We start from the raw sequence: 119,311 nt of genomic DNA, 5'->3' as shown, positions 1-119,311 counted from the left end.
CTCCGGCCAATTACCACACCCACAGAATGCCTGGGCACTGGCACCTGAAGGCGGGCAGGACAAAGGAGGATCAGCTGGGCTTTGTCACTGTCTGCAGTCCCCCTGCTGCCCGCAAGCCAGCCACCACCCCTGCCGCTCCATCCACCCAAGAGGCCCGGACTCACATCGATGCCCCCACCGATCCGGGACCCATACTCGTTCCGGTCCCCGAAGCCGCCCTGGTCACGCTCCCGCAGGATGTCCATCACCATCTCGCAGGCTTGCTGCGAACATACAAAGTGTGGTGCTCGCACGAACACTGCTATCCCGCTGCATGCCCCAGGGTCACAGGCCAGAGCTAAGGGCCAATGCAAGGCTGCCTGGATCTTTACCCACTGCCCTAAGAGGCGGGCATGGTGAGCACCCCAGCTTTCTGGACTGAGGCCAGTGGAAGCCACCTGCTCATGCACAGACGGCTGGGAGGGAGCTCAACAGAGAATGAGTCCAGGGCTGACTTCAGAGCCAGTGCTCTAGAAAATCTATCCACTTGCATCCAAATCTCCAGCCTATCCACTGCCCTCTCTCTGCTCCCCAGAACCACCCCCTCGGCCCTGGGGCGCCCACCTGCACTTTGTAAGGGTCTCCGATGATCCGCAGTGGTTTGTCCACATTTGTGTTCTGGGAGCCATCCTGGATTAAAATCATCTTCACTCCAGCCCGTTCCTGTATAACCAAGGTGACGTCAGTGCTGAGCACTCCAAGGACTTCCTGGGTCGTGGGGGGGGGGGGGGGGGGCGCGGGGGCGGGGCGGGGCGGGGCAGAGAGGGGGTCATGCCTGGTCCAAAAGGACGAAGGGCTCTGGCTCGGTGGGGTGGGCTGCGGGGGGAGCTAGTGGCATGCACAGGCACAGCTGCGGGAAGGAGGCTGTCCTGGGACGGGATGGGAGGAGCCTTCACCCTCACCTGCAGCTGCTTGATGGTCTCCCCGCCTTTGCCAATGACCAGGCCGGCCTTGCCCGCGGGGATCATGATTTCCTGCACTGTGCCGTTCTGGCCCCCATTGGCATTGTCATGGAACTGGCCTGGGGGCCCCCCACGGCCCCGGGAGACAATGTCGTCCAGCATCATCTTCGCTTTCCTGGAAAGTGAAAGAACAGGTGCTCTCTCAATGCTTGCCTGAAGCCTCAGCCCCGGTCCCAGAAAAGGGGGTTCCAACCCACAGGCCTGACAGAGGGCCCATCCCCAGGGCTGGGGCTATTCTGGGCCAGGTTCCCCAGATCTCAGGAGACTATGTTAAGCAGCCCCCCAGAGCAGGCAGGGCATGAGGAACATGGTGTGGGAGTCACCCTCAACTTCACAGGTGGGCTTTGCCCACCCACTCTGTCATGATGACAGGCCCAGCCAGAGACTTACTGTACAGACTCCGGGGCTCCTGTCAAAGACACACTGCGTTCAGGTAGGCCACCGCTGTCTGGAGAGGAGAGGAGAGGAGAGGAGAGAGGGTCAGTGCTTTCTTGAGTCAATGCCTTGGGCAGACAACCAGGAGGACCTTCCATGGAGATGAGACTTCCAGGAATAATCGACAACTACTTCTGCCACTGTACGGCACCCTGACAAATCAATTTACCTCCCCAAACACTTGGGAGGGTGCTCTATGCATGGCCAAGATCAAGAAACTTTAAGCCCAGCAGAGGAGGCAAAACTTTTAGTGAAAAGATAATATGGAAGGACAAGCAGATTCCAGAAGGTCCCAAACTGGGCCCCTTCCATCACCATCCATGTGAGCACCTTCCAGTCAATGAACTACATGTCAGGCAGGGAGAGCACTCAGAAACCCCTGCAAATCAGGTACCTGCCAAGGCGCAGGCAGGACTGGATTTAAACCAGGCCTGACCTCAAGGCTGTCCTTCCTAAGGAGCGCCCCTGCCTCACACTTTCCCACAGGTGTTGGAGCTCAGGTGGCAACACAGTCAGAGCGGAAATCTGGGGTGTGGCTCCCTGTACTGGATTCTAGCCCTCCCCGCTCATGGAAAGCAGAGGGAGACAAGAGTTGCAGCTACACCTTGAGGCGCTGTGCTGAGGCGGCACACAGCATGCTCAGTAACACCAGCCCACTTCACTTCCGTCCCATCGCGGCTGTCGGGGGATCATGAGAGAAAGCGCCAAGAGCCCCAGCACAGTCACTCATCCTCATCTAGCTCTAGCGCCCCTACCTGGAGAGATTTGGACTTTGCAGCCTGAGTCCTGCTGGATTTTGTTAATCTGTTCACCTCCTCTGCCGATGACTGGGTGGAGAAAAAGAAGAGCAGAGATGGACGGGGGGAGGCTGGCGCTGAGAGCCCCCCTGCCCAAAGGATGGATGAGAGAGTAAACACAAAACAGCTCCTTCAAAATAAAAGAAAAAAATAACAAAAACGAAAAACAAACAAAAATCACACAACACAACAGGGTCCTTCAGTGCTCCTGTGGCCTCTTATGCTTCTGCACAGCCCCTTCTGGTGCCCCTCACCAGATCTCTGAGCTGGGTTGGGGGGTTGTCCAGGGAATCACTCCCCATTCCACTCATCCTTTCCTGCACCTGCCCCAGAGCCTGGGCCTGGGTCAGAGGGGTAGGGGGAGGAGGCATCAGTAGAAAAAAAAATACCAACAGACTCATCTTTGGGATTTCCAACCACAAAAGAAACTACATGCAAATATCTATCTCCACTGTAAGTAATGAGAGAAAAAAAAATAACTGGCTCCTTCAGACCACAGGTCTCAGGGTTGGCAGGTGCTCTCCTGAGAGACTGCCCTGCGGGGGGGACACAGGGCAGGGGTTAATGGGCACCCACTGGGTCACAGTGGCCCACACTCACTTAGTCCCACCATGCCGTCTGGGACCCGGTACTCTTCTGTCATTGAAGTCCTACAAAGAGAAACAATGAGAGTCAGCCTCAAGTCAGGAAGCAGCAGAGGGGATGGAAGAGCCAGAAGGCCTCCTGGAAAAAAGACCCTCAAAACCAGAAGTCCTGCTTCTTGCGACATGGGGACCAAGCCCCCACAGGCCTAAGCAGACTCTGACTAGAGCATGGGGACTCCCTCACACCACAGCAGACCACCCAACCTCTGGGGGCCTCCGTTTCCCACTCTGGGCCACAAGAGGCTTAGCCTGGGGTGGCGTGACCCCCTGGACCAGTGCTGCCCACCAACTCAGGGCAAGAGAACCTGGGACGCTTTCACAGCAATCTGACAGCGTCATCCAATACCTATAGATTCTAACTTAAAAAACCGGTTTTGTATAATTTTCATTTCATTCTTCTAGTGAGTTGTTTTTACTGCATTTCACAAAATTTTAGCCAATAGAAAAAAAAAAAAAAGAACATGGTCCTTCAGACAGAATGCTCTAGGCTAAAAAGGTAGGAAAGGAACACACCCCCACCCCAGCTCTCAGGGAAGAAGAATCCGCAGAAGCAGGTGAGAGGTCAAGGCCAGTCCCTAGTCTTTTCCAGGAGAAAGGACGGCAGGGCTTCGGAGTATCCCCATCCAACAAAGGAAGCAAAGGGGTGCAGAGAACCCCCTTCCCTATTACAGCTAACAGCCACAGCCCTATGCTCCTTATGGCCCCACAGACAGCGAGTAGGAAGGACAAACGAAGCTCCTTCTGCCTTTCAGTCTTCTCCTTGGTTGACCAGAAAGTAAGACAAAGCCCTGTACAACCCAGCACCCAGACAGAGCCCTCCCTCCAGTCAGCAAGAAAGGCCAGAGACAAGGAGGAAACGACTTGCTCTCCAAACCACCACTTACCTGGGGGGAGGATGAATGGGTCCGAGTTGAGAACTCATGGCTGCAAAGAGAAAACCCAAAGGACAAATTGGCCCGGCTCCTCTCTGGGACCCCAAACACCATGTGCTGGGCACTCCTGCCATGCAAGGGACCACAAGCTACATCCCAATGCCTCTGAGCCTCCCTGAGCGAGCGCAACGGAGCCACCTCACAACAGCCATGCTTGGAGGTGGCTGCCTCACAATCCAGGCTCTGGGGTCTCATGGGCCCTGGAGGGGCACCAAGAGCCTCCATAAAGGAGAGGTGCTGTCTGCTCAATACTTCCAGCTCCCCTCTGGAGAGTACTTTCTGCTAAAACCTCTTAAGATCCTGAAGCGGCCTCTGCCGGTGTCACCAAGTGGACTTACAGTCTCCCTGGGAAGCCAGCTTCTTGCTCTCTGGTTGGTCTGTGAAAAGAAAGAGGATGTCAGATGCAGTGCCCACCCACCCACAGCTGCCTCAAATCTGATGCTGGTGCCACATGTCCTAGCAAACAAGCCTCCTGCCCCCCATCCTCAACATCAAACACAAGACAGGAGAATAAGAGACCTACTCTCACCACCAGCACTCAGGGATAAAGAGCCCTTTATAACAGGGGGAAAATGATGGTGACCCCAGTCCTTCCAGCTTACGCCCAAATCTGCCTTGGGGAAGTCAGGCTGATCAGTGAGTTGATAGTTTAGGCTGCATGCCTCCGGGTCAGCCACAACGCACTGACATGGGACCTTAGGGGAACCCTAGCTTAGCAGAAGAGGAGGAACAATCTTGAAAACTTACGCCCTGGACCTGGTCACAATCAATCTGCCCTCCTCTCAGCCACCTGATATCTCAGGACGGCAGCCCGGACAAAAAGAATGAACAAAGCTGGGATTGCTGAGGTTTTAAAACACCAAATGGCAGCGGGCTCCCCCCACTTTGAAACACATTCCAACAAAGGCACTTCACTCTCTGCCCCCAGCCCTTCCAGCAAGGCAGGTAGTTACCTCCATCTTCTAACTGCCTCTTTTGGCCCCCAAAACCAAAATCAGGAGTGCTGTTATTCACTGTGGTAGCTGCGTCGCCTCCAATCTTGGCTGCGATCTAGAAGTGAAGTTGTGAGCAGAGAAGAATTACACTCAAAGCCAGCCTCCATAGTGCTCAGGTCAACCTTTCACCTCTTTGGTTCATGAATACCCAACAGGTCTTGCTGTCTGGCCTGGGAGTGGCATTCCCTGGATTTAGGGACGAGCCTGTTGGTTAAGGCTTCCCTGATGGCTCAGCTGGTAAAGAATCTGCCTGCAATGTGGGAGACCTGGGTTCGATCCCAGGGTTGGGAAGATCCCCTGGGGAAGGGAACGGCTACCCACTCCAGTATTCTGGCCTGGAGAATTCCATGGACTGTATAGTCCATGGGGTCGCAAAGAGTCAGACACGATTGGGCGACTTTCACTGTTGGTTAAGACATTTCTAGGAGTTTCCACCCAAGGCTTCAGAGTTCCAGTTATTCAGGAATTTCAAAGAAGCTCCCTTTCTCTATCAAATTTGTGCCTAAACTGTTCATGGCCAGAGGGTAACCCACACTGACTTGTTCTAGGGATGAAAGGAGCAAAAGTTCAGGTGCCCTCCACCAGGGAGAGCCTCTAGACACTTCCTTGCCCAAGCACCTGGGCCTCTGGGATGCTCAAGAGCACACCCTCAAAATCTTTCCATTTGTTGAACAAATCTTAGGGAAGTTTGCTTCAAGGCATCTGAAACCCTCATCTAGACCAAAACTAAACGCTCTTTTCGGAACACGTGTTACATTTTGGACACACAAACAACGCTGAATAAACCCCAACCCAATAAATTTAAAACCAGAGTATGGTGGTAGGATTACTACAAGTTTTCCAAAGAGACACAAACCACGAGCTGAGGATCTATATTTTAACCTCTCTAAAACTTCAACCAAAAACTTGGAGCCTAAACTCTTGGGATGCCCATATGGGGTCTTATCCCAATCAAACACAGAGCACCACCTCCCCTTGTTTTAGCTGCTTCTCAATTAAGCCAGGGAGGGTGGGGGAGTGAGGGGTCAATCATATCAACTGCACCTAAGAACTCTATCGCATGCCTAGGGTGAAAGCCACAGACCACACTGGGAGGGGAACAGGGCGTTCCCCTAATGGGACCTCCTTGTGGTGGAGGCTTTGGGGGCAATTCTAACTGAGAAAGCGCTCAATGGCCTGAGCCAGGTCAGTTTCCTTTTGAAAGGGCGGCAAAGTCCTCTCTTTCTATGGACCTCTTCCCCTCAGGCCGTGGGGCAGCCGGGGAGGTCACACATCAGCACGTGAAACTCCCCTGTAGTCATCACGCCCTAGAACACAGCGGTGGGACCCTTCCCTTCTTTCCCCAGAAGAGAAATAGGGTGCTTGCAAGTGACCTGAAGCATCAGAAAGAGTCAGTCCCTAGGCCTACCCTCCCAATTTCAACGAAACGCTTAGCCACTGCCTGGCAGCCACAGGGTCCCCTCTTTTACTTTCCAGGTTCAAGAGGAAGGACTTTTCTAACCCCCTGAAGTCCCTCCTTCCTGGGGACCAGGAAGAAAAGGGACCAAGTTGGGAGCAAAGAGAGCTCTTTGCCCTGATGGGGAGGTGGGAGCACAGAAAGACCTTCCCGGGAAGGCGGAACCCCTGCTTCTAGGAGTAGAGAGTGTCCTAAAGGGTGGGAACCCCAAAGTGAGTCCCCGCGCTGCAGGGGACCCTGCACACTCTGGTGCCGCTTTTGGGTGACCCTTCCCAGACGACCCTTCCCCCCTGTAGGGGGTCACCCCCAGGGGGAGTGCCCCACACCAGGCTTCTGGGGACGCCCCGGCCCCCGCCTACCGCCCCACGTGACCCCGTGGCGGCCCCGGCCCCCCCCTTGCGACCCCGCGCGCGCGCACGTGACCCCGCCCCCTCCCCCGCCCGCCCGCGCGCCCCTCGGGCCCGCGGCCTCCTCACCTGGCGGGCCCGCTGCACGGCGTCTGCGAAGGCGTCCTTGCGGATTCCCGGGCCGCCCCCGCCGGGTGGCTGCGAGGGGCCACCGGCCGACCCTCCGCCCGGGCCGCCGCCGCCGGGGCCGCCGCCGCCCCGGTCCCCCGCGCCCGGCGGGCCCGGTGGCGGGCCTCCCCCGGCGCCCCCGGCTCCTCCGGACCCCCCGCCCCCGCCGGCGGGTGGCGGCGGGCCGGGCGGGGGTCCTCCCGTGCTGTAGTCCGACATGGCGCGGCGGGGCCGGGCCTGACGCGGAGGCTGAAGCTGAGGAGGAGGCGGCGGCAGCGGCGGCTCAACGCGGGAACAAGGCCTCGCTCCACACGGCCGCGGAGCACTCTGGGAAGCCAGCGGCTGGGAAGACGATGCGGGGGGGGGGGGGGGGTTGGGGGGCGGAGAGGGACGCCCCTCCGGCTTGACGGACGGCGCCGCCGGGCCAGTGGGAGGTGGTCGCCCTTCCCGGGACACCAATCACAGGCTCTGGAGGCGAGCGGCCAATCGGAGTGCCGCGAGAGGCAGTGGGCGGGAGGTACCGCGAGATCGACAGCTCTGGGAGGCAATGGGCTGCGGGCTGACGGCTTTGGGCGGGCAAACTGAGGCGACCGACAGAGGCCGAAGGCCCAATGAAGCGGGAGTTCCAGAATCGCGGGGCGGCTTCTGAACCGGATTGACGGCTCCTAAGAGTCAAGCGGACAGGAAGGAGGAGTCTGGCGAAAGACTTCTTTGAACGGGCTGGGTGGGCGTCCAGTGAGATTGTCGTGTAGGCAAGCCAATGGGTACACACGGAAGGCGGTCTTTACAGAGATTGGCAATTAATTTAAGCCAATCTCTGGCGAGGTCGGTGTGATGCGCTTGCGTTTGGACTGAGTTACTTTAGCGTTAACCAGAATCCTTTTCTAGTCCCGTCGTCTAAGCCAATGGCTGAGTGGCGGGGGCGGGTGTAAGGTGACTGACCTCACCCTAGGCAAATGACAATGAAGGAAATGGAGGTGCCCCGTTTTGGTGGGAGCTAGAGGAAGCGCCGCTGCATTGGGGCGGAGCCAGCCACCAGATGCCGGGAGGGGATTAGCCGGAACCGGATTGAATGGCAGCCGACGTGGGCATTGGCCACCGGCTGCAGGAATTCAGGCCTGACGTCTGGGTTAGAGTCCCCGGAGGCCGGCCGGGTAAGCCAGGCACGTGGCCTGCTTGAGGCCTTGGAGACGGGTGCTTCCGGGGGTGGGGTGGCCCCAAAGCAAGAGGAAACTCAGGGATCCTCTCATACCCTCTCCTCTTTCCATCCAGGGATCTAGGGTCTTTACTTCTCTTCCAGAACGCATGGAACCGGCTCTCCTACCAACTCAAGGGTCTAGATTTCCTCCCAGGACCGAGGACTCTTAATTCGACACCCTACATCAGCTTCACATAAGGTCCTTTGATCCGAGCTCCAATCGCTTCTCGGCCTTTTGGCTAAGATCAAGTGAATCCGAGCTCCAAGCTCTTATCTAGGCCCTCAGTTTATTTTCTGGACCCAGGCAACTTACAGGCTTCCAATTCCCGTTCAAGACTAAGAGGCCCAAGCTACTCCCGCCCCCCCCCCCCCCCCCCCCCCGCCTCCCACAGGACCCAGGTATCCAGATGCCCAGCTGCCCTCCTGAACCCAGATATTTCAGACACGGCCAGCAGAAGCCATCTGTTTATTCCTCATTGTTTCCACATTCACCCTTTTGCCATGGAATCAGGACAAGTCGCAGCAAGCCAAACTGGAGTCCAGACTAGTCCCAGGCTGCACCCAGGAGAGGAGGCACCAGGAATTTTCTGACCCAGGCAACCAGCCTGCTTCTCCTGACAAATCTGCCCTCGGTCCCGAGCCTGGAAGGCCCTTTGGGGCCAGGGGACACTGGATCTTCCCCTCCATTTCTGCCCAGGGTATGTCGCCTAGTTCACTGCTTATACTCCCAGGGTCTTCTTCATGGCTTCATACACCACGTAGCTGATGCCGCCTGCAGGCAACACCTTCAGTAATGTGGGGGTCATGCCTCGGTATAGCCCTGGCCAGCCCTGCTGGGCCAGGATCCTCCGGAAGACTCCACACATGGTGGGGTTCGAACCCTCCACAGTGTCTGTGGGGACAGAGGCAAGCTCAGGGCCTGGGCCAGAGATGACTTGGCATCAAGGGGTGGGGAGTGGGGAGCTGGAATGTTGGGAGGTAGGGACTGAAGCCCAGAGGACTGAAGGAGCAGAGGGTCTAGGGTGTTAGCGGAAAAGAAGCTTGGAAGCCTTTCAGAGGAAATTGGTCAGTTTACAGAGAGTGAGGAATTTTCAGGATTTGTTTTAGGAAACATCTTAGAAAACATTGCAACTTCAATATTCATTGGAAGGACTGATGCTAAACTGAAGCTCCAGTACTTTGACCAACTTATTGGAAAAGACCTTGATGCTGGGAAAGATTGAGGGCAGGAGGAGAAGGAGGCAACAGAGGCTGAGATGGTTGGATTGGCATCACCGACTCAATAGACATGAGTTTGAGCAAACTCCAGGAGATGGTGAAGGACAGGGAAGCCTGGCAGGCTGCAGTCAATGGGGTCACAAAGAGTCAGACACAACTGAGCTGACTCAGCGACTGAACAGCAACAAAGATCTGTTAGAGCTTTGCAGTGTGCTAAGGGGTAGTTTGGGGACATTTTCAAGATCAAGGTGGTAAGCTAAGAACCTGTTTGGGTATTTGAGGATTTGTTTAGGAGTTTGAGAGCCCATTTGTGGGATACTGGGGGAGGTGGTTATGAGTTTGGGAATGTCTATGTCAGTTTTCGAAAATTTAGGAACCATTTGCCTTTTGGAGCCAGATGAGGCCTGAGTCTGATTTGGACAAGTTGGGGGGTCATTTGGGGACTATATGTCTTGAGGTCAGTATGGGGGCCTGAGTCACATTCAAGGAGGTTTGTGGGAGTCCTTTGGGAGCTGGGTGTTCATTTTAGTGATATGTAGGGTTACTTGAAGGGACTGGGATCAGGTTTGGTGGTGAGTGTAAGTTTGGGTGGGTTCAGGGGTTAGCAAAGATGGCCAGGATCAGATATGGAGAGTCTGGGAGTCAGTTTGTGTGTGTGTTGGAGGGGTGATGAGAAAGTTCAGAGAGCAGAGGCAAGGGGTGGTGGTACGCAAGGTTGCCGAAAGGGCCAGGCTGACCTTGGGCTTGCATCCTGGTGCGCACCAAAGTCAGCGGGTAACTGGCCATCTGTCCACAGGTGGTGGACAGTGTCACAGACGATAGACTGACCAGGCCACTAGGGTCCTTCATGTCCTTGCCTGACTTCAGCCAAAGACACTTGAGCATCTAGGAGAGAAGAAGGCCAGGAGGAAGCTCTCCATGGGCCTGGATTCACACCGCCCCTGCCACCCCCTCTGAGGGACCCACACCTCATAGACGGCCAGGTCGGTGCAGGCATACGGGATGATGCCGAGCATGTTGGGGAGGTACCCGCGGTAAAGGGCGCGGGTGCCCTCCTGCTCCAGGATCTGCCTGGCACAGTCCAGCAGCCCCTTGTACTGGCCAGTCCGGCGCAGGGTCAGCCGCGTCTTCAGCACCTGGGGAGGATGAAGAGTAAGGCGGCTTATTTGAGCCTCAATGACCCCCCAGCACAGGAGGCAACTGCTCAAGAATGCACACAGCTGGGTTTCAAACCCAGCTGCCTCGGCCCGTAAGTGCTCTCAAAGGGTGAGGGAGGGATTTCGTCGGCAGTTCAGTGGTTAAGACTCCATGCTTCCACTGCAGGGGGCACAGGTTTGATTCCTGGTTGGGGAACTTAAGGGGGCTTCCCAGGTGGCGCTAGTGGTAAAGAACCCGGCTGCCAACACAGGAGACATAAGAGATGCAGGTTCAATCCCTGGGTCAGGAAGATCCCCTGGAGAAGGAAATGGCAACGTGCTTCAGTATTCTTGCCTGGAGAATCCCATGGACAGAGGAGCCTGGTGGACTACAATCCATGGGGTCGCATAGAGTCGGACACAACTGAAGAGACTTAACATGCACTCATGGGGAACTAAGATCCTGTGTGATATGAGATACAGCCAAGAAAATTAATAAAACTAAAAAAAAAAAAAAAAGATGAGAGAAGTGATGTGAGCTGAGTGGGGCCTGCAGCGGCCCTAACCCAGCCAAACTTCCTCTACTTGGACCCCAGGTAGGCAGATCTGCCAGTTTTCCCAAAGAAGCCAGAAACTGGAGTTTTTATGAAATGCCCCAACATCAAAATGTTGGCAACTCAACAGTTGTGGAAAAGACAGCACACCGTTTGTGGTAGGCAAAATAAGGTGGTCCCCATGGTTCCGGTCCCCCTTATACACATGCTTTGTTTAATGGCCTCCCTTTGCCCTTGAAAATGGTCTACACCTGTGAGCGTGATGGACTGTAACTCTCTTGGATCAGGGTACACAAAGCACAAAGGCAGAGGGATTTTGCAGATATAATAAAGCCCCTAACCAGTTAACTTTATTTTTTAGATGTTTTTTAATTGGCATATAATTGCTTTACAATGTTGCCTTAGTTCCTGCTGGACAGTGAAGTGAATCAGCTTTACATGTACATATATTCCCTCCCTCTTGGATCTCCCTCCCACCTGCCCCCATCCCACCCATCTCCATCACAGAGGTGAGCTTCCTGTGTCACCAGTTGACTTAAGTTAATCAAGAGAAATCATCCTGGGTGGGCCTGACTCAATCAGGTGAGCCCTTTAAAAGAGTCAGAAGAAGAGATTGAAGGTTCAGAAACAGTTTTGGATTGGCGTTTTATATCTTGGCCATGCTTCTCGGCTCACAGGATGTTAGTTCCCCAACCAGAGACTGAACTTAGGCCCGTGGCAGTGAAAGAAGTGTGGAATCCTAACCGTTAGACTGTCAGGCAGCTCCCTAGGGTTGGTCTCAAACAAACTGTTATGGAGAGGACCACAGGGCAGGGAACAGTGGGTAGCCTCTGGGAGTTGAGGACTGTCAGTCCTACAACCATAAGAAACAATCCTGGTAATAACCAGGGAGCTTGGCAGAGGACGCCCGAGCCTCAGATGGGTTCATTGGTAGCCCAACTGTCTGACACCTTGATTTCCGCCTGATCAAACCCTGAACTGAGGACCCGACTAGCCAGTGCCCAGACATGACCCACGGAAACAATGAGATAATAAATCTGTATCATTTTAAAAGCTCTTGAGTGTGGTAATTTGTTATGTAAAAATCAAAATAAAAACACAGATGCAAACTATTATATATAGAATGGTAAAGAAGGTTCTACTGTATAGCACAGGGAACTTTATTCCATATCCTTTAATTAACCCTAATGGAAAAGATATATTTTTTTCTTTAATGTATTTATTAAAAATTGCATACATGTGACTGAATCACCTTGCCATGCAGGAGAAATTAACACAACATTGTAAATCAACTAATTTTCAAAAACAAAAACACGAAGAAACTCAACCAGACAAGGGCAAGAATTATGTGAAGAAAGCTTTAAAAGACTGTTTAGGGAACAAAAGAGACTTGACCAAATGGATGTATTCTTGGATATGTAGACCCAATATTGTATAGAAAGTGAAAATGAAAATTTTCGTTGCTCAGTCATGTCTGACTCTGCAGCCCCATGGACTGTAGTCTGTCAGGCCCCTCTTCCATGAAATTCTCCAGGCAAGAATACTGGTGTGGGTTGCCATTCCTTCCTCCAGGGGATCTTCCCAACCCAGGGATCAAACTTGGATCTCCTGCATTGCAGGCAGGAGCCACTGTCTGAGCCACCAGATGGCAATAATCTCTAAACTCACTTGAGTTTAGAGTAAATGAGTAAAAAACAAATACCAATGTGTGATTTTGTTTTCTGAACAAGGCAGATTACTTCTAATGTTTTAAAAGGAAAAATATCAATGGAGAATAGCCTGGAAAACCAATAAGAGAAGGGATAGAGAAAAATAAGACATAATATCAAGCCTCAAAAATGAAAGACTGGGCTGGGACTTCCCTGGGTGTCCAATGGTTAAGACCCTAATCCAATGTAGGGGGCGAGCATTCAATACCTTGTTGAACATATGCCACAGGGTGCTGCCAAAAGAAAAAAAGGGGGCAAAACCATATAGACAGTAACATGATCAGTGGTTGTTAGGGACTGGAGGAAGGAGGGAGAGGTGAATAAGTGCAGTACAATGACTTTTTAGGGCAGTGGAATTTTTCTGCATGATGCTATTATGGTGGCTACGTGTCATTCGTTTGCCAAAACCCATAGCAAGTCACAACACCAAGGGTGAACCCTGATGTCAACCATTGGCTTTAGTTAATAATAATGTATCAATATTAGCTCATCAATTGTAACCAATGTACCACCCAAATTCAAGTTGTTATTGATAGCGGAAACTTCGTATGTAAGCCAAGATATATATGGGAATGCTCTTGTCTTTTTTACCTAATTTTCCTGTAAACCTAAAACTGTGCTACAAAATAAAGCCTACTCATTAAAAAAAAGTTAGAAGATTATTTAAAATTAAAAAAAAAAAATTAGAAGTGCATGAAGAGAACCCGAGTGTCAAGAAAAGAAACAGTGAAAGTGTTAGTCACTCAGTCATGTCCAACTCTGCAACCCCATGGGCTGTAGCCCACCAGGCTTCTCTGTCCATGGGGATTCTCCAGGTAAGAATACTGGAGTGGGTTGCTATTCCCTTCTCCAGGGGATCTTCGCGACCCAGGGATTGAACCCAAGAAGAAAAAGTTCAGAAATAAACCCAGGGACTTCCCTGGTGGTCCAGTGGTCTGGCTTCTACTGCAGGGGGCACAGGTTCCATCTCTGGTGGGGGAACTAAAGATCCCATGTGTCAGGTGATATGGCAACAAAACAGAACAAACGAACCCCACCAAAACAAATATACCAAGGTATACAGGAATTTGGGGCTTCCCCAGTGGCTCAGCAGCAAAGAATCCACCTGCACTGCAGGATCTGCAGGTTCAATCCCTGGGTCGAGAAGATTCCTTGGAGGGGGACTTACCCCCGCCAAGTATTCCTGCCTGGAGAATTCCCACGGACAGAGGAGCCTGGCAGGCTACAGTCCTTGGGGTTGCAAGGAGTCAGACACGACTGAAACAACTGAGCATGTGGGCATATAGGAATTTAGTAAATTACAGTGGTGGCATCTTGGGTCATTGGTGATGGAGAAGAGAGGACCCATTCAGTAAATAGCGTTGAGATGACTGGGTAAGCCATCTGGAATACAACTTTGATATGTGTCTTACATAAAGAGGAGGAGGAGGGGGCAGGGAAGGAGGAAGCCATAGCAGCTGCCACCCAATCATCTTGTTTCATCTTCTATGGGGCAGATACTCTTACCTCCATGGGGTTGATGAGCGTCTGGGAAGTGGCCACAGCCAGAGAGCCAGCGAGGAGACGTTCCTGAAAGGGTGGGGACTCGTGCACTCCGCAGAAGTAGTTTTTACACTGGGATGGGAGAGATGAATGTGAGAACTAGCCTCCTTTCCTTCCTGAAACTCACCCAGGGGAAGAGGTGTGGGGCCTGGAGGATGAAAATATGTCTTGCGAGCTTCTCTGGTGGCTCAGTGGTAGAGAATCTGCCTGCCAATGCAGGAGATGGGGGTTTGATCCCTGATGCGGGAAGATTCCGCATGCCTCGGGGCAACTAAGCCCAGGCGCCACAACTACTCAGCCTGTGCTTGAGAGCCCGGGAGCCGCAACTACTGAAGCCCGTACCCTAGATGGGGCTCACTCTGCAACAAGAGCCCTAGAGCCCTTACTCTGCGATAAGAGAAGCCACTAAAATGAGCAGTCTACACACCACAACTAAAGAAAGCAAAGAGGAGCCTCCACTTGCCACTACTAGAGAAAGCCCAAGCACAGCAACGAAGACCCGGCACAGCCAAAAAGAAGTACATTAAAATTCTTTTTTTAAAAGTATGTTTTGGATAAACATCTGGGCTTTAGGGGGTCGTGGGTACTCGGAGAGGTGACAGCTTGAGGGTGGGGCTGGGGAAAGCAGACCATCCCCTCCCCACCCACCTGTTCGAAGACAGAGAACTTGATGGCGTACTCTGGAGCAATCTTGAGCACGTTGATACCATTGCCCCTCCAGAGTGAACGGATGCCCCCTTCCTGGATCAGGCTTCGGAGACCTCCCAGCAGATTCATGAAATTCTTCTTGGAGGAGTAGACCTGGAAATATGGAGCCCCTGTCAGCCCTCTGAGGAGCCCTTCACCTCATCTCCATTCAGCCCCCATCTTTTTTTGGGGGGCATGTGGGACCTTCGTTCCCTGCTAAGTCACTTCAGTCATGTCCAACTCTTTGCAACCCTATGGATTATAGCCCGCCAGCTGTCCATGGGATTCTCCAGGCAAGAATACTGAAGCAGGTTGCCATTTCCTTCTCCAGGGGATCTTCCCAACCCAGGGATTGAGCCCGCGTCTTTTATGTCTCCTGCATTGGCAGGTGGGTTCTTTACCACTAGCGCCACCTGGGAAGCCCTGACCAGGGATCAAACCCGTGCTTCCTGCAGTGGGAGCATGGATTCCTAACCGCTGTCGGACTGCCAGGGAAGTCCTGCCCCCTTCTAACTCCAACTCCACTCCCAACCCCACCCTTGTCTCTCTTTCCGATTTACATACTCACCCCCTCCCTGAACTCCATCAGCTCCACTCCCATCCATCCCCACCCCAATGTCCCCAGCGCCATGGTCCCCACACACCTGCATATACACCTTGGCACGGTCCAGAGGGGCCGTGCCCGTGCGAGACACTGCCCCAGCCATGGCTCCCGAGAGGAGGAACTTCCACAAGGCTCCCTCATTATCCACTTCCAGGACGTCCACGGGGACCATCAGCTGCTCCCCTGTGTCCAGCACCTGCAGGACAGACCCAGCTCCCACCCACACTCATCCAGGCTGGAGGTCCTTTTCCTGACACATCTCTAGAACCTGCCCTCCCCCTCGGCTCCAGTCCAAGGCTTGCCCTGGTCCCCACAGCTTCCAGGTGGCATTCTACCCAGGCCGGCTTGGAGGAGAGTGGGCCATACAGAGAGGGTGGGCAGGGCGACCTTCTCCCTCTGCAGTTCCAGCTGCAGTTTCTTCAGGGCCTGTGGTTCCCAAGCTCACCTGCTGCGATGGGGGATGCTCCGGTTCTCTTTCCCCCAGGTGCCCAAACACGTACCCGTATACATGGGTACAGCCCAGGTTCCGGGAGGGGGCTGGGGGTGGGGCTGGGGGACCAGTTTTGGTGAAGAAGGCCTTGACCCTCTTAAACAGGTTCTGGACCCGCAAGCTGGGCTTCTGAGCTTGCTCCGGTTGGGCTCCCATCATAGCTGGAGGGTCAGGACACTCACGCTCAAAGCTCTGGCCAGAAGTTGGCCCATCCAGCAACTGTGTGGGAGGGGTGCTTTGTAAATTTGGGTCCCAGGGGATGATAAAGTCATAGTGGTCCTTGTGACCTCACTGCATATGGCAGACAGAGTGAGTGTCTCCTCCCCATCCCCACCAGAGGTCCAGATCACAATCGCTCTAAACCCACGAACGTGTTACGTTATGTGGCAATTTAAGGGAGAGGGAGTGGATTAAATTTGCAGATAGAATTCAGGTTATTAATCAGCTGATGGGGAGATGGAAAAATGACTCTGGATTCACCACAGGGGCTCAATGTAATCTCGCAAGTTCTTCAACAGGGAAAAGGGAGACAGAAGAGTCAGCGCTAGAGGGATTGGAGGTGAGAAAGACTCCACAGGCTGTTGCTGACTTTGAGGATGGAGGAAGAAGGCCATCCCAGTTAGCAGATTCTCCCCTGGAGCTTCCAGAAGGGGCCAGCCTTGCAGACAGCCTAATTTTAGCCCAGTGAGCTCCATGTCAGGCTTCTGACCTCCACAACAATGTGTTGTTTTAATCCACTAAGTTCGTGGTCCTTTGTAACAGCAGCCACAGGAAACGGACACATGGCCTTTCATTGTCATGTCAACAGGAGATGGAAGTGGGGGAGAAGGGGAAGTCTTCAGAGTTCTGAGAGAGAGACGCACCGTCAGTCCCTGAAGTGACTCGGGCATAGGTTTGGAGTCAGAGGGCCCTGAGTTTGGATTCCATCTCAGACTCTTCTCGCTGTGTGACCTTGGGGTCCCTGCTTTACTTCTCTGAGCTTCAGTTTCCCCATCTGGAGATTGGAAGTCATGATTGGCTCTACCACACAGCATTGTCAATAGGATCCAGTGAGAGCCTTTGTTGGGAGCATCTCCATTGTCCAAATTGTCTGATCAAAACCCCCGATGTCATCCTTGATTCCTCCTTTTCTCTCTTGCGCAATCTGTCACTACATCCTGTGGGTTAATCTTCAAAGTATATCGAGAATCTGGCTGCTTCTTATCATGTACATGGCTACCACCTTGGTCCAGCCCTTGTCACTTACCTGGACCAGTGCAGTGGCCTGCACCCCTGTCCCCCAGCTCCAGACCTAACGGTTTCAAGTCTGTCTTCCCGGCAGCGACCACCAGAGGGCGCGCATGAGTACCTGAGTCAGGGCCCACCCCTCCTCCCCGCACAGCCCTCCAGGGCTTCCACCTACCCTCCCAGAGTCGTCCTTGCAGCCCACAAAGTCCTGCTCTACTTGCCCCATCCGCTCCCAGCCCGCCCCTCCTCCCTCTCTCCCACTAGCTCACTCCTCTGCAAACAGGCCTCCTCGCTGTTCCTCCAACACACCAGGCATGATGCTGCCCGGGGACCTTTGCACCTGCTGTGCTCTCTGCCTGGGATGCTGTTTCCCTAGGCACCCCTCCCTCACCATTTAAAACTCTTTGTTCAAACATTACCTTCTCCTCGACCACCCTTGCTGTTATCATTGTTTAGTCGCTAAGTCGTGTCCCACACTTTTGCGACCCCATGGACTGTAGCCCGCCAGGCTCCTCTGTCCGTGGATTTTCCAGGCAAGAACACTGGAGTGGGTTGCCATTTCCTTCTTCAGGGGATCTTCCCGACTCAGGGGTCAAACCTGCATCTCCTGCATTGGCAGGTGGATTCTTTACCACTGAGCCACCTGGGAAGCCCTAAAATAGAATATTACTCAGCCTTAAGAAGGAAGAAGATTCTAACACCTGCTGCAACATGGATGACCCTTGAGGACATGATGCCCAGTGAAATAAATCGCACAGAAAAGGGTACATAATTGCATGATTCCAGTTCTAGGAGGTCCCAGAGGAGTCAAATCCGGAGACAGGAAGTAGATGGTGGGCCCAGGGGCTGGGGGAGGGGATGGGGAGTGAGTGTTTAATGGGGACAGAGTTTCAGTTTGGGAAAATGAGAAGTCCTGGAGATGGATGGTGGGGATGGTTGCATGAGAATATAATGTACTTAATGTCATAGAACTGTGCACTTAAAATTGGTTGAAAGAGTACATTTTATGTAACATGTATTTTACCACAATAGAAAAATATTTAATTTTCTTGTTGTTTTAAGCCTCTTGTTTTTGATACCTTTTTACAGTAGCCCAAGGAAAAGAACACACTTGTGTAATTAGAAAAACATACAGGACAAATTAGGAGGGCTCTGGAATGTGGACTTGCCCCTGCACCCACTTTACAGATGTGGAAACTGAGGCTCATGGAGTCATTTCCTGGTCTCCGTGAATGACAGATAACAACCCATATGTCTTCTCTATGAGTAGTTAGAGGTGCTCCCACATCCACCCACCCCCTTTCAGTAAAAACCACAATGAAAGAGCTTAGAAAATGTATTCCTTTGTTCTTTTCCTCTGAAATAACACGCACAGGCAGGGCACAGGCAGGGAGGTGGGGCGTAGTGTGGGTGGAGGAGGTGGAAGCATTGGGGGAGGGGGTCCTCCCACCCCCCAAACATCCCAGTTCCTCTTTCACAGTCCTTGAATGGGGTTCCCCAAGGACTTGGAAGGAATGGAGAGGGGGTTCCCCAATGATACTAAGCTCAGTATCCAAATATAAAGTGCAGAAGGTACAGGGTGGGGGGCTGGGGTAAGTGGGGGGATGGGTTGTCAACTCCTCTCTGGTAGAAAAATAGACCTGGAGTGAATTTGGGGGCTTAGGGGGGTGGGGCTTTGTTTTGCATCCTTGGTTTGTTGCTCCTGGTTTCCAACTCTGAAGCCTGGGGAGGGGCTGGCAGTGCTGGGGTGTGTGTGTGTGTGGGGTCCCCTTAATGTGTTCCCAGCTTCAGATTGCCTGCTTGCCAGCCCTAAGAGAGAGGGAGCCATGCTCTAGGGATTGTGATCAGCCTATAGGTGGGAAGAGGGTGTGAGACCAGCAGAGTGCTGGAGGAGCACTTGAGCATGCCATTCCCCCCACCCCAACCCTGCCCCAGGCCTAGGGGCACGTCCGTGCTGGGGAGCTGGGGGTCCGGCGTCTGTGTAGGGCCTGGGAGGGATGTCTCCTCCCCTTGCCAGCATCAGGTGTGTCAGGACAGTGGGCACATCCTGTGGGTTTTCAAGCTGGGAGGCTGGGACCTGGGCTTCCTGCAGGCTCCAGAGACTGTGGGGTTTGTGCCATGGGGGAAAGTCTCTGGTGTGTGTCTGGAACAGGGGCGTGTGGGATCCAGGGTGCTGACTGGCCTAGTGAGAGCTAGCTGGGGGCTCTGAGCATTCAAGGTCCAGTGCCTGGGAGGGTTCAGGTCGGAGATCAGGGGTTAAGGGTTGGCATCCAGGGCCTAGAGGTGGCAGGGTCTGCCTCTGATGGGTGAAGTCTTAACATCCAAGGCCTGTGGTGCAGGGACCTGGGGTCCTACAGCTGTAGTCGCCTGGAACCGCTCCTCTGCCATCGGGCTCACGAGATTGTGGTTTGAGGAGTGAGGATCTGGCAGGTCAGGGCTTGGGAATCTGGGGTCCGTGGTTGGGGGTATTGAGGGAATGATGCTTGAAATGTGGGGATCGGGGAGTTGAAGCAGCAGGATCTGGGACCCTGTGTTGAGGTAAAGGGATTCAGGAATCCAGCGGTTGGAGGGAGGGGATTCAGGATCCAGTGGATGGGGTCCCAGGATCTAGGCCTCGCATTGTCAGGATACCGTGGCTGAGGTTTCTTGAGAGTCCAGTGGTTGAGCTTGGAGATCCAGGACTTGAAGCAGAAGATCTAGGATCCGCCAGTTTAGGGCTGGGGATCTAGGATCCAGCACTGCCTGAGGACACTGGATCCGGTGCCTGAGGCAGCTGGTGGGGGGGCGGTTAGATACTGGGTGGGTGCTGCTGTGGTTGGGGTGTCAGGATCCATTAGCTGGCTTGTGGGGGATCCAGTGGTTAAGACATGGAGGTCCAGCACTCAGTACGGGGGTGAGGGGACAGGAAAACGTGGGATCCAGTGGCTGAAGTGGGGGATGCAGGACCCAGTGGATGAAGTATGGGGATTCTGTGGTTTGAATGGCAGGGTGGGGGGAGGACCTGGGATCCACTGGCTGTCTCTTCGGTCTCCAGTGGCCCAGGTGTGGGGGGACATCATGATTGAGGTGAGGGATCTGGGGGAGGGGAGGTGGGTTTTGGGTCCCTCACCTGGACGTGACCCCCAGGGCCTGCTTCATGTTCTCGTAGACCACATAGGAGATGCTCACAGCAGGGATAACCTTCATGAAGTTGGGGGCAATGCCCCGGTAGAGGCCCCGCACGCCCTCCTGGGATAGGATGTGACGGAGGAGACCCAGCATGGAGAGCTGGGGGGCTCCCTCAATGGAGGCTGGGGAGGGGTGGGGAGGTCAGGTAAGGCCAGAGGTCCCCCTCTCACTTCCCCCTCTTTCCCCACCACCCCCACCAGGGCTGGGCCAGGCGGTCATTGCAGCAAGAGGGACTAACAGTGGAACCTACCACTCCAAGTTGGGGCTTCTCCTGGCCTTGGACTTGGCTGCTCAACTTTTCACCCCAATCTGGAGGGCCCACATTTGGGGATGATGAGAAGCAGAGCAGGTATGTGTGGAAGGGGAGGTGGGAGAGGACAGAGAAATGCCCTCTTCCTGGAGCTCCATCCCTTCCCTCTTCTCTCAGCTAAACTCTGACATCCTTCCATCCTCCATCCCAAACCAGCTCTTCAGGGGAGCCCTTCTTGGTGCCCCAAGTCTGAGTCTGGCTTTTTCTCCTCCCCTTCATTCAACCCTAAATCCATACTTAATTTTGGGATGATTTATTCAGCACCTTCCTCTCCAGCCTGGAAGCCCTTTGAGGGTTGGGAGACTACATATGTGTTATGTGTGGATAACCCCTGGCAAAAATCCCAACACAAATGCTAAAATCCCTGTAGAAATTCTCAAAAAAAAAAAAAAGATTGAGGGATAGTAGAGGGGAGAAAAAAAGAAAAAAAAAACCCTCAAAAAACAATCCAGAGAAACACAATAGAACAACTGTAGCCTGTAGCCTGGCTCTGTTGCTCCCTGGCCTGGCTATAACCCAGCCTTGCAAATTAGAACTCAAAGAACCTGCCCAGAAAGCTTGCCTCCCAACTGAGATCGCTGGGATGCTCATCCAGTACTGACTGTGTCTGTTCTCCTGCTTAGGATAAGGGGCTCCCATTCCAGTGTCACAAAAGGGTAAACTGCGGCCCAGAGAAAAGTCAGGACTTGAGTCAAGGCCAATCCAAATTCCAGGAGGATCCCAGCCTGGGACTCTGCTTTCTCAGGAGGAGGAGCTGGGGGATGGGGAGATGGGCCCGAGTCGTGAGACCTTCCCTGTCTCCTCGTCCCACCCAGGCCTCACCTTGGGCCTGCATGCGGGTCCGGACCAGGGCCAGTGGGTAGCTGGCTATCTGGCCGCACGTGCTGGAGATGGTGCCACAGGCCAGGAGGACGAGGATGCCCGGGTCAGCTGAGTCGTGGCTATACTGCTGGAGCCACTGGTTCTTCAGGGTCTGGGAGGGGCGGAGAAGGAAGGAGGGTGGGAGGGAGCTAGGTGACACCAGGACCCTGCTGGCTGGCTTCTGTATCCTGTGACAGTTGGTCTTAGCCATGCAGGCTCTTGCTTAGACCTCACCTAAAGGGGACTTCCCTGGAGGTCCGGTGGTTAAGACTGAGCACTTCTAATGTAGGGTGCCTGGATGCCATCCAGTTCCCAGTGGGGGAACTAAGATTCCCACATGCCTGCTGCACCATGGGGCCAAAAACCAAAAAAAAAAAACCTCACCTAGACTCTTTCTGGGCTTCCCTGATGACTCAGATGGTAAAGGATCTGCCTATGATATGGGAGACCTGAGTTTGATCCCTGGGCGGGGAAGATCCCCTGGAGAAGGAAATGGCTACCCATTCCAGTACTCCTGCCTGGAAAATCCCATGGAGAGAGAAGCCTGGTGGGCTACAGTCCATGGGGTTGCAAAGAGTCAGATGCAACTGTGCACACTCACAGACCCTCTCTGGTATGTGGAATAATGGCCCCCTATTGTTCCTGCCCTAATCCCTGGAATCTGTGAATAGGATACTTTCCCTGGCAAAAGGGACTTTGCAAACAGGATAAAGTTAAAGATCTGGAGGTGGGAGATTATCCTAGAGCTTTCAAGTGGGCCCGATGTCACCACAAGTCTTCTAAAAGTCAGAGAAGGAGATGTGATGACAGAAACAGACATGAGAGACATGAGGTAGGGGAAGAGGCCATGTTGCTGACCTTAAAGATGGAGAAGGGGCCATGAGCCAATGAACGTGGGCCACCAGAAACTGGAAAATGTAAGAAAACGGATTCTCTCCTAGAGCCTCCTAAAGGAAAGAAGCCCTGCTGACACCTTGATTTTAGCCCAATTAGACCTATTTTATGGGTTTCTCTGGTGGCTCAGTAAAGAATCCCCCTGCCAATCAGGAAACATGGGTTCAATCCCTGGGTCAGGAAGATCCCCTGGAAAACGAAATGGCAATCCACTCCAGTATTCTTGCCTGGAAAATTCCATGGACAGAAGAACCTGGCAGGCTACAGTCCATAGAGTTGTACAGAGTCAGATATGACTGATATGACTAAATAACAATTACTATCCCCATTTCACTGATGAGAAACTGAGGCTCAAGGGAAGTTACTTGCCCAAAGCCACAAGATAAAGGTGACAATCAACATTCAGAGTCACCCCCAAGTCCAGAGCTATGCTCTTGGCCAATCCCTTCTGAGGCCTTCTGTGAGGCCTCTGTAAGTCCAGGATCTTTTTTCTGACCTTGGGACTGGAAAGGCTCATAGGTTGCATTTCCTGAGTCAGTCTTAATCCATTGCTAATGGCTTCCCAGAACTGTGTTGGGAGAGACTCAAGTGTGGTAATGGATTGGTGATGTCTGGTCTGGGCATGAAAGGGGCAAATGAGAAATATTTACTATACTGACTTTGGGGCTAGAGCTGCATTAGCCAATTAGATGTTTCATGAGTTTTTAAGAGCAGTTCTGTTAAAAAGAGGTTTTAACACCTGGATAAGTATGGCCAACTTATGTGCTTAAAAAAGAGTAAATCATGTTTCTGCAAGACTTCTCAGAGTCTTTAAGAGACTAATTAAGATCTTGAAATGTCAAGAAGGCACAGGGCTTCTCAAACTACTTAGATCTCTGAAATCCCTTTTGGGGTGAAGAATGAATGATATAAGGCTGTGTCTTATATCTGCTTGGGAGTCTTAATGGCTTCCTATCACCTTTGGAAGAAACCCAAACTCGTGATCTTTGAGTCCTTGCTGACGTCAACTCTGTCCAGCCACTCAGGACTTGCAGTCTTCAACAGCAAAACAACCAACCAATCTAATCAAAAAATGGGCAGAAGACCTAAAAAGACATTTCTCCAAAGAAGACATTTAGATGGCCCATGGGAATGTGAAAAGATGCTCAATGTTGCTAATTATTGGAGAAATGTAAATCAAAACTACAGTGAGGTATCACCTCACACTGGTCAGAGTGGCCATCATTAAAGAGTCTACAAATAATAAATGCTGGAGAGGGTGTGGAGAAAAGGGAACCCTCCTACACTTTTGGAGGGAATATAAATTGGTACAGCTACTGTGGAAAACAGTATGGAGGTTCCTTAAAAAACTAAAAATAGAGCTGCCATTTGATCCAGCAATCCCACTCCTGGGCATATATCTGGACAAAACTATAATTTGAAAAGATACATGCACCACTGTTCACAATAGTTGAGACAGGGAAATAAATGTCCACTGACCATATAAATACTTACTTAAATAAGTACCATATAAGATGTGGTACTTATATATAATGGACTACTAGTCAGCCATAAAAAAGGATGAAATAATGCCATTTCCAGCAATGTGGATGGACCTAGAGATGATCATACTAAGTGAAGTAAGTCAGACAGGGAAAGACAAATACCATATGATATCACTTGTATGTGGAATCACTTGTATGTGGAATACTATACAAATGAACTTATCTATGAAACAGAAACAGACTCCAGACCCAGAAAAAAAAACTTATGGTTACCAAAAGGGAAAAGTGAGAAGGGAGGGATAAATTTGGAGTTTGGGATTAGCAGATACAAACTGTTTGTGTGTGTCAGTAGCTCAGTTGTGTCTGACTTTTTGCAACCCCATGGACTGTAGCCCACCAGGCTCCTCTGTCTGTGGATTTCTCCAGGCGAGAATACTGAAGCTGGTTGCCATTTCCTTCTCCAAGGGATCTTCCTGATCCAGGAATCGAATGCAGGTCTCCTGCATTGCAGGAAGATTCTTTATCATCTGAGCTACAGGGAAGTCCCATAGATACAAACTACAGTATATAAAATAAACAACAAGGTTCTACTGTATAGTACAAGGAATTATATTCTATATCTTGTAATAAGCTGTAATAGAAAAGAGACTTTCACTCCTCCAAGAGACCAAATTCATTCCTGTGTCTGGTCCTTGGCATTGGCTATGCCCTCTGCTTTGTTCACACTCTGTTTTGATATATATTCAACACATCACTCCAGCATCACCTCTCAGAGGCATTCCCAGCCATGCCTCCTCCTGCCCACAGCTACTTGCGATTATACATTCTCTTTGTTGTCTTCTGAGAACTTTTCAGGATCTGAAACTATTTATTTGCTGGTTTACTGCCTTCTTTGTTCACTGGAGGGGTATCCCCGGAGGACAAGAATTATGTTGTACTCTTTGAATGCATGCATTGGAAGGACTGACGCTGAAGCTCCAATACTTCGGCCATCTGAGGCAAACAGCTGATTCACTGGAAAAGACCCTGATGCTGGGAAAGATGGAGGGCAAGAGGAGAAGGGGGCGACAGAGGATGAGATGGTTGGATGGTATCACTGACTCAATGGATGTGAGTTTGAGCAAACTCAGGGAGATAGTGAAGGACAGGGAAGCCTGGTGTGCTGCAGTCCATGGGGTCACAGAGAGTCAGACACGATTTAGCAACTGAACAACAACCTTGAATGCAGCAGCCAGCACAGTGCCAGGCACTTATGGATACTTAGGAAACAGTTGCTAAACCAACAAATGAATGAATGAAGCTTTATCTCATTTGACTATGTAGATGCTGGGTGCTGGTAGGGCAGGTAGGGTTGGCAAGTATGGGGCATCTCAGATCAGGACCAGCTATGTCATTTGTGGGACCCAGTGCGAAATAAAAATAAGGGAGGTCCCCTGTTCAAAAATTACTGAAAATTTTTTTTTTTTCAAAAATTACTGAAAATTTTAAGACGGGACTTTCCTGGTGGTCCAGAGGTTAAGAACCCACCTGCCAGTGCAAAGGACATGAGTTTGATCCCTGGTCTGGGAAGATCCCATATGTCACAGGGCAACTAAGCCCATGAGCCACAACTACTGAGCCTGAGATCAAGAGCCCAAGGACCATAACCCCTGAAGCCCACGCACCCTAGAGCCTGTGCTCTGCAACAAGAGAAGCCACTGCAATGAGAAACCTGTGCACCGCAACTAGAGAGCAGCCCTCGCATGCCACAACTAGAGAAGGCCTGAGTGCAGCAATGAGGACCCAGGGCAGCCAAAATTATATAAACAAATGAAAAGAAAAATTCAAGATGGCAACAGCAAAGCATTCAACCAAGCCTAGGGCCCTTTTGAGTTGGCAACTGGACAGGCTGCCCACCCAGGAAGCTGGGCTGGATACAAACATTGGGGCAGGGATGCCTGGGGACTTCTGTGTTAATTGGGAGACCCTGGTGATCCTGCCAGGAGATGGGAAAAGCAATGGATGAGGCCCCTGGAAGAGAAACAGCAAAAACTCCTGGCTCCTTCCTCTCCTGCTAAAGGTCCCAAGATGCTGACCATGGGGTGTAGATTTTATAGTGATGATGGACACCGAAATGGGCAGACCTTAAAAAAACATTGGCTTGGCGGTAGAGGCGTGTTTGACCCATGTTTTGGGAGTCTTTGAAGCTCAGCTTTGCCTGCTCCCTTGATTCTCTGAACTGGAGTGGTCCCCAACTTTCACACGTCCTGAGACCTGGGAAGACCAAACTACAGATGGAAGGTTCTTGTGGTAGGAAGTGGAATAATGGCAGGGGATGGGGGTCCAATGCCAGAAAAGGTTCCCCAGGATCCCATGGCCCATGGTGCTTTGCTTCTCCACCTATAGCTATGGAGGTCAACTGATTCAGACCCCCAGGGAGAGCAGACCCCACCCAGAGAAGGGAGTGCCACAGACCTCATAGACGGCCAGGTCGATGCCAGCATAGGGGATGATGCCCAGAACGTTGGGCAGGTAGCCACGGTAGAAGGCACGGGGACCTTCTCTCTCCAGGATCTGCCACGCACAGTCCAGCAGCCCCTTGTACTGGCCCGTCCGGCGAAGGGTCAGCCGTGTCTTCAGCACCTGGGGAGAACCCAGTTATCCCTGGAAAAGCTGCCTTTGGAATCACAACAGCCAAGAATGAAGACAACTGGGTGGGGACACCCTGAGAATAACTGAATTAAAAGAACCATTTGCTCTAGAATCTATCTTCTGCCTCCAAACTCTATACTGACAAACTGTTAACATCTATCAGGGTTGCTTGTGGCACCCGCTGCTAACTATCTCCCAATATCCCTTAGCAATAGAATCTGTTATTTTCAGCAAGCACACAGCCTCTAGAAATATAGACTACATTTCTCAGCCTCCCTAGGTGTGTGGCCATGTGACTGAGTCCAAGCCGATGAAGGTGAAGAAGTATGCAAGACTTTCAGAAAGCATCCTTAAAGTCAGGGAGGTGTTCCTTCCTTTGTTTTTCCTTCTTGGCTGGAATGTGGATGCTGTAATTGGAGCACAAGTAGCCATTTTGGTCCATAAGGAGGGTGCTGCATGCTGAGGTGGTAGAACAAGATAGACTTTTGTTCTCCAACACTCTGAAGCCACTTATACCACCCCTGAACTGCTCACCTCTGGACTTCATTTCCATGATTTAAGTTTTCTATCACTCCAATCCTAACTGATGCCTGGTACAATCTGAAACTTGAAATGATTTCTCCAAAAACGGTTTCACTTGGAAATGATTCCCTTGGGGACAAGCATCCTGGAAACCTGGATCCTTAGAAGAGGCGTATCCATCAGTGGCTGCCCCCCACAACTGTCATCTAAACAGTTAAACCAACACTGATCAAACCAGCCAATGCTGAAGGAAATCAACCCTGATTATCCACTGGAAGGACTGATGCTGAAGCTCCAGCACATTGGCCACCTGATGTGAAGCATAGACTCACTGGAAAAGACCCTGATGCTGGGAATGACTGAGGGCAGGAGGAGAAGGGGGCCCTTCTCGCCCAGAGGATGAGATGGTTGGATGGCATCATTAACTCAATGGACATGAGTTTGAGCAAACTGGAGATAGTGAAGGACAGGGAAGCCTGGTGTGCTTCAGTCCATGGGGTCGCAGAGTCAGATACGACTGAGCTGAGAGTCAGATACAACAAACCAGTACTGTCCCCAGAAATCACATGTCAAACTGTGATACCCAGACCAGCTACACAAGAAACAGCATTGCTGTAATGAGTCTGAATCAGGAAGAGACAAAGTGATCACCCAATGCTTAGTGGATCAATGTGAAGTGGATCATCCCACTTCACACCTTGGACTGAAATGGTGATTGCAGACCTCCCACAGTACAACGAGGTCTCTGCCAGGGCTCCTCCTTACCTCCATGGGGTAGATGATGGTTTGGGCTGTGGCACCAGCCAGGGAGCCAGCCACAAAGCGCTCCTGCACGTGCAGTGTCTCCTGTTGCCCCCGGATGGCCCGCTTGATCTGAGAGGGAGACACAGAGGTGGCGGGACCTCAGGGCTTGGCCTTCTGTGGGTTTGAACTTCCCCTCTGCTGTCCTTCTGCTGGGGGCGTCCCGTAGGGGAGCAGATGCCTACTCCCGGGGACCTGCAGACATTCCCGCACCCCCAGGCCAATCCTGCAGACCCTATGTCTACAGTCCATCCCTCCCCACACCTGCCCCCACCTGCTCATAGGCCATGAACTTGATCGCTGACTCAGGTGCAATCTTGAGCACATTAATCCCATTGCCACGCCACAGGGAGCGCACGCCCCCCTCTTGGATCATGCTCCAGAGGCCGCCCAGGATGTTCAGCCGGTTGGTCTTGGAGGCGTGGACCTGGGTGGGGGGAGACAAGGTGGCTTCGGGGTCCCTTCCAGGGGTCCAGGCCTGGGGAAAGGAGGGGGTGGGTCTCTCCAGGGCTTCACCTGCATGAAGACCTTGAGGCGGTCCAGAGGGGCTGTGCCTGTCCGGGACACGGCACCCGCAACCGCGCCCGCCACCAGCTGCTTCCACCACATGCCAGTCAGCTTCTCCTGCTCCGAGAACTCATCCGGGACAGTCAGGCACTCACCAATATCCAGGACCTGGGGATGCAGAGGCTGGGGGTGTCATGACCCACTGGGGCTGGGAAGATGTGACCCTGCTCTAAACTGGGGCATCTCCCCCATGAATTCCAGGATACCCAGAGAGTCCACCAATCCAAGAGATCTCTCTCAGATCCCTACCAGATCTAGCCCCGCAGTCTCCATGAGAGGTAACATCCTTCCTGGGGACCTCCACCAAATCCCATCAAAGCCTCCTATTCAAGCCTCTGCTCCATAAAGATCCCTCCAGGGCCAATGAAATCCCTCTGCGGGATTCCATCCATAGGGTCTCTTACATAAGGATTCCAGAAGATTCCTCCAGGGCCACACAAGATCCTACCAGGGGCTTCCCATATCAGGAGCCCAGTGGCTCTCTCCTGGGGTCTCCCCCTGATGCCATGGGTCTCCCCCACAGAGATCATCCGCCCTCTAGCATCTCCACTTGTGGACTTCTTAACCAAGCCCCTCATAGGTCTCCCAGGGTGGGAATCTCTGGATCTCTCAAGACATTCTCAGCAGATCCCAAGGATGGATTCCCTCCAGATGCCATCAGATCCTATCAGAAGCATCAGCTAGGGATTCCCATCCTAGAAATGACAATCCAGTGCACTTCTTCCCTCAATTTCTAATGGATCCCATCAGACCCTCCAAAAAACAGTGGCTTCCTAACTTGTCTTTTCAGCAGCAGAATTCTTTATTGGGCAGAACTAGAAACCAGCAGAAGGAGAGCTGCGTGGGTAGAAGGTGGGAGACCAGATGCCCCATCTGGTGCGCCCTCTCTTGCCTACCTCCCCAAGGCCCCACAGTAAGTCTGAAGGGCTCCCATCAGCTCCCATCAGTTCCCAGAGCCCCAGATGGAGGAAGAGGAGAGCAGAACCTCACCCTCAGGCTGCTCCCAGTGGCTCCTCCCACTAGAGTGCCGATCCAGCCCCTGCCCCCATGCCCTGGGGAAGAGAGGTCCCGACCAGGCTGGGATCGTCACCCCCACCTCACCGTGGAATGCTTCCAAAAATACAGCACATCTTCCACGTTCTCCAGCGAATGCAACAGGAAGTGGTCACGCCACTCCTGCCAGTCAATGGTCATGGTGCCATCACGGTCCATGCTGGTGGGGAGAGGGGCACAGGTGGGACAGAATCAGTGCCTGGGGCTGGGAGGTGAGTTGAGGGAGGTGGGAGATTCTGGTTTGTTTGGGGAGGAGACTGAGCTCCTTGGCACTGCAAAGCCCCCCATTTTACAGAGGGGCACACTGAGGCTCAGAGAGGGAAAGCAACTGGCCCAAGATCTCAGCTGCACTCCCTCCCTGGGATTGGGTCCAGGGCTCAGAGGCTCGAGGTGGCTGAGGGGGTCTCAGGGGTCTGAGTTACCTGGGATTGTGAACCCAGCCACTCACCTGTGCAGGATTTTCTCTGCCTGTTCCAGCGAGATGGAAATGCCCAGGGCTCGGAAACTCTGCTGGATCTCAGAGACATCAATCTGACCTGGGGAGGGGGCCCAAGGGGGGGACCCCGAGTCAGAGGACCAGAATAGCTTGGACTGGGGATGTCTAACAAGACCAGGGCACACAGGAACCCAAGGTGAGGTGTGTGGCAGGGTTGTGGTGAGGGGTCCTTGACCCATTGGGATCAGAGAGGTGGAATTGGTTCATACTGGGAGGGACTTGCATTTGCTGAATGAATGAAGGATTAAGTCCAGGGGTAATTATTGGGGTTCCCATGCCACAGGGAGTTGAGGCCATATTGGACATCCAGAAAATATGATGGGGGTGGCTCTGTCTCACAGGGAATCCAGGAGCAATGTGGGGAGGGGAATCTTTGCACCACAAATAATATGACTACTAAATAATAGGGTCCCACCCCATTAGGAAAAGGAGGTGGGATAGGCCAGCTGGGCCCTGAACCACCTAGCTGAGGGTGAGGAGAGCTCCCGAAATAGCCTGTGAGTCATCAGGGAGAAGCAGCCCTCCCCGCTTCCTCCTGGCATTGCCAGTTCTAACCCCACTGGGGTCTCCAGGGCCCCCACAGCCCCATCCCCCGGCCTTACCATCCTGATTCCGGTCCAGACTGTGGAACAGGAGTAAAAGGCGCTGTTCCCGCTCCTGCAGGTAGAGGATAAACTCCTCCAGGTCAAGGCCGCCATCTGGGTCACTGTCACCCTCAGGGGGGATGCCCTGGCAGGGGAGAAAGGTCAGAGGGAGCTCGTAAAAGCTGCTCCCACAATGTGGGGCATGACAAGCTTAGGTCCCAGGAACCTGGGTGCATCACCCTGCCATCAGCTCTCCCCTCAACAGGATGCCCAAGGCCATGGTAGGTCTGTGAGGTGGACAGCAGTTGTCCAACATTCCTGGTGAGCAAAATGAGGCTCGTCAAGGTCAAGTAACTTGCCCAGGGTTACAGAACTGGGAAGTAGGTAGGTGGATTTGGGCTCTTGTTTCTGCAACCTGTCCTTCCAGCTGTCTCTTACAAGAACTTGTCCGAGCGGCAGTTTCAAGAGCTCTCACTGGAGATGGCACTGAGCAATGTGGTAGCAAGGACACAACCACACTGAACATCCACTGGGCCTCTGTTTACCCATCTGTAAAGTGGGAGGGTGACTGGAGGTCTCAGGGTTCTATGGAGACAGTCCAGTTGCATGTGGGTCTTCAGGTGTAGAGGGATTGGGGTCAAGTTCCTGCTTGGATAGGATCATCCCCAGCTGAGGGCAGCCTCAGATAGGATTGGGTCCTTGGCTGGGACAACTTGGGGCATTGAGCCAAGTCCTAGAAAGGACAGGGAAGGGAATGTAAACATAGAGTCTGGGGCAGCTGCCTGGGAGAGTAGTGGGTGTCCAGAGCTGGGTAGGAGGGAGGGGAGGGTATGTTTCCTGTAGGTGGGTGCAAGCCATGTCTCTGGGTTGTGCAAAGAGTTCAGAGGAGGGTGTGTCCAGGGCAGTGGGCAGAAAAGCGCACGTGGCCCCATTCCCTGGCAGACATCCTCCACCCAGAGGGAGGAGGGGGACAGGTTTGGCAGCCTGAACTGCAGGCCTGGGGCCTTGGTGGTCCTATCTTGAGCGATCCCGTTAGGCCCGGACACGGGCGGGCACGGGCAAAGAGACAGGGACGCTCAAGCTAGGCACAGGCTGTCACGGGCGACTCCCGGCGCTCCATTCAGGGGCTCAGATTACCCGGCGCCAGTTGGGCCCAGCGCCGCGCACCAGGAGGGGTATCCCAGCGGGGGTACCTGTTGGGCGCCGCGGTCCGGATCGCCCCCGCCCAGCCGGGCCAGTCCCTGGCGCAACTCGCGAATGTCCACGCGACCATCCTTGTTACTGTCCAGCTCTTCGAAGAGGCGACCCCAGCGCTGACGCCTCTCGGCATCGCCCGGGCCCCCCCGCATGGCGCCAGCCCGGGGGGGAGGGGAGGCCCGGCAGCGGCGGCCTCAGCGGGGGCTTGACGGCTCCCCCTCCCCCCCCGGGGCCCCGCAGGGCCAGCTCCGCGGCCACTGCCACCGCAGCCTCCGCGCTGCCTGCCGGGCTCCGGCACTTGTAGGAGGCGGTGACTGCTAGCCGTCGCCGCCCGCGCCAGAACTTGCTTTCTCCTTCCCCGACCCGCTTTGGGGGGAGGGGGCTGAGGGCGGAGCTGGGGGGTGGGGGTGGTGGTGGGGTGGGTCAGGGATGCCCCGGTATTAGCACAACCTAGGGAGCACCTCATTCATTCTGGAAATGGAGTGGCTGGAGAGAGCAATATCTCAGGTCTGGTTTCGTAGCTCCCTTTCTACGTGCCTCAGTTTACCCTCTGCCCAAGGAGGCGAGGTAAGGAGATCTCAAGGATTGGGTTACGTAATCCCTTTCCACTTGACCTCCCGCCTCTGCTAATTTTCATCAGGAACTAAAGTTCTCTTTTTTCCTAGATGTTCTTAAGAACCAACTCTGCTCCATCTAGGCCTGCAACAGCCCTCCCGCTCCAATCACATTCCCTACGCGGCCACTGAAGCACAATATCTAGCCGTGCTGTCATCCCGCCCGTGCGCCTCCTTTCCCGGTTCCACTCAGCCTGGGAAACGGAAGATCAACGCGCCGGGCTGCTGCAAAGTCGGTTTCCTATTGGCCAGAGCCGCAAGAGCTGTGCCCGCCCTTCCCGCCTCTCCCACCCACCTAGGCGGGGCTTCCCCACTGACCCAGGGCAGCCTTCTGCCCCGCGGCCCCTGGCTCTCCAGGAAGTCTTAAAGGGGCCCCGACCTGATCCGGACACCGAGAAAATTGCTTTCTCCCGACCTGCCTGGGGAGGAGTCCCAGGCGCGGCTGGGGATAAAGACCGCGTAACTGGAGGCGGGGCCCCAGTCTGTCGCGCTCCTTGCACCTGCCGAAGGTCCCTCCCACTAGTTTCGGGCGCAGTTTCTCGATTCACCATTAGGGGGAGGGGCGCTCGGGCCTTTTGACAGCGAATAATAATAATAGCTGACGTTGATTCATTGCGTTGCACAAGCCTGGTCTTTTACTCACCTCTCGCGTCGTCGTCTCTAAAACCCTAAAACGTACGTGGGACTGGCTTTCGCACTTCACGGATGAGGAAATAGGAGGTTAGGCCGCTCACCCCAGTCCATATGCCCAGGAAGGGGCAAAGCAGAGATTTAACTAGACCTGGGATTCTTACCCATCGTTGATCTATGACCTGGAAGGGATTAATTTCCCCTTAACCATAACTCTTCACTCTCGAGTCTGCAGGATGGGGTCATCTTATTACCATCTTCCTTTATCCAAAGATACAGCCGTGAGGGCAATATGGTTCCCTGGCAATATGCCCAGATAGGTGTGCGCTAACACGTATGTTCCAGACAAAGCCTCTTACAGAGGGTCTCCTCATAGACGTTTTCATTCACAGGTGGCCCTCGCAGGTGCCCTACAACACAGGGGGATACAGGTATTTTCACACGGAGATGCCCCAAACAAATGGTTTCTCACAGGTGCATGCTTGACAGGTGGACCTCAGAACACACGAGCCCCCTCAGATGTGCTTCTATGTCCGTGAGCCCCACGCAGGCGTGCCCAGGTCTCCCTCTCACGTGAGCTCAGTTCTATGCAGCTGTCCCTCCTGCAGGGCTGTTTCCTGCACCTCACAGGTATGTGTCTCAACAGGTATTCCTCCACCCAGGAATGCGTTATACAGCCTCCCCCACCACAGGTGTATTCTATTTACATATTCATCCATATGGGGCTTTTTCATATAGCTGGGTCCCCTACAGGCGTACTTCAATGCATGTGTGTCTTGTACAAGTGCTTCTAATGTCTTTCCACACGGCAATTCCTCCTGCAAGTCTCGTTCAATTCATAGGTGAGCCATGCAGATGCATTCCCAAAACAGATGTGCCCCGCGCCGCAGTGCCTCAGCCGGGTGTTTGTTAGCAGGCAGGTTGCGTTCTCTACAGCTGCTTTCCCCACAGGTAGGCTTCCATTCAGCTACACTCCACATAGACGTGTTTTAAAGCAGATGTGTCCCATCGGCGTTCTTACACATCCGTGCAGATGTCTTCTTTACACGTTAGCTCTCATGCAGGTGTGTCCCACATAGGTGTTTTTTCCTTAGAGGCTCCCCATCCCCGTCTGCCCAGGAGAAGAGTGCTTCACACACCGATGTCTCCATGCCCTGCGTGTTTCCACACCTGGACAATTCTACAGGTGTGCCGGCAGTGCAAGTGAGAGGCCGCTTTTACACCTGCGCGCTTACACTTCTTTTTACGCCTTCCCATTGTAGGACTGGGTTCCCGTTACAGGTGCGTCCGTGGCGCGGCCCCGCCCCCGCTAGGCCCCGCCCTCTCATCTAGGCTCAGGTGCAGAAGCCGGAAGTGCGCTCCCCTCCCAGGTGAGTGACTAAACTTTCCGGGTCACGTGAGCGGGCGGAGCTGGAACAGTGCGACCCAGCCACTGACCGACGTACCGAGGGTTCGAGCGAAGGACCGGCATCCAGACCCGGAACGAGGTCGAAGGCGCCCGGACCAGGTAGGGAGGCAGGTCGTGAGGCTGGGCCTGCCGCCCCCTCCCCCCTTCCCTCCCCTTCCCCTTTCCCTAGCCCAGGAACGCGCCGCCCCGAGTTAATCTTTAATCTCTGACCTCTGGCGGCGGGGCGGGGCGGGACTCGCGGGTGGCCGGCACGGGTCGCCCCTCCCAGGGGCCTGTGCCTGGATCCGGCCCCCTCCCCCACGCCCTGGCCTTTCTCCTTCAGCTCCCAGGTGTGGTGTCGAAGGTACCCCCGTCCGGAGATGCGGTAGGAGCGGCGCCCGCGACAAGCCCCTTCCCTGTGCCACCAGCCTGTCACCCGGCCCATGGCGAGCCCGAGCCTGGAGCCGCTACTGGCGTTCGGCCTGCCAGTGCTGCTGGCCCGCTGGGGCCGGGTCGGGGGCCAAGGTAGGTACCGGTCCGGGGTGCTGGGGGTCTGGGCTCTGAAGAGCTGTGTCCATGGAACACTGAGAGGTCAAGAACCCAGAGGCATGTGATGCCTTGGGAGCAGGAGTCGATAGAGTCAGAGCTGGAGGGTTAGAATTTCTGTGTCCTTCCTTGGACAGTTGGAGTTGGTCTAGGAGAATTCCTGAGTTGGGTGGAATTGTGAGCTGCTGGGAGAGGAGGCCTGCGGGCCGGAGTCTCAGTAAGGTTGAGGACTCGGGAAATGCGAATCAGGAGGAAGCCTGCCTGGGGCTTTCGGCCCAGGTTGAGCAGACTGGCCTAAGGTGTGGACCCTGCCTTTCTGCCCTCTATTCTAGTTTCGGGTGCCTGGGGGGAGGTGTGTGAGTCAGACACTCCGGGGAAATACAGGATCCGCCCAGCTCCTTAAGGGCTGAGGGAGGGCCAGGGAGGTGGGTTGTTGGGGGGAAGGGTTGGGTTTCCGGACACTATCCATTATAATAGCCCCCAACTCAGTGCAAACTGCAAATTGCTGTTGGTTGATTACAGTGGGGCCATCCCCTTCATGGAGGGTACCCACAGAATGAAAGACTCAGAAGGGCAGAGTTCTAGTGAGGAGAAATGCTCAAGGATGATGAAGATGTTTCCAGATGGGAAGGAATAGATGGGTGTTCATTCATTTTCTCTGGGGCTTCCCAGATGGCTCAGCAGGTAAAGAATCCACCTGCCATGAAGGAACTGTGGGTTCGATCCCTGGGCCGGGAAGGTCCCATGGAGGAGGAAATGGCAACCCGCTCTAGTATTCTTGCCTGAAAAACCTGGTGGACAGAGGAACAACTTAGCAACAGAGCAACTTAGCATTGTCTTCTCTACCACTCCCCAGCAGTTTCTATGACACCGAGCACTTCAAGTGTGAACACCACCACTCTGCCCTCTGGCCCCAGCCCTGGCTCCAATGGAGCCCTGGTGAGTTGAGTGGGGAGGGTGGTATATAGGGGAGGAGGGCAGAAGGGATTTTATTGAGGAGTCCCTCAGGTAGCAGATGGGAGGGCCTAGACTTTCAGGGGTGACTGGTTGGGTTTGGTGGGGGGAGGCATTGGAGAACCCTGTGGGAGAGACCAGAAGGCCAACTTGGCAAATGAGGAGACCAAGAATGCCTGGAAGGGAGTGAGCAAGAATACCCTGCCTGGCAAGGTCAGGAGCCCCCCTGTGCCTCTCCGGCAGGGAAAGGGGGGAGCTAGAAGCTTAGGTGTGGCAGGCACTTGAAAGGAGGACCCCAGACACAGCAGGTGGAAGAGCCTGGGAGCCCAGGTATGATAGATGGGGATCAGGAACCCTGGGGGAAGGAACCCAGTCACCCAAGGCGGCAGGTGTTGGGGGAGGGGATTACCATCCCCAGAGGCTTCTTGCAGTCAGGGGGTGGACAGGATGTCCAGGTTCAGGGGTAACTCACACCCGCCCCCCCTCCCCCGCAGTCACAGGAGGCCACCACTGCCATCATCGTGGTTTTCTCCCTCCTGGCTGCCCTGCTCCTGGCTGTGGGTCTGGTCCTGCTGGTGCGGAAGCTACGGGAGAAGAGGCAAACAGAGGGCACCTACCGGCCCAGCAGTGAGGAGCAGGTGGGTGCCCGAGCTCCACCGCCCCCCAACCTCAAGCTGCCGCCTGAGGAGCGGCTCATCTGAAGGCTGGGGCCAGCCGCAGCCACCACCACTGCTCAGGACTGCCCGGCGCTCGCTCTCTCACAGCCACCGAGACACCGGCCTCTGATGGTTCCGGAGGACTTGGGGGGCCACGGGGCACCTGCCGGGCGGGCCCTGCGCAGCATGCCGCCTCTGCTTGACTCTGCCTGCAGTTGGGGTGCTAGGGCTGGGGACCCACCTCCTCGCTTGCTGCACCATCGGTTATCTGTCCCGCTGCCGCACAGGCCCGACACTCCCCCCCTCTCCTTTCCTTTCAGTTCTCCCACGCAGCTGAGGCCCGGGCTCCCCAGGACTCCAAGGAGACGGTGCGGGGCTGCCTGCCCATCTAGGTCCCCTTCCTCTACCCATCACCCTTCCTGGTTGTGTGACCTTGGGGGAAGGCAGAGCCCTCCCTGGGCAATCAAACCCACCCAGTGCTTAACAATAGAAGGGAAGAAGGTGCTTCTAAGACTGTGCCCTTGATGGCAGAGGACACTGAGGCTGCTCACTTTACACATATATCTCTATAGTGGGTGGTGAGATATTATAAGACCTTCCTGTGGGCTGGTAGGAGTAGGAATTAGCCTAGATGAAGGAGACTCCTACAGGGCACATAGGCGGTTGGGAGAGGAATTCTAAGTTCTCAAGGGTCCTAGGGGTTGGGAGGGCTTCCTGGAAGGGAGGGGCTTTTAGCTGCACCTAAGAGCCAGCCTGAGGTTGCCTCAGGAGGGGAGGTGGTGAGTGGTGTGGGTTTCTGAGCAAAAGAGGGCTCTCAGATAAACTCATCAGGAAAACCCAGCTTTGGGCTCTTGAGGCTTTATTAACAAGGGGCCAGAGTCTCTCCCAGACCCTTGGTCCTTAACCTTCAAAACACTTTTTAAGCTCAGCGACTCTGGGTCCGCTCCTGGCCTGGGGTTCCTGCCAGTTGCTTGCAGGTGCAGCTGGTGACCTGGGGGCTTCTGGCTCCTCGAGGGGCTGGAGGTGAACTGCGAGCAGGCCCTCTGAAGGTGGGGCTCTGGGGTTCTCTGGAGAACCCGGATCCAAGAAAGAATCAAGGGCTTGGGATGTCCAGGTAACACCCAAGTTGGGCTCAGGTTGGGGGCTTTCTGGAGGGCTGGGCTGGCTGGGTGCTGCCAAGAGCTGGGAGCAGGGGTCCTCCTGGGCTGTGGATTCTTCAGTTGCTTCATGGGGAGGGGAGAAGCGGAGAGGCTGGGGCTCTGTGGGAGAGGATCCAGGGTCCTCTTTGCTGCTGGGGTCTGAAGAAACTGTCAAAGACTGGGATGGAGACTCGATTTCTGGGCTGGCCTCTGAGGGCAGTTGGCAAGTGGGGTGCTTCCCGGAGCTTGTGGCATCTGAAGGCTGGGGGTTGTGCAGAGGCAGCAGGGACAGGGACTGGGGCTCTGGCAGTTTGTCGTCATCCGCTTGCCAACTTGATCTTCCCGGTATGTCAGGCTGGGTGGGGACGGGAGATGGGCAGGTTGCTGGCTTTTGGATGAAGCAGGTGCTGGCAGGTTGGATGGACAAATGGGGAAGGACTTGGGGGCCAGGGAGTGGGGGTCTCACCAGGCTGAGGCAGCTGTCCAAGTCTTCTCTGTGGCAGCAGTCTAAACTCTGGCTGGGCCGCAGGCTACCGATCCGCGTGGCTCTCGTGCTCAGGCTGTCCAATATCTCACTTAGCAGATCCAGTTCTTCTCCAGACCCCAGGAAGCTGCCGTCTAGCGCTTCCTCTGCCCATGGGTCCTGAGCATCCTCTGGGCTCAGGGAGGGTGTCCTGGGTGAGGATGGGCAGCCTCAGGTTTCTGCCCCACACCAGCTGCCCTGAAGTGTCTGGAGTCCAGGGACCCACTTTCCCATCAGTCCTGGCCCCCACCCCCTGCCTTGGAGTCTCACCTCTCTTCCAGGGACTCAGAAGGTTTCTCTTCCAGCCTGAGTCTCCTGCTAGGACGACTCCTAGGGCGAAGGGGCCGGTTCTGCAAAGGACATATTTGGGGGCTGGGGGTGGGGCCTCAGGAGCTACAGAATCAGGGGGGCTCTGTAAATGGGGGATGGTGTGGGCACCCCATTTGGGGGTAGTTGAGATGTCTGGTTGGAGGCAGGGAAGGGGAGAAGGACTTGGTGATAATTCCAGGGGTGTGCATTGGCACTAGGTGGGAGGGGGCTTACCTGTCCAAAGTGCTGGGTGATAGGCAGGCGCTGCTGCAGGCGATCTGAGCGGCTGGTGAGAGAAGGGGCCCTCAAGGAGCCCCCTCTCTGCAGGCCAGAGTCCCCTTCCTAGGAAGAGAGTGGGTAAGCCAGGAATGCTTCCCCCCACTGCCCCCTGGCATTGGCCACTGACTTTACCTTGTACATGAGAAGACTCTGCACACCCTTCAAGCCGCTCTTCGCCTATGGAGGAGCCAAAAGAGTGATTTGACACAGGCAATTGAGAACCGGGCCCTCCACCCCCGAGGACAGATTCGTCTTGCCATCTGCTCATGGGTGTCTCAAAATACATTCAGAATCCCCCTGTACCAGCTAAGAAGTCAATACAAACATGCCTCTTTGACTAATACAAAAGGAATATTCCCTGAGGAGATAACCCCCAAATGAAACAGGGAGTGGCAAAGCCGGAACACCGTAAAAAGTCAGTGTTCAAAAGCCGAGCAAAGAATAAAAATTCAATAGATGGTTCTGAGCTGCGGGAGCTGGTCCCAGGAAACTTTTGGATTTGGGAGAAAAACAAAACACTAAGCATGGAAGCAGGAATGTTAGTGTCTCAGAAGGAATACCCCAAGATGTTTGCCAAAGAATCCTGGTGATCATTTTTAAATAGGAAAGACCGTGATCTAACAAATGTGAAAGAACACAGTCAATGGAAAATAAAAGTAGGAAACATCGCAAGTGGTTTAACTGCTGGTTCAGTTCTGATAAATTGTCCTCTAAACGGGAGGTTAAAACATCCTCTGGCTTGGTCACCCTGGTAACTGGTCTGTCCACCCCAGCCTCACCGAGCGGTACATGTTCCTGACAGCTGGTTGGGTCTTGGCCTTGACGGAGTGCAGAAGGGCACCACCCCCTTTCTGTGGAGAGAAAGCCAAGGAAGAGAGGCATAGGCACGTGGGGTTATCCTAGACCCCCCCTGCCCACCTCGGCTGTGTGTTGCTGGAAAAACCCTTCTCCCTCTCTGAATCTTCTTTTTTATTAAATAAATTAAAAAACTGACTTATAATTTACACACCATACAAGTCACTTGCCTTAGTTGCACAACTCAATGATTTTTGGTAGGTTTACAGTGGTTGCATAACTATCACCATAGGCATAGAGGTTTTTTGTTTGTTGTGTGTTTTTTGTGTGTGTGTGGTATGTGGGATTTTAGTTCTCTGACCAGGGATCAGACTCCCCTGCCCTCTGCATTGGAAGCGCAGAGTCCTAACTGCTGGACCGCCAGGGAAGTCCCTCTCCCTGAGTCTTGATTTTTTTCACCTCTTTCTATAAATGGGTATAGTGAGGATGGCTATGGGTTTAATTTAATCTTGCGATAAACGCTAAAAGTGGTGGTACTACCTTCAGGTTGTCTGCCCAAAGCTGGTAGGAGCGGAGTGTCCCTGCAGAGAAGAGAGCAGAGAGTATAGCATTTTCAGGGTGGGTGGGCTTAAGCAGGGGCGCTGGTGGGGTGGGGGCTCTGAGGCCAGGTGCAGAGCTTACCTGAGGAGGCCCCACTACAAGTGATCTCCTGCTCGAAGAGGTCTGAGAAGCCTTCACCTGTGTTCAGCTTCTCCAGTCGGCCTTCGATGAACTGGGGGTGTGGGAGAAACAGGAAATTAGGGTGCTCAAAACATTAGAATGCGAATTCTAGGGATCTACTCCCTTCAAGACATAGAAGACATCCTTGGCCCCACCCTTCCCCAACATGAGGCCCCAGGAGCCTGGAGCCCACCTCAACAAGCCAGAGGTCCGCCCCTCCCCACCCCAAGTCAGGATCTGTCTTCAGGGACCAGACTCCATACATGCCTGCCACCTCTCTGTGACCCTGGGAAGAGGTCGACTCCACCTCCAGGGACTCTAGAAGCCAGTTCGCCCTGAAGGACACTGAAGTTCATCCAACTTTCTCCCAAGAACACAAAAGTCCGGTTCGACCTCCCCCTCCCCCCATCCCTGGGGTCCAAGAGGCCAGCCTGCCTCCCTTCCCCACAAAGGGAGTCTGATATGAACCTCCATTCTCGATCCAGGAGGCCCCCACGTTAGGACTCAATAATTTGGTTCCAGCCCAATCTCCTCAGGGACCTAGAAGTAAAACTTATCCCTAGGAACTCAGATCAGGGGCTTCCATTTTTAGAGATCCGAGAATTCATGCCTCTCCCACCCCGGAGACCATGGAGTGGGGGGTCCGGCAGGGCCAACTCTTGCCCCGCCCAGTGAGCCCAGGCGTACATCCCTCCAGCCCTGGCTCCGCCCTCTGGGATGCGCTTATCAGCGCCCCTAGCCCCGCCCCCCGGCCTCAGCCCCGCCCCCAAGGCTCCGGCCCACCTGTTTGAATAGCTGCAGGTGGACAGCCCGCCGGTGGAAGGCCTGCAGCGGCGCCCCGGGTTTCTGGGCCAAGAAGGCTTCTTCACTGAAGGTGACAGGCTGGCCCTGGAAGAAGGACTCGAATTCTAAGCTCCTCACGGCTCTCCTGGATCCCTTATTCTGCCCTCCTTATTCTACCGTCCCTCTGCGCGGCGAACACTGATGGAGTGCCTCTGTGTGCTTGAACTCCAGCAGGACTTCATGGGCAGCAGGGAGGACCTGGGCTTTTACCCGGAGGGAGGTGGCAGATGGGATTTGACTCATGCTCCCAAGTGACTTCTGGAGGTTGCGAGGAGGTCAGACTATGGAGCGCGAGGGTGAGAACCCGGAGAGGGGACTTATAGAGACTCGATGAGAGCGCTGATCCAGGCAACAAACAAACAAGGGGGCTAGCCTGGAGTGGAGACGGAGGAGGAGGAGAAATGCACCGTTTCCGGCTGAGCTCAAGGGCAGAGCTGACTGGAACATCAGATTTTCAAATGATCGAACTCCCCGACAACCTCTTTATAGAACAGTTGTGAGAAACTGGGGGTAGGGGTGGGAGGGTGTCAGGGTTGAAAGTCAGCAGATCAAAGCCCTGGCTTCAACACCCACCTGCTGTGGGTTTTCGCCAAGCCTTGGTTTTTTCAGATGTAAACTGGGGCCATAATAGTATCCCTCTCATTGTATTGTTATGAGCGTTGAGATAATAAGAGCAACTGTAAAACCTAGTGTTTATCTATTGAGACGTGCCAAGCACTGTCCGAGCATTTCAGACACTTGGGACCTTTTTGGGTGGGTACTATTGGGGTCCCATTTTACAGATGAGCAAACAGAAGCGCTAGAGAAGGAAATGGAAACCCACTCCAGTATTCTTGCCTGGAGAACCCCATGGACAGAGGAGCCTGGAGGGCTATAGTCCATGGGGTTGCAGAGTCGAACACGACTGAAGCAACTTAGCACGCAAACGGAAGCTCAAAGTAAGCACTCCGTAAAAACTAGGTATTATTATTCTGAATCCTGCAGGCACCCACGGGGCTGCTTCCTTCTCGTTCCTGCTACTCACCGGGCTGCAGACGAGGGCATCGCGGTACCCTCCGAAGAGCAGGGCCTGGGCTTTGAGGAAGAGACGGGACACCCCTTCCCCAGGGGCCAGCGCGACCTTCCTTAGCCGCAGCCTCAGTAGAGACACCTGGGGGACGAGGGGGCAGCGCTGAGCAGGCAGGTGCGGGGCCTCGCCAACCGGATGTGGCAGGAGGCTGGGGGGCGGGTGACACTGACCACGTCTGGGGGCAGGGCCTGCACGTCGTCGAAAGGTGTCTCCAAAGTATTGGAGTCCAAGTTCATCATCACGACGTCCTCCAGGGCTTTCTCCCGCACTCTCTGCATTGGGGAGTCGGAGGGGGTGGCCGCTCAGGGCCCGAGGATCTCGGGAGGGGAAGGGAAGGGTACACACTCCGCCCCCCCGGACCATCCAGGCCCACTCCCTCTTACCTCAGCGAGACTGGCATGCACTCCGATGAGGTAGGGCATAGGCGCGCTGCGGACGACCGAGGGAGCCCGGTTACGCAGGCGCCGCCCCCGGGTCCCCAGGACCCCAGGCTTCTTCCCCAAGCCCTGCCCCCTCCTCAGGCCCCGCCCCTCACCAGCAGTAGTCCAGTAAATGCGGCGGCAGCGTGGGAATCAGCACGTGCTCCCAGTGCATGGGATACAGGAGAGCGCAGGACGCGTGGACACAGGAGGTCAGCTGGGGACGGGTGGAGGGGACCCCTTGGAGTCAGAGCCTGGACTCCCAACTTCAAGGATTCCTCGCTGGGACGGTGGCTCCCCCGACTCCATTCCTCACGTCCTCAGTCTCCTGTCTCCCTCCACCCCCTTCCTCAGCGAATACTGGGTAAGAAGTGAAAACTCAAACGCTTTCACGTGAAGGCCAATAATTCTGCAAATTACAGTGCTGGGGGCAGGTGGTGCCAGGACTCGGCACGTGTTAGTCTCTTTCTCTCTAGGGGGCGAAGCTAATATTCAACTCTCCGGATCACTCTCCTTTAGGGGTAAGACAGCCACCCAGCCCACCAACCCCATCCTGAAAGAAGCAGAATTGAGCCGGACCTGGTCCCGCCTCTGGGGGTGGAGCAACGGTTAGCCTCACTGACCCCACCCCTAAAGAGGTGGAGCTAGAATTCAGTCCCTCCCTGGTCCCGCCCCTAGGGGTGGGGCCAGCTTGCAACCTCCAAGTCCCCAGTCCTTCCTCGCTAGGGGCGGAGCTGGAATTTAGGCCCCCCCTGCGCTCACCCTTCGGGGGGCGGAGCCAGTCTTGTTCCGTCCCGTAGTGGGTGGAGCCTGGACTCAGCGCACCAAAGCCAGACTATACAGCATCCCCCTCAGATTTCCCCCAGCAAGGTGGAACCAGGGTTCAACAAAACCATGACCTTCAAAGGCGCAGAGCCAGGACTTTGTCCTCGGGTCTCGCCTAATGGGGTTAGAGCTAGGAATCCGCCCCGGTTGTCCCGCCCCTAGAGGCCAAGCGAGGCCTCTGTCCCTCCCTGGACCGGCGACCCCCGCCTCACTGTGCTCAGTTTGCTAGACGTGAGCAGGACCCTTCGCTCTGCCAAGAGGGCGGCGAACAGTCCCACGATGTTTTCGTCGGTCACCGCCACCACCAGCTCCGTTAGGTTCCTCTGAAGAAAAGAGACAGATGCTGGACACGAGGGACCACAGGATCTCACAGCCCCCTCCTGGTTTCTGGACCTCTACCCTCCCCGAGAACTCCCTCCTGGGGTCTCTACTCACGTTCTCAGGAATGGATGGCAGGCGGCCGGAGTCGGGGGCCACGAAGCAGGACAGCTAGCGAGGGATTGGGGGAACAGGGCAAGGGTGAGGACCGATCAGTCAGTGGATTGTCCTCACGTGGATCCCAGCCTTCCAGGGTTCCCCATCTCTGCTCACCGACATGTTCTTTCCAGGGACAGGGGGCTGCAGGCCTTGTGCACTGGCAATCTTCACTCCACTGCCCTGGGGGAGAGGTGTGGTGTGTACTCCTTAGGGCCTGGGTACAGCCTATCCCGCCACCAGAGGTCCCCCGCTGCCCAGGGGTGAGGAGTACTCACCAGCTCTAGACCTATTGATGCCTGGGTCCCAGGAAGGGGCTGCTGCAGCAGATTCAGAAGAAGTTCATCCACCTCTGAGACCTGGGTGGGGGTGGGATGTCTGAGCCAGGACGTGGGTTGGGGACTCTGAGGGTCTTGACTCAGGCTGGGTGGTCTGGGAGGAGTCAAGGGGCCCAGGTCAGGCCTGGGAGGCTGAGGGCTTGGGTGGTGGTGGTGGGCGGGGAGGGGCTGGGACTCCTGCAGAAATGACAGGGAGGGTTGGTCTCACTTGGTCTTGGGCCAGGAGGTCCCCCACTGTGTTCAGCAGCTTGTAGAACACCTCAAACCAAGGCAGGTGGCTGTGGAGAGTGGACACAGTTTCCATGTAGTGCCCCTGGGCAGAGGCCCCAACCCCCACCCCCAGACCCCCATCTCCCACACCTGAGGATACAGAGACAGCTGAGAGCACCAGCCCGCAGGCGGCAGAAACCAAACCTGCGAGTGCCGGTCAGATCCGTGAGCACGAAGGTGAAATGCTGCACAGCGGTGCTGGGGGGCTCCCTGGGAGCAGGAAAGGCTCTCAGAGACCTGGGCATCCCAGCCCTGTGAACCCCCTCCCCTCCATGCCCCTGACAGTGCTCCTTATACTGTGTCCATCAGTCTGGGGCCCTGGGCGTATAGGTCCCTAGTTGACAGGGTCCCTGGTTCTCTGAGTCCCTGGGTCCCTCTGTCCCTGGATCCCAAAGCCCCTGAATCTCCAAGCCTCTGGGTCCCTGAGCCCCTGGACCCCTCAGTCCCTGGATCCCCTCAGTACCTGGATCCCTGAGGCCCTGGGTCCCTGAGTCCCTGGATCCCTGAACCCCTGGGTCCCTGAGTCCCTGGATCTCTGAGCCTCTGAGGCCCTGGGTCCCTGGACCCCTGGATTCCTGGGCCCCTGAATCCCTGGGCCTTTGGAACCCTGAGTCCCTGGGTAAATGAGTCCCTTTGTGTATAGGTCACTATTTGTCAGAGTCCCTGGGTGTCTGAGTCCCTAGGCCCCTGAATTTCAGATCCCTGGGCATATGAGCTCTGCTGTCTGAGTCTCTGGGTGTTTGAGTACTGAGGGGTCCATGAGAGGTCTGGATCCCTGGGTCCTCGGAGGTCTGCTTCCTTCCATACCTTTCCACATCAAAAGGGAAGCAGAATTTAGGCACCATCTGCATAGATTCCTGGGGATGAAGAGAAGCACACACTGCTTGGCCACTTGGGTTGGGCCCCACCGCAGAGCTCGCGGTGGTGGTCCCGGTCCGAGACACTGGGTCCCCTCCCCCCAGGGAACAGGCCCTGGCCCTGGGGGAAGAAAGGAGCCAGCCTGCATACCTGGTCCTGGAAGTCTGGGGGGAACTGCCGCAGGATGGGGGGATCTGCACGGAAAATGAGCTACTAAGTGCAGGGCCCCAGGCCCACCCTCCATCTCCCCTCCTCCAGCGACGGCCCCTGACTCACCTTCCTGCAGGGAGGCAGGGTAGGCTGCTTCGAAGAACCAATCAAACAGGGCAGGGGGACCCCCTCTGTGGGACAGAAAAGGGTTTAGTGGGTCCAGGGACTTGCTTCTGTGTGTGCCCGCACATGTGTGTGATTGTGTGTGTGTGTGTGTATGTGTGTGTGCAGTTCTATACTGTGTTTGCCTGAAAAGATTGGACTCTCCAGGTAAGACTGTGTGCATGTGTGACTGAGCCAGTGTGAAGGTGAATAACATCCCCCTTTTCTTGCACAGCCGGTTGGGTCACTGGGTATACGTGTGAGGCCCTGCCCCAAGACTTCATGGGGCCCTGGGGACTGACCCCAGGTTTCCTATCAAAGGAAAGAGGGCAGTGTGCCCTGCCCTGAGCCTCCTGGGAAGCCTGCCATCTCTGCCTTCCTCCCCTGGCCCTCTCCCTCCACTACCGTGCAGAGGCTTCAGGGACTGGGCTCAGAGAGAGAGAGACAGAGAAAGAGGATGGGAAGGGAGTGCAGATACACGGTCCCAGACATGGGGACCTCCTCACACTGAGCTTCATCCTCACACTGACATAAATCCCACACAATCAATCACACACACACAGACACGCAGAGTCCCCCTTCCCCCACTGCTGACCCCGGAAGCCAGACTCCCCATCACTGAGATGTATCAAAAGGCACACGCTCAGAGGAACAAACTTAATCATACAGAGGGAGAGGGAGAGAGAGACTGGGAGAGGTCCCAGAGTGGCCTGAATGTGCCTGAGAACAGAGTCCAAACTGTAGGCCAGCTGAGTCCTGCTCTGATTCCATCCACCTGCCCCTGTGGCTCACGGTCCCTCCCGGGCCTGCCCCAACCTTGCTCCCCTCAGCCCCAGCCCAGGCCTGGTCTGGGAATCTTGGTCCAGAGGATGGGAGAGGGGGCAGCTCTTACTCGGCTGTGGATCCCATGGTCCCTGGAGGGCTGGCCCAGCAGGACCCTTTCCCCAAGGGTCCTGGGGGCCTGTGCTTTCTCGGGGCTGGGCCCTGAGCCGTCTCAGCTTCCTGTGTGGCTGAGAGAGGAAGTTTAATGAGTGACGTCCCCAGAGGAACGCTCCTGCCCCCACCCACTGTGAGAGACCCAGGCGTCCTGCCTTCTAGCCTTCCGCAGGATGGGTGGGCAAGAGGTCTGTAGGCTCAGAGGCCAGATCCACCCCCCAAGGTCTGCCAGGCTGGGCCATGTGTTGTCCCCACCATCACACCCAAACCTTCCCTTCTCTGTAGCAGCCCAGGACTCACAGTTTGCCTAAAATTCTTCCTCTTCCTTCAACTCTTTTCACTTTGGTCCATCTGCACTGGCCATTCCTTATGGTACCACCAGAGGGAGCCAGGATGGAGAGTGGACCCGGGGGGCACCAGGAAGGTGGATGGACAGCAGACAGAACACAGGCACCAACAGGCAACACACACATGGCCAGGAAGTGACCAACACAAACAGGCCAGAACAGCGACAGACCGCAGACAGACACAGAGAGATACCCAGTTATAAAGGCAGCACACAAGGTGACGAGTACAGAGGGACAACACACACATAAAGAAGTCCTTGTCCATCCAGATGACAGGTGCAGGGGGATAACACACAGCTTGCACCCAGCAAACAGCTCCAGACAGAGACAACAGACACACACACAGAGACCACAGTTGTCAATTCAAATGGAATATCAGAGAAACAGACCCAGGCAAGAGACAGAAATGCACAGGGCACAGATGTAGAGCAGTACCAAAGGGACAGACATGGTCAGGGCCCAACCTCAAGTCAGATTCATAGCCAGACATAGTCACACACACACACAGAGACACATAGCCAGACACACCCAAACAGTGTTGCAGACTCAGAAACAGACAGACACCTAGGTGGACAGATGTCATGTTGAAAAACAAAGATCCGTAGACACACCAAGTCAGGAGACATGTATGGTCATGCACATACATGCAAAATCCCACAGACCGGGACTTCCCTGGTGGTCCAGTGGCTAAGAATCCATGCTTCCAAATGCGGAAGGCTTGGGTTCAATCCCTGGTCAAGGAACTAGATCCCACATACCACAACTAAGAGTTTGCATGCCACAATAAAGACCTAGTGCAGCCAAATGAAATGAATACATATTTTTAAAAAAATTCCACAGAGTCAAAATGCAGCAGAGTCTTCAAGACTCCTAGGCTCCCTGCAAGATATTGAGAATGTCTGTGTGGATAGAGGCATGCATTTCCACAAGTCCACATGTGGCCTGGCGTGGCCTGGGGTATCTGGAGTTGAACATGGTGTCCGTGTGCCTGTAGAATTTGTGTCTACTCCATCAGGCTGAGTGAGAATGTGGATGACTGGGGATTTTCCTTCTGTGCCTGTCCACGTGACTGTGGGTGCAAGGGTATTTCCATTCTAGGTGGTGGGGGGTTAAGTTAGTGCATAAGCATATGAACACACACACAGATATATACACACATATTCAGCCCTCCAAAGCCTCCAGCCAAGATGTAGATGGATGAGGCTGATCACAGCTTGGTCCCCTCTTTCTAAAGGGAGCTGGATCCCAGTCAGGGCTGGGGATCAGGGGTGCAAAATACCCGGGCCATCCGTCTCTGCTTCACCCTTTGGGGCCTTGCTATAGAGTGCATATTTGTGGGGCCCCCTGAATTTACATGCTGAATCTCTCTTTTTTTGGTGTGGGCAGCCAGGCTTGATGGATCCTAGTTCCCTGACCAGGCATTGAACCCAGGGCCATGGCAGTGAAATCTCAGAGTCCTAACCACTGGACAACCAGGGAACTCTCAATGCTAAATCTTTACCCCTAAGGTGATGGTATTAGGAGGTGGGGAGTGGGTCTTTGGAAAAATGATTACATCATGAGGGTGAATCCCATGAATTAGATTAGTCTCCTCTTAACCCTGAATATTCATTAGAAAGGCTGAAGCTGAAGCTCCAATACTTTGGCCACCAGATATGAAGAGCCGACTCACTGGAAAAGACCCTGATACAGGGAAAGGTTGAGGGCAGGAGGAGAAGGGGGCAACAGAGGATGAGCTGGTTAGATAGCATCACTGACTCGATGGACATGAGTTTGCGCAAACTCTGGGAAATAGTGAAAGACAGAGAAGCCTGGTGCACTGCAGTTCACGGGATTGCAAAGAATCAGAAATGACTTAGTGGCTGAACACCACCACCACCAACAAACTCATAAAGGAGATGCCAGAGAGATCCATCACGCCTGCCACCATGTGAGGACGCGGCAAGAAGACTGCCATCAGTGAACCAGGAAGCAGGCTCTCACCATAACTTCCGGCACCTTGATCTTGGACTTCCAGTTTCCAGAACTATGAGAAAGAAACATTTGTTATTGATAAGCCACCCAGTCCATAGTGTTCTGTTAACGGCTGGAATGAACTAATAAATGCCACAATAAAGACCTAGTGCAGCCAAATGAAATGAATACATATTTTTAAAAAAATTCCACACGGACACCATGTTCAACTCCAGATACCCCAGGCCACACCAGGCCACATGTGGACTTGTGGAAATGCATGCCTCTATCCACACAGACATTCTCATAACCTTTGCAGACATATTTCAAATCCTTTTTCATTTCTGAAATTCACTCCAATGCAATCCAATGGCAAACCCATGGGGTGGGAAAGAGAGAAGAGCTCATGCTCCTTTGTGAAAGTGGGACCCTATCTGTCCTTGTTTCTGCATCTTTTTTTTTTGGCTGCGCTGTACAGCATGCAGAATCTTAGTTCCCTGACCAGGGATTGAACCTGTGCCCTGTGCAGTGGAAGCATGGAGTTTTAACCTCTGAACCCCCAGAGAATTCCCCTGTTTCTGCATTTGTATCATAAGTAAACATGGTGCTTGTTTCAGAGATCCCATGAAGGTTTAATGAGAGATTTCACGTGATATATTTAGTACAAAGTCACGCCTGAATCAAGCTTTTCGTGTGTTCTGTCCATGATTAGGGGAGACAGGTCAGGGAATTGGTTAAGAGAGTAATTTTGGAGTCAGAGATACTTGGGTTCAAGACCTGACTTAGTTCTTTAACATCTCTGTGACCTTAGGCAAGTCATTTGACCTCTCTGTATTAGTTTTGTCTGGCTACGTAATTATCACCCTATAGTTTGTGGCTTAAAACAACACACATTTAGGGACTTCCCTGGTGGTCCAGTGGCTAAGACTTTGCACTCACAATGCAGGGGGCCTGGGTTCAATCCCTGGTCAGGGAACTAGATCCTACATGCCGCAACTAAGCATTCACAAGCCACTGCTGAAGATCCCACGTGCCGCAATGAATGTGCTACAAAGATCCTAACCTGACACAGCCAAATAAATAATAAATATAAAAAAGCACACATTTATTATCTGACAGTTTCTATGGGGGCCAGGACTCTGGACACCGCTGATTCAAGTCCTGTACTGCGGGGTCTCTTTGCTGTAATAAGGTGTCAGCGAGGCTGTGGTCCCTTCTGATGCCTCAACCAAAAAAGGATCTGCCTTCAAGCTCACAGTGGCTGTTGGCAGGTGTCAGTTTATTGTGGACGGAGCACCCCAGTTCCTTGCTGGCTGTTGACCAGAGGCTACCCTCAGGTTTTTTTTTTTTTTTTGCCATGGGGACCTTCCCAACCTACTTCTTGCTTCCCCACAACAAGCAAGCTGAAAAGGCAATAGAGAACTCATCAAGGCAGAAGTCACAGGCTTTCGTAAGCCAGTCTCAGAAGGAGCATCCCATTGTCTTTGTTGTATCCTGTTGAGCAGAAGAAATCTCCAGGTCCAGCCTGTGCTCAATGGGAGGGGAGAACACAAGGGCATGAACAGGGAGACGGGCATCATTGAGGGTCATCTTAGAAGCCACCTTCCACCTTCCCTGTGTCTTTGTTTCCTTGCTTTATCTTTAAAATAAAAAAAAATGGCTGACCCGGGAAGCGGCGGCTGGAGGCGGAGGCGGCAGCGGGCTGCGGGCCGCCGGGCCAGCGCTTGCTCCGCCGAGCGGGAGCTGGAGTCCGGCGGAGGCGGGCGGTGATGGGAGTTTATTATTAAAAAAAAAAAAAAAATAATAATAATAATAATTTAGGGACTTCCCTGGTGGTCCAGTGGTTAAGAATCCATCTTGCAATGCAGGGGATGAAGGTTCCATCCTTGGTCAGGGAAATAAGATCCCACCTGCCTCAGAGCAACTAAGTTCCCACATCACAACTACTGAGCCTGAGAGCCACATCTAGAGAGCCTATGCGTCGCAATGAAAATCCCACGTGCCACAACTAAGATTCAACACAACCAAATAAGTATTTTAAAAATGAAAAAAAAATTCTGGTCACCACGTGATTAGTGGGATTTTAGTTCCCCGATCAGGGACTGAATTTCTGCCCAGGCGGTGAAGTTCAGGTTCAGGGACTGAATCTCACCCCTGCAGTAAAATCAGAGTCCCAGTGACTGGACCACCAGGGACATCCCTGTTTCCTTCCTTTGAAAGTGAGAAAACATGGGAATTCTCTGGCATTCCAGTGGTTAGAACTCTGAGCTTTCACTGTGGAGGGCAAGGGTTCAAACCCTGGTCAGGGACTAAGATTCCACAAGCCACGTGGTGCAGCCATTAAATAAATGAATACACTTCATACATCTTTATTTATTTATTTTAAAAATAATTTTATCTATTTTTCGCTATGCTGGGTCTTCACTGGTGTTTCTCTAGCTGCAGCGAGAAGGAGCTATTGTCTAGCTGCTGTAGTTGTGGCTCCTGGGCCCTAGAGCACAGGCTCAGTAGTTGTGGCTTATGGGCTTAAGTGCTCTGTGGCATGTGGGATCGTCTCGGACCGGGGATCGAACCCATGTCTCCTGCACTGGCAAGCAGATTCTTTACCACTAAGCCACCAGGGAAGCCCCATACATCTTTATTTATTTATTTTTTAAAGGAGGAAAAGAATACACCTCACAGTGTGTTGTGGAGTCTCATTGATTCACTTGCTCCTTCATTCAGCAAATAATTACTGAATGTCTGTGTGGCATAAGCTGGTCTACACATGTGGTGAGCAAGGTAGACAAGGTTCCTTGAAGCTTACCTTTCAGTGGGGAGGGAAGGGGACAGACAAGAGAAACTAGAAATAGACAAGATAATTTGCGTTAGTGAGAGGTGCTATGAGGGAAACACCTGATAGGAGAAAACAGAGGGAAAGGGACTAGGTATAATTTAGAGTTGCCAGGGCAAGGCTGCTCTGAGGAGGTGTCCTTTGACCTGAAACCTATGGAGAAGGAGAAGCCAGCCATGTGCATACCTGGGGGAAGAAGGAGCAGGAACTGCATGTGAAAAGGCTCTGTAGCTGCTTTGAGCTGAGCACAAAAAGGCCACTGTAGTTTCACCTTCAGGAGGGAGGGGGAAGGTGAGGAGGTTGCCATCATCAGAGTAGAGACCAAGGTGAGAAGTCTGGGTTTCAGTCTGAGTAAGATGGGAGTTGTGGGTGGGAGGGTTATTATTTGCATACAAAGGCTCCTCTGACTGCTGTGGGAGGAGGACAGTGCTCTCTGGGGGAGGGGGTGAGGCGGGAGTGGGGGTGGGTGGCAGGCAGCAGGGAGCCCAGGGAAGTGAGGAAGGGGATTGACCAGGTGAGCAACAATGGCAGCTTAGACCGGAGTGTAGATGGGAGGAGTGAACTCGCTCAGTCCTGTCTGACTCTTTGTGACCCCCATGGAGCCTGCCAGGCCCCTCCATCCATGGGATTCTCCAGGCAAGAATACCGGAGTGGATTGGGAAGGAGAAGAGGGGTCAAAGTCAGGACACATTTTAGAGACAGAGACAACTGGATTCAGCAAAAGATCTGAAGAATGTTTTGGGTCTAGAAAACAATGAATCAAGGCTGACTTCTTTTTTTAATCTTTTACTTTTTAAAAATTTATTTTTAATTGGAAGATAATTGCTTTACAAGAGCTTCCCTGGTAGCTCAGTGGTAACCAATCTGCCTGCAATGCAGGAGACTTGGGAAATGTGGGTTTGATCCATGGGTCAGGAAGATCCCCTGGAGGAGGGCACGACAACCCACTCCAGTATTCTTGCCTGGGAAATGCCATGGACAGAGGAGCCTGGTGGGCTACAGTCCATGAGGTTGCAAAGAGTCGGACGTGACTCGGTGCCTAGACAACAACAATAGGGAGTTTTTCTGTGGCCAGGTTATATTTAGGATAAGAAAGACAGCCAAGCTTGCTGCCTAGTTCATCATCTTTCTGCTCCACTGTCCAGTGATGTGATGAGCCTGCTGAGATGGGGGTGGCTGCAGGCTGGATTCCGCAGGCTGTCTTCCTCCTGGCTGTAGTGGGACCCAGGGAGGGGGCTGGGGCCTCATCTGGAGCTGGTGGTCCAGTGGAAGAGCTGGGTGGGAAAAGTGGGTTGGCTTTCAGCATCCCTCGATGTCTCTCTCCCTCCTAGTTTGCCTTCCTGTGTACCAGAAGCTGGAGGAAAAACTACATTGCCCAGAGTTCTTTGCAGCTTTGGTTCTGGATGCTAATTAGGTTCTACCCGTGAGCAATGCTCCTGAGAGATCTGGAATGTAGAAGTGAGACAGAACAGTGTGTGTGTGTTTAATTATTTAAAAATAGTTTTAAGTTCATTTTAATTAATTTTGTTCAGTGTCCTAGTGGATCTATCTCTGTCGCTTTGTGGGTGTTGGGGTGGCGTGTTTTTTTTGGGGGGTGGTGGTGGTGTTTTTTAACTCAGTTATTTCCGGTGGCAGCCCTCTGATTCTCCAGTCTGCAGAGGAAGCAGCTCCCAGGGTGGTGTTCCAACCTACTCTAGGGCTACACCAAAGAGGGCCTCATAGGCAGCAATATCAGCATCACTTGGGAGCTTGTTAAAAGTGCAGTTTTTCCCCTTCCTCTTGCCCCTTACTGAATCAGAGATTATAAGGTGGAACTCAGGAAGCTGCGTTCATACAAAGCTTTCCTGGTGACTCTGCTGTGCTGTGCTGAGTCACTCAGTCATGTGTGACTGTATGCGATCTCATGGACTGTAGCCCACCAGGCTCCTCTCTCCATGGAATTCTCCAGGCAAGAATACTGGGGAGAGTTGCCATTGCCTTCCTCCAGAGGATCTTCTGGACCCAGGCATCGAACCCACTTCTTTTATGTCTCCTGCATTGGCAGGCGGGTTCTTTACCACTAGCGCCACCTGGGAAGTCCCCTGGTAACTCTACTGCACATCAAATTTAAGGAGCACTGGCTTACAACCTTCTCTCTCAGCCCCTCCAGAGATGCTGTAAGCCCCTAAATCCTCCTCTAAATGAATTATACAGCCTCCAAGTGGATGCCTGGGAGCTCAGCAGGGTCCTCCTGCTGAGTATCCACTCCCTTTCTACTTAATATGCCTAGAGTTTCTCACAATGAACACTGGCTGATAAAGTGCAATCAGAGTTCTTGACCTAAACTTTCAGTTTGAATCCCAGGTCACTGCTTCATAACCAAGGGATCATGGGCAAGAAACTGTGCTGCAAATTGTAATTTCTAAAGATGGTCATAGTTGTAGCTTCTGTTCCACATGCTCTTCTAGAATCTTGCTACTCGACCCTCAAGAGTTGGAGTCTACAGCCTATCCTCTGGAACCTGGACAGGCCTTTGTGAACACTTCAATTAGGAGTCCTCAGGACAGCAAGTGACCTCTAAAGGTGTTAGAAAAATGCAATGGGATGTTTGCTGTTGGAGGAACCCAGCCTGGGCAGATCATGGAGAGGTCCTGACACCCTCCTTCTACCTGCCCCTGCTGAGCTCCCAGGAATCCACTTGGCAGCTATGTGAGAGTCAGTCACCTTGAAAGGAGACCCCTCAGCCTCCAAGAATATTCTGTAGCTGATGCCACAGGGAGCACCAATAGTTTACCTTTCCAAGCCCTGCCCAAATTGCAGATTTGGGAGCAAAATAAAAAATTGCTGTTGCTTTAAGCCCCTAAATTTTGGCGGGGGGGTGTTTAGTTTGTATGCAGCAAAGGCTAACTGATACACTGTCTGAAAGCTCAAATCTTTTTTTTTTTTTTTTGGCCATGCCATGCAGCTTGTGGGATCTTAGTTCCCCAACGAGGGTTTGAACCTGTGCCCTGTGCAGTGAAAGCAAGGAGTCCTAACCTCTGGATCACCCAGAGGTGATTAGGTTCATTGTGCTATCTGTGCTTAGTTGCTCAGTCATGTCTGACTCTTTGCAACCCCAAGGACTGTGGCCCACCATCCTCTTTGGTCCATGGGGAGCTTCCAGGCAAGAATACTGGAGTGGGTTGCCATGCCCTCCGCCACAGGATCTTCCTGAGACAGGAATTGAACCGGCATCTCCCGCATAGCAGGCAGATTTTTTTTTTTACCAGCTGAGCTACCAGGGAAGCCTGATTAGGTTCGTTGGTAGAAACTGCATCCAGACCAGGGAAATTTCTAAAAGCTCAGATCTTACAGGGTTGGTGTGAGGGTTATAAGACATGTATCAGGCCATCAAAGTGCTTCAGTGTTAGTGACCATTTCCCTGGCAGGACTGCCCGAGGCACTACCCACGGCTACCATCTCCCCAGCATCCTTTTCTAGAGGTTCCCCCTTCAACTTTCTGTACTTGCAAGATGCCTCACAGAGAGTGGTGGCACCTCCATCACTAAGCACCCACCCAGTACCAGGTACTGTGCCCTGAGTCCTTACAAAAATCCTTGAGGTGTGGCATGGGAGGAAAACATGAGCCCATTTTACAGGTGCGGCAGTCGAGGCTCAGAGTGGGCAAGTATCTTGCTCAACACTACAGGGTGAGTTGGTAGCATAACCCGGTCTGCCTCTGAAATCACTGTCCACCCACAGATTAAAAGTCCTTTCAGCTCCCAACTCCATCCCACAGGGAGAGGAGGGGCAATGAAAAATACACTTGGCAGAACATGGCAGGACAATTAATTTATTGAGAGTGAGGCAGTGGGGAAGGTCAGGGAACAGCCTCTCTTGCCCACATGCTCCAGGGCTTCTTTCTCCCCAGCAGCACCCTTGAAAAGCCAAGGTTGGCAGGAGCTGAGGGGAGTGAATTTAGAGAAGTGAGGCTCAGGGGATCCGGAGAGGAGGGATTGGAGGGTGGGTGGAGCTTGTGGGGTAAAAGGGGAGGCACATGGGGAGAAGACAGGCTCAGAGGGAGGGGGCAAATAAGTCAGGGTTTATAGGTCTGTGGGTGTAAAGGGGGGTGGGGGGGCTTGAGGGGAGGTCAAAGGTGGAGAGGTCAGGGGTGAAGGAGGGATCACGGAATTAAAGGTGGGACTTGTGGGGTCGGAGGTGAAGCAGGGCTCACGGGGCGGGTGTTCAACGTGGGAGAGCTCAAGGGCGGGGATAAAGTGGGGCTCAAGGGTCAACGGTTGGCCAGGGGAAGAGGTGCAAGGTTGTAGGGTCAGGGGTGAGTCAGGCTGGGAGGAGAAGCGGGGATTCTCCGCGGTCAAAGGTTAGCCTCTTAGTAGGGTGCGGAGGTGAAGTGATGGAGGCGCCCTAGGCCACCTCCTCCTCAGCCTCCTCCTCAAACTCGCCCTCCTCGGCCGTGGCGTCCTGGTACTGCTGGTACTCGGACACCAGGTCGTTCATGTTGCTCTCGGCCTCAGTGAACTCCATCTCGTCCATGCCCTCGCCTGTGTACCAGTGCAGGAAGGCCTTGCGCCGGAACATGGCCGTGAACTGCTCCGAGATGCGCTTAAACAGCTCCTGGATGGCCGTGCTGTTGCCAATGAAGGTGGCGGCCATCTTCAGGCCGCGGGGCGGGATGTCGCACACGGCCGTCTTCACGTTGTTGGGGATCCACTCCACGAAGTAGCTGCTGTTCTTGCTCTGCACGCTCAGCATCTGCTCATCCACCTCCTTCATGGACATGCGGCCCCGGAAGACGGCGGCCACGGTCAGGTAGCGGCCATGGCGTGGGTCGCACGCGGCCATCATGTTCTTGGCATCGAACATCTGCTGGGTCAGCTCGGGGACGGTCAGTGCCCTGTACTGCTGGCTGCCCCGGCTGGTCAGTGGGGCGAAGCCGGGCATGAAGAAGTGCAGGCGTGGGAAGGGCACCATGTTCACGGCCAGCTTGCGCAGGTCGGCGTTGAGCTGGCCCGGGAAGCGCAGGCAGGTGGTGACCCCGCTCATGGTTGCCGACACCAGGTGGTTGAGGTCCCCGTAGGTGGGGGTGGTCAGTTTCAGGGTGCGGAAGCAGATGTCATACAGTGCTTCATTGTCGATGCAGTAGGTCTCGTCCGTGTTCTCCACCAACTGGTGCACGGACAGGGTGGCGTTGTAGGGCTCCACCACCGTGTCCGACACCTTGGGTGACGGCACCACGCTGAAGGTGTTCATGATGCGGTCGGGGAACTCCTCGCGGATCTTGCTGATGAGGAGGGTCCCCATTCCAGACCCTGTACCCCCGCCCAGTGAGTGGGTCAGCTGGAAGCCCTGCAGGCAGTCACAACTCTCAGCCTCCTTCCGAACCACGTCCAGGACGGCATCCACCAGTTCGGCACCCTCTGTGTAGTGGCCTTTGGCCCAGTTGTTGCCGGCTCCAGACTGGCCTGAAGAAGGAAAGGGAGGGGACACCCAGGCTGATATGGGGAAATCCCATGCTCCAGTCCGCCCCCAGTCATCTAGTATTTAATTCATAATAAGAAAATTATTACTATTACTATTTATTATGAGCTGTTTTTTGGGTTACATCCTTGCTTCCCATCACCCAACAGCTAGAAGGATTTTTTTGGGAAAGAATTATTTTTATTTATTTGGCTGCACAGTCAGTTTCAGTGTGTGGGATCTGTTTCCTGATTAAGGATTGAACCTGGGCCCTCTGCATTGAGAGCACAGCGTCTTAGCCACTGGGCCACCAGGGAAGTCCTGGCTAGAAGGATTCTGACGAAACCTAAATCATTTTCCACCTTAGCTCAAAACCACCCCCACTTCCTCTCTTTCAGTAAAAGCTCCAGTCCTCTCTGAGTCCCACAAGGTCCTGTATGACCACCCCCGCCATACCCTTCCCTCCTCCCTCTCTCCCCCTCACTCATTCCCCTCTAGACACACAGGCCTCCTGGCTGTTCCTCCAACACACCAGGCCTGGTCCTGCCCAAGGGCCTTGGCATGGGCTGTACTCTCTGCCTGGAGCGCTGTTTCCTCAGATATCTACATGGCTCCTCCCTCTTTCCCCTCCTTCAGGACTTAGAGGCTCTGCCTGACTAATCTATACAACTGCAAATCCTCCCCATTTCTAATTCCTCTTCCATACTTGATTTTTCTCCTTAGCACTGATAAACTTGTTCTTTTTTTAAAAAAAAATTATTATGCTTATTGTCTGTAATCTTGAAGGGGAATGCAAGCTCCAGAGGACAAGGATTAGGATTAGACTATCAGCTGGTATTTTTGTGAACCGGTAATATTTCTTCTTGCCCCTTTCTCTGCTTCCAACCTGGTCCGGCCTGCTTATCACCCATCTGGATCAGAACAGTGGCTTCTGCACTGGTTCCCCCAGCAGCAGCCTACAGCCTCTCCACAATGTTCTCCTTGAAGCCACGAGAGGGCGCCTGTGAAAACCCGTGTCAGGTGCCACCCCTCCTCTGCCCGCTGCCCTTCCAGGGCTCCTATCTCCCTGGGATAAAAACCAGTCTCCCCAGCAACGCACAAGGTCCTACACAACCCGCGCCTTCCCCTCCGTGTCCTCCCCTGCCCCCTGCTCACTCTGCTCCAGGCACAGGGGCCTCCTCACTGTTCCTGCCCCAGGGCCATCGCACGTGCTGCTGCTGTTGCCTCCGCCTGGAATGCTCTCCCTCTCAGGTATGACTGAAACTCACTTCAGATCTCTGTCCAATGTCACCTCATCCAAATTAAAGGATTTGAAGTGGCGGTCTGGCTCCTGAGTCCACACTTTTACCACCACCTCCCCTACCTCATCTCTCAGAGGCCACAGGATCTTTTGGCCCGACTGGAGCCACCCTTGATCATCCAAGAATCCCTCACATCCTTTGGCCAACCTCACGTAGTCTCTCCCTAGCCATTTCCTGAGGGCTTATTGTGAGCCCCACCCACACAGAATCATCTTTATCTTCCTGAATCTTTCTCAAATCAGACAGGGGAAGTCACTTGTCCAAGGTCACACAGCTTGTCCTGTCAATCGCTAGACTCCAGATTAAACTACTCTGTACTGAGGAGGAGAGGTGCTGGGGGGAGGGATAGCCTGGGCTCTGAAGTCAGGTGGGGGTGTGCATTTAGCTGGACCTAGTGCATATGCTAAGTTGCCTCAGTCATGTCTGACTCTTTGCAACCCTATGGACTGTAGTCTGCCAGGCTCCTCTGTCCATGGGGTTCTCCAGGCAAGAATACTGGAGTGGGTTGCCATACCCTCTCTTCCAGGGGATCTTCTTGACCCAGGGATTGAACTTGGTCTCTCCTGTCTCCTGCACTGGCAGGTGGGTTCTTTACCACTAGCGCCACCTGGGAAGTCCCTGGGAAGCTTGACCGAGAAGTATGAGGAAAGCTTTCCTAGAAGGTTGTTCAGTGTGTGTGTGCCCTTGAACTTGAGGGCTGCAAATGTGTCCATTGTCTTCACCTATGCTGCTCCCTCTTGTCTTGCACACCTTTCCTCTTTTCATTGACCTTTGGTCAGCCCAAGTCCCACTCATCTTTTAGGCTAAAGACATCATTAAGAGTTATACTGATAATAAAACCTACAACAAAACATCAAATGCTTATGTATTTTTTCCTCTGTGCTAGGCATTGTTCTGAGTTCCTTATACATATTAGTGGCTTTAAGCCTCACAGTCTTGAAAAGTAAGTCTCTGTATTAACCCTGTTTTAAAGATCAAGAGACTGAGGCACAGGAAGATTGTAGGGCCTTTCCAAAATCACCCAGTGGATTCAATCAGTGATTGAGTTTGACTTTTTTTTTTCCCTTCTCTTCCCATTTATTTATCTTCCCAGCTCCCTCCAGCAGGATGTCAGCTGCAGGGGTGGACAGAAAGCTTTGTTTGTTTTGCTCTTGGCTATATTCCCAGGGTGGGTACAGTAGGGCCTGGGGTATGCAGTAAGTGCTTAATAAGTATTTGTCAACTGCACGAAGTAGCAGAGCTGGGATCTGAACGCTGCAGTCTGGCTCAGGTCCATGGGTTAAATTAAAATGCCACCTCCTCTGGGAAGCTTTCTCTACCCTGCACTTCGCCTGTTGTGTCAGATGCCTCCCCTGGATTCCCACAGTGGCCTGTGTATCCGCTTTCCCCACTGGGCTCTGAGTTCCTCAGTCTAGATGCTAGGTGGAGAATTTTCACCAAGCATGTGGAAGTGAAAGAATTGGGGGGAGGGGGACGCTTCCCTGCCTGTGCCTCACGGTGACTCACCAAACACAAAATTGTCAGGACGAAAGATCTGGCCGAAGGGGCCAGAGCGGACAGAGTCCATGGTGCCTGGCTCAAGGTCCACCAGGACAGCTCTGGGCACGTAATTTCCTCCTGCAGAGAAGCAGATGGACAGCAGCTTGGTCAACTCCAGGAACCAGCACCCAGCCCCCTCCCAGGCCCTCTCCACCCCCACTCTGGCCAGGTGCCTCTGCCCCTTACCAGTGGCCTCATTGTAGTACACGTTGATTCTCTCCAGCTGGAGGTCACTGTCCCCGTGGTATGTGCCCGTGGGATCAATGCCATGCTCATCACTGATCACCTCCCAAAACTAGAGAGCGGGAGGTAGAAAGGACCAAGAAGGGGTGTCAATGGCCAGGCCTTCCCCCACCTCCGTCTTCTGAGCTCAGGACCCCCAATCACCTCCCTGGCTGCCACCTGTCCCCCAGCAAGGTGAGTGGGGGGCCGGGACGCAGAGTGGGCAGGCGAGGATGAGGCAGCAAGTAGGGAGCGGTGGGGGCGGGGTGAAGCAGATTCAACATCCCAGCCAAGACGGCCGGTGGGGGCAGCCCTCCCGGGCTGCTGCCGTGGGCAGGGGCGGGGTCTCTTTGTGCCTGTCGAGGGGCCAGCGGGCCAGCTGTGAGGCCAGCTGTGGCGAGCGGACAGAGTCCGGGCCCCACCCCCATCAGTTCTTTGTTTCCCAGCTTGGCCCTGCCCTTCACGCCCCTCCCCCACCGTCCCTGGGGTGCTGGCTTCCTGGGGGACCTGGCCCCCCCACAGGCCCGGGGTGGAGGAGCTCTGCGGGGCTCAGTGGACCGCGCTCGGCATCCTCCCAGGGCCCGGTCCCCCCGCGCACCTTGGCTCCGATCTGGTTGCCGCACTGGCCGGCCTGCAGGTGCACAATCTCCCGCATGGCGGTGGCGCTGATGCTGGACGCGGCGGCGCTGGTGCTGATGCTGCGAACTGCGGCGGCGAAGGCGGCGGCGAAGCACGGTCCCTGCGCCCCCGGGGCGCCTCTATATGAGCAGGCGGGGCTCGCGTCACGGCCCGGTCACCGGCCCGCTCCGCCCCCTGGTCCCGCCCCGGGACGGAGGGTGCGGGGAGGGAAGGATATCCCTCCCCTCCCTCCTGGAGACCCCCGTTTCCCCCCAGCTCCGGGCAGTGGGGGCGAGGCCTCTCGGGCGCCTTAGTACCCCGTCCCTCCGTCCCACCTCTCCCGCCACCAGCCGGGCCTGGCAACCTGGGATTTGCCAGGATTGGGCGGGGAGGGGAGGGGAGCAGCGGAGAGGGAGGGAGAGAGCCCCGCAAACGTGCAGCGGGGAGATTCAGCCGCTCCACCCCCCAACCCCCGCCGCGAACGACCCTGCCTCAGTTTCTCCGGCCCAAGCCTCCCTTCCCATCCCGTTTCGTTGTCATTCTCCAGAAACGCTCGCCTTAACCACGAGGGCTCGTGGTGGCGCCCGAACTGGCAGCTCCAGAGGAGCCGACTGTTTGGGGAGGTGGGAGGCGGTCGATTCCTGCTGGACTTCTCTTGAAGCTACGTAGTAGGTAAAACCACGATTCGCCTTCCCTGTTCGACTGCGGATGCTTCTGGAAGCCGACGGAGGTGTGTGTGTGTGTTGGGGGGGGCGGGCTGTGCGCTCCCCCCGGACACCTCTATTGGGCTCTGAGTCTGTCGCAGGTGGGGTCATCCTCAGCGTTGCCTGGGGTCGAAATCAGTGATTAAGACTTACAGATGGATTACAGATTGCAGGGGAATGGAGGGCCCCTCCGAGGTAGGGGTTGCCTTGCTGCCCCCAGCTCGGCACCTGCCTGTTCCATTGTTACAATTTATTACAAGTCATCGCCCTGCCTTTGCATTTCTAATTAGTGCATGACCTTGCACAGGTCACTTGGCCTCCCCCTGCTGAATTTCCTGCAAGATGGAGCCTTCAGGAATGCCTGCCCTCTAGGCAGTTGGGAGGGTCCCCGGGGGGGAGCGAACAATAAGTTGTAGCTATTGGTATTACAATTATTATTGTGACACTGGGCTAGACTTCCTGTGCTGCCCCTCTTGGGGCCAGCTTCTGCCGGCAGCCTCCCGCTGTGACATCCCGGGAAGCCTCCATATCCTCTGTGGCTTCTGGCTACTTCGGGGTAGGGGTGGGGTTGGCCAGGCCCATGGACTGGGACCTCACAGTTCTCACCAGTGGCTTCCGATTTTGTGGTTCTCCACAGGGCAGGGACATTTGGCAATGTCTGGGGACGTTTTTAGTTATGCCTAAATGGTTTGCGTGTGTGTGTGTGTGTGTGTGTGTGTGTGTGTGTGTGTGTGTGTGCATGCTACTGGCACCTGTAAGTGGATGTTGCTGAACACAGGGTGCACAGATAGGACAGGCTTCCGCCACTATAAGAATTATCTGGTCCAAATATCAATAGGGCTCAAGGCCAGGGATCAGTCCCCAACCCCCAGGGTCTAATGCCTGATGATCTGAGCTGGAGCTGATGTAATAGTAATAGAAATAAAGTGCACAAGAAATGTAATGTGCTTGAATTGTCCCCAAACCTTCCGCCGACCCGCCCTGGTCCATAGAAGAATTGTCTTCTATGAAACCAGTCCTTGGTGCCAAAAAGCCTGGGGACTGCTGTTCAAGGCTAAGAAATCCTGTGTTAATTATTTGAGAAAAAAACAAGATTGAGTGGGATCTTTAGGTTCACACTAGACACCAGAGCAATGCAGGAGACCTGGGTTTGATCTCTGGTTAGGGAAGATCCCCTGGAGAAGGAAAGGGCAAGCCACTCCAGTATTCTTGCCTGGAAAATTCCAGGCAAGGAATTTTCAAAGGAGCAGAGGAGCCTGGCAGGCTACAGTACATGGGGTCGCAAGGAGTCGGTCATGACTGGACGACTAACACAACAACAAGACACCAAAATAAATTCCTGATGGATCAGATCATACAAATAGGGGTGACCCCCCCTCCCCTTCACCCCAGGATCTGTGAATTACTTCCTCTGTCTCTGATTTAAATGTGTGTAGCATCCTGGGACTTCAGTAGGTCACATAATTATGGAGCACAGTCTCTTGGGGGAGCTCCACAGAATCCCCTAACCCAGAAATTCTCAGCTGGGGGTGACTCCCCCTCCATTACAACCTGGGGTTGTGATTGGCACCCAGTGGGTGGAGTCTGTGGAGGCTGCTCACTGGCCTACAGTGCACTGAAATGGCCCCTGCAGCGAAGAATTATCTGGCCCCGAAAACCAACGGCAATAACCAAAGTTGAGAAACCTGACTGAGACTTTCCAGATTATCAGACGTTGTTATAATTGATCCCTGGGACATGGTTTCCGGATTGATATACGAAGACTATCAATCCATGTTAATATCTCTCAAGAATTCATAAACCCGGTGTTGGCATTTCATTCTTTAATATAGCAAGAAAACATAAAAACATAAAAGTGGAAGTGGCCCTGCTGGGAGGGGCTAATTTGGGGTTCAGCCCCAGGAAACTGGGACTTCCTGTGTCACCCCTCCAGGGCAGGGCTGATCTGGGGTCAGGACGGAGCTCCATACAGGTGGGGCTTTCTGGACTAGCCCACCTGGGAAGGGACAGCCCCGCCGGGGGAGCACAGGCCCTGGAAAGCAGAGGGTGCCCTCTGTCTTCCTCTGTGTCAGGGCATGCCTTGGGTTCCCTGAGGGTCCTTGGGGGAGGAATACAGAGAGGGAAAGTGGGGAGGAAAGCGGCACGCAGAACATAGGTGGTTCTGGGACTTGTCATTGCCTGAGATGTAGAAAACCTGCAGGGATGAAGCCAAGAGAGGTTGTGGTGGACTGACATCACCTTCCCACCATGCCCGTTCTTCCACCCCAGTCTGGCCTCTCCTGCATTCCCTTCCTGGGAGATGAGGAGTGCCAGGCATACCCAGGGGCTCCCAGACAAGCAGACCCTCCCTGCACCCAGGTGTCCCACGGCATCACTTACTACCCAGAAAGCCATCAGAGCTCCCTGCAAGAAGCCGGCCAAAGCATCATAGGGGTGGTGCCGGTGGTCCAAAACCCGGAGGTAGCCGGTCAGCAGAGCCAGGCACAAGAAGAGGAGCTGGATGGTGGGCCGTAAGAGCCAGGTTTTCCGTCCCCAGGAACCGGCCTGTATGTAGAGCTGGAAGGCGGGTGGCAGTGCCTTGAAACCCTGGTAAAGGGTAATCAGAGGGACTCCACCCCGGGGCTACATTTTTGTGCCCACCCGTGTTTTCTACCTGAACCTGCCAGTTTTGTATGGAAATATATTTCAGCTTCTAAAGAGGGTAGGGGCTGTGTCCATCACTGTAATAGAACTGTGTGCTCTTAACTACATGCTAGCATTGGGAAAATTGTTAGGTGGTGAATGATTTCCTAAGAGTCAGGTGAGACCCTCGGGGTAGGCTCATGCTGTGAGTGGGCACTGCCACTTCCTGCCAGGGTCAGGTCTCCAATTGAAGCAGGTCGGCCTCATTGGCGAACCCTCAAGGAGCAGAGTTTGGGCTCTTGATTTTGAAATGGAAAACAGAAAAAAAAAATCCCATCAGGTGAAATTTACTTCCTTGAGATGAGCAAGCAGAATGGGACAGTGGTGCTTGTATGTTTTAGGGAGACATCAACTGTGGGCACTTGAGGGACACTTAAGAGGTGGGGGGGAAAAAGAGGTGGGGGAATTCCCCGAGATCTAGACTATGCTGTTCACAAAATTGTCCACTCCGTCCAAAAATCACAGCAAGGCTGGCCTCTGAGTTGTGTGTGGTCTGTCTGTGCACGTTGGCATGTTGGCGTGCACCCAGTCCCCCAACCACCGCCCCATCCTGGGGACGAAGGGAGTCTGTTTTGCTTGTTATTAATGATTAATAGTGACCTTTAGGCCAGATCCTGTTCTAAGTGCTTTGAGGGTATCAGCTCATCTATGTGATGAGGCAACAACCCTAGGAGGCAAGTGCTATTTCCATACAGATGAGGAAACCGAGTTTCAAGGTCTCACCCAATGTCACACAAAGTTGAGGCTGGGAATAGAACATGCACATTCCACCTCCAAAACTCTGTGCTTTTATCACTACAGGAAGCTGTAATTACTTTGTCTTAAAATACAAAGGGGCAGGGGTGGTTTGGGGGAGCTGGCAGTTGAATCCACTGTCCCTCAGGGAGAAAACATTGCTGGTGTGGAGGCAGCTGTGTGATCATCACGTGCCCCCGTGGCTGGAGCCTCTGTATTGTTGTGTCTGCCCACCACCGAGCTTCGGTGCTTTGGGCTGGCTCTAATCCGCTTCTGCCACCCAAGTCTATGCCCCTGGGTTGTTGGCCCCTTCCCAGAGGCAACTCTCTCCGCCCCCCTGCTTCCCTTCCTGCCATTTTATTACCTAAATCTTAGATCTTCACCTCAGCTGGGTCTGGGGTGATTTCCCTTCCTGCTGTCCTTGGTGGAGCCCAGTCCTGGGCACAGACCCAGCCTGGCATGAGCCCTCTCCAGCTGCAGGGGCAGGGGTCGGGGGCACAGAGGGTTCTGCAAGTTGCTATTCTGGGACCAGGATGCTGAATGAATCTTAAGAGGAGATGGCCCACCCCACTCTTGCCTTCCTGACTCTGGGGGAACACACAAGCTCTGTGGGAGCTGTGCCTGGCACTGCGGGCACCATGGGATGGTGGGGGCGGGGGGAACAATGGAGCATTTTCTGGCCTTGCTGGGTGTGCAGCTCACCTCCCACCAATACTCACCACCAGATACACCATGCAGTACATCCCCAAGGAGGCGTTCTCAGAATAGAAGGACATCCTGGGGGATGGGCAGGGGGAGCATGGATATCAGCTGGGGGTGGAGTGGGGTGGGGTGGGGTGGGGACACCTCCTGGGTTCCCCTCCCTGGCCACCCACTCGCCTGGCATCGAGGACATCTTCAGGATGCCCTGTGCAGCTGTAGTTGGTGATGTAGCCGTTCTCACAGTCAAAGGAGGTTGGATCGGGCAGGCACGTGGCCAGAAAGTGGGGCCGCAGTTGACCTGTGGTCATCTTGGCGATACTGGTCAGGGAGAAGCTGGCCAGGCTGCCAAAGATGAAGGCGCCCAGCTGCTTGTAGATCATGGCCACGTAAGTGCTGCTCATGAAGGCTGGCGAGCTCAGCTGCAGGCCCCTGACCCGAATCAGCTCTCCCAGGCTGATCTGTGGGGCCGAAGTGGATGGGTGAAGGGGTCACTGCTGAGGGCAGGGGGTGCAAGGAGGGAGGGAAATCCTCCATGCTTTATCGCATGTGGAAGGGAGGCTGTTGTTTCCCACCAAACCAGCCGAAAAATGTGGGTCTTCTCATTCCATCACACACACACACAAATGGGTAACTTCTCCCACCCCTTGTGTCTGAAATGGGCAAGACTCCTAAGCCAAGGAATATGGCTTCCCGTTATCACCAGGGAAACGGGGGGTCCCATATCTGAAAGGGGTAGGATTTCGATATACCAGGAAAAGAGGCAGGGCATGGCCCTAGCTTATATCAGACATGGGTAGGATTTTCTGCCCTACATCTGAAAGGAGTGGGACTTCCTATTACACCAGGAGAAGAGGTGGGACATCTCCTTAGTTTATGTCAGACATAGGCAGGATTTCCTGTCCCATATCTAAAAAGGGCAGGAGTTCCTGCCATACCAGGAAAAGAGGTGGGATATCTCCCTAATTTATGTCATACATAGGCAGGATTTCCTGTCTCATATCTGAAAAGGGCAGGACTTCCTGTTATACCAGGAAAAGAGGACAGACTTCCATCCAAATGCTGGAAAATTGTAGAACATCCCCTGTCACCAGGAGGAAGAAGCAGGATGTTCCATGTTTGAAAGGAGGAGGTTTCCCACCTTCACAGGGGGCAGGGCTGCTTCCTGCCTTCTGCATAAAGGGTGGGGGCTTCCCAGTCTACTGGGGGGAGGAGGGGCTGAACTTCCTGTTCCATGCCTAAGGCAGAGAAGGGGTTCTTTCTGTTATACTAAGTCAAAAGTGGGGGCTTACTTTGTCCTCAAGGAAAGGGGTTTTATACCATTGAGCAGTGAAATGTCCCATTTCATTAGGAAAAAGAGGTGGTATTTACTCCTGCTTTAGATCTATAATCTGTGGGGGTTCCCATTTTGCCAGAAAAAGGGGTGAACTTGCTCATAGCATGTCACCACAGCCTGAGGTGAAAGTGGCCAGCCTCTTACCGTGAAGATGGAGATGAAGAAGCCCATCTTCATGAGTGCCGAGTCTTCGATGATATAATGGGCCATCCGGGGGTATTGGATGGTGGTGTCATTGCAAAAGAAGCCCTGGATGTGGGGTTCCAGCAAACCGGTCTCACTCAGCACAATGGGGAGGCTGACTGCAGGGGGTGGAGATGACCCCACTCATGGACGGGTCACCTGAGGTTGACTCTCCTTAGGCCTTCTGCCAGGCTGTCCTCCTAGCATCTCCACAGCCTGGACACGGGGACATGGGCAGGGAGGACAGTCTGGCCAGGAGGCCAGAGGAGGCCAGAGCCCCAGGGACCCATTCACAGGTGGGGTCTTGGGAATGAGGTGGGTAAGGGGTAAGGATAATGATGGAAGGGATGAGGGTGGAAGGGCTCACTCTTTCCGTATGTGTGTGTGTGTGTCCTCATGTATGCATGCATATGTGTATGACTGTGGCTCTGCATGTCTTGTGTGTGAATGTGTATGTGTGCTGATGGATAGCTATGTCTATGTCATGTGTATGTGGTGTGAATAGGTGTTTGTGGTGCTCATGAGTACATGTCTGTGTGTGTGTATGAGAGAGAGAGAAAAAAAGGAGATTATACATTGTGTCCATGGATGTGTGGGTTGCGCTAGTGTGTGTGGTCCTGTCTGGTATGTCTCTTCCATGCCTATGTGGACGGTTCTGTGGCTGATCGAGCTGGGAGAAAATGGTAGCAAAGTTGTGTGTGAGCAGCATCTGGGGCCCCTCACCTGACACTACCATCCTGAAGTCAGGCAGACCAGGGGGCCTGTCTTCCAGCAGGTGTAGGCCTGCTCATTCTAAAAGCCTATACCAGGCCTCCCTCCCCGTCTTGACTCTGTCATCCACTGAAGCCTAGTGGAGTCAGGCAGCTGGAACCCAATCTCTCACCATCCCCAGCTCCCTCTCTGGGCTGGAAGGGCCAAGCTAGCGTCCCAGTCTGGCCTCCTCATCCCAGCAAAGGAGCTTTGGTCACTAGTTCTACACACTGGGGAGTTGAGGGTATTGGTCTATGCCAGCCACACATCTGGACCCCAAGCAAGCTCAAGCCACATGGGTACCCACACACCCAGAATCTGACACACACAATTATACAACCAAACAGTGTGACCCAGACACCCAGATTCAGATGTACACACACAGACATATAACAATATACCCACAACACACATAGGCCCATATAGACCCAGACACAAAGCTGGCTACACAAATACCATTGTATGGACCACCACCCCAGATGCATAGTCACGGGCTCCCATAGATCAAGTGCATGCATAGGAGTCACCCACAGTGAACGCCCCCGCCCCCCCCCCCCCCAAGCCAGTACAGCATGCAACACTGCAATATACTATGCAACTCAGGGACCCAAAGGGACACACACATACACACACACATGTGCATACACACACAGAATTATACATTCATGGATATAAGTGCAACCAGACCAGCCCCAGACATACAGATAGACCCAGGGGCTTGCACACAACATACACATAGTCAAAACGTACACAGAGATATATATAGTACAAACATACCTCCCACCACAGACACATAGACAGACCCAGATACACAACTCAGGGAGACTAACAGCACATAAAGTCATATGTAAGACTGAAAAAAAAAAAAAAAAGATGTGCAGCTGGATGCTGACCCCAGCATCCAGATTCAGGATGACAGGTAAGCACACAAAAGCCATTCTTGTGGAAAGTCCCCTTCTGCTCCCTTCGCGCAGAGTCTCATTGACCCAGACATCCCAGAAATATGCTGATGACACAAATGTGAAGACACACAGCCCAAGCACACACATTAGGGCAGGCAGCCAGCCCCAGGCCTAGCAAACCTCAGATAAAGACACACAGGAAGACAGACTCCCTCCCAAGACTTCTTGGGTGTCCACATGGGGCAGGGGCTCAAGGATGGTAGGGAGGGGCTCACCCAGCATCAGACAGAATAAGTCCAAAGCCACCAACAGCTTGGCAGTCCAGGAGTGTGGCAGCAGATGGAACAGGGGCATCCTGCGCGGGTCTCCGGGCCACAGGCACTGATATCGGACCACCAACTCAGGCAAGGCCAAGATGGTATGTGGTAAATTGATTGACTGTGGGGAACGAAGGGGTTGGCATGCCCACCCAGACTGGGATTAGAACTCAAGAGGCATCTGGTCACAGTGGGGGAGAGGCTGGTTTGAATGGTGAAGATCAAGGTGGGCGGGGAGGGGTCCCATTGCAGGCCAGTAATCAGATGGCCAAGGAGGCAGGGCAACCCCGAGAATGGCCAAGGGGGTGGGACCTTCCTGAGGATGGCCTAAGGGTCAGAGGAAACTGAGGCCTCCCTGACTCCATTAGTTGGGAGCCCCATCCCATTCAGGGACTTGACTGATTTTGGGGTAAGGTCTTGAAAGTTTGAGTGGGGTCTGGAAGAAGGTGGAGAGGAACAAAGTGGGTGGGGACTAAGTGCTCAGACAAAATGCTCAGCAACCAGAGGACTCCAGAAAAGTCAGACTAGGAGTGGGGATGGTTCAAAGACCTGGACTGAGAATGGGGCAGAGAGTTCTGGGAAAGTGTAACCCAGGACAAAATACTCAGAGACTGGAATCTCCAGGAAGGTCAGACTAGGGAGACAATAGAAAGGCGGAGCCTGGGGAGAGGGCAGTGCTGGCCGGAGAAAAGTAGAAAAGTGAGTGGGCCAGGAGAGTGGGCAAGGCCTCGGAAGTTGGTCTGAGAAGTGGGCGGAGCTTACGGGAAAGTGGGCGGGACTGGAAGGTGGGCAGGGCTTGGGACAATGGTGTCTAGGAAGTGGGCGGTGCCTATGGTGAATTACAGGGAAGTGGGAGGGGCTGGTGAATGGACAGGGCTTGGGATGCCGAGGGCGGGAGAGTGGGCGGGGCCTGGGAGAAAGGGAAGTGGAAAGGGCTTACGAAGTATGACAGGGAAGTGGTGGGGCTTGGGAGTGGGCAGGGCTTGGGAGACTGGGGCAGCTCTGCGAGGGGCAAGCCCACCGTTCTCAGGGTCCCGCTGGTCAAAGTCATATCGGGGTTGACGAGAGTCCTCCTGGGAGAGACGTCTCCGTGCTGGCGATTGCAGACCTTGGGCGATTCCCTGGTGGTCATTCTCCAGCTGAGAGCCTGATTGGGCAGGCGGGACCCTTCCATCTCCACCAACGGCTGCCCTGTCCCTCTCCGCCACGCCGGGAGTCCTCGCCGCTCCTCATTGGTCCGGTGCGGGCCAATGGGAATTCGCCTCCGGGCTTGCCCTGTCTTTACTGTCCCCGGAGCACCGTCCCCGCGGGGACTCGGGGTTGCACCGAGTGGGGATGGGTGAGGGTCTTCAGTCCCACTCCTGCTTCCTATGCCCTGTTCCCGCGTCCAAGACCCTGTCTGGTCCCGTTCCAGCCGGGCTCCGGTGTCTCCCTTTCCCTGTTACCACGCGCCTTTCTCCGAGTTTTTCAGTAGACGCCGAAGCATCTTTTCATCCTTTCAGCCTAGACACCCTCCTCCCACCCTCCCATTCCGTGAAGCCCTGGACCGAGGCGCCGGGTCCACCAGGGGTCGCCCGCGGCCCACACTGCCAAGGAAAGGGACCCAGAGTTTCCTTAAGGGAGGGAGGGAGGGATAGGCCCCCAGAAGGAGAGCCTGGGGGGTGGATCTTTGGTGGCTCAGAGACCCTGGATCTTCCCTGGGGGCGGGACCTGTGTTTCTTTGGTTGTGCTCCCTTGTATTTGTGTCTTTGCCAGTCTTTCCAGGTCAGCCTGGGTCAGTCAGTGTGTGACTTTGGTGGTCTTTGGGCATCTGATACTGTGTGTCTTTGAATGCATATTCCAGAGCCTTCAAGACTCTCTCAGGCTATATGTTAGTGGGTATGTGTGACTCTGGGCATGTGTGACTTTTGTGCTGTTGTGGCTAGCTTGGGCAGCTGTGTGTCTAGGATTCCATCTCTGGGCATGTCTTAGTGTGTGACTGTGTGTATGCCTGTATGGTGTATCCCCACCCCTGTTCTGGTATGCATGTGATTGTGGGTCTGCTATGGTGTGTACTTATCTTCTTGGGTGTATATGCTCTGAATATGTATCTGTTGTGTCTCTGTGTGTGTCTGTGGCTAGCTTTGGTGGCTACTCTTGTGTATCTGTGATTATATGTCTCAGTGTGTGTATGTGTATGTGTTGTGTGTTTGTGTCTGTCTTTGTTTGTGTAATTGTGTACTGCCTGAATTGGGATGTCCTTTGTACACCAGTGTCTGTCTGGTGGCTGCCTTTCTGGGCCAGTTGGAGAGTCCCTTCCAGGTGTTAGCCATGCTGGGGCTTCCTTCCTGGGACAGGCTGGCTTGCTTCTCAGCAGAGTGAGCTGGCTTCTCAGGGACCGGGCCCTCTGAAGGGTACCCAGGGCCTGCCCTGGTATGCTTGGGTCTTCCCCATCCCTGTGTCTGTCCACTGCCATTAGCAGGGAAACACCATTTCCTACCTTTGATGTCACTGGTGTGAAAATTTTCCCTTCCTCCAAATAGACCAGGTCACTGGTTTCTTTCTCTCTTTTTTATTTTTTTCTGTTAAATTGTGTGTGTGTGTGTGTGTGGCCACTGGTTTTTCTATGTGCTCATACCTGACCACGATTCTGTACGTAAAACACACACACAAACCAAGACAAAGCAAACGTGGAAAATGTAAGTGGGCAGAAGCTTATACAGTGGAAGGTTCATGATCTCTTTTTCAGATAATTCTCCTGAATACCTCTAGCTTCCTTCCTTTTTTTTAAAATTTATTTATTTGGCCACCCTGGATGTTAGTTGTGGCATGTGGGATCTAGTTCCCTGACCAGGGATCGAATCCAGGCCCCCTGCATTAGGAGTGCAGAGTCTTACCAGGGAAGTCCCCCACTAAGCTTCTTATAAACCTTCCAGATGTGTGCTATGCAAATATGTCTTTGCTCTAAAACCAAATCCGCATTCTTTGTTTTCTTAGCCCTTTGAGATCTCTATCGGGCCGCAAATAGATGACTCAACCTCCCCCATGGCTTGATTACTGAACTGATTCTATGAGTGATAATCTGACCATTTCTCTTTCGATGACACCTGACTATTTCCATTCTGAATTCTTCCTGCCTCTCTTTTGGCCCAGACATCTGCACTCGTTTCTGGACCCTGGTGCTTCATCTACAGGATCAAATCCCCACCTACAAGTCGCACAGAGGCACCGGACCATCAGCCTCAATCATGCCAGAGAGCACTTGCTGTATGCCAGGTATCATTCTGGCTTCCGATTCAGGACAGTAATCCTACGAGGTGGTCCCTGTATTAGCTATACTTCCCAGATGGGAACCTCGAGGCAGAGAGGTGAAGGCATTTGCTTTGAGACAGAACTGGGATTTAAAGCTAGCTATGCTTTTGAGACGTTCTCTTATTCCCATTTCAGTTCAGTTCAGTTCAGCTCGGTCGTGTCTGACTCTTTGCCACACCATGGACTGCAGCACACCAGGCTTCCTGTCCATCACCAACTCCTGGAGCTGGTGTGAAAAGCGAGGCTCAGAGATGGGATCTTGTGCCATTGTTGTTCCTCAACTAGAAACACACTGGTAGGTACATCCCCTCACTACTACTTTGCTTATCCTGAACACTCATTATGTTGGAAACACACAGTTCAACAGTAGCTGGATAGGAACCCCAACTCCACAAAGTCTAATGGCACCATCATGCCTTGTCATGTTTACACAATCTGGCAAGTGCATTCACATGCTGGGTCTGTGTTTTCCCGGCCTCCCCAGGGCCGAGGAGACTTGGACCCAGCTTTTCCAGAGACCTAACCTGGAGAACGTGATTCCTCTCTCAGTTTCAATTTCCTCCTTCAACACGTGTGGACACTCCTTTGGCTCAAAACCAATCTCACTGAATTCTTTTCTTCTCATTTTTCTTCTTTTCTTGGTTTACAGCCCCCTGCTGCGTCCCATGCCCTCTCACTGTGCACTTACCCAGTAATCACTAAAGAACTCTTTCAGGCTTTGCCTGTGGGGACACGAAGGATCCAGGCCAGTGGACTTCATACAGGGTGGCGGGCAGTCAGGAACTCAGAAGGAGGTGGGTTTGGCTAGGAAAAATCAAGGCATACTTCCTAGAGGAGGTGCCTGTTGTCTGGGCCTCTGAGAGGGCAGAAGGGTCTCCCCCCACCCCGCCCCCAGCTACTTCCTGCCCAATCCCTCCCTTGAGCCCTGAAATGGCAATGGTGAGAGAATTCAGGTCCTTCCTCTAGAGGGGAGGGAAACCAGGGCCCACTCTCTCCTGGGGAGACAGCTGAGCACACAGAGGTGCAACTACTAAACCATGGGGTGCTAGGCAACTGATGCTGAGCGCTCCATGGTGGGCGGGGCTGTCTATGTCATATGTCCCGACCACAACAATGCGTCATGGCGCTCCCTGGCTGCGGCCTGCACCTTCCCCAGGCTGCCAGGCCTTGTTCCCCCACCCTGGAGGGGGTGTACAGAATTCTGCTAAGCCCCTTGGCATCTAGAGTTCAGAAGTCACTGGAAGTCCTTGACTGTGACTTTGACTTTTGGAGTCTCAGTTTTTTTGTTTTTTTTTTTTTTCACTCCAGCCATTGGTATTGTAGAAAACTCAGTGATCCAGCTCACCTGGAATGAGCCTTTGCCATGGGCCTGCCACTGCTCACAGCAAGTTCTCAGCTACCCTTTGAGATTTACTCTTATTCCCATTTAGCAGATGTGAAAAGTGAGGCTCAGAAAGCTGAAGCAGCTTGCCCCAGACCACACAGCAAGACATTGGAGGGCTGAAACGCAAGACTGTTAGAGCGGGGGCAGCAAATTTTCCACTGAGAGACCAGAGAGAGTAAACATTCGGGGCTTTGTGGGCCAAACAATCTCTGTTTGGCCGGAACATTGCAAAAATCACCACAGACTGTATGGAAATGAATGAGCGTGGCTGTGTGCTGATATAATTTTATTTGTGGACACTGAAATTTGAATTTCACATGATTTGCACCTGTCAGGAGTCTTCTTTTGACTTTTCCCAGCTGCTTCAAAATGAAAACACACAAAATGTCAGTGAACTAAGGTTTTTCCACCTCTAGAATCCATGCAGGTAACTATTATACTTCATTCATTCCTTTATTCAATGAATACTATCAAGGCCTATAATTTTCTAGGTACTGGAGATAGCATTGAAACCAGGCAGGCAAAGAGACTCCTCTTTGGGACTTAACAGTTTCTTGGGGCAAAACAACCATGAGCAAGTAAACAAACGAACAAGAATATCTCACGTGGTGGAAACTGCTAGTAAGGAAATTTCAAGGGGTGATGTAACTGGGGCCCGAGAGAGAGACACTTTCGTTTGGGTTATCCGAGATGGTGCCTGGGAGTTCTCTGAATTCCTCTTTTTTGTCAGCTCAGGCAAACCTTGTCTGTGAGCTGCCTTGGGGTGGGGTTTAATAATAAACAGAATGGCCCGTGGCCTGTGAGCTTCTTGGCAGAGCGATGGTTATCTGGTGAAGCCTCTTTGTCCTCAGAATCTTTGTATCTATCTTCCTGGCTGGTCAAATTCCTCTGAGAAAAGATCCCACCCATCCCCATCTTTCAGGTCCTGGCTGCTGGGTAGGGGGCGAGGGTCAAGGTGGGACAGTTTCAACTCTTGCATTCAAGTTCACACATTTGATTCACACATGATCCTAGCATGATTCTTCTGTTATCAACTGCATTCCTCCCACCAGAAATGTTGAGATTTCCGTGGTCTGGAGGGGAAAAAAAGGCAACCAAGAAATGGTTGTGTTTCCACCCTACTGGGGAGCAGAGCTGGTATCTCTTTTGGGAATTTACTTTCAACCAACGCTTCTACTTTAGCTGCCACCTACCACATCTCTTTTGGAGTTGGCAGGAGGGCACCAATAACTGAGGCGTGAGACATGGTGGTTGATGGTGGTATTTTGCTAGGGAATGTGTATTTGGCATTCCACCCCATGGCTGACATGTTTTGGCTTAGGTTTTAAGACAGTCCCTTAACTATGGTTGCAGTGAGATTTTGGGAGACAGTAAAAGTAGGCGCTGGACTTTAATTCATCCTCTTTACTCAGAAGGACAGCTGACCACAGATCTGGGGGAAAGAACATTCCATGCGTAGGGGACAGCAGGTGTGAAGGAACAACCTTGGTACAATGCAGTGGGTTCTTCAACTTGGGCAAGTGTCAGAATGTTCTTAAAGGCTCCATCAGACACTGATTTCACGGCTTCAGTTCCCAGAATGTCACTAGGTCTGGCTGAGGTGCTAGAATTTGCAGAGCTAGCAAGTCCCCAGGTGATGCTGGTTTGGGCACCGCGCTTTTTTATAAACCGCTAGTATTAACGGAAGCGTTTTACACCTAGGTGTCAACAAGAGCCAGTATCATTAGTGTTTTCTCCTTTTAATTCCTCAGAGAGGCTTAATACAAGGTTGAATACAGGGCCGGTATCCGATCTTTGTTCAGTTGAACCAAAACACCCCTCCCCCCATTTCCTGGGCCGCTGGTGGACGGGTGAGATCAATTCCCGGGTCCATTCTCCCTTGCGCTATAGGGGAAGTGAGACCTGAAGAAGGATGGCGAGGTCTACCCTGCTGGTCTGGGCAGAACCGGGCTTCTATGGGAGCCCAGGGCTTTTCTAGGGCTGGCCATCTGTCAATCCACGGTTGCTTCCTCTTTTGGGGCAGAGTTTTGGCCGCATCTCCGCTCCTCCTCCCGCCCCCGCGGACACCACGGGAGCGCGAACGGGAAATTTGAGTTTCCTCCGCCTCACTCAAGATTGTCCCTTTCCTACAAGGGGAATTTCTCCACCTGGACTCTCCAGCCTTTTGCTTGTGGGGTCCAGGGAGCCCCTGACGGGAAGCGCCTAGGTGGGTGGGTGGGGGCAGGCCAGGGAAGGTCCGGGGTCGCGGGAAAAGAGAGGGAAGTAGAGGGAGGACTAAGCAGAGCACTCGGGGTTCCACGGGGAGGACTTATGCTCCAGAGGACAAGCGGTCTGAGGCCTGGCTCTTCTTTGACTCCTCGAAGAAGTGCTGAGTTTAGGGGAATCCTGGGGAAGCCCCAATGCTGAGGGGGGCTCTAGGGAGGGATAAGAAATCGGGGAAAGAGACAAGAGAGAGAAGCAGAGAGGCGAGGAGATAACCAGGGAGATGCAGGAGAGATAACTGGGGATCAAGAGGATTTGATGGAGCAGGGCGTGGAGAGCTCCAGAAAGAAAAGGAGACGGAGAGAGATTCAGGGAAGAGAAAGTTGGGGAAAGTTTGGACCGAAGTTGGCCGGGGCGGGGCGGGGCCGCACGGGGCGGGGCGGGCGGGAACCAACCTACCCAGCGGGTCGCTGGGATCCCCTCGGCCACTCCCCGGAAAGCGGGGCTTAGCTATAAAAGGCCGTGCGCTGGACCCAGCTCGCAGCCGCCCGCAGCCGGCCATGCACTCCAACACACTCGTCACCCCGGACCCCGAGGCCCAGCGGTCGCCCGCGTCCCCGGGTCGCGTCTGCAATCCGCTGCCCTGGGCTCTGAGCGCCGCGCTGCTGCTGCTTGCCGCTGCCTGCGCCACCTGCGTGGTGCGGGTCTGGGGCGTCCCCGGGACCCCTGCCTCGCCGGTTTCCAGTCCCGCGCCCAGTTCGATTCTCCCCGTGGGCCTGGAGCAGACTTCCGACCCCCACGCCCGCCTCCCCAACTCTCCGCAGGTGAGATACTGCCCGATCTGGACCCCGAGAGAGACATGTACCCAGCCCCGGGACCCCTTCTCCATCCGCGTCCTGCCTCCCGCGAGGTCTTTTCTGCGTCCCAGGCCGAGGGTGGAGAGACCCACCCCCCGTTCTTCTTGGATTTCTGAGGGCACCAATTCTTTATCCAGGTCTCCAGGGGGGCGCCATTCTTAATCCTAACCCCTCGTGAGACCCCATCTGCACCCCGGGCTTCAGATGGGGACCGTCTCACCAACGCGCACCCCGAGGGACACTGTCTGCAACCATCGGGGGGTTTCCCTTTTCTTTCGTAACTCCCGGAGAACCTCGGTTTTCTACCGGACCCGTAGGGTACTCTCCTTTCCCCCTCAAGACTGCAGTGTCAAGCCCCCTGGAGGAACTGTCTCCTCATTTCCATTCTAAGTCCTTGGGGTCCTTTCCTTGCAGACGGCCAGGGCTGGGGCAGCGTGTGTGTGTGTGTGTGTGCGCGCGCTCGCGGGGTTGCGGGGGGGGGTGGGTTCTTTTGGAACGGGAAGGGACGGGACCATAAAGACTGTAGGCTCAAGGCCTGCGCAGATCCCGGGGACCCCACTTTCCAGGGGGCTGCGTGTTGCGAGTTGGAGGACCTTTATCCACTTTCCATTTGTCCTTTCTCTCAGCAGGGCGTGTTCGCGCAGCTGGTGGTGGCCGATGGTGGTGAGTGACTCCCTAAAGATTCGGGGGAGCGGGGGGGGGGGGGGAGGGTGCACAAAATGGGAAAGCTCCGGGAGAGGGAAGCACCCCCACCCCCCGACCCAATCTGACCTTCTTTCCCTCCCTTCTCTGAAAAGCTCCCCATACCCTCTTAGAACCTCGGCTGTCCCTCTCCGGGTCTCCTCCTCCTCTGACCTCCGTCTGTGTCCACCTCAGACCCCCGCCCTCTTAATGCTGGGCCTGGATCCGCGCAAATCTCAGCCGGGTCGGCTCCCTCCTACTGGACTCTGGGAGATCCGGACCCCTCCTCCCCAGCCCTGTTTCCCCTCCCTCACTTCTGGAAACCCTGTTTACCACTCACTTCCCTTCCCGGCTTCCGGAGACCCTCCTCCTCCTCCTTCTCTTCCCTCTTCGGAAGACTCTTTACCTGTTCCCTCTGTCCCTTCCTCTCCCAGACTCTGCTCCCCACTCTCCCTCTGTAGAGGGTCCCCCTTTCCTCTCCCTCTTCTGGGGACTCTTCTCCCCAGCCCTTTCCCTCCCCCTTCCGGACTCTTCTGCAACCTCCTCTCCTCTCTTTGAAATTCCCTCCTTCTTCACTCTCCACCCCTTTCTCTCTCCCGTTAGCTTTCCTCTAGGATCTTCGCTCCTTCCTGACAAGCTTCCCTTCCCCGCCCTCTCCCTCTCGTCCTGCCTCCTTCTCAGTCCCTCCATTCTATCCCCTCTCGGCCCGCCCCCTCTCTCTACAAACCCCTTCCTCCCATCCCTAGGACCCCCCCTTTCCCCTCCATCATCCTTTCTGGCATTACATGTCCTCCTCCTCCTGGCTCCTGGAAGTCTCTCTCCCTCCACCGACTCCCTGTCTCACCCCTCCGCTTCTTCAATCTCCAGCTTTCTGAGTCTCTCCCCCCTCCCCCCGAATCCTTTCCTCCCTTCTTAGCCCTTCTTTCCCCTCCTCAAGCCCCACTTCCCTCCGAGACCCTTTTCCTTCTCCGAGTTCCCTGATCTTTCTCACAGACCCCTCCCCAAGTCTGCCCCTCCCTTCGAGCCGCCCCCCCTTTCCCAGGGCTCTGCTCCCCGCCCACCAGCCCTGCACACCTGCTGGGCTAACCCTCCTTCCCCTCCCACAGCACAGCTGACGGAAGGACCGGTGCAGTGGCGGAGCGAGCCGGGGTTGACAGGTGTGACTCTGGCGCCAGGCGTGCACTATGACAAGCACACCCAAGAGCTGGTGGTCCCCGAGGCCGGAGTCTACTATGTTTTCTTGCACTTGACCCTGAAGCGCGTGATGGCCAGCAACCACAACAGCTCCGACTCCGTCTCCGTGGCCCTGGACCCGCAGCCTCGCCAAGCTGGGGCCGCCCTGACCCTGACCTTGGACTTGCCACCCCCACCCTCTGGGAACTCAGCAGCTGGTTTCCGGAGCAGCTTGCTGCACCTGGATGCAGGGCAGCGCTTGAGCGTCTACCTGCGCCCCGCCATCCAGGAGCCTCTCTCCTGGCAGCTCTCAGCCGAAGCCACGGTCTGGGGCCTCTTCCGCGTGGCCGCCCAAGTTCCCAGTGGACTTCCCTTGTCAAAGCTCACGTGACCCCAGGGCTAGGTGTCACCTCCTGGAACGAGACTGCATCTTCCCTTCCTCCTTTGGGGCCCCAGGTGACGGGACCCAGCTTCTCTACCTCACTGGGCTGGCCAGGGGTCAGTGCTGCTGACCGCTTCCTCCAGGATCCTCTGGGTCCCTCGGTATTTATTCTGAGCTGAGCTCAGACACTGTACATTATTTTAATCCATTCAACTCATATTTATTGAGCTGCTGCTCCATGCCAGGCACTGTACAAGGCTAGAGAAATAGGAGCAAATAAAATAGACCCTCTCCCCATCCTTATTTATGTTAATATGTGAGAAATAGAGACTCATTTCCAACCCCTCTCCTCCCCACTCCATGGGACTCATGGGGCTAACTTGTGGGAGGGGGTCCATGTATCTATGCTGCGTGAGCTTTATTCACTCATGCAAAATTTATCAGGCACTGTTTTAGGTGTTGGGGATTCAGACAGGAACAAGATAAGACAAAACCTTCAGCTTTTGCCCAGCTGGTGGTCTAATATGCTGGCTTTACACTATGACTGTGTGTGACCCTGTTTAACTGGGACATACGGGAGGGTGTGAGGTGGTACCTGATGCTGGATAATAAAATATTTTTATATATTATGACTGCTATGTATTGTACATTTACTAGACAATGTGAGTTATCTTGAGGCTTCAAACTGCTCTGTGCCTTAGGCATGGGATTTTTGTTATTCTCGTGACCTTATTTCTATGCCCTTGAGATAGTTTACCTCTACTGTATCTGGCAGTGGAAATACTGTATAATTCCGTTTTCCAGGACATTGCTTGTCAACTCCGTGTTCAGTGTCACCACACTAGTAACTTAAGATGGACCATGGTGATGGTATTTACACTAGGGGAAGCGGCAAAGCTTACAAGTCCAGTATGATGTACTGTTTGTTGATTGCCTACACTCAAAAGTGCTGGGAAAACATGTTCACCATGCAGAGGACATTTATGTGGGTTTTGTCTGTAACTGTTATATTGTGACTAGCACACAAAAACATCGAGGAAGTCTTTCTATAGTGCTGTCAAACCATTAGCTGATTTAGCAAAGAAGTTCCAAGCATCATCAAAAAGCAAGTGAAGTGTGAACACACATCTTGATTGTTTCGTTCCGTCTCTGTGTCTAGAGGAAAATATCAACCTCCATTCGCTTGTTTCTCACCTGCAAGCATAGATTGGCTTTGGGTTACAAGAGTGGAAAAAAAAAAAAAAAAACACGAGAAAGTTGTTCTGTGACACTCAGTTTTGGCTGTATGGAAGCAGTGGGGAGTATCTTATTTTATCGCTGGAGGTTGCATGCTAAACATTTATGCCAATAAAATTTATAATAAATACAGATTCAATTCTCTCTTTTTTAAATAATTTATTTTCGTTTATTCATTTTGCTGCATTGGGACTTAAGTTGCAGCACTTGAAGACCTTTTGATCTTTCTTTTGAGCACACGAGATCTTCAGATGTGGTGTGTGGAATCTAGTTTCTTGACCAGGGATTGAACCTGGGCCCCCTGCATTGGGAGCTTGGAGTCTTAGCCACTGGACCATTTTCTGCTTCATGAGAGCTGGTTGTTAAACATTTGCTAGCACACCACTGTCCTGACCAGTTCTCCCAACCCCCCTAGTTTTCCCATCATGAAAATCTGCCCCTTGGCCCATTTAAACCAGATGGACCTTGGATCCTGGGCTGAGGTGGGCAGGGAGGTTTCCATAGAGCAGGTGACCTTGATGGGGACTTAAGAGGAGAGGTGGAGGTGAGGAGGAAGGGGAAGAACTTTGCCCGTGGTAGACAGCCAGGAGGGTGTGTGATGGGCAGTGAAGATGAATTTCATTGCCTGACCCATCTCTACTCCTTCTCAAAGAGTTCCATTCCCCACATCCCTTCTGAGTGAACAGAACTGACAATGAACTGACAACCATGAATATGGGCATGAAAGTAAAAATGTTAGTTGCTCAGTCATGCTTGACTCTGCGACCTCACGGACTGTAGCCTCTATCAATAGAATTTTCCAGGCAAGAATTTTAGAGTAGTTTGCCATTCCCTTCTGCAGGAGATCTTCCCAACCCAGGGATTGAACCCAGGTCTCTCACATTGTAGGCAGATTCTTTACCTTCTAAGCCATCAGAGAAGTCTCAAATATGGGCATATCTATCATTAAATTATGAAAGTAGCTCTATGCTAATTGGCAAATACCTATTACTCCCCACCTCCCTTTGTTGGAAGCTTCCTCGGGACCCTGGGTTGGCCCTGATAACCCAGGATCCAAAGTGTTAACACTGAATGCACCTCTGGGATTGGTGGGGGAAGGGTGTAGTCCAGGGGCCAACTTCAAACCTGATTGGTCAATCTCTGGCTACACTGAGTGCAGTGAATCAGTGAAGGTGCTCCGTAGTGTCCAACTCCTTGTGACCCCTTGGACTGTAGCCTACCAGGCTCCTCTGTCCACGGAATTTTCCAAGCAAGAGTACTGGAGTGGGTTGCCATTTCCTTCTCAGGGCTACAGTGTTTGTTTCCAATTTTAGTGATCATCCCTGGCGTCATGTGGTGCCACTTCTCTGGCACAGTTGATTGGTCAGGGTAGATACATGACTCGAGCTGGGCTGATCAGATTTGCTTGGCAGGAATGCAGCATGCCTGGCCCCCTGCTGATCTAATGTATTAGTCAGGAATCAGAAGCTGTATGAGAGGTGTGGAAGGGCCCAGGGGCAGAGAGAGATGGGTGGGGACGTGTGGACGAGAGCACAAGACCCTGGTGCCACAGAGGAGCCACCTAGGTTTCCTATTTCTGCGTGTTCGGTCCCTCAGTCTTGTCCGACTCTTTTATGACCTCGTGGACTATAGCCCACCAGGTTCCTCAGTCCATGGAATTTTCTAGGCAAGAATACTGGAGTGGGTAACCATCCCCTTCTCCAGGGGCTCTTCCCCATCCAGGTATTGAACCCATGTCTCCTGCACTGCAGGTGGATTCTTTATCAACTGAGCTTGATATCAAGGAAGGCATTGAGTCGGTGATGGCATCCAACTGAGAGAGTTAATTCTCAGGTAGGTTGATAAGAAGTCCGGGGTCCCCGAGGAGGAGAAAGGGGTCTGGGGCTCTTGAGGAGGAGAAAAGGACAAGCTTTTTTTCCCTACATTCCTTAGTCTGTCACATAAGATGTTATTTCCTTTAAGCCCAAAGCTGATGATTACACAAGGAGACAACTCATCTTAAGCTCCATACTAAGGATTATATAACAACAATGTATCTTGCTCAAGGACATGTTTCTCCTTTTTAACAAGAATCTTTTGGCTAATCTTGTTATTTTACATGGGAGTGGTTCAGGTAAGACCTTTCTATTGTTAATTCTAATCTTTCTAATTTAAGAATGTATGTTGTGGGAGTTGGTCTGGTAAAAGCATATAAGGCCTTGATAAGACTAGCAAGGGGGCACTCTCCATCCCCCTTCTGATGTCAATGTCAGAAGCTTTCTCTGCCCTTTTTATACTTTAATAAAACTCTCCTACACTCAAAAGCTTTTGAGTGATCAAGCCTGGTCCCTGATCCCAAAGCTAAATCTTTTTCTTTGGAGATCACAAATCCAACATCGTTCACCATAAGCTATCACAGCCATCTCATTCTCTGTTACCGTCTTCTCCTTTTGCCTTCAGTCTTTCCCAGCATCAGGGTCTTTTCCTTGCCTTGCAGCTAGGCTACTCACAGGAAGCACATGAATTTTGGGGGGACACTATTCAACGTCTAGTATGTTCTCTTGCGGGTGGGGCATGAGAAACTTGAGTGTGCTCCCAGGAATTTCTTTCTGGGGTTCATTCTATTCTGCCAAATGACCTCGAAGACAGTGTCTCCAAGGATGCAGTCCCCCAAGGCTCTCTATATCTTTCCTAGTGGCTTTGGGATTCCAGTGTCATATTGTTATGTTGGGGATGAGTCTGAGGTCCCTAAGTAGAGACCCATAGCCCCTCCCACCAAAGCAGCCCACCAGGACATGTCTCCAGTGATGGAGAAGGCAGAGGGGAGAAGCCCAAAGCCTTGTATCAGCTTTGCGTGTTGAGTGTATATGTTTTGGGAGAAGTACAGTGAGGCAGGAGCAGGGATGGGTCTGTAGAGCATGTTTTATTTTTTATTATTTACTTATTTAAAAAATTTTTGACTGTGCCACTTAGCCTGTGGGATCTTATTTCCCCAACCAGGGGTTGAACTCACGGCTCCTGCAGTGGAAGGAGGATTCTTAACCTCTGGAACCACCAGGGAAGTTCCAAACATGCTTTCTTTAGTACATGTGCTGCCGAAGTGAGCACAGAGCATGCTTTCTTTAAAAAAAAAGAAATTGCATTAAGATTACAGCATAAGATCTACCCTCAACAAAATTTTAAGTGCACAACAGAGTATTATTACCTATAGGTGTAATATTGTAAAGCAGACCTCCCATCCAAGTACTAACCAGGCCCGACCCTGCTTAGCTTCCGAGATCAGACGAGATCGGGCGCGTTCAGGGTGGTAGGGCCGTAGACTGTACAGCAGATCTCGAAAACAAATTCAACTTGCATAACTGAAACTTAATACCCATTGAACAACAACACCTCGTTTCCCCCTCTTGCTAGTCTCTGGCAATCATCATTCTACTTTCTGTTTCTATAAATTGACTCTTAGATTGCTCATAGAAGTGGAATCACGCAGCACGTGTCCCCTCTTGGTCTGGCTTATTTCACTGAGCATAAGGTCCTTTGGGTTCAACCATGTTGTCACATACAGCAGAATTTTCTTTCTTTTTTTTTTTTTTTAAGGCTGAATTATTTGCCATTGTATGAATGGACCTCATCTTTTTTATCCATCTGTCCATGAACACTTAGGTTGCTTCCCTTTTTTTTGGCTATTGTGAATAATGCTACAGTGAGACTGAAAGTACAAATTATTTCTTTGGGATTCTGATTTCAATCTTTTTGGATATGTAGCCAGAAGTGGGATTGCTGGGTCACACAGAACATGCATTTTAGTGTCACACAGAGCTGAGTTCAAGCAGTGCTAGCTAAGCTGGGCATCCTTGGGCAAGTTCCTTCACCTCTCTGAGCTCAATGTCTTCATGGAAAAAGTTTTGTATCTCATGGGCTCCTAGGAGTATTAAGTCAGTTAATGGGTTTAATGGCATGTGACTAGTATTTGACTCAATATGTAGAAGCTGTTGTTATTATCACATTGGTTGGGTCATGGAGAGATGGCAACTAAGGTTCAAAGTGTCTCAGGTGAAGTGAGTTCCAGGTAGGAATTACAGCACGTATAAAAGGTCAGAAGTAGGAGATTGGCTAGAATAGTGTGAGATGGGGTTGAGGGGGTCAGATCATCCAAGCTTGTGGGTGACAACAGCCCAGAGCTTTATCCTGCAGGCTAAGGATTATTATGAAGACAGAGGTCAGACCCTGGAAAAGACCCTGATACTGGGTAAGATCAAGGGCAGGAGGAGGAGGAGGAAAGAGAGCATGAAATGGTTGGATGGCCTCACTGACTCAGTGGCCATGAATTTGAGCAAACTCCAGGAGACAGTGAAGGAAAGGGAAGCCTGTCGTGCTGCAGTCTATGGATGGCAAAGAGTTGGACATGACTTAGCAGCTGAACAACAACAACAGTTCAGATTAGCTGGTTAGATCCTGGAACCAAGCAGGACTATGTGGGGCTCCTGGGCACAGAAGCCCTTCTATGTCCCCCATTTCTTTCTTTTTTAATTAAAAATTTTTATTGATTTTTGACTGCACGGGGTCTTTGTTGCTATGCACGGGCTTCTCTAGTTGTGAGGAGTGAGGGCTATGCTTTGTTGTGGTGCACGGGCTTCTCGTTGCAGTGGCTTCTCTTGTGGAGGAGCACGGGCTCTTTCAGAAAGAAAAGACGTGGCAGGGAAGAAGGTCTAAGATTGAGGGCTGAGACTTCCCTAGTGGTCCAGTGGTTAAGAATCCACCTTGCAATGCTGGAGATGTGGGTTTGATCCCTGGTTGGACTGCAAGGAGATCCAACCAGTCCATCCTGAAGGAAATCAGTCCTGGATATTCATTGGAAGGACTGATGCTGAAGCTGAAACTCCAATACTTTGGCCACCTGATTCGAAGAACTGACTTATTAGAAAAGACCCTGATGCTGGGAAAGACTGAAGGCAGGAGGAGAAGGGGACTACAGAGGATGAGATGGTTGGATGGCATCACCTACTTGATGGACATGAGTTTGAGCAAGCTTCAGGAGTTGGTGATGGACAGGGAAGCCTGGAGTGCTGCAGTCTGTGGGATTGCAAACAGTCAGACAAGACTGAGTAACTGAACTAAACTGAACTCAACTGGGGAACTAAGATCACACATGCCCGCGAGACAACTGAGTCCACGCACTGCATCTAATGAGCCTGCTCGATGCGAGGAGAGATCCCTTATGACACAACTAAGACCCAGTGTAGCCAAATAAATAAGTAAATAAACAAATATTTAAGATCAAGGGCTGCAGAACTCTATCATCCAATAGATAATCTGGTTCAGTGGGAAGCCAGGTTGCCCAGAAACCTGAAAAGGAGCAGCCAAAGAGGAGAGAGGAAAATGAGGATTCCAAGGCATCTCTTTCTAGAAGGAAGTAGTGGTCAGTGGTGTTTGATACTGCTGACTGTCAGTTAAGACGAGAACTGAAAATATTTACCGGATTTTGAATCATCAGATTCATGGGTGGCTATGTTTAGGGGTGTGATCAAATCAAGTTGCATCAGGGTGGCTTGAAATTAGTAACAAGTGAAGAATTTGAGATTGTCTCAACAGACACGGTCTTGAAAAAATTTAGTATTTGGAAATAATTTCAGATTTAGAGAAATTTTGTTGTTACACAAATAACAAAAGGACCAAGATTCCCTTTACCCAGATTCACTCACTGTTCACATTTGGCCCCTTTTGCTTTGTCGTGTGCTTTCTCTCCTCACTCCCCCAAGTTGGATGTATTCATTTAAGATGAGTCAGATGAGACCAGGATTATTAAGAAACAGAACTGGTGGAAACCACATCCTCAGAGGTTGGGGCAGTTCTAGGAATTTCCCAAAGGTAGTGTGTGTGGATTTAAGAAATGCGAGGAAGTTTGGGGGCATTTATCAAGGTGATCACATAGAAAGAAATGTGGGTAATGCTACATTAGCTGTACTCATTCTTTGGCCCATGTTCTAAGCATACTTCCCAGGTGGTTCAGTGGTAAAGAATCCACCAGCCAATGCAGGAAATGTGTGTTTAATCCCCGGATTGGGAAGATTCCCCTAGAGAAGGAAATGACAACCCACTCCAGTATTCTTATCTGTAGAACCCAATAGACAGAGGACCCCGGAGGGCTACAGTCCATGGGGTTGCAAAGAGTTGAACTAAACAACAGTAACAACATGTTCGAAGTAGATCCAACTGATATAATTTGCTCCTTGGCTAAATCAGTGAATAAAACATATCCAATATGTTACAACTTGACTCCTCTTCTGAGTTAAGTTATAACAAATAGAACAGGCAGTGGAACTGGAATATTCTTTTTTTTTTTTAAAAAAATTACTTAATTTTTTAAAAACATTTTGTTGTTGTTGAGTTGATAAGTCGTGTCTGACTCTTTGGGACCCCATGGACTGCAACATGCCAGGATCCTCTTTCTTCTACTATCTCCCAGAGTTTGCTCAAATTCATGGCCGTTGAGTCGGTGATGCTATCTCATCCTCTGCCATTCCCTTCTCCTTTTGCCTTCAATCTTTCCCAGCATTTTATTCATTTCTTTAATTTATTTTTGGCTGTGCTTGGTCGTTGTCTAGTGGTGGTGAGTAGGGGCTACTCTGTTGTGGAGTGCTGGCTTCTCATTGTGGTGTCTTTTCCTGTTGTGGATCATGGGCTCTATATGCATACGAGATTCAGTAGTTGCAGCATGTGGAATCTTCCCAGACCAGGGATCAAACCCAAGTCCCCTGCATTGGCAGGTGGATTCTTTACTACTGGACCACCAGGGAAGTCCCTGAAATTGTCAAACAAAAGATGAGCAGAAAAAAAAAATAAATAAATAAATACAAAAAAAAAAAAAGATGAGCAGACAACTAAGAATCACCAGGAATGTGACCAAGATCAACATTGTGAAAGAAACATTTTAAACTCCGCAAATCAGAAAAGAATTGATACCTGAAGAAATAGAGCTAATAGAACAAGTAAGACTACAGACAATCTTAAGTCATTTCCCTAGGAATATTTTTTTCAGATTAAATGACATTTAAATACTCCAATATTAAAATCTATAAGGCTATGCCCTCAAATTTGAGTCAGGCTTCTAGAGAATGAAAGTTTAAAGATTAAATGCCATTGTCTTTGAAGTTCAAAGATACTAAAGTGCAAAGGGATTGACCTACTGAAGTGAGATTAAAGAATACTTTTTCATTCTCTCATTTGTTTGTTCAACAAATATTTACTGAAAGTTTTTAATGTACTAACAATTTTTCTAGGTGCTAGGGATTCCTGAGGAAAGAAAACAGACATAGGTTCTCTCTCAGGTAGCTTATTATTTTAGGTCAATCGTTAACTGTTTTTGTAAGTGAAGTTTTTTTTTTTTTTTTTTTTTTGCTATATATATATATATATATAAATTCAAAGTGAATTGACAGGAATACACCGTAAATTATTATTTTGACACTCACCAAAACAGTCACCTGGAAAATCTGCTTTTTGTTGCAGAATGCAGAAGGTTTGGTTACATTTAAATCACTGGGAACTAGAGGGAAGTATATCACAAACCATACTGCATCCATAAGAATTTTCCCGGTCCTTACTGTAATATTGCACAGTGCAATTGTGACATGGCAAACTAGTACAGCATAGAAGCAAAAGCAAAAGCAAACAAACCAAAGAAAGAAAGCCACAAGTCCAAAATTGTTAAACAGTGAACAGATCAAACTTAGTAATCAAATCTCTACCATTGGATGCTTTAAAACAAATCTTCCTACACCTTGCAGTGTATGATTTAATTTTTACTTAACACAAATCAACTTTAAAATTAGTAGTAGAGATTTTTTAAATGAAGAAGTTTTGCTACTGCAGTAATATAGTTAAATACCCTGAAGGAAAAGAAAGAAAATATCAGGATGTTTGATTGAAAAACAATTTGTAAATTAAAGTAGTATGCAAATTTTTTTTCATTTTTTAAAAAAAATTTTTATTTATTTTTAAAAAAAGAAACAAAGCTGAATATTTTTAGTGATAAAAGGTACAATTCACAAAGAAGATAGACACCATAAACCATTAGACACCTAACAACAAAGAAATGAAGATACATAAAGCAAAAATCAGAATAAATATAAAGGAAAAGAAAAAAGTATATAATCATAGTGAGACATATCAACATTTCTCAGAATATTTTATCAAGTACAGAAAAAAGAAAGAATAGGAGTATCTTGAATGGTGCCATTGATAATTTAAATATTATAGATTTCTATTTATATTAATTTACATTAATCTTATATCCTACACAAATATATTTAAAATTTTGTATCTCATACATGCAAATTTTCATCTTGGAAGTCATGCAGTGGTTTATTTTGAAAAAAATTAAAATGAAAGGAAACTAGTGAAAATGGTTATAAAGAGGTTATAAATTCAGATTCTTTTGACAATAGGCTAAATTTAGACTTCTGCAGATTCTTGGATTTTTTTTTCTCTTTAAAAAGCCCACAATTAGAATCAGTTAAGAGCAGTGTGCTAAACTCAGGTATGCCTTTATAAAAAAGGACTGTTATATTATGAAAACATTGAATTCTATCATTCACTGTCAATTTAACAAGACATCTCAGTCTTGGAACTGAAATACAGAAAATACGATGTTCCAGGGTAGTAGACACAGTCCTGAACAACAACAACAAAAAAACTGTGCCAGTTTTGTACCTGGTACAAACATCAGTCAAACTTTTGCACTTGGGGTTTCTGAAACATCCACTGCCAGCCCTGATTCTTCTGCAACAAGTGAGCAGATACCAGTAAATTGCTGGACTAGATAAATAAAATTAGAAAGCTGTGCAGGGCAGCAAGTTTACTTAAATAGTGACTCAATCACTTTTCCATCTGTAAATAATCTTTTAAATTAATCTTAGGCAACTCTTTTTATGTGTGAAAGTGTTAGTTACTCAGTCATAGCCTACTCTTTGCAACCCCGTGGACTGTAGCCCGCCAGGCTCCTCTGTCCACGAGGATTCTCCAGGTGAGAATACTGGAGTGGGTTGCCATGACCTCCTCCAGGTGATCTTCCCAGCCCAGAGACCAGACTCACGTCTCCTGCGTCTCCTGCATTGCAGACAGATTCTTTACCCGCTGAACCACCTGAGAAGCTGTTTTTATGTGTAATAAATATATGTATTTCTATTTATATAAAATGCATAGAATTGACTACTGACAATACTGAAACTTGTGTGGAAAATTAAGTCCTTCATGTTCAGCGTGACTAAAAATTGTACTGCTGGTTTTTATTTTATAATTATCACTGTAATTATTAAAATGAATATCAGGAACATTTATTTCATTGATGATTATTAAATAAACCACTGCTTGTATTAATGGAGTAAAGAAAAGTTTATCCATGATTAACTTATTGTCAGAGCTATACTTGATCTGTACTAGTGGTATGCAGTTCATTTATCAAAGAAATGCTGTAAATCCAAAATACTGGGAGAGCTTTACACTCAAATGCTTTGTCCTGTTTATTCCAGTAAATGATATAAGATTATATTCCATATTTTTAAGGAAAAATGTTAAATCAAGCCTGTAAGAAACAGCATTCTTAAGTGTCTACAATGCCAGTATGAAAATAAAAAATTGTTTCATTGATACATCCAAGTTTTTTTATATGCAGTGATGAGCACTAACATTTATAGAGCTAAAACACTGATGCAAATAACACACCCCAAAATAACATATGCTACTATTTTCTATCACTTAACAGTACAGTAGTTACAGTGACACTCCAAACAGAAAAGCAAAGTAAAAACTCAGAACCCCAGTGAAGTTTTTTTTAATTAATTAATTTATTTGACTGCACCAGGTCTTAGTTGTGACATGGGGGATTTAGTTACCTGAGCAGGAATCGAACCTGGGACCCCTGCATTCGGAGCATGGAGTCTTAGCCACTGGATCACCAGGAAAGTGAAATTTTTATTGGAACATGGCCATGATCATTTTTTATGTATTGTTTTTAGTTGATTTCATGCTTCAAAGTAGAGTTGAGTAGCTGTGACAGAAATTGTATGGCCTAAAATACTTAGTAAGGAAGTGTCAGTCAGTCAATCATGTCTGATTTTTTGTGACTCCATGGACTGTAAACCTTCAGGCTCCTCTGTTCACACAATTCTTTAGGCAAGAATACTGGAGTGAATTGCCATTCCCTTCTCCTGGGGATCTTCCTGACCCAGGGATTGAATCCAGGACTCTTGCATTGCAGGCAGATTCTTTACCATCTGAACTACCAGGGAGCTGGACCTTTACAGAAAAGGTTGCTGATCTGTGTTCTATACAATTTTATATTGTATGAATGCATATTAATGAGTTCTCCAGAGAACCAGCAAGATATGTATGCATATAGAGATTTATTTTAAGGAACTTATACTACTATGGAGTTTTGCAAGTCTGAAATTGCAGGGCAAGCCAGCAGGGTGGAGAGCCAGGGAAGAACTGAGGTAGTTTCAAATCCAAGGGAAGTCTGGAGGTAGAATCACTTCTTCCTTTGGGGGACTTCAGTCTGGTTCTCTTAAGGCCTTCAACTGATTGAACAAGGCCCACCTACATTATGGAGGGTAATCTGCTTTACTCAAAGTCTAATTATTTAAATATCAATTGCACATAAAAAACACCTTCCCAGCATTTAGATTGATATTTGACCAAGTATCTGCGTACTGTGGCCTAGCCAAGTTGATATAAAATTAGCTATCACAAATGTTATGAAAAAAATATATGGGGGGATGTTTTGGAGAATGAAGGAGGTTTACTTTCAAATGATGGCCAGGGCTATTTTTAAAAATATTATTTATTTATTTGGCTGCACCGGGTCTCAGTTGCAGCAAGCAGAATCTTTGATCTTCATTGCAGACATTAATTAGTTTAGTGCTCAGTCGCTTAGTCATGTCCAACTCTGTGCAGCTCCATGAAATGTAGCCCCCCAGCCCTTCTGCCTATGGAATTTTCCGGAAAGAATACTGCAGTGGGGTGCCACGTCCTACTCTAGGGGATCGTCTCCTGTATTGGCAGGCAATTCTTTACCACTAGCGCCACCTGGGCAGCCCTCATTGTGGCATGTGGTTTCTTTAACTGCGTGATGTGTGATCTTTAATTGTAGCATGCAGGATTAGTTGCAGCATGTCAGATCTTTTAGGGGTAGCATATGAATTTTTAGTTTCAGCATGTGGGATCTAGGTCCCTGACTAGGGATCAATCTCAGGCCCCCTGCATCTGGAGCATGGAGTCAGCCACTGGACCACCAGGGCCTCTAGAAGGTAACAGATGAGCTGGGATTCAAGTGGTAGGAATTTAAGACATGGGACTATCTGAGGAAAGACATTCCAGGTAGAGGGGACAGCAGGTACATATGTCCTAGAAACAAGTCAGGTGTGTTTGAGGTCCAGAAAGACCAGTATGGTGGACAGTAGTAGGAAATGATGATGTTGGTGATATGAGGGCCTCATGTGTAGCTTTAAGGTTTGGCACAAAACAGCAACCATTTTCTTTTGCTCATGAATTCAGTGGGTGAGGAATCAGGGCAGGGTACACTGCGGCTGCTGCTAAGTTGCTTCAGTCATGTCCGACTCTTAGCGACCCCAGGGACTGCAGCCTGCCAGGCTCCTCCATCCATGGGATTTTCCAGGCAAGAGTACTGGAGTGGGTTGCCATTGCCTTCTCCACTGGGAACAACTTATTTTCTTCTCCACAATGCCTCGTGTCTAGCTGAGAAAACTCAAAGGGTTGGAGGTGGGGGTGACTTGCATAACTAGAAGTTGGAACCATCTGGAAGCCTGTTCACTCATAGGTGCTTCACCTGAGATGGATGGTGGGAAAGCTCAGCTCAGTTAGGACTGTCAAATGATATATCTGCCCTTGTCTTCTCTATGTTCCTTGGGCTTCTCAAGGCATGGCAGGCTCGCATGGCAGATGGATTCCAAGAGGCAGGAAGTAGCAGCTTCCAGGATGCTTCAACACTACTCCTGAGAGTCACTTTGTCACCTGCCACTGGGCTAATCTTCCTGAGGGTCCACCCAGGTCCAAAGAGGTCAAGAAATTGACTTTGGAGGGGCAAGTTCCACTTGCAGAAAGGCCCACTGGCATTGGAGTTGCTATGGCAGTCATCTTTGAAACATACCATCTGCCATTCTACCTTGAAGGTTTCTGGGTAGGATTTAATAATATGAAGCATCTTAAGTACCTAGAGAAGACTTCTAGTTCCAGGGAAGGGGGAGAATGAAGTATGCAGGATGAAGTACAGACCAGAAGGACCCACTCTAAAAAAAACATTTTATTATTATGTTTTTTAATTTATTTGGCTGCCCCAGGTCTTATTTGTGGTACTTGGGCTCTTAGCTATGGCAGGCAGGATCTAGTTCCCTAACCAGGGGTTGAACCAGGTCCCCTGTATTGGGAGTGTGGAGTTTTAACTGCTGAATCACCAGGGAAGTCCCAAGACCAACTCTTATTAAATTTACTTATTTATTTAATTTTAAATGAAACAAAGATGAATGTTTTTCATCATAAAAGGTACTATTCACAAAGAAGACAGACATCATAAGTCATGAGATGCCTAACAACAAAGAAACAAAGATACATAAAACAAAAATCAGAAGAAATATAAGGGAAAAGAAGAAATATATAATCATAGTAAGACATAATAACATTTTTCTGAGAATATTTTATCAAGGGCAGAAAAAGTAAGAATAGGAGCATCTTGAATGATGTCATTAATAATTTAAATATAATAGATTTATATTTATATTAATCTTTATACCCTACACAAATATATTTAAAATTTTGTATCTCATACATTCTTATTAGATGTTGATAGGACATTTAGAAAAACTGGCAAAAAGATAAACATTATTAAATTTCAAAAAGTAGAATTCTTTTTTTTTTTGTAATTCAGTTATACATACACACATATATTACTTTTGAAATTATTTTCCATTATAGAAAATTACAAGATATTGACTATAGCTCCCTGGGCTATACAATAACCTTTGTTGCACATCTATTTCTTTTAAATTAGAAATCTAGCATTCTGTTTATACTAAGCCAAACAAGTGGAATCAAAATGCCAAGACTGACTCTTGACCTGCTAGATGCTAAGCTCCATGAAGGCAAGAGTTTCTGTTCATTGAAGTTCACTGATGAATCCCAGGGTTCAAGGATAGTGCTCAATATTGAGTAGGTTTTCAAAAAATATGGGGAGTAAGGAGAAAACACACTAACTCTGGCATTTCAGGGAACCACTCTAGGGCTTCCCAGGGGGCGCTAGTGGTAAAGAACCTGCCTGCGAATGTAGGAGATGTGAGAGATTCGAGTTCAGTCCCTGGGTTGGGAAGATCCCCTGGAGGAAGGCATGGCAACTCACTCCAGTATTCTTGCCTGGGGAACCCCATAGACAGAGGAGCCTGGTGGGCCACAGTCCATGGGGTTGCAAACAGCTGGACACGACTGGAACTTCTTAGCACACATACACCCTAGGGAAAGCAAACAAGAGGCTTTCAGTTCTTAGCCTAGCTCTGCAGGATTAGGAGAAGATATCCAGTCCTTGGAAAGAAAGTTACGGCCAACCCATGGGTCATGTTACAAAGCATATTAAAAAAGAGAGACATCACTTTGCCGATAAAGGTCCATCTATTCAAAACTATGGTTTTTCCAGTAGGCATGTACGGATGTGAGAGTTGGACCATAAAGAAGGTTGAACATCGAAGAACTCATGCTTTTGAACTGTGCTGGAGAAGACACTTGAGAGTCCCTTGGACTGCAAGGAAATCAAACCGGTCAATCCTAAAGGAAACCAACCCTGAATATTCATTGGAAGGACTGATCCTGAAGGTGAAAAACTCCAATACTTTGGCCACCTAATGTGACGAGCCAACTCAGAAAAGACCCTGATGCTGAGAAAGATTGAGGGCAGGAGGAGCAGGGGACAACAGAGGACTAGATGATTAGATAGCATCACCGACTCAATGGACATGAGCAAACTCTGGAAAATAGTGGTGGAGAGAGGAGCCTGGAGTGCTGCAGTTCATGGGGCAGCAAAGAAGCAGGGACGACTTAGCGATTGAACAAACAATCTAATATTCAGAATCCCCCACAAGAGGGAACAAGAAGTGTGAAGTGGGTGCATTCATGGAAAAGGTCTGAAACAGCCCCAGAATCCTCACTGGGCTGGCTGGTGAAGGTTTTTCTCTCTCCATGTGTGTGTTTAGGTCCTTTAGTTGTGTCCAATTCTTTTGGACCCCATGGACTGTATCCTGTCAGGCTCTTCTGTCCATGGGATTCTTCAGGCAAGAATACTGGAGTGGGTTGCCATTTCTTTCTCCAGGGGATCTTCCTGACCCACGGATCGAACCTGCATCTTTACATCTCCTGCATTGGCAGGTGGGTTCTTTAGCACTAGCACCACCTGGGAAGCCCTTTCCCTCCCAAAGTCAGGAAGTAAAGACTGGAGGAAATGACTTCTTCAAATGGGAAGACAGCAGTGCAAGATTTTAAGGAATGTGAAAACTGAAGACAACTAAGCACCACTAACCTGGAGGAGGGAATGGCAACCCACTCCAGTATTCATGCCTGGGAAATCCCATGGACAGAGGAGCTCTGCGGGCCACAGTCCATGGGGTCGCATGGAGTGGGACACAACTGAGCGACTAACACACAGACACCACTAAAGGGATACAATAATTTTTCAGCAGTTGACCCGAAGGAGATCTACAGATTGCCTAACAAATAGTTTTTTTTTAACAACATTTATTTATGTGTTTATTTTTGGCTGTTCTGGGTCTTTGATGCTGCTCATGAGCTTTTCTCCAGTTGTGGTGAGAGGGAGATACCCTCTACTATGGTGCACAGGTTTCTCATTGAAGTAGCTTCTTTTGTTGAGGAGCACGGCTCTAGGGCATGTGGGCTGACTTGTAGATCCTGGGTTCTATAGCATAGGCAAAATAGTTGTGGTGCGTGGGCTTAACTGCTCCCCGGTATGCGGGATCTTGGCGGATCAGGGATTGAACCTGTGTCTCTTGCATTGGCAGGTGGATTCTTTGCCACTGAGCCACCATGGAAGCCCCCACATTCCTTTTGTTATTGAGTTGGTTGCCAGGGCCAGTGCTGGGGCTTAGCCTGAATTCCTTCTTGGTCCTCATATGGGCTTTTCAGATTGTCATGCAACTGTCAGCTGTCATAATTCTAGTGTGTGCGTCATTTGCGTGCTAATGTATCACAATGAGTGTATAGTGAGGCTCAAGTTCTACTGGAGTCAAATCTTTTTTTAAAACTATTTTTATTGGACTATAATTGCTTTACAATGTTGTGTTGGTTCTGATTACAATGAAGTGAATCAGCTATATGTATACATATACCCCCTCCCTCTTGGACATCCCTCCACCCCACCCTCCATCCCACTCATCTAGGTCATCACAGGGACCCAAGCTGAGCTCCCTGTGCTACATGGCAAGTTACCACTAGTTATCTATTATAATTCAGGTAAATTATATATTATATTTATATCAAACCTAATCTCCCAATTCATTCCACCCTCCCCTTCCCCTCTTGTGTCCATAGGTCTGTTCTCTATGTCTGTGTCTCTATTTCTGACCTGAAACTAGGTTCATCTGTACCATTTTTTTCTAGATTCCACACACATGCATTAATGTATGGCATTTATTTTTCTCTTTCTAACTTATTTCACTCTGTATGACAGACTCTAGTCCATCCACATTGTGACAAATGACCCACTTTCATTTCTTTTTATACCTGAGTAGTATTCCATTGCAGAGAAGGCAATGGTAACCCACTCTAGTCCTCTTGCCTGGACAATCCCATGGATGGAGGAGCCTGGTAGGCTGCAGTCCATGGGATCACTAAGAGTTGGACACGACTGAGCGACTTCACTTCCACTTTCACTTTCATGCATTGGAGAAGGAAATGGCAACCCACTCCAGTGTTCTTGCCTGGAGAATCCCAGGGATGGGGGAGCCTGGTGGTCTGCTGTCTATGGGGTTGCACAGAGTCGGACATGACTGAAGTGACTTAGCAGCAGCAGTATTCCATCATATATATGTACCACATCTTCTTTATCCATTTATCTGTTGATGGACACTTAAGTTGTTTCCATATGGTAAACAGTGCTGCAATAAACATAGGGGTACATGCGTCTTTTTTTGAATTATGGTTTTCTCAGGGTATAAGCCCAGTAGTTGAATTTCTGGGTGAGATGTTAGCTCTATTTCTAGTTTTTTTAAGGAACCTCCATACTGTTCTCCATGCTGACTGTATCAATTTACACTCCCACCAACAGAACAAGAGGGTTCCTTTCCTCCACATCCTCTCCATCACTTATTGTTTGTAGATATTCTGGTGGTGGCCATTCTGAACCATGTGAGGTGATAACCTCATTGTAGTTTTGCATTTTTCCAATAGTTAATGTTTCATGTATCTCTACCTGTGTGCCTTCTTTGGAGAAATGTCTATTTAGTTCTTCTGCCCATTTTCGGACTGGGTTGTTTATTTTTTGATATTAAGCTACATGAGCTGCTTGTATATTTTGGAGATTAATCCTTTGTCTGTTGTATCATTTGTAAATATTTTCTCCCGTTCTGAGTGTTGTCTTTTCATTTTTGTTATGGTTTCCTCTGCTGTGCAAAAGCTTTTAAGTTTAATTAGGTCTCATTTTTTGTTTGTTTGTTTGTTTTTATTTTCATTACTCCAGGAGGTGAGTCATAAAATATCTTGCTGTGATTTTTGTCAGAGAGTGTTCTGTCTATGCTTTCCTTAAGAGCTTTATAGAGTCTAGTCTTACATTTAGGTCTCTAATCCATTTTAGTTTATTTTTGTGTATGGTATGAAGAGGAAATAAAGAATCTCTTGATGAAAGTGTAAGAAGAGAGTAAAAAAGCTGGTTTAAAACTCAACATTCAAAAAACTAAGATCATGGCATCCGTTCCCATCACTTCATGGCAAAGAGATGGGGAAAAAATGGAAACAGTGACAAACTTTAAAAGGCTCCAAAATTACTGTGGACGGTGACTGCAGCCATGAAATTAAAAGACGCTTGCTCCTTGGAAGAAAAGCTATAACAAAGATAGACAGCATATTAAAAAGCAGAGACATCATTTTGTTGACAACAGTCCATATAGTCAAGGCTATGGTTTTTCCAGTAGTCTCGTATGGATGTGAGAACTGGACCATAAAGAAGGTTGAGCTCCGAAGAATTGATGCTTTTGAACTGTGGTGCTGGAGAAGACTCTTGAGAGTCCTGTAGACAGCAAAGACCTCAAACCAGTCAATCTTAAAGGAAATCAACCCTGAATATTCACGGGAAGGACTGATACTAAAGTGGCCACCCGGTACGAAGAGCCGACTCATTGGAAAAGACTCTGATGCTGGGAATGATTGAGTGCAGGAGGAGAAGGGGGTGACAGAGGATTAGATGGTGGCAGGGCATCACCGACTCAATGGACATGAGTTTGAGCAAACTCCAGGAGACGGTGAAGGACAGGGCAGCCTGGCGCACTGCAGTCCACGGGGTCACAGAGAGTCAGACACAACTGAGTGACTGAACAATAGCAACATGGTGGTGAATAGTGTCCTCGTTTCATTCTGTTACATGCAGTTGTCCAGTTTTTCTAGTGCCATTTATTGAAGAGACTGTCTTCTCTTTATTGTATAATCTTGCTTCCTTTGTCATAGATTAGGTGAACCTAGGTATGTGGTTTTACCTCTGGGCTTTCTGTCCTGTAGCATCCTGACATCTTGGGCCTAGCTGGTTCTAACTAGGCCTTGGTTTTCTCTTTGCAGCTGCCTCCTGAAACCTAGATAAGAGCAACTGCTTTCTGTTGGAGAAGGGGCAGGTGTATAATTCTGGGTCACCATTCTGGGTCACTTTCACCATTTTGCTTATTTTCATCAGCCCAGAAATTCCATTCTGTGCCTCTCCCAAGTCAATATCGCCAGTTGTAATCAATATTCTAATATCTATTACAATTCATTGTTGTTGTTTAGTCAATAAGTCATGTCCAGCTCTTTTGCGATTCCATGGTCTATATAGCCTACCAGGCTCCTCTCTCCTCTCTCCTGGATTTCCCAGGCAAGAATACTGGAATGGGTTGCCATTTCCTCCTCTAGGGGATCTTCCTAACCCACGGATTGAACCCTTGGGTCTCTGGCATCCCTACATTGCAGGAGGATCCTTTACCACTGAGTCACCTGGGAAACTATTACAATCCATAACAATTGTCTATTCTTTTTTGGGGGATGGAAATCTTAGCTCCCAACCAGGGATCAAACCTGGGCTACCTGCAGTGGAAGCATAGAGTCCTAACCACTGGACCACCAGGGAAGTCCCAGCATTGTCTATTCTTGAATTTCTCATATGTGGAGGTATATAGCATGCATTCTTTTTTTGTCTGGCATATGCCACTGAAAACTATATTTCTGAGGTTTATCCAAGTTCTGTGTCACTATAGTGAGTTCTTTCTTGTTACTGTCGAAGAGCATTTCATTATATGAATGGAGCACAGCTTGTTTATCCATCTGCCAGCTAACGGACATTTGGGTTGTTTCCCAAGTTTGCGTTTTAGGAATAAAGCTGCTACAAAAATTGTTGGGCGAATGTGTGCGAACTCGTGTGCATTTCTTTCAGGGAAATACCTAGAAGTGGAATGAGCTGTTATAGGGTTAAGGCAAGTGAATGTTATGAGACCAAAATGGAAACAGAAACTTGAAAGCACAGAAATACATTTATACATCAGTTAAAAAAAAAAAGGTAGCACCCATATGGTACCAGTTTTAGGCAACCACGTGATGATTTGTGACATCTCTTCTCATTTAATAAAAGAAGTTCAATTCCAGTAAAATACGCATAAAATTTACTGTCTTAACCATTTTCAAGTGTATAGTTCAGTTGTGTTAATTCATCTTGCTGTATGACCATCGTTGTTGCTGTCTAGTTGGAAGTTGTGTCCCACTCTTTGAAATCCCATGGACTGTATAGCTCACCAGGCTTCTCTGCCCATGGGATTTCCCAGGCAAGGATACTGGAGTGGGAGGGATCTTCCCAACCGAGGGATCGAACCCACATCTCCTTCATTGGCAGGTGGATTCTTTATCATGGAGTCACCTGGGAAGCCCCTACCATCACCCATCTCAAGGACTGTTTTCATTTCCTAGCTGTCCTGTTTTGCATTCACATTTCCTCTTTTCCCAGGTAGCCTTTCTGGGGGTGACTTAGGAACTTTGAAAGTGTAAAAATTCCTTGCGACTACCGTTTTTCCTTTTTGAGTATATTCTTACAACTTTCTTTTTTTCCTTTTGAGGGTGCTTTTTTTTTTTATAACTCTCTCTCATAATATATTCTGTTTCTTTTTCTCTTATTACCTTTTGCTCCATCCCCTGATTCAGATCTTCAGCCAAAAGTTGAACACATGTGATAACTATTCCAGGTTTAGGAGATATAAATATGAGGGAATTTCTATGCTTGGCTCCCTGCAAGAATAATCTGGAGAGCTTTGTTTATTTACTTTAAAAATATTTATTTATTTATTTGGCTGTGCTGGGTCTTAGTTGCAGCATGTGGGATCTTTGCTCTTTCTTGTAGCACATAGAATCTTTCGTTGAGGAATGCAAACACTTTATTGCAGCATATGGGATTTTGTTCCCTGACCAGGGATAGAAACCAGGCCCCCTGCATCGGGCGCATGAATCTTAGCCACTATACCAACTGGGAAGAGCTTTAAATAATACAGAGACTTGGGGGCCACCTGAGACCTGACCTACTGATTTGGCATTTCTGGATGAAAGAACCTGGGAACCTGTATTTCAATAATTTACTGAATGTGATAGGCAGAAATTGAAGACCACCCCAAATGACACTGGCTTTTGTATAATTCCCTCTCCTGTGATAGGTTGGGTTAGTACTCCCATGATTATATTATGGGGTAAAAGGGACTTTGCAGATTTTGTTTCATTGACTTGAGTTAATCAAAAGAGAGATCATCCAAGAGGGCCTGAACTAATCACCCAAGCTCTCTCTCTTTTTAAAAACTTTTATTTTGTATTGTGATATAGCTGATGAACACGAACTTGGGCAAACTCCTGGAGATGGTGAGGGATAGGGAGGCCTGGCGTGCTGCAGTCCCTGAGGTCGCAAAGAGTGGGCACAACTGAACAACGATAGCCGATTAACAAACAATCCCTTGATAGTTTTAGATGAACAGCAAAGAGACTCAGCCATACATACACCCATATCCATTCTCCCCCAAACCCTGCTCCCATCCAGGCTTCCACATAACATTGAGCAGAGTTCCATGTACTATACAGTAGGTCCTTGTTGGTTATCCATTTTAAGTATAGCAATGTGTACATGCCTATTCCCAACTACCTAACTATCCTTTCCCCCCATCGCCCCCTCTCCCCTCAGGAGCCATAAAAATAAGAATATTTATTTTTATTTATTTACCGTTTATTTGGCTGTGTCGGGTCTTCATCAAGGCACTTGGGATTTTTGTCTGCAGCATATGAACTCTTAATTGTGGCATGTGGGATCCAGCACCCTGATCAGGGATTGGACCCAGTTCCTCTGCATCAGGAGTGTGGAGTCTTAGCCATTGAATCACGAGGGAAGTCCCCGTGCAAGCCCTGTAAGCCTAGATCTAGAAGTTAGCAGTGGAGAAAGTCAGAAGCCAGAGAGACTCAGCACTTGAGAGGGATCCAACCTGTCCTGGTTGGCTTTGAAGATGAAGGGGCTCACTCGGGCAAAACCTGAGAACATCTTCAAGCTGAGAGGGACATCTCGCCAATAATGAGATTACTGTGGGCTGAGCATCTATTTCTCTCTCTGCCAGGTCACCCTGGGGTAAGAAACACTGATCTAAAATCTGGGGAAAAGGAGGTGGATGGCTGTATGTTCTCTCAGCGTCACTACTTCACACGTGTCTCAGTGTAGCTCTCTAGGAAGCAGATGCGAAGAGTCAGGATCATTACTGAGAAAGAACGACTCATATGCCTAAGTGAGAAGGAAGCCGGACAGGGCAGAAAGAACCTCAGACTCCACCCAGATGTGACCAGGCTCCAGCCAGGGCGATGTGGAACTTGGTAGCGAAGATGAGTCACTAAGGAATCCCGCATTGGTCAGAAGACCTAGTGCCCTTTGCTGTGTCATCAGGGCTGGGCAGCAGAGAAAGAATGAAATCTGGGGCAGATCCTGAAGGTGTGGGCAGCTGGAGGCTCTCCGGGGAAACTGCATTTCTTGCAGGTGAATGGCAGATTCTCTAGCGAGATCTCAGGGATAAGTCTCAACAAGCTTATTCAAAATTTATTTTCTCATCAAGAAAAATGCATCTTTAAAAAGAGTCATGGGGAGACTTCCCTAGTGGCCCAGTGGTTAAGACTCTGAGCTCCCAATACAGGGGGCCAGGGTTCAATCCCTGGTCAGGGAACCAGATCCCACATACATGCCAGGCCTGGCATAGATAAACGTGCGTATGTTAGTCTCTCAGTTGTGTCTGACTCTTTGCGACCCCAGGGACTGTAGTCTGCCAAACTCCTCTGTCCGTGGAATTCTCCAGCCACTGGAGAATACTGGAGTGGGTTGCCATTTCCGTCTCCAGGGGATCTTCCTGATCCAGGGCTCAAACCTGGGTCTCCTGCATTGCAGGCAGATGCTTTACTGTCTGAGCTACTAGGGAAGCCCTACTCTATATAAATTAAAGTTCAATCCATGCCTTTTAAAAATATTTAATATTTATTTATTTGGCTATTAGAAAAAAAAAAAGTCACAGTGGTCTAGTGCAGGGACCCCTAGTTGGATACCCGGTCAGGGAACTAGATCTCACATTTTGCAACGAAGAGCCAGCACAGTCAAGTAAATATTTTAAAAAGGCATAGATTGAGCTTTAATTTACATAGAGTAAAATTCATGCTTTTTAGGGGTACTTTTTTAAAAAAGATATTTTTACTAAATATTTTTTAAATTAATTTTTATTGGAATATAGTTGGTTTACAGTGTTCTGTCAGTTTCTGCTGTAAAGTTTAAGTGAATCAGTTATATATTTACATTTATCTACTCTTTTTAAGATTCTTTCCCTATAGAAGTCATTACAGAGTATTGAATAGTGTTCCTTGTGCTATATAGTAGGTTCTATTAGTTAACTATTTTATATATAGCAGTGTGTATATGTCAATCCCAACCTTCCAATTTACCCCTCTCCCCATTTCCCCCTGGGGCTTCCCAGGTGGCCCAGTGGTAAACGATCCACCTGCCAATGCAGGAGACACAGGAGGTGTGGCAGTTAGACCCCTGGGTTGGGAAGATCCCCTGGAGAAGGAAATGGCAACTCACTCCAGTATTCTTGACTGGGAAATCCCATGGACAGAGGGGCCTGGCAGGCTACAGTCCATGGGGTCAAAAAGAATCAGACAGGACTGAGCAACTATGCATGCACACGCATCATTTCCCCCTTGGAAACCATAAGCCTGTGTTCTACATCCGTGACTCTATTTCTGCTTTGTAAATAAGTTCATTTGTACCATTTTTAAATATTCTACATATAAGCAATATCATATGATATTTGTCTTTTTCTGTCTGACTTCACTTAGTATGATAATCTCTAGGTCCAACAGTGTCACTGCAAATGGCCTTATCTTGTTCCCTTTTAAGGCTGAGTAATATTCCATTGTCTGAGCGACTATCACTTTCACTTTTCAATATTCCATTTTATTTATGTACCACATCTTTATCCATTCATCCATTGACAGACATTTAGGCTGTTTCCATGTCCTGGCGATTATAAATAGTGCTGCAATGAACATTGGGGTGCACATATCTTTTTGAATTGGGTTTTTCTCCAGATATATGTCCAGGAGTGGGATTGCTAGGTCATATGATTAACTCTATTTTTAGTTTTATTTAGGGAACCTCCATACTGTTCTCCATAGTGGCCATACCAATTTATATTCCTATTAAAAAAAAAAAAAAAGAGAGACTTAATTTTTTTAGAGCAGTTCTAGGTTCACAGCAAAATTGAGCAGAAAGTAGGGGGTTTCCATAAACTCCTGGTTCCCACACAGGCAGAGCCTCCGCCTCTGATGACATCTCCCCAGTTGAACTCCAGTGTTGTGTGAATGTATAATGACACATACCCAGCATTACAGTATCATGTAGAATAATTTCAGTTCCCTAAAAATCCTGAGTTTTGCCTATGCATTCTTTTCTCCCCCACAGTAACTGTAATATGCCCAATACATAGTTGTATAACTACTACCACTGTGAAAGTAGGCAGACCCTTGGTCCTAGACCCTAGTTATACTTTAAAGTCTAGTCTTCACCAGCTAAATTCCTGGACCTTTAGGCTTTCAGGTATTTTCCAAGCTCTTTGTTCTGCTTTGCTTAACATATTGGTTCTTTTTCCTAGATTAAAGGAAGTGGGGGAGGGAATACAGAAATAAAGGAAGAGCAATTAAGAAATAATCATGCAGGGACTTTCCCGGTGATCCAGAGGCTAAGGCTCCGAGCTCCCAATGCAGGGGGCCCGGGGTTCGATCCCTGGTGGGGGAACTAGATTCCCCACCGCAACTAAGAGTCTGCATGCTGCTCATGAAGATCTGGCATGCTTCACACTGTTCTGCATAGTAGCTGTAGTCATTTACATTCCCACCAACAATGCAAGAGGGTTCCCTTTTCTCCATACCCTCTCGAGCATTTATTGTTTGCTGGCCATTCTGCCCAGTGTGAGGTAATATTTCATTTAGTTTTGATTTCCATTTCTCTAATAATGAGCAATGTTGAGCATCTTTTCATGTGTTTGTTAGCCATCTGCATGTTTTCTTTGGAGAAATGTCTGTTTAGGTCTTTTGCTCAGTTTTTGATTGGGTTGTTTGTTTTTCTGTTATTGAGCCACTTCTATATTTTGGAGATTAATCCTTTGTCAATTATTTCATTTGCTATTATTGTCTCCCATTCTGAGGGCTGTCTTTTCACCTTGAGGGATGAGATGGGGTGGAGGGTGGGAGGGAGATTCAGGAGGGAGGGGACATATGTATACTTATGGCTACTTCACTTTGTTGTATGGCAGAAATCAACACAATATTGTAAAACATTTATTTTTCAGTTAAGAATAAATAAATTTTTTAAAAATTAGAAGAAAAGAATGTCCCACATGCTGCAATGAAGACTGAAGATCCTTAGTGTCACAACTAAGACCCAGCACAGCCAAATAAATAAATACTTTTTAAAAATTAAAAGAAAGAGAGAAACAATAGTGCAGGGTCCCAGTTCCTCTTGAAAGGATATGCATAACAATATCTTTGAGTTCTTCTGCAGAAACCCCGGGGAAGATGGTAAACGTCAGGCTCAACACAAAATTCCTGGAACACCGCTCTGTCACGTCACCACTAACCAATCAGAAGAAAGTTTGTACCCAGTGGAAGATATAGAAGCTTCTCACTCCCTCCCCCAGTGATTAATTTCGATTAACTTCCCCTTTCTCCCGTAAAAAAAGAAAAAAAAAAATTCATGTTTAAGCAGAAACTTTGAAGCTGGTTCTTAAGCATGAGTCTGCCTTCTTCCTAGGTTGCTAGTCTCCTGAATGAAGCAAACTTTCCTTTCCAATCAGCACTTGTCTCTCAAGTATTGACTTTGGAGCTGTAAGCAGCCAAGAACCGTCAAGACATGGGATATTTCCACCACCCCACAAAATTCCTTCATGTCTTTGTCTTAAGTCTTCCCCTGCCCCTGACAGCTACTGTCAGCCACTGTCTGATTTTCATCCCTTTAGCTTGGTGTTTTTCATAATGTCATATAAATAGTAAATGCACCTGTGTTTGAATGAACTGCTTTGTACTTCATTATAATCCAGGCATGGGAAAATTCCATGTGAACTTGCAGATTCTTTAGGAGAAAAGACAAAAGTTATAGGGTGACTTTTTTGACCCTCTAGGACATTATTAACTGGCTTCTTTTTTGGAGGGGAGGAGAAACACAATTTGATGGACATAAAATTTCACATACACATCCAATTAAGATATGCAACTCAGCGTCTTTCAGTATGTTCACAGAGTTGTGCAACCATCATCACCATCAATTTTTCAAATTATCCATCACCATGCCATAGAAAACACTGTGACTTCTCCCCATTCTCTCTTCCTCCTCAGCCCCTGGTAACCATAGATCTACTTTTTGTTCATATAGATTTGCCTATTCTGGACATTTCATATAAATGATCACCTGCAATGTACGGTCTTTTGTGTCTAGCTTCTCACACTGAGCATCACGTTTTCAAGGTTCATCCACGTTGTAATGTGTCAGTGTTTCATTCCTTTTTATGCCTGAATAATATCACCTTGTGTAAGGTTGTAGTATTTTGTTTCTTGTTTCATTCGTTAATGTACATTTGGGTTGTTTCCACTTTTTGGCTATTATGAATAATACTGCTACAGATACTCATGTACAAGCATTAATCACTTTTGTTCCTATTAGCCAATTCATTTTAGGATTTCTTTGACTCACTATATAAAGCATGTTCCTTGAATTTGAACCTGCCTTATCATTTTACCAGTTCCTTTATGAACAAACTAATGGAACAAAATCTTTCATTTTATATGTGTTATGCCCAATGTCCGAATCCCCGAGCAGGAAGAGAGAAGACCTCCAAGACAATGCAAGTCGCAAAAAAAGGGAAGTTTATTGCTGACTCGAGTCAGGGCTCCTGCCGCATCCAACGCAGTGGTGCGGGGTCAGAGAGCCCCGAACCCAAGCTGTTACACAAATTTATAGGGTGAGCATAAGCAGTTGGTAGCTGGTTTAAGTGGATTGGTTACATGTTTGCAAAGCAATCTTATTGGCCCAAACCTTCGCGGGCTTTTCAGCTTTCCCCTGACAGGTTCCCTTTTTCTTATTGGGCGCATGTTGATTGGCTGGCTCCAGGTGGCCTGATAATCATGTTACCCCGGAAAACCAGGCCAACTCCTAATCTAGGCTGCCTGTCATGGCGTTAGCCCTGGCAGCCTCACAATGTGGTTTTCATTTTTTGAAAATCACACTTTGAAAATATCCTCACTTAAGGCCACAGGTTCTCTCCTGTAGCCCTTAGCCTAGAGCAAAATTGAGTTCTAAGTAATTGCTTCTTCCTCTGGCTCTAGGGATTCATTCCATTTCTGGAGGATTCCCTTAACACTGTCCACAGTCTTGAACAGGATCCCTTTTCTGAACACCGTGAATGTGCTATTGTTTCCTGACTGGATCTGACTGATACTGATATTGCAGGGAACACTATGGGATATGGTTCACACTGTATCTTTAGAAGATACATAGTAATACACAGCAGGTTCTCATTAAACATTTTGTAGAATGAATAAATCAAAGGGCATAATGAGGCATACAATTTGAATGCTCTTTTTTAAAAAAAAGATTCCTCCATCTATTTACTTATTTTTGGCTTCACTGGATCTTTGTTGCTGCCTGTGGACTTTCTCCAGTTGCGGCGAGCGGCGGCTACTCTCTAGTTGTGGTGCTTGGGGTTCTCATGGCACTGGCTCCTCTTGTTGCAGAGCACAGGCTCTAGGCTCGTGGGCTTTGGTAGCTGTGGCTCAAGGACTCCAGAGGGCTGGCTCAGTAGCTGTGGTGCACCGGCTTAGTTGCCTTGAGGCGTGTGGGATCTTCCCAGACCAGGGATGGAACTCTTGTCCCCTGCATTGGCAGGTGGATTCTTAATGACTGAAACACCAGGGAAGCCCAATTTGAAGGTTCTTAAAGGTTCCTTAATTATTCACTACTATGGGCTGGCAGGATTGAATTCTATCTGAAAGTTAGAAAATCCCCTTACCTGGTTATGAAAAAGTCCCTACTGCAAGGACCACCATCCTTCTTCATATAACTAAGATATGACCCAAAGATCCCCCCTGCCCCCCATTTATCTGTAACAAAGCCAGACATGGACTCTTCAATTCCTATTCTTTGCCTCATAAATGATTAGCTGAATTGCATGACCCCATGTTAACGAGTCCAAACTCGCTCTGCTCATCGCATGTCAGACCAATGAAGATGAAGAGATGAGGTATTGAAGCAAGGAATGCAACTTTATTCAGAAATTCAGCAGACGGACAAGATTGCAGACTAATATCTAAAAATAACCATCTTCTCAGGGTCTGGATGCCAGGTTCTTCTGTAGAACGGAGGTTGGGGGGAGATGAGGAAGTAAAGTAAAAAGACTGTTAACTTTTATTTTTTATTTTTTTAAATTATTAAATTATCATAATACATTTATAGGAGACTTGGGAAATACAGAACAAAGTTATGTATTAGAATTATTTTTTTAAGTAGAAAAATTAAGATTTTTAGTTGGAGTTTCAATGTCAAACACTAAAAAATTAATGAAATGAATCGACAGAAAAGTAGAAGGATATAGTAGACCTGAAAAGCCCTATGAACCAATTCAACATAATTAAGATTTGCACAATTTTCACAGAACAGTAGATACAAATTCTATTCAAGTTCCCATAGACTATAAACCAGGAGACACTGGAACATACCCAAGGACATAAAACAAGGTGCAAAACTTTCATGGTCTAAAAGTATTGAAATCATACAGAGTCTGTTCTCTTATGGAATCTGACATACAGAGTCTGTTCACTGTGGAATTATGTTAGAAATCAATATAAAAATATTTGAAAATAACCCACATATTTTCAAGGGAAACATGATATTTACCAATACAGATCTTTGACTTAGCCATTGAAAGCCTCAATAAAGTTAAAAAGACTGAAAAAAAAAAAAACAGAGGAGAATTGCAGAGAAGAAAGCAAAAGATCAATAAACTTGCAATTATCTCCTAGACTGGCCTGCCTTGGGGAAGGGATGTGTTAATTTCTTCCTTCCTGTAGTTACCCACAGTTTAACAGGGTCCTGAACAAAGGCATTTTGGTTTAACATTCAGGCAGAGTGGTGGGGTTTCCTGAGGCAGTGAACAAAATGTTCACTAAAAGGAACATAGTGAACAAAATGTTCCTTTTAGTGATTAGTGAACAAAAGCAATGGGAAGCAAAGGTTAAAGTAAAAGAACCAGATCCAACAGGAGTCAGATTTTGTTCTTCTCCGTCATACCCATTGATCACTTGGAAAAAGTTGCTCTTAAATCAAATTTTGATTAAATTTCTTTCCTTCCTCCTGGGCCCAGTGAAGGAAAGGTACAGGGCTCAAAGTAGCCTGGAGTTAAAACTCCCCTCCAGGTCCTCCCCACCATTCTATGCAAAACAAATAACTCTCTCACCCAAAGAAGAAAATGGACATTAAGGCTGATTACACCCAGCTTCCAGCTGGTCCAGCCTCTGGCTGATCTCCAGAATTCCTTGCCCCAGTCGCTTAAGAGTTAACTACTCCGAACAACCTTGGAGAAAAACAGGCCCTCTTAAGACAGTAGTTTTCCATATATATGCCTATATATACTTACTCTTTTCTTGGGTTAGGGCAGCAGCTCACTAATCTGACTGCTGCCCCTTCTCGCCTCATTAAAGGCGATCTGTTCCTGTAAAGTGCTGCTCTCCTTTTTCCAAACCTCGCCTTCTCTAACTCCCTTACCCTACACCCTGAACTTTGGCCCCAGCCTCACCTGAGCCAGCAGACAGCATCTCTTGAGAACAGGAAAACTTCTGAGCTGCTGTCTCATTACAACATCCTTTCATCCCTTTCCTGCAATTCTAGAAAGCTCACTTCTTTCTAGTATTCCTATAAAAGAAAATTTTTGGAACAAAAATCTTGAGATGCTTATCAGAGCATCTTCCTATTTCAACGTCTTCCCCTTCCCCCTTGAAGAATCCTGAATAAAGTCTCTTCAGTCTGGGTTTGTTTTCCATTTGACAGAGTAATGATCCAGGTGCCTAGCCTGATATATATGGTGTAGGGGAGAAAAAAATTCTGTACCCTCTTTGGGGTATTATTTTTAGTAGTTTTAATTATGTATATTAATTTAAAATCTTAATTCTTAGAAAGCTTAATTTTTAGTGAAGCAAGAAGCTTCTTCACTAAAAGAAGTGAACTAAGAAGAAAGCAATTGCTGACTGTCTGTTACATACCAACCATTCTGTAGATCAACTAATTTGTGAGTATACTATTTCATATTTCCAGAAGCATGCACTTCTTCAGAGTACAATTTTTCCATGTGGCCCAAGACATGTTTACTAAAAGACCTCTAAAATCTTTGGTTCAAATAGGAAGCTCAAAGCAGGTAAATGAAGATTTAGCAATTAATATTTCAGTACTCTATCTTACTGCCTTTTTTTTTTTTTTTAAATTTTAATTTAATGTAATTTTTTGGCTGCTCCACAAGGCTTGGGGAATCTTAGTTCCCCAACCAGGGATGGAACTTGTGCCTCCAGCAATGAAAATGCCCAAGTCTTAACTACTGGATCTCCAGAGAATTCCCACATTATCTTATATTCAGTTAAGCCATCATTTGACTTAACTGAGAAGAACTTCAAAGTTACCAGAAAAGATTTTGGAAACTATTTTAAAGTAGACATATTTTATAAAACATCATCCTTGTTGAAAACTTTGTAAGTTTCATCTCCCATTTATTTAACTTGCATGTTCTTAACCATTATGCTTAGATTACTTTAAAAAATTTCATGAAATATTAAAGTCATCAAAATTTTTCTTGCTGAGAAATTTTGTAATGTATGTGTATACCAGGCAAACATCCAATACTATAGTGCTGGGGAATCTCCCAGGACCTTCTGAAAGTCTGTTTGCATGTGAAGAGGGAATGTGCAAGTTTTCTGACTGTTTTCAGCCTGTATTTGAGCCTGAGAGTCCTGAGGGCATTTAGATCTAAAGAAAGCTCGGGCAAGTCTGGACTTGTCTTGGGGGCCCAACCTTTCTGGGTCTATTTGCATAACGATCGTGAACAGTTCTTACAGTACAGAGTTAATTGCAAGGAAGAAAAGAGCCTTGTAAAGAGAATTTACCAGAATTTCTTGCAGGCAGCTGAAGCTGCTCAAGGTAACTAAATACAATGTAGAATCTTGAATAAGGTGTGAAACAGATAATGGACACTAGCATAAAATTTTGTGAAATTTAAACAAAATCTGTACTTTCAATTTTCCTTGCTATGTCTTCTCAGATATATCTATCATTTAAAATTGGCATTTAATTTTCAAATATGTGGGGTTTTTAAAGTATCTTTGATATTAATTTCTTATTTAAGTGCTTTTTTGCCTGTAATCATAGTCTATGTTTTTTTCCGTCTTTTAACTTAATTGAGGTTTGCAATGGCCAAGTCAAAGATCTCTCATGGTAAATGTCACATTGCACTTGAAAACATGTGGGTTATTTTCAAATATCTTTTTTTTTATTATTATTCAAATATCTTTTGATAATGATTTCTAACATAATTTTAGAGTGGTAGGAGAGCAGATTCTGTATGATTTCAATACCTTAAGACCATGAAAGTTTTGCACCTTGTTTTATGTTTATATGTTCCAGTGTCTCCTGGTTTATAGTCTATGGGAACTTGAAAAGAATTTGTGTCCTGCTGTTGTGTGAAAATTGTATAAATATTAATCATGTTGAATTGGTTTAAAAAAAAAAAGAGCCTTGTGACTGTAATATTCTTATGGGAAACACACTGACTGAAACCGCCCACCCTGGCCAGTCACCACAGTAACCATTTATGTGAGTTATTTTAGGACAGGAGGTCCTGGTAAGGAACACAGAACTAACATGTCACCACCAACCAGAAGAGCTCAGGAAAGGTCAAAAGGAGACGCCACATGTCCTACCACCTCCCGGAGTCCTCCTCACTGGCATCCGTTGTGGCTGAGCAATGCCCGCGCCACCAGGAAGTTCCCTGAGTCGGGATGACTGGCCAAAGACAACCTGGAAATTAACCCAACTACCATAAACCCAAGTCTGCAACGCACAGGGCAGAGCGTTTCTCCTGGGTTCCCTTATCCTGCTCTTCTCTGCCCAGGCACCCCTTCCCAACAAAGTCTCTTGCTGTGTCAGCACATGTGTCTCCTCAGACAATTCATGCCTGAGTATTAGACAAGAGCCCCTTTTCAGGACCTGGAAGAGGTTTCCTCTTCCTGCAACAATATCATTTTGTGATAAGATGAGAGAAAAGGAAGAGTCTGCCTCAGATATGCCAGGATGGACTTTTGCTTTCTCTGGGTCTTATGTGACTCCCAGGGGAATGGATCGACTATGAGGAAGAATTCTCAGATCAGTTTTTCTGAGAAGGAACAACCATGTCAACCTCTCTTACAATGCCTTGTTAGGGAAAATCTCAATGTCCGGGAGCTTTAATTTAAAGCTTCTCTAGGACTGTGCCTATGGACATTTATTTTCATGCATTTTAAAACCCACTACAATACATAGAATTAAGTCTAGATTGTGACTGTTTCAAAGGAACTATAAGCATGAAAGTTAATGAGCCAAATCCAAGCCTTTCCCCATTGGATCATGTCAACTGCAGATTGACACTTAGCAGTGGGGCTTGCCATCTACCTCTACAAGGATTAAACCCTGTGCTGCTACAGAAGCTGACCTTCAAAACCTCCTGAAAGGATTTCAGGCTGGAGAGCAGAAATGAGTCACTCTGTGTTTGGGGGAAAAACTGACAGGACAGGTTTTCAGATAGATATTCTCAGGGGCTGATTTTATGAGCCCAATTCTTGTATCTCTTCATCTCTAAAAAGCACTAAAATCCTTCAAGTTGATGACTATTTATTGTGACTTACAGAAAGAAAGCTTCATGGAGATCAGCAGAGAGCTCCTGGAAAAATATGTGCTTGATTGCGTGTACTCTTCCTTCACCAAAATCACATCTTTACTGACCTTCCTGCCTGCCTCTTTGGAGCAGTCTCCCAGAGCTATCTGAGGTGCTGTCTCCCGGGCTACAGTCCTCATTTTACCCCAAATAAAAATTAACTTGCAACTCTCATATTGTGGATTTTTTTAGCTCAACATCATGTTAGGGAATTTCACAAATTTTTATTTGACCCTTAGGGGTTGTCAAAAAAGCTTTGGGAAGAGATCTTTACAATCTTATCTCTTGAGTCATTTTAAAAGTCTCCCGAGACTTTCACTTAGCATATACCACCTGTTAAAATAACTTGAAAAAGTAATTTAGATAATTTTCTCTCCAAAGTATATGTCTATAGCTTTTTAAGAAATTTACCATGCTGCAATGATAAAGTGCAGTTGTTTTTAAGAGAACTTTGTTTTCCAGTATTAGCTGAATATCTTTTTTTTTTTTTTAACTTCGATGACTGTTTTCCTAGCAAAGACAGTCTAACACTGATGATGCACATCTCATGAATTTTTATTGCACTAAAATATTTATTTTTCTGATTAGATTTCAAAATTAGAATTGAGATGTTTTATTCAAGTTTAGCTTTACTGTTCTTTTGTGACTCCTCATAAATGTAATTGATAATGTTGTTCAGTTACACATAATAAAGACATTAAAAAAACTTATTTATGGGTTCACCAAGGAAGTGAACTTGCTTATAGGTACATCCCTTACATGTTCAGAGAAATGAAGTGTGTGGTCACTTTCTGGGGTCTTGCATCATACTGGGGGCTGTGGTTATCTCAAATGGGGAAATTTGAGCTATTTTTCTTCAAATGATTTCACTTTGTTTCTAGGGCTGGAGAGATTTATCAGAAATACAGTTTACATACCTCTGCCAACATGATCTTTTGAGTCAGTATAAATGGCAACCGACTCCAGTATTCTTGCCAGGAGAATCCCCATGGACAGAGGAGCCTGGTGGGCTACAGTCCACGGGGTTGCAAAAGAGTCGGACATGACTGAACGACTAACACACGCACACAGTGAATTTTAAAGAGATAATATGCTTTCTTCTTCAGCTTAACATACTTTCAGGCTTTTATCATCATCAAAAAGAACATACAGAGAATGTTAAAATCATGAACCTAGGAGTCAGATAATTTGTGCTCAAATTCTGACACTGTCAGTTATTAGCTGGTGAATGTGGACAAGTCTTAAAACCTCAATGAACCTGCTTCCTTGTCTGTAAAATGGGAAAATAATGGTACCGGAATAACGCAGTTGCTATAAGGAGTGGGATATGGGTAGTGGAACCAGACAGCTTGAATTTGAATCCCAGTTCTGCCTTTTGTTAGCTGTGTGATTTTTGGTAAGTGACTTAACCTCTCTGTGCCACAGTTTGTTATCTGTAAAATGGCAGTGATGATACAACTACATAAACCGTCGGATTGTTGTAGGAGTTAATGAGGGTAATGTACATAAAATGTCAAACTCTAGTATAATGTCACCTAAGTTTTGCTGTTATTATCATAAGGCAAGTAACAATTTTTACACAGTAGTACTTATGCAAATGTTTGAGCCAGTCTAAGGGATAGGCTGAAAGGGCAAGATCTGAGAGAGAAAAGGGAACTGGGACAGGTGGGTAATAATATTATTTTAGGAGAAAGGTGGGCAGAGGAGTCAATCACAGGACAACTTTCAGAAGTTTTGGAGTTTCATGAGAATTGCAGGCTGGACACCATTTCCCTCAGGGTCCTAAGTTCTAAATCTCTCTGTAGAGAGATATTCTGCCCATTGCTTTTTTGTTAGTTTTTCCCCTCAAAAAATGTTTTAGGGATTTCCCTGGTTGCCCAGTTTAGATTCTGCACTTCCCGTGCAAGGGGCTCAGGTTCGATGTCTGGTCAGAGAACTAAGAACCCATAGGCTGCAGGGTGTGGCCAAAGATAAAATGGTTTATTCTGTTTATCTTTGTGGTTCGTGCGAGCTGAGTCGTGTTCATCTCTTTGCGACCCTGTGGACTATAGCCTGCCAGACTCCTCTGTCCATGGGGTTCTCTAGGCAAAAATACTGGAGTGGGTAGCCATTCCCTTCTTCAGGGGATCTTCCCAACCCAGGGATCAAACCCACATCTCACGTGTCTCCTGCATTGGCAGATGGATTCTTTACAACTGCATCACCAGGGAAGCCCCCTGTTTATCTTTATGGGGAATTAATAGCTGACAACAATATCTACTTAATACGATGTATAATGAGCAATTTTTAGTTAAGAAGTTCTCCTTAGCTTTGGCATTTTAACTGAATTTTTATTGAATCTTAAGAAATGTTAACTATGCTAAATCACTTCAGTCATGTCCGACTCTATGCGACCCCATAGACGGCAGCCCACCAGGCTCCCCCATCCCTGGGATTCTCTAGGCAAGAACACTGGAGTGGGTTGCTATTGCTTTCTCCAAATGTTAACTATAAATGTGTAATAACTGCCCCTCTACTTAGGCTTCCTTGGTGACTCAGAGGGTAAAGAATCTGACTGCAATTCAGGAGACTTGGGTTCAATCCCTCGGTTGGGAAGATTCCCCTGGAGAAGGGAATGGCTACCCACTCCAGTATTCTTGCCTGGGCAGAGGAGCCTGGCAGCCTACAGCACATGGGGTCGCAAAGAGTCGGACAAGACTTAGCAACTAACACTTTCACTTTCACAAAAAAAAATTGTCACATTTTGAACGTACCTCTTGCCTCAGTGAAAATTACTGAATGCCTCCCCTTATTATCAAAGCTCAAAGACATTTATGCCATGGCATATGGTAAGTAGATTTGAAAACTTTTAGTTTACACAAGATTTCAATTCAAGTTGATGGGCAAAACATAAACTTGATTTAAAGTGTTCGATTAAAAAACAAAACCACAGATTGTATTTTAGGGTAATTTAAAGAGAGAGAGACCTAGGGGACTTCCCTGGAGTTCCAGTGGCTAAGAATCCACCTTCCAAAATGCAGGGGACACTGGTTTGATCCCTGGTCAGGGAACTAGATCCCACATGCTGCAACTAAGATCCAGTGCAGCCGCATATGCAAAATAAAATAAGTATTGGAAACAATCTTGAGTAACTTACTAGTTTTGTCTTCTACTGTGTGCCTTAAATACGCCTTAGTAAAAACTGATATCTGACACAACCGATTGAAATATGTAGGATGTAATATTGTAGAGAGAGTACTGAGGTTGATTTTTTTAAATGGTATTAAATTTTAAATTAAAAAAATTTTTTTTCAAATTGAAATTTAGGTTTTTTACAGATGTCTGTATTTCCCTGTACATTTTTATGTTTTTTTTTTTTTTATTTAAACTTTTTATTTTCTATTGAGGTATATCCAATTAACAGTATCATGATAGTTTCAGGTCAACAGTGAAGGGACTCAGCCATACATACACATGTGTCCATTCTTCCCCAAACTCCCCTCCCTTCCAGTCAGCCACATAATACTGAGCAGAGTTCCCTGTGCTATACAGTAGGTTCTTGTTGCTTATCCATTTAAAAAATAGCAGTGTCTACACGTCCATCTCAAACTCCCTAACTATCCCTTCCCCTATCTTTCTCCCCTGGCAACTGTAAGTTTGTTCTCTAAATCTGTGAGTCTCTTTCTGTTTTGTAAATAAATTCATGTGTATATTTTCTTAACAATGTTGTATTAGTTTCTGCTCTGAGGTTGATTGTTACAGACATATTTTAAACTCTGATTATTAAATGGTTACATCCTAATTATTTATATAGAACATTGGTTCAGTTACAGAGAGCACAGCAGCTGGAACTTTATCTCATTCAATGTTCAAAGATAAAAGAGTTAACCATTCTTTTCATGATTCTCTGCAGGTAAGACTTTCTTTTTCTTCATATTTAAATCTGATGGCAACTAAATTCTGGCATATTTCCAATCTACTGTATGAGGAAGATGCATAAGTCATCACAATACAGCATACTGCCACAAAAGGACTCTCCCTTTCACCAATCCTGGCACACGTCAAGATACACCCACCAACCCAGTTTTATTTCTGTCTAGGAGGCTGAGTGCCAAGGATTGGTTATAAGCACTGGAACATATGAGCAGCAACTTTACAGTCAACAGAAGTTGAAAATTGAAAATGTCTGTGTTAGTTAGAGCAATGAAACCCCAGCCACATCCGCTCATGGCTTCTTAATGCTCTGTTTCTCTTGCATGGGCTTGTCGACTTAAAGGAAGACACACCACCTCCGAGCTTTACTTTACACCTTGAGTTTTACTGAGGACTATAGCCCAGGAGACAGCTACTCTGAGGATAAATGCTTTGTAGAGAGGGGAGAGTTGCCAGTTTATACATGATTTGTGGCCAGGAAATACATACAGTCAAACATACATCTTGATAAAAGATGTCTGCTAGTTGCAAAGAACAAGTGTCTCAAGTTAATGAATTTAAAGCTTTTCTGTGTATGGGAAGATACAAGAATCTGGAACCATTGAAATTTGTCCTAAGGTATTAACTTGGTGGTTTCATAATAATAAAGATAAAGTGATATTAAACATTTTAAAACTGTCCTTTATGTAATAAACAGTTTTCATTTTAAACATTGTTAAACTTTTCAGTTCATTTTTTACGTCTTTTTTTTTTTTTTTATATCTTCACATCTTTCCATACATTAAACATTAAGTTTAACTTCATATAGAGCCTCTTACTTTATTACTTTTTTAATGGCTACTGTTGGCTTTCAACTTTGGGAGAAATGGAAAATTCTGGGACTATGAGATCATGATCTTTTTCCTTTGCTCCTTTTGTTCAAATGTAGTTGTTAAGATGTAGGAGTGAAGGGGGAGGGGATAGTAGAAGTTTCGGCTGTTTTTGGTAAGGTTGTTTTGAGCTGCATTATTATACGCCTAGGGTAAATTTGTGGGCTTCCCTGGTGGCTCAGTGGTAAAGAAGCCTCCTGCCAATGCAGGAGATGAGGGTTTGATCCCTGGGTTGAGAAGATCCACTGGAGAAGGAAATGGCAACCCACTCCAGTATTCTTGCCTGGGAAGCCCTGTGGACAGAGGAGCCTGGTGGGCTACAGTCCATGGGGTCCCAAAGAGCTGGACTCAACTTAGCAACTAAAAGAATCAGAGGGGTCTGCTTGTCCAAAGCACAGGATGCCTCATCCTGCTTTCCATTCTGAATTCCCATCAGAGTACACAGCTGGTCAGCAACTGTGGTGGGTTGTGACTTCCTCCTTATAGAAATAGGTGGTGAACAAGCTCTTAATTCCTGTTTACTTGCATACTTCTCTGCTGTAACACATTTTCCTCCTTTCTTCCCTCCCTCCTCCCTTTCTTCTTCCCTTCCCTCTTTCTATCCTTCCTTCCTCCCTTCTTTTATTATTTTTTTCCCCATTCCACTTGAATTAAGAGTAGCTCCATGGACATTTTTCATAATCCAGAAGCTCTTTTTTTAATTCTTACATGATTTTATTTTCACTAAAACATACATTTGGAATACCTCATCACAGAATGCAATTGATGGACAAAGAACAATTTTTTAGATGGTGTCCTAAAATTAGCTGTATTATAGCTAGCTGTACTTTATCTGAGTGTAAATCATTGGAATTCATGGTGATTCCCCTTCCTCCCTTCAGGTCCAGAGTCATGGACTACTAAAGCTGGAGGTCATCTGATCTAGTCCTTTTATTTAGCAAAAACCGAGACCAGGTCTTCCCTGGTGCTGCAGTGGCTAAGACTCTGCCCTCCCAATGCAGGGGGCACAGGTTTGATCCCTGGTCAGGGAACTAGATCCCACATGTGGCAACTAAGACAGGCACAGCCAAATAAGTAAAAATAAATATTAAAAAAAATAATTTGAAGAGGAATAGATTATGTATAAGGATGACTGTGTCACTTTGTTGCACACCAGAAATCAATACAGCATTGTAAATCAACTGTACTCCAATATACAATTAAAAAAAAATTGAGACCAGAGATAAAGAGATTTTCATTGGAGTAAAATTATTTTTATATTTTCCAGCAGTGAACATTATAAAATGAAACAATAACAGAACAGGCTAACAAATAGCCAAAGGGTCCACTTTTCATTTTGTCTCCCTCCCTAATTTCTCTGCCTCCTTTCATCTCCTTTGCTGTGTTGAAAAGCTCAGAAGATGAGGAAAAAGAGGAAAGAAAGGGAGAAACAAGAACTGGGGTTTTGATTCCTGAAAAAACTGAAAGTTGTATATGGCAGATAATTTTTAGAAACCACACTTCTGAAACATCAGGTTTATAACATATTGCCATATTGCAGCACCTTTATGCTTCTTTTTTTTATGCTTCTTTATTTTTAATTTTATTTTTTCATGCTCTGTGAATTTTACTCTTTTTATTTTTACAAAATTTTATTAGAGTATAGTTGATTTACAGTGTTCTGTTTCCTACTTTTTAAAAATATATTATTATTATTCTGTTGTTGCACCATGTAGCATGTGGGATCTTAGTTCCCCCGACCAGGGATCAAACCTGTGCCCCCTGCATTGGGAAGCACTGAGTCTTAATCAATGGCCCACCAGGCAAGTCCCTGTCCCCTCTTTTATTTTTGTGACAGTTTTTTTGAAATATAACTCACATACCATACCAGAAAATCTATCCATTTAGAGTATATAATTACAGTGTCTTTTTAGTACATTCACAGAATTATGCATCCAACACCCTAATGAATTTTAGAACACATTCATTCTCCTCCCAAAGAACCTTGTATCCATCATCAGTTAGTCCCCAGCTCCCCCTCTCTAGGCAACCACTGTGCTGGTTACTTTTATGTGTTAACTTGATTGGATCACAACATGTCTGGATATTTGGCCAAACACTATTGTGGGTGTGTCTGCAAGGGTGTTTCTAGATGATGTTGACATTTGAATCAGTAAACTGAGTAAAGCAGATTGCCCTCCCTAATGTGAGTGGGCCTGATCTAATCAGTTGAAGCCCCAAATAGGAAAAAAAAAAAAACCCACTGAGTAAGAGGAAATTCCTCCTGTCTGACTGTCTTTGAGTTCGGATATTGGCTTTTCCCACTGCCTTTATTTTTATTTCTTGCCTCTATATTCAGACTGAAACATTGGTTCCTTCTATATTCATACTCAAAGTGAAACTTCAGCTCTTCCC

General features: G+C 49.5%; 8 protein-coding genes, 1 long non-coding RNA gene and 1 other non-coding gene across 18 annotated transcripts in view; 4 read left to right on the top strand and 6 right to left on the bottom strand.

Annotated features, from left to right (window-relative positions):
• KHSRP (KH-type splicing regulatory protein) overlaps positions 1–7,088 on the bottom strand; it is an 11,611-nt gene extending 4,523 nt beyond the window's left edge. For both annotated transcript variants that reach the window (XM_061150570.1, XM_061150571.1), the window contains exons 1-11: positions 6,737–7,088; positions 4,763–4,859; positions 4,148–4,186; positions 3,762–3,801; positions 2,834–2,883; positions 2,192–2,263; positions 1,392–1,449; positions 942–1,116; positions 604–702; positions 165–263; positions 1–44 (exon numbers count right to left, since the gene is read on the bottom strand). The exon at positions 1–44 is cut by the window's left edge and continues 59 nt beyond it. In XM_061150570.1, the coding sequence (XP_061006553.1) occupies positions 1–44; positions 165–263; positions 604–702; positions 942–1,116; positions 1,392–1,449; positions 2,192–2,263; positions 2,834–2,883; positions 3,762–3,801; positions 4,148–4,186; positions 4,763–4,859; positions 6,737–6,994 (1,031 nt within the window). In that variant the 5' untranslated portion in view covers positions 6,995–7,088. The remainder of the gene's footprint in view (positions 45–164; positions 264–603; positions 703–941; positions 1,117–1,391; positions 1,450–2,191; positions 2,264–2,833; positions 2,884–3,761; positions 3,802–4,147; positions 4,187–4,762; positions 4,860–6,736) is intronic.
• A 462-nt stretch (positions 7,089–7,550) lies between these two features.
• LOC133062054 (uncharacterized) lies at positions 7,551–13,217 on the top strand. Of its 2 annotated transcripts, XR_009694097.1 has the most exons (4): positions 7,551–7,929; positions 8,048–8,172; positions 8,485–8,671; positions 9,988–13,217. It is a non-coding gene; the product is annotated as an uncharacterized LOC133062054 (long non-coding RNA). The 2 variants fall into 2 exon arrangements; XR_009694098.1 differs by having other exon boundaries at positions 7,551–8,172.
• On the bottom strand, positions 8,690–16,069 carry SLC25A41 (solute carrier family 25 member 41). Its single transcript, XM_061150568.1, has 7 exons — positions 15,869–16,069; positions 15,464–15,619; positions 14,781–14,933; positions 14,097–14,204; positions 10,160–10,327; positions 9,929–10,076; positions 8,690–8,865 (listed from the first exon to the last, which is right to left on the bottom strand). Exons 1-7 carry the CDS (start codon positions 16,067–16,069, stop codon positions 8,693–8,695), a joined length of 1,107 nt encoding a protein of 368 aa, XP_061006551.1. The 3' UTR covers positions 8,690–8,692.
• A 2,390-nt stretch (positions 16,070–18,459) lies between these two features.
• On the bottom strand, positions 18,460–33,143 carry SLC25A23 (solute carrier family 25 member 23). Of its 4 annotated transcripts, none has more exons than XM_061150567.1 (11): positions 32,966–33,143; positions 30,530–30,656; positions 29,880–29,967; positions 29,480–29,591; positions 28,328–28,486; positions 28,086–28,238; positions 27,776–27,883; positions 26,312–26,479; positions 21,441–21,591; positions 20,250–20,430; positions 18,460–19,913 (listed from the first exon to the last, which is right to left on the bottom strand). In XM_061150567.1, the coding sequence occupies exons 4-11, from the start codon at positions 29,588–29,590 to the stop codon at positions 19,763–19,765; spliced, it is 1,182 nt and encodes a 393-aa protein (XP_061006550.1). In that variant the 5' UTR covers position 29,591; positions 29,880–29,967; positions 30,530–30,656; positions 32,966–33,143; the 3' UTR covers positions 18,460–19,762. The 4 variants fall into 4 exon arrangements, with proteins under 4 accessions (XP_061006550.1, XP_061006547.1, XP_061006549.1 ...); XM_061150564.1 differs by lacking the exon at positions 32,966–33,143 and adding an exon at positions 31,705–31,964; XM_061150566.1 differs by lacking the exon at positions 32,966–33,143 and adding an exon at positions 31,705–31,963 and having other exon boundaries at positions 18,460–19,865.
• A 1,160-nt stretch (positions 33,144–34,303) lies between these two features.
• Positions 34,304–37,185, top strand: CRB3 (crumbs cell polarity complex component 3). 2 transcript variants are annotated; one of them, XM_061150563.1, is made up of 5 exons: positions 34,304–34,459; positions 34,683–34,864; positions 35,745–35,824; positions 36,334–36,477; positions 36,816–37,185. In XM_061150563.1, exons 2-5 carry the CDS (start codon positions 34,783–34,785, stop codon positions 36,885–36,887), a joined length of 378 nt encoding a protein of 125 aa, XP_061006546.1. In that variant the 5' UTR covers positions 34,304–34,459; positions 34,683–34,782; the 3' UTR covers positions 36,888–37,185. The 2 variants fall into 2 exon arrangements, with proteins under 2 accessions (XP_061006546.1, XP_061006545.1); XM_061150562.1 differs by having other exon boundaries at positions 35,742–35,824.
• A 137-nt stretch (positions 37,186–37,322) lies between these two features.
• Positions 37,323–46,678, bottom strand: DENND1C (DENN domain containing 1C). 2 transcript variants are annotated; one of them, XM_061150559.1, is made up of 23 exons: positions 46,561–46,678; positions 45,633–45,697; positions 45,507–45,550; positions 45,306–45,355; positions 44,589–44,708; positions 44,437–44,506; positions 44,169–44,249; positions 44,008–44,073; positions 43,852–43,905; positions 43,629–43,739; positions 42,708–42,808; positions 42,556–42,601; positions 42,343–42,444; positions 42,128–42,253; positions 41,044–41,148; positions 40,222–40,312; positions 40,081–40,121; positions 39,525–39,596; positions 38,878–38,922; positions 38,701–38,808; positions 38,428–38,507; positions 38,101–38,308; positions 37,323–37,989 (listed from the first exon to the last, which is right to left on the bottom strand). In XM_061150559.1, exons 1-23 carry the CDS (start codon positions 46,575–46,577, stop codon positions 37,396–37,398), a joined length of 2,397 nt encoding a protein of 798 aa, XP_061006542.1. In that variant the 5' UTR covers positions 46,578–46,678; the 3' UTR covers positions 37,323–37,395. The 2 variants fall into 2 exon arrangements, with proteins under 2 accessions (XP_061006542.1, XP_061006544.1); XM_061150561.1 differs by having other exon boundaries at positions 44,643–44,708.
• Positions 46,679–49,807: 3,129 nt separating this feature from the next.
• TRNAV-CAC (transfer RNA valine (anticodon CAC)) lies at positions 49,808–49,880 on the top strand. The gene has a single exon. It is a non-coding gene; the product is annotated as a tRNA-Val (tRNA).
• A 5,652-nt stretch (positions 49,881–55,532) lies between these two features.
• TUBB4A (tubulin beta 4A class IVa) lies at positions 55,533–60,982 on the bottom strand. Its single transcript, XM_061150558.1, has 4 exons — positions 60,834–60,982; positions 60,200–60,308; positions 59,981–60,091; positions 55,533–57,178 (listed from the first exon to the last, which is right to left on the bottom strand). Exons 1-4 carry the CDS (start codon positions 60,888–60,890, stop codon positions 56,121–56,123), a joined length of 1,335 nt encoding a protein of 444 aa, XP_061006541.1. The 5' UTR covers positions 60,891–60,982; the 3' UTR covers positions 55,533–56,120.
• Positions 60,983–63,463: 2,481 nt separating this feature from the next.
• On the bottom strand, positions 63,464–70,353 carry LOC133061282 (phospholipid phosphatase 3-like). The gene is made up of 7 exons (XM_061149282.1): positions 70,183–70,353; positions 69,120–69,282; positions 67,154–67,311; positions 65,854–66,134; positions 65,694–65,751; positions 63,937–64,113; positions 63,464–63,751 (listed from the first exon to the last, which is right to left on the bottom strand). The coding sequence occupies exons 1-7, from the start codon at positions 70,333–70,335 to the stop codon at positions 63,626–63,628; spliced, it is 1,116 nt and encodes a 371-aa protein (XP_061005265.1). The 5' UTR covers positions 70,336–70,353; the 3' UTR covers positions 63,464–63,625.
• Positions 70,354–76,564: 6,211 nt separating this feature from the next.
• TNFSF9 (TNF superfamily member 9) lies at positions 76,565–80,501 on the top strand. Of its 2 annotated transcripts, none has more exons than XM_061150557.1 (3): positions 76,565–76,862; positions 77,525–77,558; positions 78,683–80,501. In XM_061150557.1, exons 1-3 carry the CDS (start codon positions 76,599–76,601, stop codon positions 79,138–79,140), a joined length of 756 nt encoding a protein of 251 aa, XP_061006540.1. In that variant the 5' UTR covers positions 76,565–76,598; the 3' UTR covers positions 79,141–80,501. The 2 variants fall into 2 exon arrangements, with proteins under 2 accessions (XP_061006540.1, XP_061006539.1); XM_061150556.1 differs by having other exon boundaries at positions 76,566–76,862; positions 77,522–77,558.
• Positions 80,502–119,311: the final 38,810 nt, after the last annotated feature.

The sequence above is a fragment of the Dama dama genome, chromosome 9, assembly GCF_033118175.1.
Source record: "Dama dama isolate Ldn47 chromosome 9, ASM3311817v1, whole genome shotgun sequence".
Taxonomy (NCBI): domain Eukaryota; kingdom Metazoa; phylum Chordata; class Mammalia; order Artiodactyla; family Cervidae; genus Dama; species Dama dama.
Note: the sequence above shows the minus strand (reverse complement) of the source record. Positions and strands in the feature narration are given on the sequence as shown.

Bases quoted from the DNA above. Each gene is read 5' to 3' on its own strand.
- SLC25A41 (XM_061150568.1), bottom strand. From the start codon at position 16,069: ATGGGAGCCCAACCGGAGCAAGCTCAGAAGCCCAGCTTGCGGGTCCAG. The intron at 14,205-14,780 runs GTGGGTGGGGAG...CTCCCATCCCAG, and splicing joins AGTTCTCTGTCTTCGAACAG to TGTAAAAACTACTTCTGCGG. The intron at 10,328-14,096 runs GTAAGAGTATCT...CATCCTCCCCAG, and splicing joins CGCTCATCAACCCCATGGAG to GTGCTGAAGACGCGGCTGAC.
- SLC25A23 (XM_061150564.1), bottom strand. From the start codon at position 31,860: ATGCGGGGGGGCCCGGGCGATGCCGAGAGGCGTCAGCGCTGGGGTCGC. The intron at 28,487-29,479 runs GTGAGGTGGGGG...CTGCATCCCCAG, and splicing joins ATTTTTGGAAGCATTCCACG to GTCCTGGATATTGGTGAGTG. The intron at 19,914-20,249 runs GTGAGGGACCCA...CCCCCCCACCAG, and splicing joins GCCCTGGGGGTCACGTCCAG to CTGCCTCAGGCACCGGATCC.
- CRB3 (XM_061150562.1), top strand. From the start codon at position 34,783: ATGGCGAGCCCGAGCCTGGAGCCGCTACTGGCGTTCGGCCTGCCAGTG. The intron at 35,825-36,333 runs GTGAGTTGAGTG...CCTCCCCCGCAG, and splicing joins CTGGCTCCAATGGAGCCCTG to TCACAGGAGGCCACCACTGC. The intron at 36,478-36,815 runs GTGGGTGCCCGA...CTTTCCTTTCAG, and splicing joins GGCCCAGCAGTGAGGAGCAG to TTCTCCCACGCAGCTGAGGC.
- DENND1C (XM_061150559.1), bottom strand. The intron at 45,551-45,632 runs GTGAGTCAGGGG...TTTTCCGTGCAG, and splicing joins CCCTGCCTCCCTGCAGGAAG to ATCCCCCCATCCTGCGGCAG. The intron at 42,254-42,342 runs GTCAGTGTCACC...CTCGTCCCCCAG, and splicing joins AGGCCCTGCCCCCAGACGTG to GTGTCTCTACTGAGGCTGCG.
- TUBB4A (XM_061150558.1), bottom strand. From the start codon at position 60,890: ATGCGGGAGATTGTGCACCTGCAGGCCGGCCAGTGCGGCAACCAGATC. The intron at 60,309-60,833 runs GTGCGCGGGGGG...CCCGCTCTCTAG, and splicing joins GCAACCAGATCGGAGCCAAG to TTTTGGGAGGTGATCAGTGA. The intron at 60,092-60,199 runs GTAAGGGGCAGA...GCTTCTCTGCAG, and splicing joins GTACTACAATGAGGCCACTG to GAGGAAATTACGTGCCCAGA.
- LOC133061282 (XM_061149282.1), bottom strand. From the start codon at position 70,335: ATGGAAGGGTCCCGCCTGCCCAATCAGGCTCTCAGCTGGAGAATGACC. The intron at 69,283-70,182 runs GTGGGCTTGCCC...CGTTCCCCACAG, and splicing joins CCAGCGGGACCCTGAGAACG to TCAATCAATTTACCACATAC. The intron at 63,752-63,936 runs GTAAGTGATGCC...TCATCCCTGCAG, and splicing joins CTCTGATGGCTTTCTGGGTA to GTTTTCTACATCTCAGGCAA.
- TNFSF9 (XM_061150556.1), top strand. From the start codon at position 76,599: ATGCACTCCAACACACTCGTCACCCCGGACCCCGAGGCCCAGCGGTCG. The intron at 76,863-77,521 runs GTGAGATACTGC...CCTTTCTCTCAG, and splicing joins GCCTCCCCAACTCTCCGCAG to CAGGGCGTGTTCGCGCAGCT. The intron at 77,559-78,682 runs GTGAGTGACTCC...CCCCTCCCACAG, and splicing joins GCTGGTGGTGGCCGATGGTG to CACAGCTGACGGAAGGACCG.